The 144179-nt window shown below is 34.2% G+C and overlaps 4 protein-coding genes across 7 annotated transcripts; 2 read left to right on the top strand and 2 right to left on the bottom strand.

Annotated features, from left to right (window-relative positions):
- The first annotated feature begins 31868 nt into the window (after positions 1-31868).
- On the top strand, positions 31869-92619 carry LOC117928611 (protein GLUTELIN PRECURSOR ACCUMULATION 3). 4 transcript variants are annotated; one of them, XM_034848541.1, is made up of 17 exons: positions 31870-31995; positions 32205-32302; positions 43087-43225; positions 43328-43356; positions 43511-43607; positions 43697-43752; positions 45549-45656; positions 59894-59950; positions 60887-60978; positions 64693-64777; positions 65186-65338; positions 66342-66439; positions 67051-67236; positions 67308-67420; positions 81964-82054; positions 89826-89894; positions 92241-92619. In XM_034848541.1, exons 1-16 carry the CDS (start codon positions 31934-31936, stop codon positions 89883-89885), a joined length of 1524 nt encoding a protein of 507 aa, XP_034704432.1. In that variant the 5' UTR covers positions 31870-31933; the 3' UTR covers positions 89886-89894; positions 92241-92619. The 4 variants fall into 4 exon arrangements, with proteins under 4 accessions (XP_034704434.1, XP_034704432.1, XP_034704431.1 ...); XM_034848540.1 differs by lacking the exon at positions 92241-92619 and adding an exon at positions 91356-91700; XM_034848543.1 differs by lacking the exon at positions 92241-92619 and having other exon boundaries at positions 31869-31995; positions 59897-59950; positions 89826-90198.
- On the bottom strand, positions 91184-93373 carry LOC117928612 (myosin-4-like). The gene is made up of 4 exons (XM_034848544.1): positions 92907-93373; positions 91785-91895; positions 91610-91690; positions 91184-91449 (listed from the first exon to the last, which is right to left on the bottom strand). The coding sequence occupies exons 1-4, from the start codon at positions 93219-93221 to the stop codon at positions 91375-91377; spliced, it is 582 nt and encodes a 193-aa protein (XP_034704435.1). The 5' UTR covers positions 93222-93373; the 3' UTR covers positions 91184-91374.
- A 13133-nt stretch (positions 93374-106506) lies between these two features.
- Positions 106507-114123, top strand: LOC117928614. Its single transcript, XM_034848546.1, has 3 exons — positions 106507-109151; positions 111910-112220; positions 113512-114123. Exons 1-3 carry the CDS (start codon positions 106816-106818, stop codon positions 113874-113876), a joined length of 3012 nt encoding a protein of 1003 aa, XP_034704437.1. The 5' UTR covers positions 106507-106815; the 3' UTR covers positions 113877-114123.
- A 605-nt stretch (positions 114124-114728) lies between these two features.
- On the bottom strand, positions 114729-122274 carry LOC117928613 (pleiotropic drug resistance protein 2-like). Its single transcript, XM_034848545.1, has 20 exons — positions 121662-122274; positions 121412-121532; positions 121124-121212; positions 120847-120931; positions 120363-120653; positions 120188-120278; positions 119102-120002; positions 118854-119014; positions 118593-118696; positions 118313-118478; positions 118037-118168; positions 117379-117530; positions 116939-117271; positions 116545-116835; positions 116359-116442; positions 116134-116267; positions 115820-116047; positions 115562-115733; positions 115220-115474; positions 114729-115144 (listed from the first exon to the last, which is right to left on the bottom strand). The coding sequence occupies exons 1-20, from the start codon at positions 122039-122041 to the stop codon at positions 114875-114877; spliced, it is 4440 nt and encodes a 1479-aa protein (XP_034704436.1). The 5' UTR covers positions 122042-122274; the 3' UTR covers positions 114729-114874.
- Between the last annotated feature and the right edge of the window lie 21905 nt (positions 122275-144179).

Genomic DNA, 144179 nt, shown 5'->3' with positions numbered 1-144179 from the left:
GAATGGAAACAATTGATTTTAAAATAAAAATTGGATCTAGTATTACAAGTTAGGATTGCCTACCAAGATTTGGATATTCCCAAATCAATTCCTTGTGGTCAAGAACATTGTTGAATGTTGTAGTAGGCGAAGGTGATCTTGCAAACTTGTAAACTCGTGCATTTGATGACTCTTCCTTGAAACTTAGCATAGAGATGATAGAAATCTCTAAGGGTTGTAGGCTAGGGCTTTCTCTATAGACGTGTAGAAGAAGGAAGAGTGGAAAAAGTGAAGTCCTAACCCCTAAGGGTGCCTTTATAAGCTTCCTATTGGGCTTGGATCACTTAATCTAACTTAAAAATAATCTTAATTAATTAATTATCCCAATATTGCTCCAATTAATTAATTAGTTCGATCCAAAGATATCATTCACTAACCCTTATACAACCTTACGTAATTACCAAAACACCTTTATACCAAAATGAAAAACTGCAGTCTAATAGGTTAACACCTAGAGAAGGGGTGAATTGGTGTATTTTAAAAATTTTAAACAAATATTCATATATTATAACTAACTATAACTAACTTTTTCCTATGAGTATCTAAGGATAATCAATTCATTCAAGAATAGGCAATGCAAGTAAGATAATAACGATATGCAATAAAGCACAAGGATTTTTACATGAAAAAACCCCCACATTGACTATGGAGATAAAAAAACCACAAGGTCTAAGATCATCAATCTAAATCCCCTACATGAGATCAAGTTACACAGATACCTAGCTTTTTTACACTACAGACATTTTCTCTAATACCTACAACTTGATCCACATCCACAATGCATCAACCTTCGATTGCTCCAATGAATATACTTCAACCTCGTTGAATGAATGAAGGTCTTCAACCTAAAATTTAAAACTTGAATCCTTTGAATGAGATATCAGGAATGATGTGGCTCATTAGGTTTTCTCCACAATAAAACTTTCTTAATAATATTTGATATCTTACCCTAGAAGGGTTATAAAAATATATTTATACGCAAAAATCTCGAAGAGGTTTGACATCAATAGGTTTCCAAATGAGATTTGCAAGAAATTCTTAAAAATATCTTCCAAATCTCAGTAGAAAATTCATGAACACTCAAGCGCATTTAACCACTGCTTAAGTGCTTGAGCGGTGCTAAGCACTTGAGCGATGCTAAGCGCTTGAGCATCCCCTATTTCTTTCAAAATTCATAAATAAAAAATTTTAAAAATATAAAAAAATTTAAAAATAAATTTTCTTTAATTTAAAAAGGGTATTGTTCCTCTTTATACCTCTTAGGAGCCTAACTTGCCACAAGCTAAACTTTTTTAGACGTACCTGTGACTTCCCAATTGGACAAACAATAACCCTTGATCTTCAATGGAGAGTAAGTCACTATTTAAAATGACTTTATGGCCAAACATTAATTGGAAAAAAATTGTTAACATAAAAACAAGACTCAATGTCCTAACAATCTCCCTCTTTGGCAATTTTGTGATGAAACATCATTACATAAACCTGCCCAAACTCTCATAATGGAGTTTACATAACACACAATAATGGTCAATTAAAAAATAACTTAAGAAAATGCATTGCATCATCTTCTAGTACTTATCTTCCAATCCTATAACTTGCACACATAAAGAAAACTATACCCAAGATAAAACAATGTATGGGATAAAGTAATGTCAAGATAACAAAACAAAATAGTTGGAGATTTTGCTTGATGCATTGTAAAAGCATAAAAGAGGCTCAGATTCCTGTAGTGTCACCAATGTACAAAGTAAAGCTCAAGAGGAATATAGATGCATACGAATCAACCAAACATAATAAAAGCTTGATACGACACAATAGATCAATAGTAAAGCACAAAGGTTTATCTCCAACTAGAAAATAGGCAGTGAAGATCATGGGAAGAATTTTTTGTGACTTAGAATAGTTTTAGAGAGATAGACAAATCAAAAAGAAATATTTTGCAAGAAACATCCATGTCAGGTATCTCTCTTAAACTTCTAAGACATGCTTTCAACGGTTGATTTGGTTTCCTCCACTGTCTCAGGATTATTTTCCTCCAATATTTCAATTAATTTCCCTTAAGAATTAAATGAATTATAAAATTCAAAAAAAAAAAAAAAAACTAACTCCCCCTTAAAGAATGTCTCCCACTTTTTTGTCAAAGAAATAAGAATTTCTTAATTATTTTTTCTCAGTTATCTTACTTTGAATTTATTATGCTAGTTCCCACTATTTACGTGAATCAAGAGGCTTGTCAATTATGAAATGTTCTCCTTTTTTGTCACAAAAATGACATAATAAAATGAATAAGAAAACACACAAAAGATAAAAGAGAAAGATAAAAAAATCATCATATATATAAAGATAATATATATATATATATATATGATTCTAGATACAAGAAATATACAAAAAGAGAACAATCTAGATCAATAAAAATAAAAAGATAACAAAACTAAGCATTAGGAGGAGACGGAGGAAGAACGAAGCTCAAGGTGCCCCAAGAGTATATCCACAAGATTATATATGTAAGCTGGCCTTGGATCTCATGGAGCTAAGTGTCTTGTGAGTCCATCCTCGGGTGAAGATAGGTCATCGAGACTAATATCTCTCTAGTAGTTGGATTGGTCGAAGTCTCTGCAACATGAGTAGCTCTAAAAGAACTAACACAACCACGGTTGGAGCGAGTCCTTGGAGTTGGCTTTGGAAAGTCTGTCTCTAGAACGGGAGCATCCTGCCCTATTGCTTAGAGCTCATCCTCCTCTGTAAGAGCCTCTTATGTTGCTTCTTGAGCTAGAACGACATCTTAAGGACCAAGGAGAGCAGGGGGTGCCATGAGACCATATACATGGCTATAGTGCTTGGCCTAGGAGCTCTCGTCCAAGTAGGCATGGGAAGCCCGAACCCCTTAGGGCTAGATCAATCTATGATCTGACGTCCTTTAGGTTTGAGAGATAAAGAGGATAAATGGAAGGTCACCACCTCAATATGAAGGATCACAATATGGAGTCATCACGTCTAAGATTACCTAGCCAATGTCGAACTACTAGCCAGAGAGAATGGCGTGAATGAACCTAGAAAACAAGCGATGGATCTAGGTATAATGGGTGGAAGGGTATAATGAATAGGTGAAGAAAGTAGCTAAGAGCCATGCTAGCTTGGAGAAGCCAACAATAGAGATGTAAGAAGAGAGATAGTGAGAAACACCATAAAGAAAAGTGGGAATGACATCAAGCTTGTTTTTAGTGAGAGCCTGTACCTCTGGTGAGAAGATAGGAACTCAAGCCTCAAATTACAGCATGTCAAGTAAACGTTGGATAGATCATGAGGAGACAAGGAAAGACTGGCCATACACAGTCACTCTAAAAATGACATTAGTGATTAAGAAGTGCATGTTTGCGTAGAACATCTACACTAGATGGGGGTAGTAGGTCCCTTAAAGAGAAAAGAGAGTTTCTCACCCTCGCTCACAGATGATGATGGGGAGAGGAGTGTCCTAGAAAGCTTTAAGGTCGATCGAATGCTCAATCTCAATACGACGCTCATGAAAGGAGGCGTAGAAATGGTTAAGTGCCTCCTAACAATGGAAACACTCCACTAAAAGGTCTCCTAGGTCGAAAGGACCTTAAAGAGTGATGCCTTGAATGGGCTTAGGTGACCTAGGAAGGGTCACCTTATGTTGGCACCTACAACTAGCCATATAGAATGGTAGAAATACAAAAAGACACTAAAGCCAAAAAAAACTAAGCAAAATGTAAAGAAAAAAAAACTAAACCACTAGAAATGTTATAAACAAAGTACTGAACAATACTATAAGAATTAAAACTAAAAAAAAACGAAGTAAATTGACCTCAAGTGACAAAGTGATAGAAAGCCAGAGTACTCAAACAAGCTAGGATGGATGGAAAGTGAATATGACGCACTAGAAATGGGTATTTATACTTTGCAAGAGCACTCGATGTAAATTAGTGCTCGAGCATTGTGAGTATTGGAAGCTACACTGGAAATAACTTACAGTGTTTGAGCGATCTGACCACTCAAAGTGGCGTTGGATGTAACTTAAAGCGCTTGAGCAATTGAAGCGCTAGATGTAGATGCTCAATACTAAGAAAGAATAAATACTTACCAAACAAACTTGAAATTGAACTAAAATACTAAGAACTAAAGGAATGACAAAAAGAAAACGTTGGGGTAGAATCATAATGCTCTTCAACTATTAACATTAGATTAATTAGTAATATACCAAGTGAATTTCCTAGATAGTATACATCAATCCATTAATAATAAAGCTTCAAGTCCAAAGATCAAAGTTAATCATAATTTCAATTTCGAAACCCAATGCATAACCATCAATGTATACGACAGCCAACATAGAAACATTAGTATCGATTTTCAAGGGAATACAACTTACTATCTAGTTCTATATTTTGAAATTGATCACTTAGAAAAGATCCAATCGTGTCTTTGGTCAAATTAAAGTACACATTCAGTCAATTTGTTCTAACATCACCAGATTTCTACTTAACATAGTCTCATTGATCTACATACAACACAACTTGACTCCTCCTTAATATGATATCATATTTTTCTTTTTCTTTTTTTTTTTTCCTTTTTTTTCTTTTTCTTTTTCTTTTGAACGTGGATACATTATACACCATGATCTTTTTTTCATTTTTCATTTTATTTTCATTCACGGCTTCCTTTGTATCCTCTTTAGGTGTGTCTCCAAATGTTGCAAGTGAGCAACCTATATTTAAGGGCATGAATCTTGGAAAGTGTATGAGAGTTTTACCTAACCAATGATTCAAAAATTTACTAGCTCATCTTAGGAAACAATTATAATGATCTTAGTCAAACAAGGCATGTAGATAATAAGATTTGATCATGACAAAGGATCCTTCCAACAAGATCAAAGTGTACTTTATGAGTTAAACTTAAGAAGTCTCCATCTTGATCAAGCACATGATGTAACTAAGGTTGAAATTCCACTATACAAAGATATTTAATTATTCAAGAATCATGTATGTCAATAGTGATTAACAAATATCTAAGAACCAATCTACATCAAGTCTTGTAGACAATATATTTCTCTAGTTCATAAACTTGAGATATTACAAATCATGCTAATATATCAAGTAAATAAAAAAAATCATATGCCCAAAGTAAACCGAAAGAAAGCCAAATGAATAAACAGAAAATGGACAATATGAACAAACTTTTTAAGGCCTATAACTCTAGCTAATTAGTCGATTAGGCATATACCCAAGGATTTCCTAAGGAATTAAAACCTAAGAGAATCTAGGGGTTTTGTAAAGATATCTGCCAATTGAAGTTCAATGGGGACAAACTCTATAGAGATAACCTTTCTTCAATAAGATCTCTAAAAAAGTGATAACGAATTTCAATGTGTTCAATATGGGAATGAAGAACAAGATTCTTTGAGATATTTATAACACTAGAGTTTTCAAAGTGTATGTTCATGGTCCCTTGCTCAATCTCATAGTCTTTCAGTATTTGTTTCATCCACAAAAGTTGTGTACAACATTTTCCAAGAACAATGTATTCAATTTCGTAGTAGATAAAGATATAGAGTTTTGTTTCTTACTAAGCCAAGCCACCGAACAATCACCAATAAAATGTAAGATCGGATGTGTTTTTTCTATCCTCATTAGAAAATCTTTTTCAAACTCTTATTTTTCATACATTATTTCCAATTAAATAAACATTGTAAAAATTTGAAAATTAATGTTTACTTTCTAAATTGGATGCCTAATGTAAAAGGAGAATGGAATTTAGAAAATATTTTTCAAAGTAGAAACTTTCATTTTCTATACATTATTTCCAATTAAATAAACATTATAAAATGGAAAATATTTTTAAAATATTTTATTCCTATTTAACCACTAAAAGTTTCACAAGTATTTTGGTAATCCTTCTTAATTATAAATTATCTATCATGAATTTCCAAAATTAACTTATTTTCCTAAACTTAAATCTTGGCCAAAAAAGAAAGATATTATTTTATAGAGATCTAGAAAATTAAGAGCTTTTTTCTTAAAGGTAAATTTTTATTTTTAGAGATCTAATATATTTGAGAAGATTTTAAAAAGAATTAAAATCTCTAAGAATTAATTTTGCAAAGGAAAGTGAGTTTTTAATCATTTTTCCAACTTATCTCTTTCTTAAAATAAAAATTAAAAAATAAAATAAAATCTAGCCATGGATATTCCAATTTAAATAAGTTTTCTAATTTTGAAAAATAAATGAAAATTTAATTCCAATTAAGAATACCAAAATATCTACTTCGGCCACATATGCAATTAATAAAAATAACATAAAATAACAACTAAGGAAATAATTTAATAAATGTTTAGCATGACCTTTATGGATCCTGTTGCATATTTGGTAACTAAAAATTGGATCAAATCCAAATTACCAAATAGTCCTACAACCAAAGAGTAAGGTTAGTGAAAATTGAAAAACCCTAAAAAGCCAAATTGCTACAAAAAAAAATTGGGTCAAGAATGAGTCCAAACAACCAAATCCAACTTGGCCGAAACTCAATCTCATAACAGTATGCTTTTTGCACAACATTGCTTCAATCGATCACATCTCCTTTGTTTCAACTTTTAATTTCGAACTATTTTAAAGCGTTACATTCCTAACTTCCTAAGCTTCAAAACCATGTGTCTTGCCACATAAAAACCATAGGAGACTGCCCCGATTTTGAGTCAAAATTAGAGTTATGAACCTATCCAAAAACTTTTTTTTTTTTTTGTTAGGGATTGTTCATGGATTTGCTATGATGTGTTGGAATGCTTCCATGTTCTTTTTAGGTAACAAGATTGATAAATAAAAAATAAATAAATAAAAATAGAACTTTTACAACAAAAATATCTTATACTCCTCAAAACAAAGTTTACAATCAATCTAGAAAGCAACACATTTAAACCAATAATTATTAGCAGATTCAATATATAATAAACCAATCACATTCATTCATCTCTTTAGGTCATGAGATGAATAACTAATCTTGCCAAAAAAAAAACAAAAAAAAATGTGAGCACACCCTAGAATAAATCTAGCATGCAAAATCCTAACCTAGGGCTCTAATATTAGTTTTTTGAAATACTCAAATTTCTTCTCTCCCTAGCCCCGGATCATGTAAGGTGCATACATCTAGCTTAGTTTTTTTCTAGATCTAACGTAACAAAAAAAAAAGCATTAAAAACCATTATTAATGTAGATCTAGAGTTAGAATGCTCAAACATATGATCTAAATGTTCTTAGATCAATTTCCATTTGATGAAGACTTTAAAATTACAGTGGTCATCGTAGAATTCATCTACCCAACAATCTTCCTCCTGATCTCTCCCTCTACGAGTCTTGGCATGAGAAAAATGTGAGTTTCTTTATTTTTCTCTCTCTAGAAGGTGGCTAGGGTTCCTCTCTTTGGAATCTCAAAAAATATAGAGAAAGAATGAATTCCTAACCCCTTTTAAGGAGTTTATATAAGCTTCCATGTAGACTTAAGTGACTTGAGCCCAAATTGGGCTTGGGTCACTTAATTCAGCCTACCTCAGTTCAATTAATTAATTAGCCCTAATGAACTCAAATTAATTAATTAGCCTAGTCCAAAAAGTCCATTTATAAGATCTAGTGCATCTTTATATTTTTACCAAAATGCCCTTATTGCAAACTTATGAATTATATACCTAAAATAATCTCAAAGCATATGAGACCATGAAATAAGAGCTCGAGCGAGGACTATTAGGACCCATAGGTTCTAAAGTTGACTCAACATTCCATTAAAGAAATTCAATTGCACTCCAATATCCTATGAAGTTACAACAAGACAAAGCTTGAGTTTGTGACCTACTATCCACTACATGCAAACTCCCTATGAGTTGGTGTCTATAATCGAACAAGGTAGTTCTATCACCTATCAAGATTATCTCTCCTTCTTGAGTTACAGATCCCACTTGTTATGTGATCAACTAATATACTTTAGCTCCAAGGAGCATAAGTCAACTTCCACTAAAGAAATTACTGCAACCACATATTTCATGATCATATTTCCTTTGGATCACCCAAAGGGATATACTATCTCAATCCCATGAGATATCACGGTGTCTCTATTGAGAATTCCCGTTCTCATCAGCGTTTATCAATAATGACCAATCCTTAGGGATATATAAACACTTTAAGGTTTTACACATAAGTCAAAGTCTCCTGTTAATTTCAGCATAAACTCAATATCCTCTCAAGATTGAGAGTTCATGCAGTACAGTAGCTTGATGAATCATGACAATTGATAGTCTTACGTCATGATTAACTATAGATCTTGTTTAATGTGTCTCACAAACACTAGTGTACTTACTATGGGAAACTCATCCTAACGGTCAAGACAAGTCATCCCTCTAATTAAGAGGTAGGGCAATGTAATCTCTACTAGATTACCCAAATGCATGAACTGACTATGGACAATTTATCTACTTACAAAGAACCCATGACTTGTATCCTTTGTGCAACTCCTAATACACTCAAGTCATATACAATGTAAGAGATATGAGTTGTATACTCAAATCAATGTTAATACATAAAAGGGATAGTAGGAGGACAATCAAGTGCGACTTTGTTACATCATGTCTTGTTTTTAAGGGCTCAATCCCAACAATATGGAGGATGAGGGAATTGAAGTTGGATGACATTGTTTGATTGTAAGGATGTGGATGGTGAGATATTACTTGTTCAAGTAGAGAATCAAGGAATTGTTTGACATTAGTTGTTGTGAAAAACAAGATTGTGGAATATTGGAAATCAAATGGTCTAAGGCTCAACACAATCAAATGTTTTGAAGAAATGGGTCAAAAAGATGATGTGACCATTGGAGATGACTTGGGAAAGCCATGGGCAAAAGGAAAACATCTTCATTGAAGACAACAAGACGTAAGACAAGAAATTTATCGGTTTCTAACAAACAAAGAAAACATTTGTGATTCAAACTATACCCAAGAAAAACATTTTGATGCTCTACTATGGTAAATTTGATCATTATTTAATAATTTTTTTCAAAAAAAAGAAAAAAAAAATCCTTTAAAGCTTGTTCACATTTTATTACTACTTGCTCACATGCCTAACTTTCAAACTAACATTTCAATCACACCCAATTTTGTAAATTTGAAAATATTTTTTCTATTCTCATTTTTAAAAAAAAATCTTAAATATTACCATAATTTTTCAATATCCCAAGCAAGCACCTTGACCTTTGAACTTGAAATTTTGTTGTCCTGCTTCCCATTAATTGGCAAGCTAGCCTCCCTAATCCCTGCTAGTTGCCTTATCTTTATCCGGTGGCGCAAAACGCAACGGTAAAGGATTAGTACCCTCTTTTTTCATTTAGAAAAAAATGCAACAAATGAACTCATGGATACTAAAAAGGGTTATACCCGTGTTTTAATGTTTCCATGGTTGGCTCTGGGTCACGTATCTCCCTTCCTAGAGTTGGGAAAGAATCTTTCAAGGAGAAACTTCTTCATATATTTCTATTGTACTCATGTATCCTCACTTCCATCAAACCTAAATTAATTGAAAAAGACTCTCTTTCAATATAACTAGTTGATCTCCATCTTCCATCCTTGCCCGACCTTCCTCCCCACTATCATACAACCAATTGTCTCCCACCTCGTCTCATTCTAGTTCTCATAAAAGCCTTTGGCATGGCAAACCCCATCTTTTTCAATCTCCTAAAGACTTTAAGTCTGGATATGGTTATATATGAAATATTCCAGTCATGGGCAGAAGTTGTAGCTGCTTCACACATAATATTCATTTTGTTTTTTTTTCAACCTCGGGAGTCGTTGTTATGTCCTTCTCACTTCATTCAACTAAGCACATCGAAGCTGCATACCCCTTCCAAGAGATTTTTCTTCAAGACTTTTGGTGGTTGAAGCTAAGAGACAACTTGGGTGATTCTCTGGATAAAAATGATGACGTCGGTGAAGCATTGATTAAAAGCTTCAAAGATTCATCCGACATCATTTTGATGAAGACCTTCAAGGAGATTGAGGCCAAATATATGAATTATCTCTCAATTTTAACCGAAAAGAAGACCGAACATGAGGATCCATTGGTTAAGGAACCCAAATGCAAAGAAGACCATAAGATGAAATCATTGAATGGCTCAACAAGAAGGATTAGCATTCAATTTTATTTGTTGCCTTTGGTAGTGAATATTTTCTAGCCAAAGATGAGATGGAGGAAATAACTCATGGGTTAGAGTTAAGCAAGATTAACTTCATATGGGTGGTGAGGTTTCCTAAGGGAAACATAACTAAGGTTAAAGAAGCACTACCCATGGGATTTCTCAATAGGGTGGGAGAGAGAATAATGGTCATGGAGGGATGTGCACCAAAGAAAAGAGTTCTAGGGAATGCTAGGATTGGTGGTTTTATGAGTCATTGAAGATGGAGTTCTATAATGGAAAGCATGAAGTTCGGGGTTCCAATTGTACCCATGCCCATGCATTTTGATCAGTCGATGAATGCTAAACTTGTGGAGTATGTTGGTGTGGGGGTTGAGGTAAGAGAGACAAGAAAGGAAGGCTTGAAAGAGAAGAGATAACAAAAATGATTAAACATGTGATTTGTCACAACCAAATTTTGGGCAACCCAGAGTTTGGTCTATGACCCCAAGTCAAAGGTTTGACTCTAAGAGTTCCTCCTAATCCACGCTGGCAGTCAACCAAAATGCTTTGAAACACAAATTACAGTATTAGTTTTCTCCAACTAACATTCTAGCTTAAAAAGGTACAACAACTTCTTAAGAACAACAAGCAATTTATTGTCAATAAGACTTCTAACAAAAGTCTAAAAAGAGTGTCCACAATAGAGCAAGCTTAATTCCAAGTACAGTCTATAAACGATTACATAATTTAAAAATCTATTAGAACATGTTCCAATAACCCAACACAATCAAGAATAACAAAATCCTCTAAGTTGCTCCAAAATCTCTTGGGGCATCCTCATACCCTCCCTGTCCCATTTGCTGATCATCAGAAGCTACATCTCCATCTAAAAAGATTTAAAAATGAAGAGGTGAGCATTCTACGTTGCTCAGTAGAATGCCTTAAACCCAAAGGGTTAATTTGGATTACTAAGGTTCAAGTGCACACAAAATAAACATTCCACTATAATTGATCAACCCAAACATTTTAATTTCTATAATCATAACAATTCAACAATTTTCCACAATTAAATAAAATGCATGTGAATATGTGGCACACAGTCATATAATGCACTGTCGTTCTCGGGTTTTCACCGAATAATACACGTCCGTACCTAAATACACTCCCTATTCAGAGTCTTCTCGGGATAGATTTTTAGGTATTTCACCCTAGGGATTTCACCGCCTTCTTAATTCACCTCACATAGGCCTTTACTTTTCATTACTATTTTATTTTTCTTTCTTTTTCCATTTCATGCACTTTTCACAATTTTTATTTTCCTTCACACACCCATTATGCAAATGAAATGCAATGAGGTAAATTATCCTTATTCACAAATATCACAAATATCAAATAAAATTCTCACTAGTCCAAATATCATTCAAATTACAATTTATACCAAAAATCCATAACTTTTCAACAATCCTAATAATTCCAATAATCAAATATAATTATTTCTCCACAATTGAATTACCAAAAACAACCAAATAAATTCCAATAATTCAAATCTCAATTAAACATAATCTATACCAAATTTTCATAATTTTTTCTCAACCCCAATAACTCCAATAATCAAATATAATTATTTTCTCCACAATAAAATTACCAAAAACAACCAAATAAATTTCCAATAATTCAAATATCAATTAAGCATAACTTCCACCAACCTTCCATTATTTCTCAACAATCCCAATAATTCCAACAATCAACACAATTATTTTTCACAATTAAACACTTCCATTATCTCACAAAAATCCTAAGGAAAATTCCTAAATCACACAATAAACTTTCTCACATCATAAATATTACATATTTACCTTCCAACAACGATTTATAATTTTTTTAAAGAAAAAAACATTAAATAAAAGTTTTAAGGTTAAGTCTCTCTACCACAGATCTAACAATCCAATCATTGAAAATGAAATATGTCACCGTATGAATGTTCCTCATGTCGAGTAGAACTTTCCCTCAAAATTTCACACAAAAATGAGCTCATTTGGCCGTCGAAACGGCTGCCAAAAGTTGACGTTGCTACCACTCTCCCCTGCACCCAAGAGCCACTACAACTCTCACTCCGCTTTCTCTTCCTTTTTTTTTTTTTTCATTTCTTCTTCTTTTTGTTTTTAAACCCCCTAGCCACCAAGTGGCCCATGACCTAAACACCATTCAAAGAAGCCTTAAGATTATTTTGATTTCTTTTGGTTCTTTTAAAAAACCACAGCCTAGGCACTCCACTTATATAAGATCAATTAAGCTAATTAATCAAAATTTTAGGAAAACACATGGTCTAAACTAATGATCAACCAAGAATGAAAATTGATATACTTAAAAGATGAAAACAAAGACATGGAACCAATTAAACTAATCAACTTAAATTCTAAAAACTCATGAACTAAAAGGGGTGAATCAAAATAGACTAAATAAGATGGATCAAAACTTAGTTAAAACAAAAATTAAAACATGAACTTTATCACATGGAATCCATTATATTAATAAACTAAAATTATGAAAACATATAAACTAAACAAAATTCCGACTTTTAAACTAAAACAAAGAATCAAAACTATCAAAACCAATCTAAGCAAATATCCAATTTTTTAAACTAAAACAAAGAATCAAAACTAAACAAGATTCTAAAATTTTAATCTAAAATAATGAATCGAAACCAAGGTAAACAAAATTCCAACTTTTAGACCCAAAATAATGAACCAAAATTACGCTAAGCAAAATCCTAATTTTTTAATCCAAAGTAATGAATCAACACTAAAATATATAAGATTTAACTTACCTTTCCTAATGACATGTCAACTGGCTGTATGTGGACACTGGGTGGACTGTTTCTTATATGTTGTTTCTTTGTGGGATCCCTTATGAGAGTGTGTGGAGTGATGATCTTTAGCAAAGTGCAATGGGTTGACACCTTCTTGGAATCTGTAGTTGTGTGTGTTTCCTATCTTTTTCTTGATACGATAGGATATTTCTTAACAATGCAGCCAACATGGAGATCCTAAAATTATGGGTTGTGTGGCTATCCTCTCACCCTTGGTGTGTGGGTGGAAAGTTTTTCCAAGTGTCAGCCTGTGTATGTGGTATTCTTTCCAAGATGGACTCTCTTCATTTTTCAGGTTATTGCGTGCTGATGCTTCTCCATGGAGAATGGCATCTATATGAGGACTTATGCAGTCTCTCCAATAGTGGACTGTGCGTATGCTTTTCTCCCTAAAGTTGCTTGCTGCATATTGCTTTGAAAAATGCAACCCATTTTTAAAATTTTGGTCTATTTTCCTTAGTGTATGTGTACTCTTCATTCTACTAATGGTATGGCCCACTATTGGAAAGCAATGGTGTGATCGTCTTTCTATATTTGCTGGCTACTTCTTCCAAATTCTGAATAGTGCGACTACCTCCCCAAATTCTCAACATGTGTGGCTTATGTGCAGATCCCCATTCATGCTATGGTGAATCAATATTTTCAATGGTTGTTCTCCCTTATCATGAAGGTGCAGCCCGCTTGTGCATGATTTTGCACCAATATGTGAGCATGATCTTTTAGGTGCAATCCCCTTGAATCATGGATGGGGTTGTGCATCTTTTACTTGAAGGCGTGTGAGTGGACTGTGTTTTTTTCTCCTCAAGGTGCGTGTTGGTGTCTTTCAATAATGATGCAACCCTTTTGTATGGTGGATCGTTCCTCTAGTGTGTGTGTTAGAAAGGAATACCAATGGTGTTGTTGCATCTCATCTAATGGACAACCTGTTCATGAACATAGATGATCGTCCTCCTTTAATGTGTGGGTTGTTTTATCTTCCCCTCTTGCAGTCGTGGTCTTCTTACGGAGAAAGACAATGGTGTGTTACCTTTGTGGAGAGCCTATGTGTGATGTATCTTCAGAAATCAAGATCTCTTCCCTTTGAAGATGAAGTGGCAGCCTCCTCTTTGTTGTTCATCTCATGTTAGGGCCAATTGCATGCTATGGGGCTTCATTGTTGCATGTGTGGTCTGCCATGGACTATGTGTGATGGAAGTGGTTGTCATTTTTCTCCCATGCATTAGGCGATTGTGGAGATTTTTCATCCCTCATGGTGCGCTGCTCCTTAATGATCCCACTTAGTGTGTAAGTCTATGCATGGTGATGCCCAGAGTCCCTAATGGATGCAGTTATGTATCCTTTTGCAGTAATGGTTGAGATATAAGAAATGATCTCCTCTCTAATCCTACATGGTTGCCTTCTGGAAACAAAATCTCTAGTTAAGTGTCTTTCTTGCCGAATCCAAAATCCTTTCATACGTGTTGGCCACTTACCATTATTGCATGATAATCTCTTCCTCTTTCCCTAGGATTCCTTCCAAGTCTCATTAGTTTGTCGCAATCTCCTGTCCTTGATGACTCCAAATCTTATGCAAAATTAAAAATAAAATTGAAATAAAAAATCATGTAATTGGAAGTCAAAATCAAAATGAAATAGAATAAAATATAATAAAATGTCAAATTGCATAGCCACAAAATCCAAGATATCGATTCATGGAATTAAAAAATGAATAAATAAGTAAATAAACAAATAAATTGATAAAGGTATAAAAATAAATATTAGATGTATACAATTAGAAAAAATCAAGAAATTAAATTAGTGCAACGGATTACAATAATTTAAAAGTCAAAGTCAAACCATAAAAATCAGAAAATTCATTTCATGCAATAAAAAGTCAAGCCAATACTCATCTTATCTCAAAAAATAAGTATCCAAAATCAAGAACATGCCTAAGTGAATTATGCCAAAAGAAGTGTCCAAGTGACCTATTATGAAAAAAAGTGCCTAAGTGACCTCGGGTGAATGTGTGTAAGCTGGAAGGTGTTTAGGATGTTTAGAATAGTATCTAAGTCTAAATTATGGCTTCCAAGGGTCACAATGAGGGTTAAAATAAATTTCTCCATCAGAGTTTCCAAGGTGGCTCAAAAAAAAAAGTTACATAAGTAGTAATGGGCCACCAGGGAACTATTGTGGAGCATTGGAAGTGAACTTAATGACATGTGCTAAAGGGACAAATGGAGGGTCTACGGCATCATGTGATGCAATTCCTAATACTATGAGGCTATCAAGAGGTTTTGTATCGCATTGTGCAAAAAGTGAGTAAACCCTTTTGTAATTGAATCAACTTCGTAAGGCAATATTACGGTCGAGATATACATTTAAAAATGCAGAGGAGTTTCAAAATACTATATACCAGATGTCATTAGGTGGGAGTTTCAATACAAGTACAAGAAAAATTCACCTACTCATATGTCCATAAAGTGTTCGATTGAGGGTTGTCCTTGGAAGATAGCAACTCATGTTGTAGAGGGGGATAAAATCTTGCGAGTTCATACTTACCAAGTTATTCATAATCATATAGCTCAAGATGAGTGTTCATCTAAGGTAAAGGGTTCTTCAAAGAGAGGCATTATTGTTATTAAAGATGTGTTTAGAACCACTCCAGAATATCTTCCCCATCAAATATGCAAAGATTTTGAATGTGATCATGGAGTTGAATTGACATATAACCAAGCATGACACCTTAAAGAGAAGGCAAAAAAAATGCATATATGGAGCTCTACGTGAGTCCTATGCATTTTTGCCTTGGTAATGTCATAGGTTAAGGGAAATAAACCCTAGAACTATTGCGAAGTACACTTCTCATGAAGGTCACTTCTCATGAAGGTCACTTCTCATGAAGGTCACTTCATGCAATTGTTCATTGCCCACGCATTTTCAATTCAAGAGTTCATCACTTTTGAAAATGAGGATTGGTATTGGCTATTGATTCTTGCCACCTAAACAATCCATATAAGGGAGCTCTTTTGTTTGCCATTGCATATGATGTAGACAATGGAATGTTCCTTCTAAACCTTGGTGTGGTCAATTTAGAAAATTATGAGGACTAACATTGGTTCTTGGAGAAATTAAAGGGGGTCCTAAATGGTAAAGAAGTTGTTATTATATCATATAGACATCATAGCATATTGCGTATTGTTTCCGAGTTGTTTAGGACAGAAAATCATGCATACTGTTATCGACATATGAATGAGAACTTTTCTAGCTTCTTTACTAGGCAAAAAATTAGAGGAAAAAAAGGGAAAGAAAATGTTTTATTGTTTTTGCACAGCATTGTGTATGCTAAGTTGGATATAGACTACAATGAGACATTTGAAAAACTTGTGCGCTTCAATGATAACCTAGAAAAATGGGTTGCGTAAAATAATCCTGAGCATTAAGCGATGTCAAAGTTTCTTAAAAAAACATTGGGATAAAATGATAACTAATATTGCAGAGTCCTTCAATGCCTAGTTAAGAGAGGAGCACACCAAATAATTTATACATTGTTGTTGATACACATGGATAAACATGTAGGCATGTTGGACACCCATGTGTGGTGCAGAAAAGTGGATAAGCATGGTTGGACCGAAAACAAAGGAGAAGCTAAAGTCAAATATCATGAGGTCTGGTTTGATTGGTTTGTTTGGTTGTGGATATGTAGCAATGTACATGTACTTGTATGACATGGAAAATGTCCAGATTGCCATGTGCACATGTATGTGCTATCATTTGCATAGTGAGACACGACGTGTATGAGTATATTGACCCATGTTTTCATGCCTCCCCTCAACATTTGATTTACTTGGGTCAGTTTCATTCATTACTAACGCATAACATGCCCAAAGTTTGTGAGAATGGGAGTTTGCAAGATGGAGCAGACAACTTATTTCCTACTCTCCAACCCCTACATGTGAGACTTCCTTTAAGAAGACCCTGACAAAGGTGCATTGAGTCACAGTTTAGCCATAAAAGAGATATTCATTGCTCTTGATGCAATGGCATAGGTCACAACCACTCTAAATGAAATAATTTGTTGTTGTGACATGTCCATTTTTGTGCTTATAAGGTTTTCATATTTTGTACCATCCTTCATTATTCCATTCTATGGTATATGGTGGCAAGGGAGTTGGTTTTGGTACTTATGTATTGGCCTTGTTATAGGCACGATGAACTACCTTTTTTATTTTCACGATTTTGAGTTGTTTTCATTAATGAGTTAAATTAAAAGTGTAAGTTGAATCTGGTATCTTTTCACTTGTTGTTTAATTTGCCAAAAGATGAGCACGTATAGTGCCATATTACCATAATATAAATAAGGGCTTCTGCATCGAACATTTTGTGACTAACATGAAAGTGGAGAGCTTATTTTTGTTCAATCACACTTGTCATCTTATAACTATTAACTTTGGTACAAAACTTCATCATTCTATTATGGTTGCACATTGTTGTTAACTTTCTCATAGTAGTCACTCACTATAGTGTCTTTTTATTTGAAAGTAAGGAAAATGAAATTTTAACTTTCTTAATTGTTAATCAAAATTTTGGCCATATGCACATTTCTTTGGTAGGTTCAATAGTTGTTATAGGTCATGGACAATAGAAATGGTAGACATCATCTTCACTTGGGGAAGTTGTAGACCTTCCATTTTGTCCTCCTAACACATGTCCTATTAGATATTTGTTTCGTACTTTACAGCAATTCCCTAGTGGCCCATTACTACTCATGTAGCCTATCTTTTCTAAGCCACCTTAGGGACTTTGGTTGAGGGATTTATCTAATTCCATTGTGACTCTTGGCAGCCCTAATTTAGACTTAGGCACCCTAGGCCCATTTAGATACACATGGCCCATTAGGCACCACTTTAGGCCCACTTAGGTACCATAGGCCCATTTAGATACACATGACCTATTAGGCATCACCTTAGGCCCACTTAGGCACCCTAAGCCCATTTAGATACACATGGCCCATTAGGCACCTTAGGCCCATTTAGATGCACATGGCCCATTAGGTACCACCTTAAGCCCACTTAGGCTCCTTAGGCCCATTTAGGCACACTTAGCCTATTAGGCACCCTAAGCCCTTTTAGGTACACTTGGCCCATTAGATACCACCTTAGGCCCACTTAGGCACTCTTGGCCCATTAGACACCACTTAGGCCCACTTAGACACTTCATTAGGCTTAGTTCACTTAGGCCCACTTAGGTACACTAGGCCCATTAGGCACCACCTTTGGCCCACTTAGGCATCTTAGGCCTATTTAGGTACACTTGGCCCATTAGGCACCACCTTAGGCCCACTTAGGCACTCTAAACCCATTTAGGTACACTTGGCCCACTAGGCACCACCTTAGGCCCACTTAGGCAGGCACCACCTTAGGCCCACTTAGGCACCCTAAACCCATTTAGGTACACTTGGCCCATTAGGCACCAACTTAGGCCCACTTAAGCACCCTAGACCCATCAAGGTATACCTTGGCCCATCTAAGCACACTTGGCCCACAAAGCACATCTAGCCCATTTTAGCCACACTTGGTCCACCTAAGCTCTCTTGAGCCCACCTAGGTTTAAGTAATTTTTGCATAGGTTGCATGGCATGCATGATTGCATGGCTTACATTTTTGCATGGCTTGTGCAACACTTTTTTTTATCATTATTTACTTATTTATAATTTTTTTACATTTTTATTTATTTATTTTATTATATAATTTTCTAAAATACCTCTTTTATTCATTTATTTAATCTAATAATTTTGTGCTTTTGTAAGGAAATTTGTCAATGAAAAGGAAAGGGTGGCCAATTGAATCTTACCATTAAGGACTCTTCTCATGTTTGGAAAAATACCATACAACATTTAGCCCTTGCTTAGACATTTAATTCAATAATGAAATAGGCTACAAGAGAGAGAGTAAGACTTACCAAATGAAAGGTGAAATTTGAAAGACTAATTAGAGAATAAATCATTTACTAAATGGAAGAAAATTTGAAGAAAGATAAGACCATTTTTTTTTAAAAGAAAAATTCAATATGAATATGGAATGAAAGGGGTTGCATTTATGAGGAAGATTCAATATGAAACAAAGGGGGCCACACTTATGTGGAAGATTGAATATGAATTTGGAATGAATGGGATTGCGTTTATGAGGAAGATTCATATAAATTGGAATGAATGGAGCTGCATCTATGAGGAAAATTCAACATGCATATGGACGAAATGGGGCTACGTTTAGGAAGGAAAATTCAGCATGAGTATGGAAATATAAAGGTGGTGTCTAGGGAAAAGAATTCAAGATGCACTGCCAGAGAAGAAGAGAAACAAAATAAAGAAAAGTAAGAACGGAAGGAATGAAAGGGTTGAGTAGAGGAGGCACGATGGGCAATGGAAAAAACGGGAAGTGGAGGTGCAACCGCACCTTGGAAAAGAGGAGGTGCAACCACACCATTGAGAAAAAAAATTTAGCATGTGGATAGGGCTTTGAAAGTTTGGTTTTTCGGGAGAGAGACCACAATTTGCAGCAAAAAAACGAAAAGAAAATGTGCAGCCACACCTTAGAAAAAAAAATGTGCAACCGCACCATTTTGGAGGAAAGAGGGGGGCCTAAAAAGTTTGTCTTGCTGAGAGAAGAGGAGAATTGGCATACCATTCTGGAGCGTGAGGATTGGCAGTTGCGCCATTGAGGGTGAGGGAGATTGATTGAGAAGTGAGAGAAATCGATTGGGAGATAAATCGATTGGGAGAGAAGAGAGAGGTGAGCCGCACCAGAAAAGCTTTAGAAAGCACTATTATGTCAAGAAGCCGCACCATTAAAGGAGATAGAAAATGAGAACGTATTTTTTTTTTTTTTGTACACTGTACACACTAGCATATTTTTTAAGAAACACTCACTATCAACAACTTCTTTTCACCAACAGCCAAACAACAACGTTTTCTTCCTCTACCAAAGGTAAATTTTGAACACATTAGTTTTTTTATTTACTTTCAATCGTAAGTTTTGATTATTTTTAGAACTTTGAAGGATTATATTTATTTTTTATTACAAATTTTTTATATTCCTTCAGTTGTGTGATAATATTTTAGATTTAAGAATTCTTGATTAATTATGTTAATATTTCATAATATCTAATCCCAAGCTTTGTTTGTCTGGAGAACTTGATTGAACTTGACCAAAACTTTGGATTGCATTTGGAGACATGTCTAAATTTTATTTAGCCAAGCATTTAGGTTGATATTGGGTAAGCTTTTAGGGTTGGATTAGCTTAGAATCAAGGCTAGTTATTATTTAAAATCTGGGTTGCATCTTTGATCGAATGTAAGATGATTTATCCATGAAATATGGGTTGCTGTCAAGCTATTTTGAAATAAAAAAATGTGGACTAATATTGCTTTAAAATCAGGGTTGGTGTAAAATGAAATATATAGCCACCGGATTTTTAAATGAGAGAGCACCAAAATATTTGAGAAAGCCACCAAATTTTTAAATAAGAGTGCACCAAAATTTTTCTTTAAGTGAGATAGCCACCAAATTTTTAAATGAGAGAGCACCAAAATATTTGAAAAAGCCACCAGATTTTTAAATAAGAGTGCACCAATTTTTTTTTTCTTTAATTGAGAAAGCCACTAGATTTTTAAATGAGAGAACACCAAAATATTTGAGAAAGCCACCAAATTTTTAAATAAAAGTGCACCAAATTTTTTCTTTAAGTGAGAGAGCCACCACATTTTTAAATGAGAGAGCACCAAAATATTTGAGAAAGCCACCAGATTTTTAAATAAGAGTGCACCAAAAATTTTTCTTTAACTGAGAGAGCCACCAAATTTTTAAATGAGAGAGCACCAAAAAATTTGAGAAAGCCACCAAATTTTTAAATAAGAGTGCACCAAAATTTTTCTTTAAGTAAGAGAGCCACTAGATATTTTTTAAGTGTGAGAGTACTAAAATATTCGAGAAAGCCACCAGATTTTTAAATGAGAGAGCATCAAAAGATATTTTAAGTGAGAATGTCACCAGATTTCTTAAATGAGAGAGCACTATAAGGTATTTTGAGTGAGAATGTCGCTAAATTTTTTTATTGAAAGGGCACCAATTTTTTTGAATGAGAGTCACCAGATTTTTAAAAGCAAGACGCAATAACAAAATGTAATCTTCAGTTCTTTGTCATCCTTTTAATCTCACCTTGATCCTTTCATACTTATCTATTTTTAGGATCCATGATTCTTCAATAATTTTCTTCAAATCTTATGTTATTAGTTTCCATTTACCTTTTGTTAGTTTGTGGCTTAAATGTCTTGAGATATTGGTTTTATTATTACCTAGTTCTCATTGATTTCCTACTACTTCATTGCTTATTTTTCTCTAGTATTAATTTGACAATTCCTTTGTTAATTTTTATTCTTAATAATTATATTTGTTGGGTGTATTAGTCCTTCGTTAGTTCCTTTTTTATTTTATCTCAGTGTTAGTTTTTATAAGTTTCACTATAGTCTATGTACTTGATGTCTTTAGAATTTTAGTTGGTTAATTCATTTGATTCCATATCATTAACTTCATATTACACGTTTTAATTCTCTTAGTTGATTTCATTTTGTTTATGAGTTTGTTTTTTTAGCCATGTCTTGTCTTTATTGATAACTCTAGTTAGGCTAATTATTAAGTTTGTTAAAAATTTAGTTTTAGATAATTATGTGCTATGTCCAAATTGATAATTAGTTAAAGATTAAGGCTTATAGTCATTATGCTAGTTATATTTTAGTCATAGTTTAATTCATGCCTATTTTTAAATTGATAATTCCTGAGTTTGATTTATCATTGCAATTATTAAGTTGTTTGGAATTTTTGTTTTAGTTAAATCTATGTCTCCTCTTAGTGGTTTCTTTTAGTTGGATTGACCTCATTTGTTTATTTATTTATTTTTATTTTAGAATCTTAGTTTTAGTCAAATTCTTGTCACGTCTTTAAATTGATAACTTTTTTACTTTGATTGAATCCATTTAGTTTTTAGTACTTAGGTTTTAGTTAAATTTTTTGCCATTTTTTCAAGTCGACAATTCTAGTTATTTTTTAATTGAACTCTTTTAATTCTTGAACTCAAACCTTTTTATTAAGAAAATAGTTCTTTTAAATTGGCATCTTGAATTAAGTCAAAATGAAAGGGTAACCAATGATGTGGCTCTTTCAAATTGGCCACGTCATTGGCCAATTTGAATATTATCCATCAATGATGTGGCTCCTAGATCCCAAATGAAACGATAACCAATAAGGGGATCCAAGTTGATATTCTTTTGTTTTCAAAACCCTTTTAAATTATAAATGAAAAGAAAAATAAAAATCTTCATTTTGTGTCTTATATTATGGATTTATCAAATCACATGGTTCTTTTTGCTTTCCTAAAATCATTCTCAAAGGAATTTAAATCTTTTAACAATTTTTTAAATAATAATAAAAATCCATTCTAGGATTTTAGTGCAAAGATCTTACTTTCTCTTAAAAAAATATGCAACTTAGTTTTATCCAAGTTGTATTCCTTTTTCTCAATTTCCAAAACTTTATTTTCTTAACATAAGTTTGAGCTTGTGTTCCCAAACTAATGGGAATACATAGGTTAAACTTATGAATATTAACTGGGGACTTGATGGGACCCCAACATAAAATAATCTTTCTAAAACTCATCTTTTTTTGCCACTTTAGCTACTTTCTATAATCAAAATCATCAAATTTTTTAGGAATTATATATAAGATGTATGCGATCATTGATGATTCTTTATACTGTGATCATTGATGATTTCGTATATTTTGATCAGTTTTGCTATGCTAATTAAATAAAAAGCATGCTAGGATTTTTGTATTTTATTATTTATTATTTAACCCCTCATGTTTCGCGGAAGCATGTTATGAGTTATCTATGCTATCCAGGTATGCCCCCTAACACCCATCTCCTAAATTCTGTGAATATGCTTGTTACTATGAACTGCGCCTATATTTGATAGTGTTTAGGTGTTTTGATACATATGTTTCATTGTTTGATTATTTTTAATAAAACGCATGTCGGATGATATACTATTTGAACTAACATTGATGTCTTGTGATAGCGCTTAAGAAGTAGTCCAAGTACACACCTTAAATCTTCTTCATGATTGTGATTGGTCTTCTTGTTAGGCATGTTATTTTTGAAATCGCCTAACCTACTTAGGTATCTATAATTAACCAATTAATTGTCACATCTCCCTCAACTTAGTTAGTAGAGACCTTTATAGGGCTTAGAGGAGTGCTACCTCCTAGAGGTACCTTCCCAATAAGTAATATGATCCCCAGACCTAGACTTGGGTTTTTCAAAGATAAGCTTTTCCAAAAATTATGGAGTCATTTTTTTTAGGGTTTTTTTTTTCTTGTTTTATTTTTCCTTTTAAAATAAAATAAAATAAAATTAATGGTGACTCCCACTTTTCCAAAATAATTTTTTCACCAATAAAAGCGAGTCTTGCCGATCGAGTGAGACACACGTAAAAAATGCGGGTCCACAGAAGTACTACTGGCTAAGAGATATATTTGAGCTATCAAACCGATATTGGGCATTAGGAGATGATAATTTGATGTACTCACTAAAGCTATCAGAGAAGTATTCGAACATGACCATGTGCACCATGGATGGTGAGTGGATGCATCGGGTGGAGAAATCAACAAATCTAGTCCAACAACTGACTGTTTTAGGTGTATGTGTAGCACGTAGAAAGTCATTGTTTGTCCATCGATACAATCACATCAATTTATCTGAAGCACTTAATAAGATCAGGGAGGAAAACAATAGATGGCAATTAAAAAAAAGAGTAATAATGTCGGAAGAGGCACAAAACAAAGCATTGGCAAATGGTAAAGAACTCAATAAAGAGGAAAAAACAAAAATGTTGTCTCTACCGCAATGCAAATCGGATTTTGAAATCTTTGATGATGAGTAGTAACATATATGAATGACCTTACCTAAATGAACCCTATGTAACGTATGTAATATTGTACTCTGAATCTTGGGATATTTGTTGCAACTTAAGTAAGCAAATGGTTGATAATTAATGATCAACTTTGTTGTTAGTGTCCCATTATTAACTCATCACCCCATGGTATAACATTCAAATTAGCATCACATCTTGTTAGTCTTACAATCAATTTTAAATAACATTGACATATTGCAAGTCATGGTGTATCAAATATATTCGTTCTAAACACATTGTAGGTGACGTACAATTTGGTTAGGAAAAATTAATAACTATCTTTTTTAATTTACCAATGATTCACATTTTGCCACATTTTCTCAATATGTGATAGCGAAATTAAATAATAATAATAATATTTTGCATGTCATAGCCAACCGAATCAAATATGTTCGTTCTTAAGATCTTTCAGTGTAACCAAATAGGACGTTATAATGTAGGTGAAGAACACTATGGTTATAGGATATTATTAACTTTTACCAATGGTTGAAAGTAAGGGGTTACGAGAACACTATTCATCTGAAAATTGACTTCACAATAACACTTTTATCAGCCACACATATTTATATTTAAAATTTTCATATAGGTCTTGCACTTTTGTGTTTGTATTGCAAATAAGCCCTCATGCCAATATTACGACTAGGCCCTCCAACCAATCTTTAAACTATATAAATGTTATAACTTCAACTTTAACACCATTGTTTGGTTCAAAGCACCGTGTAAAGAACCTTGATTCCAAACGTATAATAGCCATATTGTTTAGGTATGTTTGAAGGCATAAATTTTATATTTCATTTCTTCAATTAAGCATATTGTCAATGTTTTAGGCATATATGAAAGAAATACTCATGCACAAATTATTTATTTGTTTGCATTAGTATAAAGAAATATATGGTAAATGAAGACAAGTTATACGTTGTTTTTGTTGGAATGAGACCAGGTGTATGCACTACTTGCCCTAAATGCCAAGCTCAAGTCATTGGTTACAAGGGTAACATTTATAAATCCTACATAACTCATCGTGAGGTTGTATTGGCATGGGTGATGTATGAGCCTCGATGGAAAGTACCTGATGCAACTATTGAATCCTCCAAGCCTTATTGCCCAATTGGTAAATGACCAAGTATTAAAGAAGATTAAAGATTGGAAACAAAATTTTCTTGCTCTTTTTGTCCTTGGATGTGTTGTAACATTCACAATCATGTTTCTCATTCAAAATTTCTTTTAGGTATGCTCAAATGTGGTGCGACTAAGCTACACGTTGTACTTGTTTTACGTGTCTTGAATACAATGGTACATTGGCCTTTCATCCTTCATTATTTATTTTAGTTTTAAAACAAAATAAGAAGTTACAAATAGTGGATAATGAAATTTAAGAGGGAAATGAGTGAGTGAGTTCTTCAAATTTCCATAAAATCCTTCAAGATAGGTTATCTTGTACACCATTGTACAATTAGCACACATACCTTATACACTCAGTGTAAATAACTTGCACAATTTACATACACCAATAATGCAATGTGTGCAAATAGGTGGGTTAACTATGTTTCCATTGTCATGGCTCAAGAAAATAGGTAAAAAAATAAAATCGAACCCAACCTTGTATCCCTAATCATCATTTATGAATACAAGGTGATGGAATGAACATGTATGAGGCCAAATAAATGGATGAGCTGCATGCAAGGATGAAAATATCGGTAATCACGGATATATCGATACTTCGATTTTACGGATATATCGGATATATCGGCGGATATTTTGGAAAAAAATATTGGTAAGCTTAAAATTGTTAAAAACTCATGAAAATGTAAGGAAAACCTCATAATAATATAATTAGAAGTATAATAGACATTTTAAAGTTATTTTATTGAAAATTTTGATATATGTATAACATGATTTATCATATTTTATAATAATATCGTATGCATCGATAAAAATATGAATTTTATAAGTGTACATTTATTATTAAATTACACCTAATATTATGGTATTTGATTATAATATGTCTAATTTTAAAATATATATTAATATTAAAATATGATCCATTTAATTCAATTGTATTAAACAATATAAAATAAATTATGATATATATATATATAATTTTTTAATATTTAATTAATTATTAATGATATTAAAAAAAATTATGAAGAAAATTATATAAATTTTTTATTTTTGGTAATTAATTAAAAGATTTTGCATTTAATTATAAAATAATTATAATTAATTTGCTTTTTAAAATATTCTTTTAATATTTTCTTTATATATTGAGTTTAAATATATATACATTTTTTGCACATTATATATCAAGGGGTTAGTTAGCCCAGATGGGAAGCGTGTTTGACTTTTGTTGACCTGCGTTGACCATGCGATGTATCGGGAAAAATCGCCGATTTCTCGAGATTTATTCTGAAATATTGTCGAACCGATATTTCTCCATGAAATATCGTGATACCCTTCGATACACAAAATATTGCCGAAATATCGCGACATTTTCTTCCTTGGCTGCATGTGATCAATGAATATGTGTGAGGAATGTCTTTCATCATCGAAAAAGGGAAATAAGCGAGCTAGTTCCTCAAAATCATTTGAAATAGGGAGAATTGTACCATTGTACACTCTCGTACACTTACCATATTTGTCTTATTCACTTAGTGTAAATGCCTTGTACAATGGCAAAAATTCCATACACCTACAATACATGAATCCATATGGGTGGGCAAACCATGTTCTAATGTCATGACTAAACAAAATTTGAAAAAAAAAATGATACCAAATTACGTTCCTATTCATTATTATTGTAGTAAGTAATATGATGAACATGTACGAACTCACAAAAATGAATGGGATGAGTATGTGATCAAGTAATCTGTGTAACGAATGTCCCTCATCACTAGAAAATGGAAATAAGCAAGCGAGTTCTTCATATACCTTTGAAATCCTTATGGATAGCTACCTTGTACACCTTGTACAATTAGCACACATACCTTGTATACTTAGTGTAGATGCCTTATACACTTGCACATTTATATACACCTCTAATGCAATGTGTGCATATGGGTAGGTTAACTATGTTTCCATTTTCATGGCTCATGAAAAGATAAAAAAAATTGAAATCGAACCCAGCCATGCATCCCTAATCATCATTTATGAATACAAGGTCGTGGAATGAACATGTATGAGGTCAAATAAATGCATAGGTGCACGTGATCAACCAATAAGTGTGATGAATGTCTCTCATCCTTGGAAAAGGGAAATGAGTGATTCAGTTCCTCAAAATCATTTGAAATCCTTCAAGATAGGTACCCTTGTACACCCTTATACAATTACCATATTTTTCTTGTTCACTTAATATAAATGTCTTGTACAATGACAGAAATTTGACATAGCTACAATTGAACGTGTGCATATGGGTGGGTTAACCATGTTCCAATGTCATGCCTGAAGGAAATTAAACCCAAATTAGTTTCGTATTCATAGTACGATGGGTCATCCAATTAACATGTATAAGGTAAAAAAAAAAAATTGAATGGGATGAGTGCGTGATCAAGGAATGTTTGTGAGGAATGTCTCCCATCCTTACAAAAAGAAAATGAGCAAGCCAGTTTTTAATTAAAAAATATTTGAAATCCTTCAACATAGGTACCCTTATACACCCTTGTACAGTTACCATATTTGCCTTGTACACTTAGTGTAAATTCATTGTATAGTGCCAAAAATTGGACATAGCTAAAATTGAACATCCGTTCATACATGGGTTAACCATATTTGCAATGTTTGGTTCATAGAATGGGGAAAAACTGAAGTCTAATTTTTTTCCCCAATTACTAGTCATCATATTACTCAAAAATAACTACTACTCCACGATTCTTACACTATAATCATACAAACAAACTAGTGAATGATGCAAATGAAAAACTCCTCTACTGACTTCCTACATGCACAATATTTGATATTCAAAAACAATTTTCCCTATTATTATTCGCCTACTCAAACATAAAGGAGTTTCAATCATACAATTAATGGGGTCCCAAACATAAAGAATTTTAACAAATATGGATGTGACAATTCATCCCTAAACCTAATTAAAACACTCTTAATCCTCCATAAAGTTGGGTTCCAATTCCAAAAACTATATTAACTCTAAAACCACTTCAACAAGTGGAACATATTTTCATGTTCAAAGAAGGTCACTAGGCATACACCCTACTACCAGTGCTATAGCAGCTTTAGATCTTCAAAGGAATTCTTGCTTTTTCAGATCCGTTTGACCCGAAGGAATTGTGGAGGAATTGCATGATCTTCACACAATCTTTTTCCCCAAAGTTCACCATCTTTCTCCACAAACCATACCCAAATCCTCTCTTTGAATTTATTTTATTGGACAATAGACTCAAGTCATAGCTATGTACACATTTTAATGAGATCTAACATGACAACTTCAATTGACCACATATGAAACCCAAATTTTACAAACATTTGCTATGGAAAGTTGAAGGGTATATTTGTCTCTTGATATTTTATATCCTCCCTCTCAATTATGCAACTTATATGCCCTAAAGGTTAATTTTTCATTGGAAATGAGTGTGTGAGTTCTTCAAAAGCATTTGAAATCCTTCGAAATAGGTAGCCTTGTACACCCTTGTACAGTTAGCACATTTGCCTTGTACATTTAGTGTAAATACCTTATATAGTCACATAAATTTCATATAGGTACAATTGAATAAGTGCATATGGGTGAGTAAACAATGTTTCCATTCTCATGGATCAGGTAAAATGAGGAAAAAGTTGACCCTAATTTTGGTTCATATTCATGATTCGTGGAGGAGCTAATAGAATGAATGAACATGGTGGACATCAAATAAAATGCATGCAATGAGTGTGTGGTCAAGCAATGTGTGTGAGGAATGTCCCCCATGACTGGAAAAAGTAAATGAGGAAGTTGTTCAAAATCATTTGAAATCCCTTAAGATAGACACCCTTGTATAGTCAGTATATTTGGCTTGTACACTTTATGTAAATGTCTTGTACAATGGCAGGAATTCGACATAACTACAACCAAAGGAGTGCATATGGGTTGGTTAACCACATTTTAATGTCATGACTGAGTGAAAAAGGAGAAAATGAAACTCAATTTAGGTTCCTATTCATCATTATTGTGGTAGCTCATCCAATGAATGTGTACGAAAGGAAATAAAGAATGTCTCTCATCCTTAGAATATTGAAATGAGCAAACTAGTTTTTCAAAAGGATTTGAAATCCTTCAACATAGGTACCCTTGTACAGCCTTGTACAGTAACCACATTTGTCTTGTACACTTAGTGTAAATGCCTTGTACAGTGACAAAAATGTGACATAGCAACAACTGAACACATGATATGGGTGGGCTAACCATGTTCCAATGTGATGCCTAAGGGAAAAGGGGGAATGAAACCTAATATAGGTTCCTATTCATCATTAGTGCGAAAAGGTCATCCAATGAACATGTATGAAGTAATAAAATTGGATTAGATGAGTACGTGATCAAGGAATGTGTGTGATGAATGTCCCTCATCCTTACAAAATGGAAATAATTTTAATCGGATTTGAAATCCTTTAACATAGGGACCTTTGTACACCCTTATATAGTTAACACATTTATTTTGTACACTTAGTGTAAATGTCTTGTGCAGAAGAAGAAATTTCATACAACTACTATTGAATATTTGTTCATACATAGGTTAATCATGTTTTAAATATTTTGGTTCATAAAATAAGGAAAAACTGAAGTATCAATTTGTTCCCCAATTACTAGTCATCATATTATTAATCTCTACTCAAACATAAAGGAGTTTCAATCATACAATTAATGGGGTTGTGCTTTGAATCATAGCAAAATAATTTTCACAAATATGAATGTCACAACTCACCCTTAAACCTAATAAAAACACACTCAATCCTCCATAAATCTAGGTACAAATTCTAGAAATTATACTTACCCCATAATTCTACTCCAAAAGGACATATACCCTATTTAACATATTTTCATCTTCACATGAGGTTGTTGGGTCACTATCATCATCACGACCACAATTGTAGCCGCTTTATATCTTCATTGGAGTTCTTCATTTTCTTCGTTTCAAGATACGTTTGATTCGAATGATAGCTATTATGGAGGAATTGCGTCATTATCAAAGAATCTTCTTTTCCAAAACTCATTGGCTCTTTCCATGAACCATACCCATTTCTTCTCTTTGGACAATAGAGCCAACAAGTAGATTTTAAAGTCATATTTTTACCACATATGAAACACATTAATTTAAAAGCAGTTGAGTTGAAAATTTGAAGGGTATATTGGTCTCTTAATATTTTATATCATCCCCATCAATTATGCAACTTATATGGATCAAAACTTAATTTTTGGGCCCAGTTGAGTATAAAACACAATTGTCCCTCATGGTGGTGCTAATGTTGGTATTGCTGTAGATACAACATCTCCTAGTTGACATTGTAAGCCAAGTACGTGTAGATGTACACATCATTCTATAAATAAATAAATTAATTTATTCTACTATTTAAAAATGATTTATATAAATACAAATTTATATAAATTTAAACACATTTTTTATAATTTATTGGTTTACTTATTTGTAGTGAGATTCTAATTTTTCAAATTAAAATTTACTAAAATTTAAAAATATTTAATAACTTTAAAATAAATACTAAAAAAATAAATATTCTAAAATTTAAAGAATTTAATAAATAAAATTAAAATTTTTAAAAATTGATTCTAATTTAAAACATTTCATAAATTAAAAAAATTAAAATATATACTTTTATTCAAATATAACATTTTTAGTAAATAAAAAAAAAAGAACTTTTAAAAAGCAAAATTAAACTTTTAAATTAAAAAATGTCAATTAAAATTTTCACTCTCTCTCTCTATATATATTAAAAATGTTAAGATGCAAAAAAAAAAAAAAAAAAAAAAAAAGTGTAAGAAACATGTGCAACACTGAGGGATCCAGCATCTTTTTAGTGTCTAATGTATGCATGTTGAACATGCCCCCATGAACTTTTTAAATGCTTTCTAAACTATTTTTATAATAAATATTTGAAAAAATGAGGAATAGGTAGGGCGTGTCACATGGAAGAGAATAATAAGAGTATTTTTGGCTTATTGAAATTACTCAGGTGGATGAATTAATAGGATTTATATTTCAAAAAATTAGAATAAAGTGCACTAAATAGAAGCATTTAAAAAATAAAATGACTTATTATTTAAAAAAAATTATAATACATTTTATTTAATATAAGAGATTAATTAATATTTTTTTAAAGATAATGACTAAAATATACTTATTTTTAATATTTATGCAAAGTTTAAAAAATATTTGATGTGGATAGTATATGTAGAAATGATGCATTGATATCTTTTTCATTTATACATCTATTAATTTGAAAAAAAATTTAAAAATTTAACTTCAATTTTTATAAATCAATTTTTTCTTCTTCTATTTAAAAATATTTTTTTTTCAGAATTCAAATAATTATTTCCTAAAATGATATTTTATTCTCATCTTATCTTGATTTTTCAATATTGTTGATGTAATGAGAATTTAGATCGGTGTAAATATAAACAATTTGATCCAAGAACACCCACACAAAATTTAAAATGAAAAAGTTGTCCAAAAAGCCGAAATTTTGAAGGAAGCCCAACCTCAAAGCCCGTTGAAGAGTCTAATTGGGTCGGCCCAAGTGAACCAGGTTGCACCCGCGGGGATTTGAGAAAAAGAGGAAGCGGGGTGACCCCCATTAGCTTCACAGAGAGCAGGTAGTCAGAGCGATAGAGAGACGGAGAGAGAGCAGCAGAGCAGGAACAAAAATGCATTATTGGGTTCGAGCATCTCCCTCTGATTTCTCTGGGACTCTTCCTCAACGTCGAAGGCAACACTCTCTCTTTTAATTTTGATCTTCCTTTTATTTCCTTTCCGTTTCTTTCTCCGGAAAGTAAAGAAAAATGTGTTTGAGAGAGAACGGCCTTCTTTCTTATCATTTTCAATTTTTTTGGCATTCCCTCCACCTTGATTTTCCCGAGAAACAAAGCGGAGAGTTCTTCTCTAATGATCCTCATTATCCTGCTTTTCCATCCTCAGCGGCCACACTGCTGTAAATATCGGAAAATCTAAGATTGTTGTGTTCGGTGGCCTCGTCGACAAGAGATTTATCAGCGACCTTTGTGTATATGATATTGGTATTTTCCCATTTTTTTTTTCAATTATTGATTTCTACGAGCTTTAACTTTTGGTCAGCTTTACCTTGTTAACTGGCCTTGTAAATCTAATTCTTCATAATATTCTTAACTGTCTGAAATATGCTTTCTAGGAATTTAATTTCCTGTTTCATTTTTAAGTGCTAATTTTTCTGTTGGAGGGGAGTTCTATTTTCGTCTCTCTTTTTCCCTTTTTGTATAGTTACAAGTTAGGATTTTGGAAATTTCTGTACTATGATTTGTGGTTTCCTCTTTCTGGTTGTGTCTATTTGATGGATTGCTGAGTGTTTGAATGAATTTTCAATGAAATTATAGTGTAATTGTTTTTAATACAATTTTTATATTGTTTTCGATAATCAATTTATTGTGATTTGAATTGAAAAAAGGAAACAAAAAAGTGTTTTCTGTGTTTCCATTTCTTATCATGTTGATATGAATGCTAATAATTTGCGGATTTAAATTTTCTTCATTTTGTGTTAGATGAGAGTTTCTTAGTTTTTTTTTTTTTTTTTTAATTTATTTTATTTATTTATTTATTTTGGATTTACCTATACCAACTCATATTCAATACCCCTGATATTAGAAGTATAGCAATCTCTCTGTGTGCACTCCATTTGCACTTCCCAGTTATTGCCTATATCTCACCTTGCCTAGGAAGTTCATATCACCTATAAGAACCTTGATGATCTGTGTAGCTCGTCACTAATTTTGGCCTTGTTTGTTGGATGCAAGATGGCATATGTAGAACATTTGTACTCGGTAATCATCTAGTTTTGTAACTTTATGATCAGTTAGTATTCTTGCTCTGAAGCTGGAATCTTGCTTTGAAGCTGAAGGTGCAACCTGGTTGATTGATCTGTGTAGTGTAAACAAAATATTCTACAAGATATGCATATAAAGTCTTATGCTAATGACCCTTTCTTTGGTTCAAATTGGAATGATCGTACTAATGGGCAGTCAAGAGAGTATTTGTTGAATGATGGCATCCTATTAAAAGGAAATCAACTTTGTGTTCCAGACTGCTCCTTGAGGGAAAAGATCATCTAAGACATGCATGGTGAAGGCTTAGGTAGACATTTTGGGTAAGGTGAGGCATATGCTATGATTGAACAGAAGTCCTTTAAGCCAAAAATGAGGAGGGATGTGTAAAAATTTGTTAAAAGGTGTCAAACATGCCAAGAATAAAAAAGAAAAGTTCAGAATATAGGTTTGTATACTCCACTGCTAGTTCTTGTAACTCCTTGGGAAGGTGAAAGCATGGACTTTGTGGTGGGTTGCCTAGAAGTCAATAGGAAATGGTTTCCATCTTTGTGGTGGTTGACAAATTTTCAAAAGTGGCTCATCAAATATAGCAAATCTCTACTTTTGAGAGATTTTGCGATTGCATGGAGTTCCAAATCAAGACTCCAGGTTTCTCTCTCAATTTTTTTGGAGAACTTTTTGGAAGAAGCTTGGATTTAGGCTTCAATATAGTACTTCCTATCATCCTCAAATGAATGGACAAATTGAGTTTGTCAATAAAAATTTGGGAGATTCATTGAGTTGTTTAGTTGGAGAAAATCCTAAGCAATGGGAAGCTATGGTTGTACAAGCAGAATTTGCCAATAACTATTCTAGGAATTGAAGTATAGATAAAAGTCCTTTTGAAGTCGTTTATGGGAGGCAACCATTGCATCTCTATGATTTAGCTCTTTTACTAGGAATGAGAAGAAATAGCTTAAAGGGTGAAAGCATGGTTGACTTAAAGAAGGATCACATGAAAAATGTAGATTAAAGATTGAGGTGTCGAATGCAAAGCATAAGAAATATACAGATTAGAAGAGGTGCAACCAAAGCTTCCAAGAAGGCGACATGGTGATGTTGTACCTAATCAAGGAAAGATTTCCAACTAGCTCTTATTTCAAGCTAAGCTAAAGAAGGATATGGCCTATAGAATCAACAAGAAGATTGGGGAAGCTTCTCATGTGGTTGATCTGCCAAAACATATGGGAATAGATTCAATGTTCAACATTTTGGATTTATATTCATACACTGGTGAGAAAGTAAAAGAAGTCTTCAACAACACAAAACTCGAGGATGAGCTCTTCTAAGGAGGAGAGAATGATGCAATCATTAATAGAAAATTGATAGCAAGTTTGAATGGTCAAAAGGTTTGCATGGGAAAAGTTTGTTATTAAATTAGAAGTCAAAATGTCAATCTTTATTTTTGTTTTATTAAAACTATAGTAAATGAATATATAAAGGTTACTAATTGTATCTTGGAAACCATCAAAAAGTAGTTGAGGGCTAGCATTATAAAAGACAAAAAACCTACTTATTGTGAGGACTTCTATTATTTTTCCAAAAGAAATATACTAAGTGATTATCCAAAACTTTTTGGTTTCAGTTTAAGCAAAAGGGTTTTCCTAGATTTCTCCTTCAAGAAATCTTGACTGGGATGGTGTTTGAAGTAACTTGGTTGTAGTTTTCTTGGATAGTAGCTATATTATTTTTTCAGTTTTCATCACCAATGGGTATTTGGTTTATATATAAATGGTGATGTATATGTAGATTTATTTGAAATAAATAGAAATGAGGGGAATGTGCAGGTCATTTATAAATGAAAATGGATATTATTTTAGTTCAAATAAAAGTAAAATGAACAAGTCTTTATCGTTTGTAGTTGACTTAATTTCAATATATTTGAGAGGAAAAATAGTTAATTTTTTTTTTTTTTTTATTTAAAGATTGCATCAGTTTAGAATGGTTGCATTTTTAAAATTAGAAAAATATGTTTTAAAAATTCCAAAATACTTATTTTCAAATAAACTATCTGACAATTTTGTTTTAATTATTTTTACCTTTCATTTTTTGAAAAAATTAATTTTTATTTAGCATGCTGCAATTTCAAATATCAAAAAATTGTATTAGATACAAAAATAGGCATGATAATGTTTTAATTGGAAATGGGTATTAGTATTCAGCAATTGGTCATGGTTAGATAATGCAATGGGATTTTGAGGCATTTTGCCCAAATGAAGTATGGTGTAAGCCTCGAGGCAGAACGAGGCATAGTAAGGCCACAACTTAAACAAATAAATGATAAAAAATATTAAAAAAACAGAAAATATACATGAAGTCATAAGAAAGTTGAATAATGAAAAAGATGTAAACTTCATAACAATTAAATTAATTATTTATCATTATTAATAGTTTCTAATTTTGTTTCTTTTTCTTTCTTCTAAACTTTAGCTCTTGCTTATATTTTCATCAAATAATTTTCAACATTGTTTTCATTATCACTAGTAGGATCCTCCAAGAAATCTAATCATATCCAATTGATATATTATCCTCCATATCAATGTTAATATTCACCCATTCTTCTTCTTCTTCTTCTTCTTCTTTGTCCACCAATTGTAGTGATGTTTTTTTTATCTATCAATGATAAGATAATGATTATATATGATATCGACCACTCGGATAGTCAACAATTCTCTTCTTCTTTCTTCTCATTCTTTTTTTCCCTTCCATTTAAAAGATTAATTGAAAGTCAACTAAGCCCTTATTTCATAAAAGGTTTTACCAAGTCAAGACCTAATACAAAACTCATGAAATTTATCTAAAAAACTCACAAAAACATAGATGATAGATCCTATTATAACTCATAGAATATTAAGGCTCAAGCCTTCTATAAAATATATGCTAAAAGCTCATAAAGGCCTAAAACCCTTTGAATATGAAAATACATGGAAAAAGGAACCTTAAATTTTTTAAATTAGTACTATCTTCTTCTATTTAAAAATAATTTGAAATACATGCACTTTTTAGTGAGTTATCTAATTATTCTCTAAAATGCCCTTTTCATTAACATAACTAGACTCCTCTACATAAATATTTCCCTTCCTTTTAGATTCATTATTATTATTATTATTATTATTATTATTATTATTATGTTTGAGATTTTTTTTTCACTATTTCTAATGTCCACACTCTTCAAACTACCTCACTTTTGAGATGTTTGTTCATAAAGAAAAAAATAAGTCTCCACTTTTTCTAAGAGGTGTTTTTTTCTAGAGGAAAAAAAAAATCTCAAATAATAATAATAATAATAATAATAATAAATCTAAAAAGAAATGTGGAGGGGCTTAGTTGTCAATTGATGTTGATGACATGACAAGTAAAAGGGGCATTTTAGGGAATAATTAGATGACTTATTAAAAAGTGCATGTATTTCAAATTATTTTTAAATAGATGAAAATAACACTAATTTAAAAAATTTGGAGCTCTTTTTTTCATATATTTTCATATTAGTGAGTCAAACCTACTTTTCCCTAAAAGTGGTAGTTGGAATCCTAAGTTTATTAGACAACTGAATGATTGGGAGCTGGAGGAGGTAGACATCTTATTTGAGAGGCTATATGATCATTCTATTTCTATGGATACTGAGGATTCAGAGGAGTGGGTTGACACAAAAGAGTGGTATTTTTTCTGTTAGGTCCTTCTACTCGTCCTTGGCTAGTAGGGGAGTGAATCCTTTTCCTCACAGTATGGTTTGGAACTCATGGGTTCCTGTTAGAGTTAGCTTCTTTGCTTGGGAGGCAACTTGTGTCAAGATATTGACTCTAGATCAGCTCAAAAAGAGGGGGTGGAAGATGCCTAATAGATGCTACATGTGCAAAGAGGAAGAAGAAACAAGTGTCCATATTCTTCTTCATTGCCCGGAAGCTCATATATTGTCGCAACTTTTTTTTTGCTTTATTCGGTGTTCAATGGGTGATGCACTCTTTGGTGAGAGGTTTACTCTTGAGTTGGGGAGGCTTTCTTATTGGTAGAAAAAGGAAAAAGGCTTGGAAGGTTGCTCTGTTATGCCTTTTTTGGTCTATTTGGAGGGAAAGAAATAGGAGAGCCTTTGAGAATTGTGAATGTTCAGATCATTCTTTAAAAAGTTCTTTTTTGTATCTATTTTGGGATTGGGTAAGATTGTATATCAAAAAAAAAAAAAAAAAAAGACCCCCACTTTTCCCTAAAAGAAATTTCAATATTAAAGATTGATCCAAATGCATGCTTTTATGACCTTTTTTTTTTTTTTTTTTTGGATTAGAAACAAACATATTAATTAAGAATAAATAAAATATGTGAAGGATGAGAAATCCTCCTCGTGAAATACAAACCTGATAAACAAGGGGCTATACATAATGTACAAAAAGCCTATACAAGTGTAACAACTCCTGGTCCTGTAGACCCTACCCTAAGGAGTTCAAATCGAAAACCAATTGAGCTGAATTACACTCAAAGAATAGATTTTAAAAATGTTTGTATAGTAAGCTAAAAAATAAACAAAGAAATGAAATGCATCCCACATCATCTCCGATGTCTTCCAAGTGTCCTAAAAAATCCTAGCGTTCCTCTGTCTTCACACAATCCACAACAAAGAGAGACGCAATCCTCCAAAGAGTCTTACCTCTAATAGAGTTTTCAAAACACTTGAAAGAAATCACCATCATATCATGAATATTGCTTGGCTAAACCCACCCATGTTATCCTCGCCTGTGGGAAAATCCTATGCCACAATCCCAAAGTAATCGGACAATGTACAAAGAGATGATCAACCGTCTCACTCCTCCACCTACAAAGGATGCACCAATTAGGGTTGTGGGTTTTGAAAGGTCTTTTCAACTGTAGTATGTCATTGGTATTTACCTTTTTATGCGCCACTAACTAGGTGAAGGCCATGACCTTAGAGGGGACTCTTTATTTCCACAATAAGTTAGCTAGGTAGAAAGGAGTAGAATTTGAGAAGTTGGATAAAGCTAAAAGAAAGGATTTTACTGAGACTTGAAGATGACGGAATCTAAGCTTTCACATCTAGAATAGAAGGAGTCAAATGAACATGAGAAACTAAAGACATTAGTCTTTCAAGATCCTCAGTCTCCACATCTGTTAGATTGTGGTGAAAGATAAGATCCCAAGACATAGAAGTATCATTACCCAATATGGCTGAAATTGAAAGGTTTTTAGTTGTGGTGACTCTAAAAAGTCTTGAAAATTGTAAGCATAATGGTTGTTCCTCCCACCACAAATCTTACCAGAAATAAATTCTGGTCTTATCACCTAATGCAGGGCGAGTGTGTGTAGAAAAAACTTGGAGAATATGTGCAATGACTTTCCAGGGGCAACGATGTGATGTATCCCATAGATACTCAAGATAACTTGATGCCAAAGGTAAAACTTTCCTGAGTGTGCTTTTATGACCATTTAAATTGTTAAATGCAATAAAAGTCTATTTTATTAAATTTTTAGTCTATGTAATTGTATTTATTTTTCAAATAATTTTATAAACTTTTTTAGATTTTTTTTCTATATTAATATATTATGCATATCGTTTGATACCGATCAGAGGTACTGAGATTGATGATCCTTAGGACTTCCCTAGTCAATGATCAATACCAAGACTTTGAACCACACCATTAGCATGACATTTGGTGTTTTCTTCCTTTCTATTATAATGCATGGTTGTGTTAGTACTTTCTTCCATGCTATCTCCTTATCTTGTCTTGCCATGCAATATTATAATGTCTGGGCATGGATGCCTACCTCTAAGCATATGCTTAAGTACCTCAAATATGGTGGTGACACCATGAGTATCTTAGTGAAATTTTTACTTTGTTCCTGTTGTGGAAATGAGACCTTCCCACTCTTCTAACCTTCCTCACCTCAATTTGTTTTGCTATCCTCTTAGAGGACTCCTAAACCCTCCCATGTGGATGATCTCCTTCAATTGAGAACCTGACTTAAATAATATATAAGGGGATTTATTAAGGGACTGATTTTCTCCTTTCATTCTTTTGTGTCATGAGAGATGTGCTAATCATCTTTTTGTGAAAAGTGGGGGATGGTGTTCATTAATGCCCAGGTCCTATAACCTGCTTTTAATTTACATATGACACCTTGGTCATTTTTATTTATTTTTAATTAGACACCTTGGTTTATTCTATGCCTTGCGGAGCCAATTTAATATTTTTGCATCTACCTTATGATGCTTTGAAATAACTTTAGGATTGTGTATCAATTTGTTGGATTATGCTTTGATTGGAACAGGCTTCAACTACTCATCTCCTTATTCATTGTGGTATCTCATAGTTTATAGTCTCTACTATTCTTTACTTATGGTGTCTCTTGGGGGTTGTTGCCAAAGTTAGTGAAGACGTCTAGCTGGTATGGATGCTTTCTAGGAAAGAGGAGGAAAATATGGAGAATGACTCCTTTAAGTTTATTCTAAGATCCTTGTGTCAAAATATTGTGTGAATGACCGAATACCTTGGCCTTAAGTTTTGTATATTATATATAGACTTTACAAGGATGCTATACATGGAAAGCAAATAAAAGCAAATAAATTCCAGCATGATTCTAGCCCTATATATGTAAACTATAATCTGTCAAATAATGTATGCTAACTGTATAGAATAATAAATGGAGAAATAAGGAAACAATTGTGGGCTAAAATAAGGAAAGAAGTGTGGGTTAAAATAAGGAAAGAAGTGTGGACAGTAAAGCTGTCCTTTGACAGCCCCCCTCAAATTGATGCAGGTTGATCAACAAGCATCAATTTGCTACTTAGCAAGCAATGTCGATGACGAGGGAGAGCCTTGGTGAAGATATCAACAATTTGTAAGTCAGTGGAAATATGTGGAAGAGTGATAACACGAGCTTCAAAGGCTTCACGGATAGAGTGACAGTCCACTTCAATATGCTTTGTGCGCTCATGATAGACAGGATTGGCCGTGATCTGAATAGCACTTGTATTATCGACATGTAGAGGTGTAGGATCGGTCTTAGAAAAATCTAACTCCTCAAGCAAACCTCGAAGCCAAATGATTTCAGAACAAGCAAGAGACATCGCCCGGTACTCAGATTTCGTAGATGACTTAGAGACTCTGTCTTGCTTCTTACTTTTTACAAACATCTTAAACTAAAACTCCCAACTAAGATAGTTTTTTCCATTGAAACGAACAATAGAATATTCTCCAAACATTACAAAGACAGAAATAGCCTAGGAAACAAAAAAAAACATCGTCAAAGAGCCTAAATCTGATAACAAACCTCCAAATAATCGAAGATCTCTCAGAGCCTAGAAGCGTAGAAACCCAAAGAAAACTCCAAGATCACACCACAGATGTGTTGTCACAACCACCAGAAAAAAAAAAAAAAAAAAAAAGAACCCAAAAGCTGGGCTAGAGCCCGAGAGCTCCTAGGGCTAAATTCGAGAGCCCTTAGGGCTAAATCCGAGAAAACCCAAAGAAAAACTAGAAAGCGTGTAAACTCTAGGTTTAGAACACAAGCTCTGATACCATGTCAAAATATTGTGTGAATGACTGAATACCTTGGCCTTAAGTTTTGTATATTATATATAGACTTTACAAGGATGCTATACATGGAAAGCAAATAAAAGCAAATAAATTCCAGCATGATTCTAGTCCTATATATGTAAACTATAATCTGTCAAATAATGTATGCTAACTGTACAGAATAATAAATGGAGAAATAAGGAAACAATTGTGGGCTAAAATAAGGAAAGAAGTGTGGGCTAAAATAAGGAAAGAAGTGTGGACAACAAAGCTGTCCTTTGACACCTTGGACAAAGCATAATCAAATAAGTTTTGAAGCCTTAGAGTTGCCATTGCTAAACCTAAAAAACTTATTTCTTAAATTTTGTTTTATTCAAAGAATTTGCTAGGGGAAGGGAGTCTATCTTTCTTAGATAGGATGGCTGTGGGCTATGGTCTTTTCCCATTCTATTATCTTCCTTTCCTTTTGGTATTCATTGTATGCTTGTTGTGTAACAAGGTTGTGCAACCACTTTTTAGTGTCTTCTAAAATTTTTTCTATTTGCCTATTGGAAAAAAAAAGTTTCTGAACCTGGACAGGCTAGTTTGAGAGTTTAGTTGTTGAATGGCTCATCTCCTTTCCAACTTCTTGTATTCTTCTAGGGGGCTCTTTTCAAGCTACTTTGGTGTGGGGAATTAGTCTTATGGTCATGTGAGATTAGATCTTCATATTAGAGGGCAATTATCATTTTAAGGTGGGAGATTTATTCTTACAAGGGACTCTCTCTTGCTAGTTTGCCCACGCTTCCCTTTTCCTGTTTAGAAACTGAGCATGGTTTGTTAATAGATGGAAAATTTTGAAGAGACTGCTTATTGGTGTGTGTGTGTGTGTATACATTAAGACCTTCAGTGAGGTAAAAAAGGTGGCTGTTGAGGTTTTGGGAGAATGCAGACAGACCATAGAGGATTTTTATTTGGACTCAATATGAAGAGGGCGCTAATGGATGGAATTCTTATGAGGCTATATGCCATTATGGTTTTTGGGTGTATAAGTCTTTAAACTTAGGCCCTTATTCCCTAAGACAAAATTGTAGATTCGTAATGTGGCTAGATAAATTTTGGGTGATGTTGATTTTGGGATGTTTCTCTTTAAGCTACATTTTATTCTCTGTTTTTTATTTTTAATTTGCACAGATTGGTTGTAAGTGGAGAAGTGAAAATCCCCTGTTACTTTTGGAATTTGAAGAGTGAAGTGGAATGACTCCTTTGGTTCCTTCTGGAATTTGTAGGTCTGAGAGATTTTCTAAAGCATGTTTTACCCTGCTTTAGAATTTGTCTTTGGATTTGTCTCAAGCAAATGAAAGAATGGCATTCTCTAAAGCAGGAATATTGAAGGGCAGTGTAGGACTTGGATATAAACATGTTGGAGAATGTTATGTGTAGAAGCATTTTTCTTTTTATGTTTAATTATGTTAATGGAGTCCACATACTGAATATACAAAGTATAAGTTCATTCATTTGTTTGCATTTCTCTCTTTCTTTAGTGAGGGTGTGGAATTAGTTGAGGCTTGATCTTGGTTCTCTTTCTGTTGCATACTCTATGTGCATTCTTCTTTTTATTCTATTTCTTAGTGACACCGATATGTTTATATGATGGGGAGAGTTTAAAGCTCTTATCTAATAGTTTATGTTTGACTAACGAGCTACAGATCCAATCCTATGGGCATATTGCATTAAGCTGAGAGCACCTTTGAATATTTCCGCAATTGGGGGTAGCTTATAATGTTATAGCTATCCCTACTAGATGTAATGTTTCCCTGGGGTAAGATGCCTAATATTTATGATTCCCTGGTAGTTAAGAATTGAAATATTGGAGGGTCAAGCAACTAATCATTGATTTAAAATTGTGTGATTCTTCTTGTGTAAACATTTAGAGATTTTGAGGGGAGGATGGTTAGAGCATTTTCCAAGCTAGCCAGATTTGGCTTGACCATGTAAGTAGAGGCCTTGCTTTATTGGAAGATTTGGTTGAGACATCCTAATGGGGTATTAGTAAGTTTCAATTTCACTATTGTTCTCTTGTGGGTTTCTTAGGGAAACAGGAGGTTGTGGAAATTGGCTTTTTGGATTTGAAAAATTGTTGACCTCTTAAAGGGTGGGTGTTGCTTTGCTGCCAAGCCTAGATCAGAAATCTAGACTGCAAATTGCTTGGCCAAACCAGGAGCCTCTAAGCTATAGGTTGAGGATTTTCTTCTCCTTTAGCTGTTTGTTTTCTGTGAGAAGAGATTTTTGGGTTCAGGTAGGGCTTTAGTTAGAGATTTGAGAGTGTCTTTTTTCTTTGATGCCCTATCGTAAGTTTGATCTCTTACCCTCCTTATGTTTAGCTTGAAAAGATAGCTTATCCTTCCTCTTGCCTAAATCTTGTATTAATTCAATTTCTGTTGGGCTTTTTGAATGTTTCAGAGAATAAGTTGTGGTTCCAACCAGAGTGCACTGGGAATGGGTCTGTTGGGCAAGTGGGTCCCAGCCCACGAGCATTTCACATTGCTATTGCAATTGATTGTCATATGTTTGTCTTTGGTGGGCGTTCTGGTGGCAAAAGGTTTGTGGATTTCTAAAATACAAGCCTTCGTCTTAACAATTTGTGCTTTTATTAATCAGCAAAATTTGCACATTTGATATTGACAATGAAGCTGGATCTCAGGTTGGGTGACTTTTGGGTCTTAGATACTGGTAAGACATTTTTAACATTTTAAAAAATGCATAAGGATTATATGTTGCCTTAAATTTGGAGATGAGCAGGTTTTATTTAACTATAGCCTTTCGTAGTTATTTAACTATGGGCTCCATGTCTTGTTAAGGGCTAATTGAATTTATATTCTTCCAGATATATGGCAATGGTCAGAGCTGACCAGTTTTGGTGACTTGCCTTCACCAAGGGATTTTGCAGCTGCTTCAGCTATTGGAAACCGGAAAATTGTTATGTGAGTGTTAATAATTGCACCCATGATCAACCAGCTGATTTAATTTTTTTTTCCTAACTTGCATTCTAAAGCTAACTTATTTAATGCAGGTATGGAGGCTGGGATGGTAAAAAATGGTTGTCAGATGTTTTTGTCTTGGACACAAGTAACTTCTTTTCTCTGTAGATTTGGTGTTTTTTTTTTCTTTTTTTTTTCTTTGAGGTATTTGAAAAAAGCAGGGAACTCCGTCTTAATTCTGGAATCACATTCTTCTTGCATTGCTATGGTTGTCAGTAACAGGTTTGCCCCTGTTAGGATGCCATTACTGACTTTTGACTGGAATTGATGATATTATGGCTTGATATTTTTAAAAGAACTGCTTTATCATTATTTTATTTAAGTCAGTCAACGTTGGAAATCATAATTCCAACTTTGAGTGCCATATTTTGATCTCAAAACTTCACCATGGAAAAAAAATCAGATAATTTTAAATCTGCAATTCCGTTTAAAAATGGAAATGACGGCTAAACTCCTCAAATCTCAATTGTCTTCTTCATTTGTAAATTTGATCAACTAAAGGACCTATTAAATGGTGGTCTAAGATACTGTTTTGATACTTACATGGCTTCACCAAGTAGAATTTTGTTGGTAAGTCAACTCTTCGACAATGTTATCAACTAGACTCCTGAAATTCTAAGTTACCATTGTAGTTATTATAAGTGCTCTCAAGTTGCCCAGCATCCAGAATTTCAGTGTCACAGTTAGCCATCTAAACATCTGTAAAAAGGAGCAAGGCCAATCATTTATTGGGTCTGAGTTAATAGATCAACTGAATAAAAAATTATCTTAATCTATGGTTGACGAATGATTTGCATACTTCTTCCAAAATTTTAGCAGTTCTGAATCATTTGCTAGATGCTAAAGCGGTAACCTCATACAATCTAGATCATTTTGGCACACTTGATCTCTCTAATTTTTGTGCCAATCGTGTCAGGATTATATTACTGATACTGAGGATGTATATATATATATCATTGGAGAGAAGCAATCTGATCTTTCTTTTAGCAATTCAATTCAACTTCTTATTTGAAGGCATAATATTTCTAAATAGTCAAGAAATTATGAAATGAAGTTATTTTTATTTCCCAATCTCATGACCAATTCCTTTTCTTTAACCCTTTGTTTGGTTGATGAATAAGCAGAGGAGAATAGAAGGAATTGAATTGTTGAACATTATTAAGGCAAATGGTGAAATTACACTCAAGTGAAGGTTTTAAATTTCTTTTCTCACATCATTGGAATATAATATAAGACTTAAAACTTAAAAACTTTTTTTTTTTTTTTTTCTTTTCCCAACTTTTATCTGCCAGACAACAGAAATATCATAGACCTTCAACCTCATCTGCAATCATTCGACAGTGAAATTATGAAAGAGAGCAAGAGACTCTGATGCTCAGATCAGAAGTCTGGCAGACTTTAGTGAAGTTTATATCTTGTTGAGGTTATGGCTTGCAATTGGGTGCTTGTGTGTAAAGAGGGGGGAGAGGGGTTGGTTTTGAGGTGTTGTGGTTTGGGTTTGTTGTGTGGGGTTTGCACAGGTGCTGGGTTGAAGATTCGGTCTGTGTGACACAGATGAGACAATTTCTTCATTCTAAATGTGTTAATATTCTTACTTATCAAAAAAAAAAAAAATGTGTTAATATTCTTTCCAATTGTTCAAATAAATTAGGGTTATACTAGTAATTTTGCTTTTAATGTTAGAGCCATAGAGGCTATAAGTCTGATAGGGAAGGGGCAGTGTAATTTTAGAATCAAGAGGGCAGGTCCCAGTTTTTTTTTGGATACTTAAAATGGAGGTGAGTATAATTTACCTTTTATTATTTATACTTATGAGTGTGATATCATGTTTATAATAATTTTATTATATTTGTTTTCTTAAAGGCAGTTTGCTTTTCTAAACAGTATCACTTGAATGGATGGAGCTATCGGTTTCTGGATCATTGCCTCCACCTAGATGTGGCCATACAGCTACAATGGTTGAGAAACGAATGCTTGTCTATGGTGGAAGAGGTAACGTTGTTTTTTCTGTTCTTTTGAAATGTTTGGGTTTCATAATTTCTTTCAATAGTCTTTGATGTCCGTTCCACTCGCTGTGTTTGTTTGAAGATTGCTGTTGATCTGTGTGTAATTTTAAATGGGTGCATTATGTTTGCAGCAAATAATACCTGGTTTTACTAAGCAAGTACAACTTTGCTCCTTTGTTTTGACCTGCCGTTGAATAAGATTAATTTATTAGAAATAGAATTGGTGAAAGAGAACTCTAATGGAAGGGGGATGCATGTTTTTTGGCTTTTTACAATTTGTCATTTTGAATTTGAGTTGTTTAACTGATCACTAAGTCCATAAGATGTGCCTATATTACCTATTCTTTGTCTTACTGGTTCAAGATTATAATCCAAATTTGTACTCTTGCACAAGTTCCATACATGCCTTTAGACGATATCAATGGATGACATAGAACTGTGCAATGTGGTTCGTTTTACAGTAAACTACTCTCTTCTGCATTAGAGCTCCATTCTTTATTTTACTGGAATGTGGTAATAAAGTCTTCCTTGAATGCCCTTTTGAGCTTGAGCATTTGGGCCTTTTTATGTTTTAGGCCAAAACTTTCATGTAGAAATATCTAGGACTTAGGTTCTCATTTTTTCTTGTCTTTTTCTTTGTTCTTCTTTTAGTAGTTCATGGTCTTTATAAAAAAATAAACATTTTTTTGAACTTTTTTTTAGTCCAAAAGAATCTGTGTAGATTTTTCCCTCTTTAAAATTTTAATTCTTTTGAGTAAACTTTCTAATGCTCTAAGAACTTGGTCTAATCAAAGGTATATTTTTAGGTTTGAGTTTTAGTAGGAAATGCTTTTTCTTATAAGCAAGGAAATGAATTAAAGATGTCAAGGGGGACAACCTTAGTGCATGAGCGTGGATATTCTGACCAAAAGAAAAAAAAGAAAGGAAAGACAGAAAAGCCAACAACAACCAAGATTTAGCTCCAAGGACAACACATGTTGTATATGACCTTTGGTAGAGAAGAAAATCTATATACTGAAATTCTTGTTGGATTAAATCTTTAACTTTCAATACTGAAATCTCTAACTTGTGAAAGGTACTTATATTATACTTCCTCCAAATGAACCAAGATGCATAAAGGGGAATGGTCTGCCAAAATTTATAAAAATTAAGGTGATGAGGATGTCTCTTTAAAGTTTAATCATGAAATGAAGAAAAGACAATGTGAAGTCAAATTTAGGAGAAATTAGTTCAAATCATAACAGAATTTATAAAATTAGGTTAATGGTTTTGTTTAAGTTTTATTAGTCAAGAGATATAGTGGTCTTAGAATCCTAGTAGGTTAAATGGAGTCCTAATAGGTCTTGAGTTTCCTAAATCCTATAAATAAGGCTATTGATGTAAACCAAGACAAATGGTGAATTGAATTGGTCTTTATGCAACTTTGCTTGTGATGATAAAACTCCATTATCCATTTCTTCTAGGTGAGATCCCTAGAACTTATGGTGAAATTCTTTGGTTTTATCTCTTCGTTTCGATCATTTCTCTCTCTCTGGTTTTTTTTTTTTTTTTTTTAATTTCTTTTTTCCTCCATTGCTACAACCTTTGACCACGTTTCCTCTCCTTACATCCTAAAAATGTGAAATCCTACCCCGCCTATTTGATTGTAGACAACCATTCTAGGTTGTCATACATCACAAGGTCCTTACAAAAACCATTACTTGATTTTGTTTCCAAGAACCTTTTTCCTAACAACCATTTTCTCTTAACATTGCCCTATATTTCTTAGATCGTTCGTTTGATTATAGGATCACATGGAGAAAGGGGAGTTTTCCTTTTAGATTCTATTGATAGATGGGGAGTGACCTAAGGCTTGTATTTTGATCCCCCATTGACCTTTCTTTTTGGTTGTTCCCTTTGTTCTTTAGATGATCCTGGTTTTGTCTAATAGAATCTATATTGGCCTATAAAAAACTTATATTTCATAGTAATTATTTCTTTTTGTCCCTAAGGCTTGGCTTAGGTGGTAAGGATTGGGTTATGGAAATGAAGGGCTTTGAGACCAACTGCATGTAGCTCCCGCACGCACACACGCACATGTACACGTGTATGTTTATTTATTTTTTGGGAATGAAGGGTTGTAAGACCAAAAACATGTAGTGCGTGCGCGCATCCACATGTGTGTGTTTATTTATAGATAAAAATATGCTTATTTATTTTTATTTCTTTTATCTAACAAAACACATAATAAACATTTTATTTTATTACAACTTGAATATAAAAACTACAACTTTCCATCAAGAAAATGCAATTCATTTATATAAATAGATAAATGCGCATGGACATGCATTTGTATTTCCTTTTCAAATGTTTGGGTCTATATAGGGTTTGTATACCTAGTTCTATTAAATGTCATGAGATAAAACAACATTGAGCATAAGAGATTTCAAAGAAAATGTGCGGTTTAAGATTAACCCCCTTGCATGAGAGATTTCGATGCCTTTATCAAAGAAAGTGAGTTAGTTGATCCCCCACTTAGAAATGCTCTTTTACTTAGTCCAATTTACAAGAATCCCCTATCAGTAAGAGGCTGGATAGATTCATATTTTCAAATGATTGATTGCAAAACTTTCCATAAAGTCTCCAAGAAGCATTACCTAGGTTCACTTCTGACCATTGCCCAATTGTGTTGGATACCAATCCATTCAAATGGGGCTTAGCTCCTTTTGGGTTTGAAAACATGTGGTTGCTTCCCCCAAACTTTAGGGATAGTTTTTGCTCATGGTGGAAAGAGTTTCAGGGCGAAGGGTGGTAATGCCATAAATTCATGAAATGAGTACGATATGTCAAATCAAAGTTGAAAGAGTGGAACATGGATGCTTTTGGAGACATAAAGGAGAGGAAAAAGATATTCTTAGAGATATGGCCAACATTGATGTTTGTAAGCAAGAAGGTAATTTGTCTTTAGAGCTTCTAGTTCTCAGGGCTTGAAAGAAAGGAGATTTAAAGGATTTGTTGTTGAAGGAAGAGGTTTATTGAAGGCAAAAGGCTAGGGTAAGATAGGTAAAAGAAGGGGATTGTAATTCAAAATTTTTCCATAGGGTGTCTGATGGAAGGAGAAACATGAAGTTCATTAAATCTCTAGAGAATGAGGATGAGGCTAGTTTAGAGAATTTGGAAAGTATTTTTGAAGAGATAGTGGGATTTTCCGAAAAATTATATGCTAGCCCCCTTGGAGATTCATGGAGGCTAGAAGATCTAGATTGGTGTCTTATTTCAGAAGAGGGTGCAAATTGTTGGACCGTCCTTTTACCAAAGAGGAAGTTTGTAAGGCTATATTTCAGTTAGACAAGGAAGATGCCTTGGGGTTAGACGGTTTTTCCATAGCAATGTTTCAAGAGTGTTGGGATGTGATAAAAGAGGATCTTTTAAAGGTGTTTATGGAGTTCCATAATAGTGGGGTAATTAACCAAAGTACCAATGCAACCTTTATAGCTTTAATGCTAAAAAAGAGTTAAACCGTCAAAATATCATACTTCTTGCCTATCAACTTGGTCACTAGCTTGCATAAGATCTTAGCTAAAGTTCTTTCAAGTTGCATCCAAAGAATCCTTCATGAAACTATCCATGTTGCCCAAGGTGCTTTTGTGGAGGGGAGACAAATCCTAGACATAGTTCTAATAGCTAATGAAATGGTGGATGAGAAGAGAAGATTAGGGGAGGAAGGAGTGGTTTTCAAAAGGCCTATGACCATGTGGATTGAGTTTTTTTAGTCCATACTCTTGATAGAAAGGGTTTTAGTACTAGATGGAGATCATGGATAAGGGGATGTTTATCCTCGACAAGTTTCACATTTTTGTGAATGGAAATGCCAAGGGATGGTTTAAAGCAACCAAAATCTTAAGGTAAGCAAATCCTCTTTCTCCTTTGCTTTTCACCATTGCAATAGATGTTTTAAGTAGAATACTGGTAGGAGTAGAGGATTGTGGTATTTTAGAAGGCTTTCTAGTGGGGAGAAGTAGAACTAGGGTGTCTCATTTGCAATTTGCAGACGACACTATTTTCTTTTCTAATGCTAGAGCTGAAGAGTTTCAAAATCTTAAAATCATTTTGTTGATTTTTGGCCACATTTTAGGTCTTAAGATCAATCTAGACAATAACACTCTATTAGGAATTCATGAGTCAAGATTAGGTTGCTAGGTTGGCTTCTATGTTAGAACGTAAAATTTCCAGTTGGCCTTTAACCTATTTACGTCTTCCACTAGGGGGGAATCCTAAGGCTCGAGTCTTTTAGGACTTAGTCAGAGACAAAATATCAAAGATATTGGATGGATGGAAAAAAACCTTTTTTGTCTTTAGGTGGAAGAATAACTTTAATTTAGTTTTGCTTATCTTGCATCCCTATCTATTTCCTCTTGTTGTACAAGATTCTTTCTTAGTGGCAGCAAAGATTGAGAAAACGCATAGAGATTTCTTTGGTTAAGGTTTGGGTGGGGGGAGGTGACGGCTAAGGGAGATCATCTCATCAGCTGGATCCAAGTGTGCAAGCCTAAGGAAGAAGGAGAGTTGGGGTCGGGGAGCATTTCTTTGAGAAATAAGGCCCTTTTAGGGAAGTGGATATGACGGCTTCCTAGGGAATGCATTGCTCTTTGGCACAAGGTTATCTTGAGCATCTATGGAATGCATTCAAACGGTTAGGACACAAACATTGTTGTTAGGTGGTTGCATCGTTGCCCTTGGAACGCCATATCTCAGGTTTTCCTTGATTTCTCTAATCATTCCCGATTTTTGATGGGAAATGGGACCATAATCCATTTTTGGGAAGATTTGTGGAAGGGGATTCAGCCTTTAGCTTTGCAATTTCTGTGTCTTTATAGAGTTTCATCAGTTTGCAATTTTTGTACTTCATCTATCATTGGACTCTCTCCCCTTGTTTCTTGGAATTTCAACTTTCGGTGATATCTCATTGATTTAGAGATAGAGGATAATGAAAGACTCATGCCCATTCTCAGTAGTGTTAACCTATCACCATCATGCCTAGATGTGAGAGCTTTGTCTTCTTCATCTTCCTACTTAATTTCAATAAAATCTTTTTTCTTAGCCTTATCAAAGCAATCAACTTCAATTCCCTTCTCTCCTACTAATTTCATTTGGAAATCAAAATCCCATCAAAGGTCAACGTTTGCTTGGTTAGCAGCTAACAAGAAGGTTAATACCAATGATGTGCTTCAATTAAGAAGATCTTTCAAGGCCCTTAGTCCAGATTGTTACACCCTATGTATGGGTAGTGGAGAATCGATAGATCACCTTTTTATACACTATTCGATGATTATGGAGTTATGACATAAGCTTTTTAGACTGACCAACCTGTTTTGGGTTCCTCCTAGAAGTGTATGTGACATGTTGACCATTTCTTTTAGTGGGTTAGGGGAGCACAAATAGGGGCAAAGTCCTATAACAAATCGATTGTGTTACTCTGATTTGAATAATATGACGGGAAAAAAATGCAAGGATCTTTGAGGACAAGTGGAGGATAACCGAAATGTTATGGAATCTAGTCTATTTTTGTTCATCATTTTGGGCATCAACTTTCAAGGGCATTCCTCTCAGCCTTATTCAACTTGATTGGGTTTCAACATATAGTTCAAAAGTGTCAAAATAGTAAAGTTGAGATGTTTTGATGTCTTTTGGTTCTTTTTTATTTTCCTCTTTTTTATTTTTTACTTTTCTTGATTTGATTTGTATTTAGAGAAGGATTTCTCATCCTTCTCAGTTTTTCTATGCTAATAAAATCATTTCTGTTTTTGATAGAATTTTTTTTATTTTTTTATTTTTTTTAAAAAAACACAACAACATTCAGCATTTTCCAAAAATGTTTTTTATTTGTTCTTTGTGTTGTTTGTTTTTCTTTTTTCTTTTTTCTTTTTTTTGGTGAGCGTAAAATATAAGTCTATCATGAACAACATTAACAAGTATGATTGAATTCCTTGTGTGTGTATTTGTTGATATTCATTTTGCACATAACTCTGGTGTTTGAACTTTTTTCTGTTGGCTCTATTTTCCCCTTTTCTGGTTCACTACCCCTTAAATGCTTCTTCCACTAATGTGTGGATGGGTCATGAATTAGATACTCCATTTAACAAGATTGGAATTTCAACTTTAGGCATTACTCTAATGATTAAGAAATTGAGGAAATCACTATCTTCAACTTATTATGCTATAAGTACCTTGCTTGATCCAGAAATCTGGTTCCTTGGACATGGTGGATATTTTCATTTTTCTTCGTATAGTTAATTTTATTTATTTATTTATGGAATAGAACCTGCAACCTCCCCCATCCTAAGCCCAATCCCTTGCTACTTGAGCCAGGCTTTAAGGGCCAACTTAATGGATGTTGTCAAATAATTTGTGCTTCTATTTTGTGCAGGATCCACTCCTTTGAATTTTTACTCTTAAAATTGATTTGACAATTGAGAACCCTAGAACATTAGGCGTTTGACATTTATTATGGCCCAAAATAAGAGAGTTAATAATTTGGTCTTTGTTGGGGAATGAGACCTTATGGAAGCTTCTCTCTTTTCCTTGTGTGTAGACTAGAGATGATTGAGTTGTGGGCCACTCATGATCTGGTTACTCAGTTAATTTGCTTTTTGATCTCTTTATTTAGGCCAGGGATTTGTTCAATGGTCTCAAACTTTATTCCTTGTTCTGGTTTTGGTGTCTTCATGGGAATTTTCTTTAGGTTTTATGCAACCCAGCTGTTATATAACTATTGGAGGAGAGGGTGTGCTGAGTGATGGAAGGAAAGTTAGGTTTGGGCATTGATGCATGGTGTGGTGATTCTGCCTTCAGTACATTGTGTCATCTTTTTATCTCATTGCCAATCTGAAGAATGCATGGGTAGAGTGGATGTTTGAGAGAAGAGTGGTTTGGTACCTATCAAAAAGAAAAAAACAAGGATAGAAAACTGGTTTGGGTGTTGAAATCTTTGTTTTGTAAGGAATTTTCATGACTAGGAGTTGGAAAGTGTTGCGTTCTTTCCTAACTTAATTCGTGAGATGTTGGTTTGTTGGAGTTGCAAGGGCAAGTTGGTTTAGAGGTTAGCTTTGAGTGCTCTTTTCCACCTTAAGACGTGTGGGGTCATTGTGTCCCTACAAATTTGTTTTTTTCTCTTTCCTTTTTCTTTTTTTTTTTTCTTTTGGCTTAGGAGGTACTTAGGAGGGAATTTTGACCGTGGACCAGCTTACGAGAAGAGGTTGGGTTTTAACTAATGTGTTGTCTTTGAAAAAGTGATTAGGAATCAGTCACTTGCATTTTACTTCACTCTGGTGTGGCTGGGAGATTATGGTATTGGTTAGTCTTGCTCTATGGTTGTTGCTGTGTTCTTCCTTGGTCAGTGAGAAAGATGATGTTAGGATGGTACGAGAGTTTTGTGGGTAGGAAATGAAGAAAAGTTTTGAAGGATGGCTCCATTGTGTTTGTTTAGGACCACTGGTAGGATAGAAACTGAAGGGCTTTTGAAGGCTAGGAGCAGAAGATTTTAAGTGTTAAAAGGACCTTTTTGTCTAGACTCTTTTTCTCTGGTTTAGATCTTACTTGGGAGTGGATTGTTTGTCCAGGTTAATTTCTGTTCTGGTAGTGTGGTCATGGTTTATTTTTTTATTTTATTTTTCCCTTTCAGCACCTTTTGTATACTTTCTGTGTACTTGGGGACTGCCCATTTTTTACGGGTGTTTTCAATAATAAATGTTTCTCATCTGCCCATTAAATAATTCTTTTTTGGAGCAAATTGTGAATTGCATTAAAGTTCTGGCTTCCCAATGGGCATCAGTGAGCCAGGAGTTCTTTGGGGTTCTGTTGGTTGATACTTTTAGATTTTGGAATTAGCCAGCCCTTCCTTCGGTAATGACTTATTTCCAATTATTGATAAACTCTCCTTGTTGACGGAATCATGAAAAGCTTTTCAACAGATTCTGTAGATCATTTTGGGCATCTGAGAGTTGATGGTTTGAACAGAGATCAGAGGATGAAACGTTATCATTTTTTAGGGACTGGCTGTGTTGCAGTAGTATGCTTACCTCGGAGAATCATTGGCTTATGCTTGGGTATTTTGATGAAGTGATTAATAAAAGTCTATGGAATATGGTCTATTGTTGTAGAAAGAGAGCGAGACAGTGAAATCATTGGGACTGGGTTAGTTTGTAAGCAGTTAGGCAGCCTTGGAGTCATCTCTGGGCACTTCAATTGTAACTTCTCATGGTTTTGGGCGCTTCAATCTGCAAGTTTTGGTCAGATTTCCATATCAAGGAAGGGCTAACTGCACCTTGTCACAGGTAGCTTTTATTGATGTTTTCTGCTCTGTTTGCTTGTTCAATTATTTTAATAATCAGAGGAAACTTCACACCTTCCTGTTTCCTCTTGACAGATTTATTTCTTATCATACAAAAAAGGGGTGGCCAGTAGTGTAATACCCAGGTTTTTAAGGACACGTTAGATTCTAGGAGCATAAAGTCTTTAATAACATTGTGGGTCAAATGGTCAAAAAGAGTGGTGAAGATCCACGTGTTAGTATCTAATTGGGAGAGATTTTGGAAAAGTTGGTCAAAAGTCAATAGTTTGAAAATTTTGCCATGTCAGATGTAAGGAGTGGGAATTTCAGAAATAAAATTTTGATTTGGAGAAAAAAAATTTAACCATCAAATAATTGAGATTAGGTTTTGAAAATTTGAATATTAAGTACGTTACGGGAATTAATTTAATTATTATCGGGTAATTATAAAAAAAAAAAATCGTAGTAAGAAAAACTTGGTAAAAATTTATATTATATCAAATTGTTACAATGGATAATTAAAAAGAAATTGAATTTAATTTTATAATGAATCAATTTGATTTTTATAATTGGAATTAAACTTTATAGAATTACAAAACATTAAACGGAGTTGAATTGAAATTAAATTAAGATTAAATTATGATAAGTGAATTTAGAAAAGATATACAAAAGGGGTAAATTAATTAAATGTGAATTTTATGAATTTAACTTTTGAAATTTTGATGTGATTGAATAATTTGACAAATGAAGTAAATTAAATAAAAGTTATACCAAAGGGTTGAGAATTTGATTTTTATAAATTGAATGACTGATTAATTTATGGAATTAAGTTTTAGACTATTACTTAAATTTTTGTTAGTAAATAAATATTGGTAAAATTAACGGATTAATGGTTATTACAAATTTCAACTTCTTAGTTGTCGAAAAATTATTGTGTTTTTAATATTTTTATGAAATTGAATTTTGTTAATAGTTAATTATACCATGTTTTAAATGAACTTTAGAGTTAAAAAAAAAAAATGTTTCAGGTAATTATAGTCAAATTATACTTTTCGAAGAGCTGACTTGTAGTAAATTAAATTATGAATACAGTAGTATTTTTTGTGAGGTGAAAAATTATAAGTTGGGTATAATTCATAATTATGAAAGGTGAATTTAAGAATAATGGTTTTAATTTATTGAGAAAGGGACGTGCATGGTATTTTAGGATTTGTTTTAATAGTATTATAATATATATAAAGTGAAATTGGCGTGGGAGTTTAAAAGGAGAAGAAAGAAAAAAGGAAGTAGAGGGAGAGTTGCAAGGGAGTCGTTTGTAGAGAGTGGGAAAAATGGGTTGCCGACTTTGGGATGCTGGTGGACCTACCAAATGACGTTCGTTTCGTGTAAAATTCTGGAAGGATATTCCATTCAATGCGAGGAACACTCCTATGGTGTCCGATTTTAGTTTCAATGGTTCGATTTTTTAGATTTAAGGTAGGGTGGTTTAACCCTAAAACTTTGATTTAATATTTTCTTTGAAAAAAATTTATATATTGTGTTGTTGAAAGATAATAGATGTTATTTGTAGTATTTGAAGTGTGATTATTGTTGTGAATAATTTTATTTCGTGATTTATAGATTTTTTTCTTAAAATTTTGGTAATGTTTGAGAAGATTAAATATGAAAAAAAGAAAAAAAAATAGTTGTATTGAGTACTACGAATTATTGATGTTGTTGGAGATGAGAAAAATTAAGGTATAATTGTGTTTTGTTAATATATGAATTATTATTGATGTTTGTGTAGGAAGGACCTCTCATCCTTCCCTTGGTTTCTTCTCTTTCTTTTGTATTTTTTCTTTCTCCTGTATCTTTTCTTCTATTAATATATTTTTCTCTGTTTCGGATTATATATATATATATGAATTATTGAAAAATTTTCCCGAAATGTTGTGGTGGCTTAATTGTGGGAAATTGTTGTATTGGTTATTAAAATTATTAATATTTTTAGAAATAAATAAAATGATTATATAAATTGGGTTTTTGTTAATATTTGAATTATTGAAAAATTTTCCCCGAATGTTGGGGTGGCTTAATTGTGGAAAATTGTTGTATTGGGTGTTAATATTATTGAGATTATTGGAGAATAATAAATTATGACATAAATTGCGTTTTTGTTGATATTTGTATTAGGGAGAATTTTCTTGGATATGTGTGGTTGTTTAATTGAAGAAAAAAAAAATCGCTATGTTGGTTGTTAATCATGTCGGGAATAAATAGAATTTATGTGGCTACAGTTTAAAATTATGTTTTGATACTATACAATTAATTGTGAATTTTCTTTGATATTTGTGGTCATTAAAGTGAAGAAAAATCGTTGTGTGGATTATAGGAAATTATGAGACATAATGAGAGTAAATAGAATTATGTCTTGGAAAATTATGGATGTTGAAATATGATGTGATTGCACTTCATATGCATCATGATTGTGTGAAGAAAAAGAAAGATTAAAGAAATGGTTGTATGAAATGGAAATGAGAATTAAAAGACCCCTAAAAGGGCAAAAATTAAAAGGAAAAAAAAAAAATGAAATGACCCTGGAGGGGGCAAATTAAGAAGGGGGTGAGATCCTTAAAGTGAAAGACCTAAAAGTTTACCTCGGGAAGACTCCAAATGAGGAGCGTATTTGGGTACGGAAGTGTATCCTTAGGTGAAAACCCGAAAACGACAGTGCATTGCATGATTACGTGTAAGCATTTGCATCATGGTTGCATTTGGAAGAAGAATTTGTATTAGTTATCAAGTATATGTTTGGATATATTATTCAAGACTAAAATGACTTGTTTATTTTGTAAATTTAGAATTGTTGATATACTAGACGTATGATTGAATAAGGAAAATGATAATTTTGATTGTTTTAAATTTGTATGGTTGAGGTTTCTTTTAGTGTGTATAATGTAAAGGTAATATTATATTTTGGCATATGGTTGTGTTTTATTGACCTAGAATTTCTAACCCATTTGGGTATAACACACCCTACTGAGCAACGTGGAAATGCTCACCCTTTTATTTTCTAAAATTTTTGGATGCATATATAGTTTCAAAGGAACCATAGGAAGTTTAGGAAGTATTCTAGAAAGCAAAAGAACCACAATAATAGTTGTTTTTAAATTTCTATTACCCTTTTTACATGTACCAATTTGAGTTATATGGGCTTTTGTATGTTAAATTATATTTTGTTAGGTTGTAAAACATTTTTGGAAATATTTTTTTTTGACTTAGAGATTATTGTGAATATTTGAGCTTTTGGGCATGAAGATGACCGGTGGATTTATTATACTTGTGAACAGGAGATAGTGTGATGGTTGATTTTGGAAAAGTAAAATAATATGTTATAATGAATCTTAGCTTAATAAATTTATTTAAGATTAGACGTTTTACAAAAAAAAAAAAAAAAAATTCAAGGTGTTTTGATTGATTGCCAGTGTGGATAAGAGTAACTTTTAGGGTTAAACGCTTGACTTGGGGTCACAATTCGAGTTATGGGTTGCCCAAAATTTGGGGTGTGACAACTAGTTATTGATTTCTAGTTGGTATAGAGTCTTAAGATAGTAGTTTCTGAATTGTATGATACACATTTAAATGGTGCATGAAGATGTATAAGAAAGAAAGAAAAAAGGTAATGTATTTTTCATACAGGCTAAATTCTCTGCCATGTGGTAGGTTTTTTACCTTCCCTTTTTTAATCCTTTTGACCAATCATTCTATAGTTTTAAAATCCAGATTTCTGTGGAAGTCTTGAAATCTCTCTATGCATTTTTTTTTCTTCTTTTTTTACCAAATAGTACTATCCAAATCTAAGATGAATAGTAAGAATTGATGAAGCTTTGATTAAGTTTAAATTAGGGTTGCAACATGGGTGGGTTGGTTGGGTTGATGGCTAATCTGAGCCCAAACCAAATTAAGAAACAATCAACCTAAACTCAACCCAACCCGACCTTTAACCCAAGGTATTCAACCCAAGCCCAACCCAACCTCATCTTTCTAAACTTGGGTTGAACTTGAGTTGATCGAGTTAAACTCAAGTTGATTGGATTAGACTTAGGTTGATCGGGTTGATTAGGTTGCATGATTCAAAATCTATTCATAGTTGTTTTTAATTTTTTTTTCTATATATTTATACCAAAATTTAAATAAAAAATAACACAAAATTTCAAGATAACAATTAAAAAGTAAAAATAATCTTATATATCTTTTAAAAAAATGAAAAAGTATATGATATAATTATAATTTGATATATTTTTTTTTAAATCTAAAAAGAAAATGCATATTATCTTATAGGATAATAAACATTATAAAAATATTAAATCGGGTTCAGATTAGGCTTGGGTTGTTCAAACCTTGGTTTGAGCCCAACGAAATTGAGCTTGGGTTGAGAAAACTTAACTCAAGCTCAACCAGAGTAATGAAAATGTTTTCCCAAGCTCGTCCAAATATCGGGTTAGGTTCAAGTTGGGTCGGGCCAAACCGTCCAAATTACACCCCTAGTTTAAATTAAAACTAATGTGAATGTGAGTGTGTGTTTATGAATTCAGGGTCGCTTATGTCTTTATCTTGTATATCGATTGTTATGAAATATTTTTTTTTTATTTTTATGCAATATGCATCTCTTTTTTACATCAATTGATTTGTTTTTCTTTTAACTTTTTTGTTTCCTTTTTGTTTTGCTTTTTCCTATTGAAAGTAGATTTCTTGTCAAGTGAACTATGCTGCTTTTACATTCTAGTCCTTTGTTTTTTTTTTCTTTTTTTGGATGAGTGATCCCGATCCCAAATAGCTAGGGAAAACCTTGGATGATCTTAATGATTGGCCATGCCAAAATGACAATTTTATTATGAGAAATAAACTCCATAAAGCTGCCACATTATGTGAACTCTAACATCATTAATTTTTCTAGTTGTGAGTTAAATAATGTTGCAGAGTGTAGTTTACAATTTTGTAAAAAAAATATTTTGGAAGTTGAGATTGGTGTGCACTTCCAAACGGTTTAAGATAAGGGATGACATTTGAGCTGAATCATTCTTGGTGATTAGTTGGCTAAAAGTGCATGCATATGGCCATATAATATATGCTCATCCTATAAGGGAATTTATGATAGATCTAGGGTGTTGGACATGGAGTGTAGATGGGTAATGGGGTGTCTTTGAATAAGGAGGCCTACATTCTAAAAATCAAGAGGCCTTCACTCTAGAATTTTTTAGGTTTCTAACCCTCGTGTCAGACTATTATTATTATTATTCTCTATATCTGCATTCAATTGCAATTTCTCCTCTAAAATCTTCAATCATTTGTAATTTTGATGATTACTTTTAATTTATTATTAGTGAGAATTACTTTGCAATTTATTGTTAGTGTGAAACCTAATATTTCAATCTGGTAAGACAGAAGGAAATTTATAATGATAGGGCAATTGGTGTGCTTGCCAAGAACGAAAGTTCTGTGAATGAAACAAATTTAATTTTGACTCTTCAGTGGAGGTGTACTCAATTCATGCTATATATTAATTTTTCCTCTAAATTTGGACTTTGCATTAGGCAAATGAGTATTTGATTCTTTTATGTACTGCTTATAAAATCAAGATTTCCTACCCTTGGTTTTATTGTAAAGACCCAGGGTTGTTGAAGTTCTCAACTCGCATTATCTATACTGGAATGAAGTTAGATGTTATGCATGCATGGATTAATCATTGTGTTTATTTTCTTGGCATATCTGGAATAATCATGATTAAATTCCTTTGTTTAAGATTCTTTGATACCTAAAAGAATATAGCTGACATTGATGAATTTTGTTTGCTAGCTTTCTACCTATATACTCGTGCAATGCATATCCATTTAAGTGACCTTTAGTTAACATGAGTGATTTGTAAACTTTGATAGGAGGCGGTGGGCCTATCATGGGTGATTTGTGGGCTTTGAAGGGTCTTTTGGAAGAAGGTTGGTAATTAATCCATCTTTGTCACTGCTGGTACAAATTCAGATATAATCTAGTTTCTGTCTCTAGTTATTAAACATGAGTTATATTTTTACTTATATTTTTCAGGCTACAACTTTGCTTTATATTGTGTTTTGTAAGCTTCTTATCAAAATCATCTATTTTTCTGTAGCGATTGTATGTCTCTTGGCTTGATAAGTTATGATAAATTGTGGAGCAAGCTTTGATAAGGGAATATATAACATGAAATTGTCATTTTATTTTTAAGAAACATGGGGAGACATGCTCACTGAAAAAATTGTTTTCTTTGCCATAAACATTTCTCCTAGATCTTTTTGCTCTTAGAAAAATGAATGGAATCAATAAATAGTATTTGAGATCAATAACTTTTGGTCACATTTGGATTTTCCTTGGTGATTGGTGGCCCCATCGTGCTTTTCATAACACTTGGGTACAAATCCATCATAGGCATCATCATGGATAGTTGAATTGAATTGGCATCATATAATGAATTCCTGAAACTGACATTGTACACTATGTGGCTATGACAGTCAAATGGATCCTTAGTTATTTTGAATTTTCTTGGTTAGAAGAGTTCAAAGGTAGAAACCAATGACTTTGCATGTTCTCTGAACCTAATCAATCAGGACCTTAGAGGTTCATTAAATAAATGAAATTTCTTCTAACAATGGATGGATGTGCCATTTAGATTTGATTGTTTATGTCTGTCCTATCCTTTAAGTTCACTTAGCAAATTCTTGCTTCCATCACCTATTGTTTTTGCCTTTAAAATCACTGGTGGTGATCCTGTTTGATGGACTTTTGTGTTTTTATTTATGCTGATCATCACGGACCTTATATTTCTTAATCTCTTAGCATCAACATATTCAATGATTTTCTTTTTTATTTGACCAAATGTTTTGTCTTGTGGAAGGAAGAGAATGAAACTCCTGGATGGACCCAATTGAAGCTTCCTGGTCAAGCTCCTTCTCCTCGTTGTGGTCACACCATTACATCCGGTGGTCACTATGTAACTACTAATCCCTTTCACATTGATATTTTGTTTCATTGACAATTCTACCGTGTCAGTTTACTTCTATTTGTCAATGCTTTTCTTCATGCTGTTAAGGACTTAATGTGACATGTGCCATTTATTGATGTCTTGTATTTGATGGAGTTGGCATTCAAAGATTGGGCGTAAAGTTTGGACTCCTAAGCTGTGGTGTTTTTCTTTTGAGTTGACATAACCTTAATCATCTTAGCCCCCTTTTCTATGTTGGCACATGGCAACATGTATGAGTATTGCAGGAAAGAAATGCTAGGATTTTTTAGGACAAGGCGAGAACTTCAGAGGCTCTTTGGGATATAATTCATTTCTTAGCCTCTTTTGGGCTTCTTGCACCACAACTTTTAACGGTATTCCCCTTAATTTGATCCAACTCGATTGGATGTTGGTGTGTATCCAAGGGTGTGGGCTAGCAAGGATAGGTTATTTTTTTGTGTATTCCCACATGAGACATGGTTTATGGAACCTCATAGTTGTATAAGATTTACTTGTACTTGGAAGGTTCCTACTTTCTTTTTGTGTAGTTTTTGGAGGATTTCTCATCCTTCTATTGTACTTATTTTTACTTACTTTAATATACTATACTGCCGTTTCTCATCAAAAAAAAAAAAAAAAAACAACACATGTATGAGTATGGACAGGGAATTAAGTAAACTGTCTCTCTGTTAATAATGAAGGGAGGACTGGATTGAATAAAGGTGGAGATTGGAATTTATTTCTGGATTGTGGGGCTCTTTCTTTGGTTGAGTTGTTGAGCTTAGAATATGTGCTGGAATGTTGAAGTGCTCAATGAATTGAGGAAAAGAAAATTGATTAAATCCCTTTTGTGCAGCCATAGAACTGATGGGGTTTAGATCCATGGAACTACAATGGACATCTGAGAGAATGATTGTTGGTGTGGGGTGCTTTCTAGATAGATTGACTATCCTTGATGCTCAGGGTACCTCTGGGGGATGCAGATGATGCAGGATAAGAGTGTTGGACCTCTTGGATTTAAAGGTAGGTGTTTACTCAATTTCTTGTAGATTCAGAAACATTTCTATGGAAGGCACTGAGGAATTTTTTTTTGGAAGATTTGGGTTCCTTTAGTGGCTCCTGGGATGATTTTGGTGTTTGGAGGCTATTTTAATATAGTTGAATTTCCAAATGAGAGCTTGAACTGGGAGAATGAGGATTGTCATAGAGTTCATCATAATTGTTGAATACTCCTGAGCAGAGAGAGTTACACACATAAAGATGCTTTAGGGGAGAAATCTGTCTCACATTGATCACTTTCTTATTTTGGCTAAATGAGAATAGCACCTTCTGAATGTGGTTAAAAGTCTGTTGCCTAGATCAATGTTTGGTCATTCTCCAGTTCTTCTTGATACCCATGGTCTAAGGACTGGGAAGTAACCTTTTAGATTCAAGAATATGTGAGTGGAGGTGGATAGGCCTGGGGATTTCACCCAATAGTCATGGAAAGGCTATTGTTTTGATATGGGCTAGCTTTATTTTGGGATGTAAATTGAAAGCAACGGAGGCCTAAGAAGTGTTGAACAAAGGGATGTTTGGTGAGTTACTAGGTTGCAAGTTGTGACCTTTGCATAGGATCAAACAGTGAGATTTGGAGGGAAAAGAGGGCAAGCGGAGATAGCAAAAAGTAAGAGCTTAGGCAAACACTTAACACTCAAAAATTGATGACACTCAAGCATCCAAATTAAGCAAGGATGAACAGCCCTCTAGTTCACTTATATGTAAAAGAGTGCCAAAAAGAGGACTATTATATGAAAAATACATAATGATGTGCTGATAGAGAGCCAAAGGAAGAGCTTAGGCAATCATTGAACACCTAACAAAGTCAGACAAGGACAAACAAACCCTCTCCCCAAGAAACCAAATCAAGGGCATGAAATCCAAAACTATAGTGTAGGCATTATTGGTCAAACACTCAGCAAAAAGAACTAGGACAAACAACCTTCTCCTAGGGAGAATCAAATAAATAAGGACAAACAGCCCTCTGCTGTTTATACATGTATTTTTTAAATCATAAAAGAACACCAAAAAGGGGGTGAACTAGTACTCAAAAAGTATACAAGGTTATGCCAATAATTAGCCAAAACAAGAGCATAGGCATTCATTCAAAAACTCAACAAATTGAACAATGAAAAACTACCCTTTGGGGGAGAATTCAAATGAAATGAGGAAAAATAATCCTACCCTAGTATGTATTTGTATGCAAGGATACATGGAAAGGAAGCCAAAGCGAGTGCTTAGCCTATCATTGAACATTCAATATAATCAAAACAAGGACAAACAACCGTCTCACGGACAATCCTTAAATTGCAAAAATTAAAGACTACAAGCATATTTCTTTAGGTTTCACAACCAAAAGCTCCATCTCTTCAAATATTTTCCTATTTCATTCCTCCCAAATACACCAAAGCAAGCTTATCAGCATCATGTTCCAAGCTTTCTTTTGCCTTTCCCTAAAAAAACTACCTTTTGCCAATTGATCATAGCATCCTTCATCAAAATGCCAAAAACAGATAAAACCAAGTCAACTTAAATCAGCCACTTTACAGCATAGGAGACTATAATTTGTAAATCTCATAGCTTACTTTATATTAACAACACCACTTCACCATTATTTTACCCCTCTGCATCTAGTGATCAATGGTGAGAATCTTCCCTCAAATTGCTTCCTAATAGAGCCCCACCTTGATTAAAGCAATGGAACACCAAACCATCAAGTAGAGGAAAGAGAAAGAATGATTTTAGGAGAAAGCCTCTGAGAAACTTTTGACTGTCATCGACTACTTTGTAGATCCATACCAGAAAAGACTGACCCATCCTCTCTGATATGCATGTCATATAAGACTACTATCTCAGCTTGCTCCCAAGCAAGCATTAAAACTTTTTTGACAAAGCAAAGGTTTTATAGAATGCTAGAACTCAAATAAACCTTAATCCCAACTACTTGGGGTTTTGCCTACCAGTATTCTTTCTTTTCATTAGCCACATCCTTCATTAAATCCTTGGCATTCACATTGTGTCTTACTGCTTCTACTCACACCTTTTTTGGCATTCTGTTCTCCATTTGTCACCTTTCATGCTGGAGCTGTATTACAAAATCTTAAGTATGACTTTTGTTGAAACCTTTTTTGCAGTACGATCAAAATATCATAAAAAAATTTGTGAAAGCATTCAAAAAAACTGTGAATAGTATATTCTAAAATCGAAAGATTTAATGGATAAAATTAAGATAATAAAGATGATAATTACTTTCTTCTAAATACAAACTTGAGTGAAAAAACAGCATTGATTTTTGGCTTTCAGTGCTCTAAGTCATCTCCTCTCCTTAAATTCTCAAGCTTACAGTTTTAGTGTCCTTTCCCCTTCTCTTATACCCTGACCTATTCATTAATAACTCTCTGCATATTGTTTTACCTTCAACTTTGTCTAGTAAATTTGAGGATATGTTATGTTGTTATAGCTATTCATTTAATGGGATAAAAACTTTGAGTTCCTCTCAATGTCCTGAATTGGAAGTACAGTATTTCAATCTCAAAGTAGGAGGTTCTCTCTATATTGAAGATCTTGTGTCTTTGCATAACTTCTGATTTTTATTCCCACTGTGTCCGAACTTCCTTTTTCTGGTATTTAGTACCTGACTGAGAAGATCTTGTGTCTTTGCAGCTCTTGTTATTTGGGGGGCATGGGACTGGTGGTTGGTTGAGTCGTTATGACATTTACTACAATGAATGCATTGTTTTGGATAGGGGTGAGTGCTTTTCATGTATGAATCTCAATTGATGTTTATGAATGAAGCCACTAATTATCCAGCAGGCTTCACCTTGCAGGAGGACTGATATTGTGTTGTGTCCCCTCAAGGGGATATCTTTCTGGGTTTCCTGGCCCTGGATTGTCTTTAGTTGTTACTTTTGGGGATTAAACACCCTTTTAGCTAAGAGTTATTTAAATAAACAACAGATGTACCTCTGCAATATCCCAGTTTACAATTGACTGGGCAAAGATGATTCTCATTCCTGAGTACTTGTTAATTTATTTTTTTTTAAAAAAAGGGTTTACTGTAAAACTTAGGATTATTTTTAGTAAATTTATACAGTTTGTTGTTTTTTGGTGATTGTTGGTCTAAAAGTTCTTTCATCTTTGGTTTATTTGCATTTAGTGTCTGTGCAATGGAAGCGCTTACCTACTAGCAATGAACCCCCTCCTGCTCGGGCATATCATTCCATGACATGTATTGGTTCACGTTATCTATTATTTGGTGGCTTTGATGGAAAATCAACATTTGATGATCTGTGGTGGTTAGTCCCGGAAGGTACTAAATTTTCTTTCAAATGCTATTGTCATTTGTTCTTGTGTTGTTAACTAACCCTTATCCTTTTTAAAAGTTCACTGGGATTAATCTCTATCTCTCTCTCATGAGGGTTGGAGGGTGCGGGGTTTCTTCTTGTTTGTTTGTTTTGTTTTTGTTTTCCCCTTTTTCAGCTACTGCCTTTCAGTTCCATCATCCTTTTTCTTTCTATATTATTTTTCTTTAACAAAGTGGTTGTTTCTTATTTATTAAAAGGAATTGTTTTTTCTGACATCACTCTCTTTCTACATTATTCTTCTTCAACAAAATTGTTGTTCCTTCTACAAAAAATTTAAAAGGAAAAAAAAAAAAACACTTGTAAATTCTGGTATTACCATCTTAGACAAAATTTTGTGGATAGCACATCAATCCTTAAACAATGAACCTTCTCCAATGTAGTAATTTGAGAAGACAATTTCACTGCAGAATGATTTATGACGTGCTCAGATTTAGTTTCCATGGGATTTTAACTTGACATTAACAATTATTTTAGCTGTAAAAGATGATATTTGGAGTGCCATGATTATTTTTTATTTTGTTTAGATCAATTTATCATGTTTTTTACTCGATTCTTTAATGCTATTGTTATTAAAATTAGTTTGCAATGATGTTCAGAAGAAAAATGTTTTTTTCTTTTAATAAGCATGAGACATGAGACCTAACACTATCCTTGTCACTTTTATCTTAATTTTCAAGAATGAAGAAATTTAAAAAGGAAGAATGCTTCAAAGGTGATTTATGTGAATGAAAAGAAATTGAAAAGTATGGTTTTAAAATAAAAAGTAAGATTATGAAAGTAGACCAAATAAAATAAAATAAACCAAAAACCTAAATTAAAAATTCGTGTGGTGCCAAGAAGTGCAACTTAGCTATTATAACTTGTATCAAAGCACAATCAGTTGATGTTGACTTTCGGACTTGACTATAACTTCTGCCAAAGGAATATCATTTTTTTCTTGATTTGTAGAGGATCCTATTGCAAAGCGGTTAACTTCATCTCCAGCAAAAAATATTCCTGAAGATAAGGATTTGGCAATAGCAAAGGAGACCCAGTTGTCACATGAGGTAATAATGCAGATGCTTTTAAGGATGGCTGATTCCCTTTATCCTGTGGTGTTCAGGACTTAGCCCTTAATATCTGTCAAGTAGACTGAAATTTGGGCTGCAACATCTTGTTACTTGGAAATCAGGAGGGCAACAATCGGAAGCGGATCTAACATGAGATAAAATTGTCTTCGTTCACTTTTCTGATGAATTATTCATAGGAAAATTTATATATGAAAAATGGACTGCATGAGTTATAACTTATAGGTGATGTATAGCCTCTAGATAAATGTATTCTTTGGATGTCTCCTAGGTAGGATCCACTTTATGGGCCAGGTGTGATGTTCTTATCATATACCTGATCTCATAGTAATGTACATCCATAGAACTATGAATTTATTCAACTTATGAATGAACTAAAATTTTTAATTTTGTACTTGCATATTGATGTATGTTATCAAGCACATCACTGTTTCCTTCTAAGATTCTGTAACTTAGCTAAACTTCCATGGATCAATGCCCTCTCACCTGTTAAAGAGGTTTAACCCAGTTATCCTTATGAATTTTAAATAGGGTATGCTGCTTGTATTTATATTTTAAAATCCACATATGATCCTGTAAATCTTTCACAGGCAAGCCAGAAGGAAGAATCTGCAGTCTCAGAATTACGAAAAAGATTAGATATATCAGTTTCAATATCAGTCCCTGAGCTTCAAATAATTGATGAGTTGGAAGACAAAGAATTTCTTGAACTGGCATTAAGTTTGATTGGAGTTGGAGAAAAAGTTTCTAGTAATGGACAGATTTCTCATACTCAGGTAGTTTGGTGTTTTTATGTTTTCCCTGGTTGGTATTTTCAACTGACAATGTTCTCTTTGGTGAAAAAAAGGCAGCTCAGGCCCTTCGTGACCACTGGGGAGAGTCCACACCGAAGTTGATACCATTGAAGGAGCTTGGGCCATTGCTTCGTGACTACCAGCGACTGATTACCCGTCATCATACGTAAGAATGGCCACTGGGATGCCATTATTTATTGATTGCTTGAATCTCGAAAATATTTGCTAGCAGTTTCTACTAGTTCTTTGGGCTTAATTATCAGTGCCAATTCTTTCTATCAGATCATCATCTGGTTGGGAAAGTTTAAAGTTCCATCTTTATGCAAATGTGTTAGCGGTAAACTATGTCATAGACTATGGTTGGTTTTCTGTTTTAAGATGGCTCATTTGTGGACATATTACTTGGAAATGAATGAAATGAAAAATGATGATAAGCATGACTGCATACTGTGGAAAATTAGGGAAAAAAAAAATCATTTGTAATCTAGTAAAAAGTAAAGATTTGTTAGACCCGAATTATGGTTAGGAAAAAGGAGAAGAAAGTAAAGAAGAGGTGTAGGTTTGTCTAACCAGACTTCCCATTACCTTTTCATTTATTTATCTTATTAAGCTAGATTACAATAATGCCCTAAGAACAATAAATAAAATAACACTTTATATAATGTAAGAAACGAAATAAATTTTAGCACTCCCTCAAAGTTAGAGCATAAAGATTAAACATATCTAGCTTAGAACACAATCATGAAAGCTACCATGAGCCAATAGCTTGATAAGAGTGTCACCTAACTGGTCATTAGCATAATTGTTAAAAACTTATGATATATTATACACTACAACGATATGATACAATTATTTAATGAAAATTGATACGTATCACAAATTCGTATCTTACGATACTTATATGATATGTGATACAACATATGAGCATTCAACTATTTTCCATAATTTGAAAATTTTTCCTTAAAAGAATTATTATGTTAATTGTTTAAAATGTAAGGTCAAACTAGAAATTGGTCATAAAAGGGAAAGAAGTAAAATAACCCTACATAAAAAACTACATTCTTGGTATCAAACACCATGTTGGAAGTAAATTTATTCTTACAATGAATGTTTGAAGAATTTTTATTTGAATGTTGCATTGAAAATGGATGATCTACTTTTTGTATTGAGTTTTTTTTTTTCTTTTTCTTTTTCCCTTTTTTTCCGTGAGGAAGGAATGATGACAAACATAAGAAGTTGGAATTTTGAAGATGACATATAAAGATATATATATATATATATATATATATATATATATATATATATATATATATATATATATATATCAATACATATAAGAACATATGCCTAGTTAAAATTTGAAACTAAAAATCATATTTAAAAATTCAAAATGTTCACTTTTATGGATTTTGTAATGAATCGATACTAATAATTCATATTTTGTTCTGTGAGGCCAACAAGGATCAATTAACGCATCTTGGATGGATTTTGGCGTGGTTCGAAGCGGCCTCTGGGCTTAGGATCAATCTGGCCAAGAGTGAGCTGATACCATTAGGGGAGATTGAAAATATGGAGGAAATGGCGGTGGAGTTAGGCTGCAAAATTGGCAGCTTTCCGGTCAAATACTTGGGGCTGCCCCTTGGGGCCCGGCACAAAGCCTTGTCCACGTGGGATGGGGTGAAGGAAAGAATGAGAAGAAGACTTGCCCGGTGGAAAAGACAATACTTGTCTAAGGGCGGGAGAATCACCCTGATTAAGAGTACCCTTTCTAGCATTCCTATTTATCAAATGTCCATCTTTAGAATGCCTAAGTCAGTGGCTAAAAGGCTTGAGAAAATACAAAGAGATTTTTTGTGGGGAGGGGGAAACTCGGGTAGGAAGATTCATTTAATTAATTGGAAGGTGGTGTGTACTCAAAAGGAGAAGGGGGGCCTTGGTATTAGAAGGTTGGGGTTATTGAACAGGGCTTTATTGGGCAAGTGGATTTGGAGATTTGCCGTTGAGAAGGATGTCTTGTGGAAGAAGGTAATCGGGGTGAAGCATGGGATGGAGGGGTGTGGCTGGAAATCTAAGGAAGCCCGGGGGCCCTTTGGAGTGGGAGTTTGGAAGGAGATCTTAAAGGAAAAGAGCTGGTGCTGGAATAACATGAAGTTCAAGGTGGGGAGGGGGAATAAGATCAGGTTTTGGACTGATCATTGGTGCGGCACCGAAGTGTTGTCCCATGCATTCCCCCAGATTTTTGCCCTGGCAGTGTGTAGTAATGATCTGGTGCATGATGTGTGGGACCCAAGGCTGGGCCAAGGAGGGTGGAATATCAGGTTGATTAGAGATTCTAATGACTGGGAGCTGGTGCTAATAGAAGACTTGCTCCTTTTGCTAAGGGACATCAGAGTAAGTCCAGAGGAGGACTGTGTGCTTTGGAAAGGCAGGGTTTCTGCCAGTTTTAGGATTCGAGTGGCTTACAATCTGCTGGCAGCCCCTAATTCTTGTGTTTTTCCGGGAAAAAATGTTTGGGTGGATAAGGTCCCAACCAAAGTGGCTTTCTTCGTGTGGGAGGCTACTTAGGAAAAAATTCTTACGTTGGATAGGCTGCAAATGCGTGGTTGACAGCTTCCAAATTGTTGTTTTTTGTGTGGTTGTGAAGAGGAAAATGTAAATCACATTCTTTTACATTGTACAGTGGCTAGGACCCTTGGGGATATCGTCTTTGCCTTATTTGGGGTTCAGTGGGTGTTTCCAGAGAAGGTTAAAGAGGCGTTGTTCTGTTGGCGGGGTCCTTTTGTGGGCAAAAAGAGGAAGAAGATTTGGAAGACCATTCTGTTATGTATTTTTTGGATGGTGTGGAAACAAAGAAATAGGTTAGCCTTTAAAGGGGGTCTCTTGGCTATTCAGACTCTCAAGAAGTCTTTTGTAAGTATTCTGTGGAGTTGGGCTAAGTTGTATAGGGGAGAGGAGTCCTCTTCGCTTATAGGCTTCTTGGAGTGGGTTGCGATCCATAAGGGCTGGTGAGGTGTTTTTGTTTTTGGCTCTTTGGCCTTGTGGCTGCTTTGTATACTTCCTGTATGCGGTGCGGCCTTTCGGCCTTCTCTAATATATTTTCTGCTGATGCTTATCAAAAAGATAAATAAATAAATAATTCATATTTTGTTATGTTGAAAATTTCAAAATTGTAGTCTTTAATGTTTTCATATGATATAGCATAGTTTAATAGAACCCCCTCTAGTTTCTTGGTGCTTGTTAACAAAACCTCTTCCGGTTTTTTTTCCAAGCCCTAGGCGTTTGAGACTAGAGAATCCCCTCTCTCCATATCAATTTTTGTTGGTCATGAAGGAGTTGAGTATCCTCTTGGAAAGGGCTAGGGAGGCTGCGTTTTTTTTTTTTCTTTTCTGGTTTTAAGGCAAGGGGGAAGGGGGGTGAGGGTGTGGAGGCATCCCACCTTTTGTTTGCAGATGATACTCTAGTATTTTGCAAGGATTCTCAAGATCAAATGTTTCATTTGAGTTGGCTTCTTATGTGGTTTGAAGCATCCTTGAGGCTGAAAATAGACTTGGATAAAAGTGAGTTGATCCCAATTTAGTAAAGAGGGTGTAGCAGATGTGGTGGAGTTAGCCTTGGAGTTAGGTGGCAAGGTAGGAGAGCTTTAGTTTTTCTCAAGTTTGCGTTTGGATCCTCCGTTCAAAGCAGGTTCAGTTTGGGATGGGATGGGGAAGAGGTTTCATAGAACGCTGTCAAGGTAGAAGAGGTACTATATTTCTAAAGGGCGAAGATTCACATTGATTCAAAGCACTTAATCCGGTATGCCTATCTACCGCATGCCCTAGTTTGCCATCCATAGAAAGGTAAGATTGAGACTAGAGAGGATTCAAAGACTTTTTTATGGTAAGGAGGGCCTTTGGAGAAAAAGCCTCATTTAGTTAAATGTACTATTGTATGCACGGATTGGAGGAAGGGGTGTTTGGGCATTAGAAGTCTATCATCCCTTAATCGGGCCCTTCTTGGTAAGTGGAGCTGAAGGTTCACTTCTAAAGGGGATGCTTTTTGGAAATAGGTCATAGAGGGGAAGTATGGAAAGGAAGAAGGGGGTTGGTGTTCTTGTGACATGAGAGATGGGTATGAGGTTGGTGTTTGGAAAGCTACTAGGAAGGGTTGGGACCTTCTTATTAGTAAGGTTGCTTTTGCAGTGGGCAATGACACATTAGTGAAGTTTTGAAAAGATAGATGGTGGCGGGAGGAGCCTTTTGCTGTATCTTTTCCCTCCTTATATTCTTCTCTATCATCCACAAACGCTTAGGTGGTATATGTATGGGAAGCAATGGTGTTGGGGGTGGGGGGAGGAGTTATTGGAATTCGTGTTTCTCTAGACACTTTTGTGATTCATATTTAGTTATTATTAATATATATATATTTTTTATCCTTAAAAATGCAAGATAAGTTGGTGAGGAGGGAAGTCATTGACAAAATCATTTGGAAGGAGTTGAAAAATGGTGTTTCTATGCACCCTTTATTTTGTCCTTACACACATGACATCATATGTGTCTTCATTCGAATGCATACTATGCATTTCACGCTTCTCATTGATGTATGTCTCATTTGTTAGGGTGTATAAAATGTATGTGAGATGTAGGTTTCATTTGGCATATGAGCTTGTGCATACACATCTTATTCTCGTTGCATTTTTCAGATTACTATGTGTGCATGCTTGTATCTTTGGGGGTAATTTGGACATTTCTTCATTTATTTAGCCTAATTGAGTGACCTTTAGGGCCTCAATTTTTTGTGTACAAATTTGGAGGAAAATTTTGAAATTAAGGAGACAAAAGATGAATTTTGGTGGAAAATACAATCAAGAAGATTGAGAGCGAGATTGCACATTTTTTGTCACATTATTATTATTATTATTATTATTATTATTATTATTATTGATAAGAGATTTTTATGTCACATTATTTTGATTGCCCTACTCTTTTTCTTCTTCCACTCTAAAATCTCTACACATGTTTTTCTAAAAACTCTTTGAAGAATCTTACTTGGAGAGATGTGAGAGGTCATGTGATATGTGAGTTGGATCATTGACAAGTGCCAAGCTATCCTTAGTTCCCTCCATTTGAGTTTTGAATTTGAGTTGAGTTTCAGACCTTTGGAGGGAAGAGACAAGTGTCACACATTTAACCATTACACTTGTCACCATCTCCTTCATCCTTGAGCTTATAAATAGAGACCTTCTCTCGTTTTAAGGGGAACTTTGGAGGGAAAATTTTGGGGAAATATTGCCAAATTTTCGAGAGAACAAGACTTGAAGATTTTTGTTGAAGATTAGAGCCTACATCACCAACAAAGAAGAGATCCAAGTTTGAAGACCTTGAAGAATCAATTTCTAACTTCAATTTAGGTTTTTTTTTTTTTCTTCTTTTTCTTAATTTTTTGTTTGTGCCTAAGGATTTGAGTTTAAAAGAGGCTCTCGAATGGGGAAAAAAGGATAGAAGATATAGTGAGTTGTTATAGAGAATATGTCAATATAGTGTGTAGTGAAGCTCTGGATGGTGGGAGGCATCATGCTGAGAAATGAGAAGTGGAATGAATTTAAGGTAACCTTGCAAGGTTGGGAGTCATATCAATGAATGGTATTGTCTTCGCTTGCTCTACTACTTTGTCGATTCAATCTCAGTCTCGTTTTTAGGTGCTCAGACTTTTTGATTGATAAATATTGCAATAAGTATGTTAGTTAAGGAAAACACCTGTATTTTGGCCTATGCAACTACTTTGACCACAGTGCAAATTTTTATATGGAGATAATGCCCTTGTTCAAGTGAGAACATCTGGAAGAGGATACCGATTGTCTAACCAATAAGGGATGGCAAGGTTGCTAATAATAGGCAGTCAAGCCTAAAAAAAAATGATAGAATTTAAGTTTAGAGAGTTGTCCAGTTAAGAAATATGGTTAAGATAAACATTGAACATAGATATCAAATATCCATCTGAACTAGTGGAATCCATTTTGTTTATCCACCATAAAGAATCTTTCATGTATATCATATTCCTTTTGTAGTGCAAATTGTAATTACCATCAAATTTTATCCCTGCTCTTGAGTAGTGATCTAAATTCATTCCACTTCAAAGAAACAAGGGGTTAATTAGAAAAGGTTCCATCTACCTACCAGGGTAGCCTAGTTGGTCAAGGTGAGCATTGGGAAGTGTGGTCCCAATAAGTGGCACATGGTCCTGGGTTTGGATCCTGCCATTGATGATACCTTGAATTTACCCAGTGCTGGTTGTTGCTGGATAGTCAGTACCCCGAGGTTTGAGTCCCCATGGAGGGCTTGGCCATGGAAGGTTCCTCGGTTATAAAATATATATATATATATTAGAAAAGGTTACATCTACATTGATGTAGAATTTCGTAGAAATTGAGTCAAAGCATTTGTCACCTTTTTAAGTTCTAGAATAACCAAGAAAATACGTTTAATCGTTCTTGAAGAGAACTTGTTGAAAGGATGTGCAAAGTTAGGAAAACACATACAACCAAAAAATTTAAGGGAGAGAGAGAGAGGCAAAAGTGGTTTCTCAAAAAATAGGATTGAAGTTCAAGATAGAGGAAGGGAGCTAGTTTATTAAATAGTAAGTAGTCAGCATGTCTTCCCCTAAAATTTTGTTGGAACTTCAAAATGAGACATAGGGGGTCTTGTTAGTTCCTAGATATGGCAATTTTTCCTCATGGCTACACTATTTTGTTGGGGTTTGTATGCATGAGAGTATATGCAAATAGTCAACATCATAAGTCTGTGTATCTTTTTGCAGCAAACATGCCTTAAGACATTCAGTAAAACCATTAGAAAGGTGCCTGAATTTATAACCACATGTATTCCCTTTTTGTCTCACAAGGTAGATCATTAAGCTCCCATGTTCAATTCTTGTAAAAAGTTGCTCATTTCCATGCATAGCATGTTTCCAGCTAGATGAAGATAAACATGTGACAAGATGAGATGATAAACATGAAGGACAAGGTAATGATGAAAGATTACAAAGACAAGGAAACACAACAACAGGACACAAAATTAGCAATAAGATGTTAAGTTCAAGTGTGTTACCTTATTGCAATGCAATAGGTAAATTAGTGACATCTAAGCTGGATGATGAATAAACAAGATCCTTTGTTAGAGGAAACATTGAATTTAGGCCTTAGGAGGTGGAGCTATTAGAATCAGAAGAGCAAGAGAAGATATGAGCTCCCACTTTTGTGTAGATATAAGATCCATTGTCAAAGTCTGACCAAAAGATGAAAAGAATGGAGTGGACTCAAAATATTTAACATTAACATTGACAAAGTATTATTGATACTTGGGGTTATTACATCAGTAACCTTTCTTTAGCACGAAAGTATCCAAGAAAAACATATTTATAAGCATCTGGAGAAAACTTTCATCACAGAAGCCCAAATTATGAATGTAGGCAATGCACCCAAATACACAAGGAGTGACCTGAAAAGAAGAGAAACTAGAACTAAAATGGAAGTTTAATTATTGATAATAAAAGAAGGTAATGCATGTGAGAATGACAGGTGAGAAATGAGAATGGCTGGGTAGAACTGTTTCTTCTGGGTTGGTAGGTGTTGGGTTTGGATGGTTATCCTTGTTCTCTTTGTTTTCTGCTGTGGCGCATTCTGTATGCTAGGTGTATGTTGTTGTGCAGCTTTTAATATATTCTCACTTTTACCTATAAAAAAAATGGTAATGCACTTAATAAGGTAGCATGTGGTGAGAATGACATCACCCCAAAAATATGTATCTGCGTGATGAACAATTGGTATGAGTAGCATCCATAAATGGCACAGCATTGCTATGAACACTATTTGGTTGAGTTGTGAGCACAACTGGTTTGGTGAATATTCATGATTGATGATGGTGTATATTCCAAAACATTACTAGACCAAAGAACTTTTAAGGAGTTTACCAAGTTGAACTAGAATTTCATTGTAAATTTTAGAAACAATGAGGCTGTTCAGATCTCCATTTTTTAGAAAATTTGTCATGTCATCCAAGAATAGTGATTGACCTATACAACAAAAAGTTAATAAATCGCTGAATGAATTTTTCATATATCTTAAGGGTATTTATACAGGGTACACAAGACTATTTTAGGATAATCAACTCTACCAAATAATAGAAAATTATACAAAATACTTATAGCTATATAAACACAACTATAGAATAAATTACAGTTGTAATTCATAGTTGTAATTTACCTAAATCACAGCTGTAAATCACAATTGTGAATATATGTTGACTCTCCCCCTCAAGTTGGTGCATAGATATAGCACATGCCTAACTTGGATAATGATGCATAGAATGGACCATTGGTAATAGCAAGAGTCATCATATCCACCAGCTGATCTACACTATTTATGTAATGAACCTTTATCATGCTAGAATCTAGGTTATCCTTGATGTAGTTCTTGTCAAGTTCCATGTGCTTAGTTGGTTATCCTAAAATAGCCTTGTGTGCTTTGCATAAATACCCTTAAGATATATGAGAATATTCATTCAACAATTTATCAAGTCAAACTATGCCCTTGACGATTGTCTTAATCCATACAAAGCTTTTTAGTTTGCATATCTTGCTTCCTTTTGGTGTAAACCCCAGAGGGAGATCCATGTACACTTCGTCTAACAGATTACCATGGAGAAAGACATTCTTTACATCAAATTGTTTTAATGGTCAGTCTAGATTGACCACAAGAGAGAGTATGAATCTAACAGTGTTCATCTTGACCATAGGTGCAAAGGTCTCTTGATAGTCAATGAAATTAAGTCTGGGTGTATCCCTTAGCAGCTAGTCTAGCTTTATACCTGTCAATTGTCCCATATGACTTCTACTTTACTGAAACCACCCACTTACATCCTACTATCTTCTTTTGTTGAGAGAGCTCGACCATCTCTCAAGTAGAGTTTTTATGGAGAGCTTTCATTTCTTTTACCATAGCAGACTTCCACTTAGGATCTTCAAAGGCTTCCTGAAAATGACTAGGAATAGACACAGAGGGCAACTGAAGAGAAAAAGTAAGGTGAGTCTTAGATGGATGATGATAAGAGACAAATTAGAAATGGGATGGACGACATTAAAGGATAATATAGAGAAACCCAACCTATCAAGTTCTTTATGATAGCAAAGCAAAGAGGATATCTCCTACCTTTATCACCAATTTGTAGATTCAAGGTAGCAATTTTTAAAGTTAAAGGTGAAGGAACATGTACCTCAGGATTAGTCTTGGAAGAGTCATCCGATGGCATGGTAGTATCATTAAGAGGAGTATTAGAGCCTGGAGGGGGGTTATGTCAGTAGCATCTCTGTTCTTCCTTGTATAACCTTGTTAGAATAATCTGGCTGGACTTTTATCCCTTCTTTCCTTGGATTCAAACTTAGGTGCCATAAGGTTGGGAGCATCTAAAGACTCCCCTTTATCCAAATCAGTTATATCCTCCTCCTGACCTAAAATCCATGCCCTTCTCTATTCTAACCATAACTTTTCCTCTTCCTTACTACTAATCTCCCCTTGAAGAGGAACCAGGGACGCATTCCCAAAAAAATAAGACTACCCTTCGCAAAATTGAACATCCATGGAGACATAGTATTTGCTTGTAGGAGGATTAAAGCATTTATAGTCCTTTTGGGAGTTAAAATAACCAAGAAAGACACATTTAAGAGCACAAGGATCAAGCTTATCCCTTTGATAAGATTGTATATGAGCATAATATACACAACTAAAACTTTAGGACAAGGATTCAAAATAGAAGGAATAGGGTGAAACCGTGATAACATTCGCAAAGAAGTTTGATAATCAATGACACGAGTAACATTCAATTGATGAGAAAGACAACAGTTATGACAAGCTCAGCCCATAAACATTTTGGAACATGCATGGTAAAGAATAAAGCTCGGGCAACCTCTAGAATGTGGCATTTTTTACGCTCAGCTATTTCGTTCTGTTATGGCATTTATGTACACATTGTCTAGTAGAGGATTCCATTTTCTTTAAAAAAAATCAGCAAGGAATTGATTCACAAACTCACAACCATTGTCAAAGTGAAAGACCTTAACCTGAGGATTAAATTGTATGACAATCATTTTGGAAAATTGAGGAATAACACGTAGAACATCATTCTTAGACTTAAGCAAATATACCTAGCTCACTCTAGTACAGTCATCAATAAAAGACAATATTTATGACCTAAAACAAGAGTAGAAAAAGGACCCCAAATATTTGTAAAAACATGGATAAAAAGAATCAAACTTTTGTTGAGACTTATTTTGGAAGGCACACTATGATTTTTAGCATAAATGCATTGTTCACATCTTAAACTAAAAATTGAAAATTTTCGAAACAACTGAAGAAATAAATGTTTTAAATAATAAAAAAGTCGGTGGCCTAATTGACAATGCCATAAAATAATATTTTCTCTATCAGACCTCTTTCTTGCTACTTGAAAAACAAGGTCAAATTCAAATTGTAACTTCCTTGCCCTCTCCAAGGAGTAAAAACCCTCCCTCTCCTTATCAATATCAATTGTCATCTTCATAAGATTGTCCTGAAACACATGGTGAGTAGAATTGAAGGTTACAAAACAATTCAAATGTTTAGTAATTTTGCTAACAGAAAGAAGACCATTAGAGAGACTAGGCACAAGTAAGACAAAGGACATCAAGAGTCTAGGGGAAAGTGAGACATTCCCAACTCCTAAAATTGACATAGGAGTCCCATTAGCAACTTGAATAGACTTAATAGATAAGGGCATTAGAGAGTCAAGCAAGGAAGAATGACTAGTAATATGATCAGTGATCCTGAATAAATAAACCAAGTGTTAGAGGTAGTAGAGATAAAGGTCAAACAAGAATTACCTTCTTGAGAAGACAATCAAGAAACCTAAAAGGCAAATGTTGGAGGAGCAGCGTCGGTAAAAGTAACTTGAGTTGATTTCTTGTTCTTCCTTTTATCTTGCTGAAGCTTATACCACTTTGGATAGCCATGCTTCTTCTAGCAAACATCTTTCGTATGTTTGGTGCTATTGTAGTGAGTGTGAAAGCAAAAAGAAGAGTCGGTAGGAGTAAATGATGTTGGAGATGTGTTATTCTTATGGACAGCCATTGCAGAAGCTTTAGAGTGATCTTCTATTCCCATGGTGACCTGCCTTTTGCTTCACGATGGACTAGTAAAAGGCTTCCTTTAGACTTGGTAAGGGAGAGGTGGCCAAAACACGACCACTAACTTGATCCAAATTGTGATCAAAACCTACAAGAAATATATAAACTCAGTCCTCAGCAATACACTTCCTTTGTTTCTCAATATCAATTACACATGTCATATCATTGGGCCTTCAATAATCAAACTCCATGAATATTGAGTTTAACTCATTGTAGTATTCTACAAGAGGGTGATCACCTTGGCATGATTGAAAGGATTTTTTATTAGTTCATATACTTGAGAAGAGTCAAAGGTATCAAGATAGCTCCTCTTGACTACATCCCAAACCTCCTTAGCCATTCCACATTGCGCAAAGTGTGACATCAGTTGATTAGTCATGGAATTGATGAGCCAAGACTTGACTAGAGTGTCTTCAGCCTCCCATTCATCATGGTTTGGGTCATCTTGTGCAAGTGCAACCTTTCTTTCTATGATATAGCCCTTTTTCTTTCTACCAGCAATATGCATCTTCAAAATTTGAGACCAAACATGATAATTAGCACCATCTAACTAATAGAAAATGTTAGAGAGGCAGTCTCATGAATGACCTTTTGCTATAAAAAATACTCACATTTGCTTTTACAGACATGATATGATAATGAAGAGGGTGAAGAAGGGAAGAAGTGTCGGTTAGGCAGCAACAAAATTCTCTACTTTTTTTTGCTTTGATGCCAAGTTGATAAATTGTTGAATGAATTTTTCATGTATCTCAAGGGTATTTTCTATGGGGTGGGGGAGCTCTTGTGCAGAGGCTACATCTTGTGAGGTGGAACTTGGTTTGCTTGGAAAGAAAAAAAGATGGTTTGGGTGTGAGAAATTTAGCTTTGATGAATAAAGCTCTCTTAAGTAAGTGGAATTGGCTCTTTGCCATTGAAAGTGAGGCTTTGTGGAAGCAAGTCATCAATCACAAATATGGTGAAGAGGAGGGGGGATGATGCACTCAGATCGTAAGTGAGAGGTATGGTGTCGAGCTTTGGAAAGCAATTAGAAGGGAGTGGTTGTGTTTGAATAGTAGTTTAGCCTACAAAGTGGGTTGTGGAAGGAGAGTGAGATTCTGGAAGGAAAAGTAGTGTGGAGATGAGCCTCTTTGTGAGTCATTCCCTTCTTTATTTGTCATCTCCTTGGCTAAAGATGTTTGGGTATCGGATGTTTGGAGCCCAAACGGTGTTGGGGATTGTTGGACCCCTCTTTTCTCAAGGGCGTTTAATGATTGGGAGATTGAGATGGTGGAGCATTTTATGCTTAAGATCCAAGCCTTTGGGGTGCAAAGGGAGGACGAGGATAAAGTGGTGTAGACAGCATCTAAGAGTGAAGTTTTCTCAGTCAAGTCGGTTTATTCTATTCTGGAGCCCGGAGGTTCTTCTTTGTTCCCTTGTGGTAGTATTTGGGGGGCGAATGTGCCTCCTAAGGTAGCATTCTTTGCTTGGGAGGCTTCTTGGGGTAAAATCTTAACTTTGGAGCAACTCTAGAGGAGGGGGTACTGTTTGGCAAATAGGTGTTTTCTATGCCTTTCTGAAGTAGAAACGGTGGATCACCTTTTACTTCATTGTGTAAAGACGCGGGCCTTGTGGAATCTTCTTTTCTCCTTATTTAGTGTGGCTTGGGTTCTCTCTGGTTCAATGAAGGAAACTCTCCTTGGGTAGCATGGAGCGTTTGTGGGGAAAACCCGTAAAAAGGCTTGGCAAATGGCCCTCTTATGTATATTTTGGTCAGTCTGAAAGGAAAGGAATTTGTTAGCTTTTGGGAATGAGGAGCTTTCGCTTCAAAGACTTAAATATTCTTTTTTATGTAATCTTTGGTCTTGGGTTAGGGTGTTTATAGTTTTGAACCCTTCTTCTCTTATTAGTTTTTTTGAGTGGCTAGGCTCTAAGTAAGGGTAGGTGATGTGTTGTTTTTTTTTTCCTCCCTTGGTTTCGAGCCTTTGGGCTACTTTTGTATACTCCCTGTATTCTTATAGGGCGCTTTTTGGTGCTTCCTCTTTCAGTTTAATATAATTCCCTTTATCAATCAAAAAAAAAAAAAAAATGTATCTCAAGGGTATTTATACACACAAGGTTATTTTAGGATAGCCAACTTTACAAATAATAGACAACTATATAAAATATTTATAGTTGTATAAATCACAACTATAGAATAAATTATAATCGTAACTTACCTAAATCATAGCTGTGAATATATGTTGACTCGAAATACAAAATTTTGTTTCAACTAGTAGTTCAAGAACAAGCCCAAATGTTGATGCAGACTGCAAAAGACTTGGAAGAATATTACTATTGCTAAAAATGTACTACAATGATGATTGCCCAAAGGACAAGCTTCATATTTGAAACCAAACACATGACTTAAAGTGGATATTACTAAATGAAACTCTGTCAAAGATGGATGACATAGATGAGAATGCCTTAAAAAAGGCGAGCTTGTAGCACTTAATACCAATGAAGGAGCTTTATCAAGATCCCAATAATACCACCCATCTGCTCATTCTAAAAGGAACTCTAGGATTGATCAATGTTCTAATACCAAATTGAAAGTAAAATCTTGTAAGACTACACTTAAAGTTTGGACGAATAAGGACTAAAAAAGTATAGAAGAGATCTAGGTTTGTCTAACTAGATTTTCCTATGTTGTCTCATCTATTTATATTATTAACCAAGATAACAACAATAGCCTGAATAACCAATAAATACTATTACTCTTAAGCTAACACAACAAAATAATACAAATGCTAACAGTAATGTGTCCTTTTAACCTTTAATAATTTGTCTTTTCATAAGCTATATAAAGCCAAAGGGATTGGTTCAATTTCCCAACCCTTACCATACACTAGGATTGTTGGTTTAATTCTAAGGTAGGGTTCTCCATAATTCTTTATAGTATATAGGTGAATGGTTTCTCAAATTCTAAAGCTGTAGGTTCTATCTCACTCTCTCTAGAGGGAACCATCATAAAAACATCTCATTGTGGAACCAAATGAATCTCTCGTCCCCTTTTTTTGGTCTTTAGTATTAACAGCTGGCTTACTTTACATTTAAAGAACTCATACTATAGTTTCAACCATGAGACACATGCAATAAAGTTTGAAATTGACTTGCTTTATATTTAAAGAACTTGTTCTATAGTTTCTTTAAAACTTTTTGTTGCAAGGTCTCTCCACAAAGATGATTTTCAATGATATAGAAGGAACCATCATAAAGCATCTCATTGTGCAACTAAATGGATTATTCATCTTTGCCTTTAGTATTAACAACTTGAACCTTACATCGGCAGAGTATAAGTTAGTAGATAAATTATGTTGATTTCCATCCCTCTAGGCTTCAACCATGTGATACATGCAATAGAGTTTGGTACTGGCTTGCTCATGCGCTTTTGAAATTTATCAACTTCACATCTATGTCTGTGTTTTGCCCCTCCCTTTTCATTTAAGCAGCACTAAATTAATCCTTTTTTGTCCATGCATGTGATTGTGACTATGGCAGAGGCAATGGTCCATCTGATTCACAGTTTACAGAATCTTGCTTTTCTGGAAAAGAGGCTTATCGGTTTTATCATGTCAAGAGTGCTTCTCAGGTATTCACTGTTTGTATCTGATTCCATGTTAGATTTTGAAGATTTTTCCATATTTTGTCATGTTTCATGCATAATATCATGCTCTTACAATTCTTCTCAAGTAAATTCTTGACATCTTATTTGAGTAACTTTTTGTAAAGATGACACAATCAGTTTTTGATGCTAATGATTTTCTGATAACATCTTATGCTTGAATACACCAATTTTTGCTAAGCTTGGCTAAATCATTGAGTACCCCTAATATGTGATTTGGAATAATGATAGACCATGTCATACTCGAGCATGGTATGAGTATACTTTCCTATTCAATATCCAAGCCTGTTCATGAATAACTTTCTAACTGAAAAGGGTTCAGAGCTGGAAATTTCTTATGCAGAAGCAGGAAGCAAATTCTTATATAGAATTATAGATTTAGATGAAAGATTGAAATTATACCTATAAACACTGCCTGTGAAGGAAAACTGACTCACAATCTCAATAAATTTAGAGTGCCATTTTGTTTTCCTTGCAGGAAGGATTATGGTTACACTTTTAATTTAATGAAAAATGGAAAATAAAGTTATTGTGACCATTATTTTTATTTTTATTTATTTGATTTTATTTTGATGAGAGAGGCAATTGCATGGTTTACAACAATATTTCATAACTGATTGCTATTAAATCCAGATGGCACTCATAACAGGTTCATTCTATTTGATAACTTTCTACTGAAATTTGTCTATCACTAACTTTCCTTGTCACATTTTAAGGATTAATTACATGTATCCATGCTTCAATTGGACTTCTTTTTTATGTTTAATCATGAATTTCTATAGCTCATCACATCAATGAAATAGGAAGAAGCAATCTTTATTTAGGGAGAGAAAAATATGGGTAACAAGGAAATTTAGATGAGAAGAGAAAAATAAATTAGACAATAAAAGAATTAAAAATTAGATGAGGAATATAGGAAAGTAGAATTAAAGAAAATCATCAATTTTCAGAATAATAAAATTAGTTGTCTTCATTTCAGATATTCAACCTTATTCATAAGCAATCCAAGTATTTTAAATGAAATAAATATTAAATCAATAAGATAAATCTCCTAATTTTGATAAGAATGGGAATCCTAATTTGATGTGAATTGGCATCCTTCTTATCCCTATGCCTATGCCTATAATGAACTTGAAATAGGTGGTCTTGATCCACATTAATTGCCTTTGGCGGGAAATGACTGGATTTTGGCAAGTTGTGACTATTCAAGAAGGTTAGGATTGAGTCATCAAAACTCATCATTTATAGTATGTGTTGCCATAGTTATTAAAAACTTACAATACACAATATGATACAATGTATTTTTTATGGAAATCGGTATGTATTGCAATTCGTACCTTATTTTAAAGTGTATCTTACGATACATATACGAAATACGATACGATACACTATATGATACGTGATATTACGATAAAACAATACATACATCCTCAACTATTTTCTATAATTTTTTTCAAAAATCAAAATTTTTTTTAAAAGAAAAAAAGAATTTATTATGTTAATTGTTTAAAATATACTCAAAGATTAAAAATTGATCATAAAAATGAGAAATAAGTAAAATAATCTTATATGAAAAGTTGCATTCTTGTTGTCATATGATATATTAGAAGTCAAGTTAGTTTATCTTTATAATGAATATTGAAACTTTTTTATTTGAATGGTTTGAATGTTGACAAAGAAAATAATGGTGATTAGTGAATAAAATTTTTTTACTTAATATATTAGTTTTTAAAAAAAAATTTCTTTTTTAGTGGAAAAAGAATGATAACGAACCTAGAAAGTTAGAAATTTGAAGATGACACATAAAGACATATATATATAAAACAACACAATAAGTGCATATGCTTAGTTAGAATTTAGAACTAGAAATTATAGTTAAAAATTGAAAAAGTTTGTTTTTGTGGATTATGTGATGAATCTATATATTGAAGTTATATTTTGTTAATTTGAACTTGTCAAAACTTTAATATTCAATGTTTTCATATGATATGATATAGTTTAACTCTTTAGATTCTACTATCTTTCATAAAATTGATTATATATTACTCTATAATCCATACTTTCAATAGATATTCACACATATACATATTTTTTCTATTTATTTTTCACTATATAAAAAAACTTACAATACATGATACAGAAAAATAGAAAAATAATACACGATACATTTTACGAGTTAAAAAATGTGTGTTGCACTAAAAATTGGATGATACTACTTCCTTTTGGCAGGATAATGTTGATACCCATCTTGAGATGGTTCAATAACCTCATCATTAACCACAACTTCTATCTTTTCCTTATATATTTGCTAAAATGTTGGAGGTGTGGGAACCTTTAAAGTTGTAGTTGTACGTATAGAGAGACCATCTGACAAAATAGGAAACTCAAAGGTTCTTGTTAAAGAAACATATCCTTTGCACTGAAATTTAGATGATTATTCATATATGTGGTAATTCAAGTAAATATACAATTAAGGCTAAGTTTATAAATGATGAGAAAAGGTCCATTAGTTCGAGCAAAACAATTTCTTAGAGGAATGTTTAAGGTATTCTTTAGGGCAAATATGGATCATGGCATAGTTGCCCTCATTGAATACTTGATTTCTATGATGCACGCCAAAAACAAGTTTATAATTTTCATTCCTTAATGCAATTTTACATCATATATTGACAAAATCATGAATGTGTTAACCATTAGACAAAGGATTTTGCATGTTTAGAAGGATTAGATTCAAAAGGTAAAAAGATAAGGTAAATAGGTTGGCAAGGAGAAATGCCATAAACAATCTCAAATAGTGATCTACCTGTAGAGCACTTGATAAAATTGTCAAAGGCAAAATTCACTCTTTGTAATGTTAAATTCCAATGCCAATAAACAATCTCAAATAGTGATTTACCTATAGAGCACTTGACAAAATTTTCAAAGGCAAACTTCTATCTTCATAATGTTTAATCCCAATTATTTTGTGTATACCCCACAAGGTTCCTAATAAGTCTCCTAAACTATGCTTAAAAACCTCAATCTAATCATTAGTTTATAGACAAAAGGCTTAAAAAAAAAATCCCAACTTGTGCCAAGAAGTTTCCTAAGTGTGCCAAAAATAATTAACTAATTTGACATCCTTGTCAAACACTATGGAAATAGGTAAATCATGAAGCCTAACTATGCTATATGTGAGGCATTGACTAGTTTGCTAGAAGGGATAAATGGTGTCATCTTAGAAATCTATCTACCACAACAAAAATTGAATGATGTCATATGGTTGTTTTGCAATCCATGAAAAAAACCACAATAAGGTCTCTCCAAGGGGTGTATGGTACAAATAGGCATGTGTATAAACTAGTTTTTCTCTTCTTAGCCTTAGCTAGTTGACAAGGTCGACACTATAGCACAATTTTTGTGCTATCTCTTTTCAGTGAAGACTAATAAAGCATATCCTCCACCAAAATAACGGTTTTATCCCTTGCAAAGCTGACCAGCTAGACCTCCATTGACTGATACCAATTCCTAACACAAGAATTCCCGAATATAAACTCAAATAATGCATAACCTATACCTTGTGATGCAACACACAATCATCATTAGTTTTAATTTTTAGTTTCCTACATCATTAGTTTCTATTTTAGGTTAGTTTCCATTTTTTACATCATTAGTTTCCATTTTAGGTTCATCATTAGCTTCCTATTTCAGTTGTTTTCTTTATTTTTGCATTACAAACATTATTTAAAAGCTTATTGTAATTGTTAGAAGGAGTTCAATATATTTTTTTCAGAATTATTCCCTAATTTTCAGATCCTATTGTGATCTTTGTGTTTGTTATTGAGTATTCTTTAGTTTCCTTTCGAAACAAACTTTCCACTACACCACAATTGGTATCAGAGCAAGGATTTTTACCTTGATCTGATGGTTGATGATGGTTTTAGTGGAAAACGAACCATTGACAATGAACAATGGTTTGAAAAAATCAAGCAACGACTCAACGAGATCGACAAGACTCTTCTCAACCTCACGCAGATGGTGGTTGCATTGACTATCAAAGGGAAATGTGAACCCATGGAGCAACGACTAGACCAACATGGCGATTGGCAAGAGGACGGCTATAATGACTGACTTCAGCCACAGATCGGGTTAGAAATCGATTGTGGAGGCGCAATTTGCACGAATCCAACCGCAAATCACTATTTTTGCGAGTGCTATCCGTTACGAGTGTATGAGCGTTGAAATCAAGGAGCTCTTAGGCGTCATGATGATGACAACCTCCAACGAGGGGTTTTTGATGAACAAGATGAGTTTTGTCCACCTTTTCAAGATGGTGATGATTTTCAACTTCCACATCGGAGGAATATTCAGCAAAGGCAACAATGGAGGTTGGATTATTCATCTTGAGAAGAAAGATGATTTTTGTTTCAATTATTAGGATAACAACTGGGGTGAAAGTAATCAAGAATTTAAGACAAAGATGGATTTACCAAGTTTCAACGATCAATTACACATTGAAGATTTTCTCAATTGGGTCCATATTGTCGAAAACTTTTTTCGACTATTTGAATATTTCAGAAGAAAATCAAGTGAAGCTCATGGCATATAAGTTGAAAGGCGGGGCTTCTACATGGTGGGAACAACTTCAATATAATCATCAATGACAAGGAAAACAACGTGTTCGTACTTGGCCCGAGATGAAACAATTATTACAAAGACGATTTCTCCCTCCGAATTAAGAACAATTTTTATACCAACAATATCAAAATTGTGGACAAGCCAACCACACTGTTAATGAATAAACAAAGGAATTTTATCAATTAAATGCCCGAATTAATTTGTATGAGACAGAGGATCAATTAATTGCTCGTTATATTGGAGGCTTAAAGCTGGTTATTCAAGATTGACTGGCTCTTCAAGGGGTTTGAACCATGACAGATGCAGTTAATTTGGCAATGAAAGTGGATAATCAAATCAATAGGTCCACGGTCCGCACTCAGGGTAACTTTCGTCAACCAACCCAAGAATCTTCTTTTGCTCCAAAGGGGTAAACAACTTCAGGCAGCAATGATAACAACAATAAAGATGCCCCTTCAACTCAAAATTTGACGCAAAATTGAAGTAAAACTTCAGTCCCTATTCAATCTAATACTCAAGGTCGAAACCAGCAACAACAACAAATCAATAATGACCCTTATGCACATCCAAATCTAGGGAAGTGTTTCTGATGCAACCAGCCGGGCCATCTTTCAAATAATTGCCCGAATAGACGATTTGTTAACTTTATAGAAGAAGGTGGCAGCAAAGAGGAACAAGTTCTTGAAGAAGATATCTACAAGGGTGCTAAGTTTGCAGAAGGAGATGTGGGAGAAGAAGTGGCGTGCATTGTACTTTTGCTTGCCCCAAATAAGCCAGACAACTCTCAACAACATAAAATATTCTGAACTTGATGCACTATTCCGCGATTTCTTATGGGCACGACATCCCAAGTAATTTAGTCTTATGGTTCTTCATTATCCGCATCGTAATAAAGTGTGCAACGTAATCATTGATAGTGGCAGTAGCGAGAATGTTGTTTCCAAGGCTTTGGTCAAAGCACTAAATTTGAAGACTGAAAAACACCTTCTTCATACAAGATTGCATGGATTAAGAAGGGCCCAAAAGTTCAAGTGCTAAAAGTTTGCAAAGTTCCTTTGTCGATTGAGAAGTATTACAAAGATGAGATCATATGTGACGTAGTAGATATGGATGCTTGCCTATTTTATTAGGGAGGCCATGGCACTATGATGTTGATGCCACTTATAAGGGTCAAGATAACTCTTTCATCTTTTGGTGGTTTGACAAAAATATCGTTTTGATGCCACAATCTCAATCGTCAAAAAACAATTTGGTTACTAAGAAGATAAGTCGCTATTCACCAACATAACGAGCCCAGGTTTCTTTAAGCAAGTCAACGAGTTGCACACGTCCTCTAGATGAGTTTTCTTTGTAGCCACAAAACTTGAGGACGAGTTTTCTTCAAGTAAAGGGGATTGATGCAACACACAATCATCATTAGTTTGTATTTTTAGTTTCCTACATCATTAGTTTCTATTTTAGGTTAGTTTCTATTTTCTACACCATTAGTTTCCTACTTCAATTATTTTCTTTATTTTTGCATTACAAACATTATTTAAAGGCTTATTATAATTGTTAGGAGTTCAATATATTTTTTCAGAATTATTTCCTAATTTTCAGATCTTATTGTGATCTTTGTGTTTGTTCTTGAGTGTTTTTCTGTTTTATTTTGAAACAAACCTTCCGTTGCACCACCTTGTATACAAGCAACCATTATGAATCATAAAATTAATGTGATCTCGATGGTGACCATCTTGGATTTGCTAATATATGACATCAAAATCAAGACAAATGAAATATTCATATCCTCTCAAATCCAATCACAGACACCAATTTTTGTAAAACAACCATTACTTGACCAAGGGCATTGATAGATTATGCTCAACTTTCATGGTGGTGAACAAATGCATATTCCTGAAAGAACTCTACCTAACTAGAATTTTTTACTCTTAACTTTCTTTGGGAATTTAGGTATCTTAATGGTGCATGGTAAAAGTACAACACAAACTCTTGAAGTAATAGATAATACCACCAATGACGAAAAATTCATACAACAACCTAACACTCTTAACATAAGTGGAATATCTCCTTTTAGCCTCATCAATTTTCTCACTAAGGTATGCCATAGGACACCTGTCTTGACTCAAGACACCTCCTATGCCAATACCGCCTATGCCATAGGTGAGGAAAGAATAGAAATTAGATAGGAATATGAAAAAGTTGTGAGAGGGAGAGAGAGTACAAATTTTCTGAATGGTTCTAAATAGCAATAATATTAGTTGTCTTCTCTTGATGATTCAACCCTCTTTATATGCAATTCAAGAAACCTAAATAAAAATAGAGTACTGAAGTGATAAGAATTTTGATAAGAAAATGAATCCCACTTTGATGTGAAGAGGCATGCTTCTTGTCCCCAATCCTAAGCCTATAATAAACTTGAAATGGGTGAGCTTGATCCCCATCAATCTAGTCATTCCATTTTGTTGTGATTAAGATGGTGGTTTAATTGCCATACCGCATTAATGAGAATTCTACATTAGTTATCTGTATTTATTATGCATAAATTAATAAATTTTCTGTGCTAGGATATGAGGGCACTTGAACCCCTGAATTGCAGCTTCTTCATATCCTTCATCCACTAGACAGGGACTATAATATCCTTCATCATAAATCTTGCTGAGAGAGGGAGTTGTTTTTTGTTCTCTCTTTTGGACTTTGCCTTTTGGCCCCCTTTGTTTTTTGTTTTTTGTTTTTTGTTAGGCATTGTTTATAATATTATTTTTCTCACCTATAGAAGAATAATCTCCTAAAGCTAAACTGTGAGGTGCTGAAGAACCTTCTCTCTTAAACCAGAAGATTTACTCTTGGAATGGAACATAATCCTTTTGCAATCATGATGCTTCAGTTTTTTGGCCTGAATGCCTTATATGTACTCATCACCCTCCTATCCTGATTACATTCTTGCTGATTTTCAGTTGTATATGAACAGTGTTCCTTCCTTTTGTAATATAATCATGATGCTTCAGTTTTTTCCCCTTGAATGCCATACATGGATACCTCCCACTCCTATTTTGATTACATTCTTGCTGATTTTCAGTTCTCTTTTCTCTCTCTCTCTCATGCTTATGTCACTTATTTTCAGTTACGTATGGATGATATCCCAAAGCTGCTGGCAGAGTACAAACAGCTTTTGTCCAATTGAAGAACATTGGTATCCTTAATTTACTGGGAAATTAAAAGGAAACTTTTTAAATTTTTGTGAGTTTGCTTCATCTTCATAAATTGTAATGTGAATGTGCTTCCTCCTGTAACAACTGGCTCAAACATTAATTGTGCTCATCTCAATCAGAAAACAAATGCTGACTTACACATGTTCATATAAATTCCTTGAAAATGCGTCTGAATCGGTACAGCCAGAAAAAATGTTGGTGATATTCCACTGCTTGATTCTGCTCTTTTTTAGTTATGCAATTTCAGGTTTTTATGGTAATGAATGCTATGTGATTTTGTCTGCATATTTTGTTGGTTACTGATCACAATGTTCTTATCATGGCACTCACAGATTTTTAGGCTTTTTGGTTGAGGCAGTTAGTTTGGTGTTGAACATTTGTTTTTACTGGGACAATATCATGCTGACATTGGTAAATGCGAGGAACTTTAGAAAATTGACTATTAGCTCACTACATTTTCCTTGGCCAGCATGCATTATGATTTTGATTTCAGGATCCTCTATTATCATATCAAAGATAAACAAATGATCTTTGTATCCCCTTTGGGCTACATTTAGTGCACTAGAAACTGTTTCCCAAAGAACTTATGTTTTCCAATTTCCATATTAAATAAGATGATTTTGAGTGTACATGATGTTTTATTGGAAGTTGTTTTCCAATAATGTCATCTTCTATTGGTAGGAATTTTTTCTTGGATCACTTGATTCTTCTATGTAATAGTTCAATTTAATGGAAGTTATATTGTTGTTGGAAAATTCCCAGTTGAGATGTCAGTGTTTAGAAATTAGTTAGTCAATCCTAATTTGCTCAATCCATTAAATGCCGAAAAATAAATTTTAGGTAAAATCCTTCAATGTAGTTTGCTCAAATTTTCCCTTGAAACTCCAGGGAAGCTGCTGCTTTGAAATAGCTGTTCCCTAATCTAATAAACTGCAGGTAGCAAACCCCTTTTTTGTTTTCATATTACTTCGAGTACATGTATAGTTTAACAATAAACAACTCATAATCTGGCATGGTATCTTGCAAATGGTAGATATGTTGAAAACAGACCTGTCTTCTATGTAATAGTTCAATTTAATGGAAGTTATATTGTTGTTGGAAAAATTCCCAGTTGAAATTAGTTAGTCAATCCTAATTTGCTCAATCTATTAAATGCCAAAAAATAAATTTTAGGTAAAATCCTTCAATGTAGTTTGCTCAAATTTTCCCTTGAAACTCTGGGGAAGCTGCTGCTTTGAAATAGCTGTTCCCTAATCTAATAAACCTCAGGTAGCAAACCCCTTTTTTGTTTTCATATCAATTTGAGTGCATGTATAGTTTAACAATAAACAAGTCATAATCTGGCATGGTATCATGCAAATGGTAGATATGTTGAAAACAGACCTGTGTGGTGCAGTATCGCTCAAAAATAAATATTGAATACATCACATATATTCTATCAGATATCAACATGGAAATATCTCAGAGTGTGGAATCTACATGTTTGCTAAGGTCCTCCAGCTTCTTCATCCTCAGTTTTTCGCTCTCACTCAGCAGCTGGTAAGATCACAGAGAAAACAGTAGAAGAAAAAGTATATTGTGAATCTGTATAAGAACTGAAGAAAAGAAAATTAAGACTCTGAATAGAAGGTAAATAACTGGAATATCATGTTAAAATCTTTGCTTTTCTGTAAGAAAATTTGGATTTCACATGTACCTCCATTAATGTGGTAACTAGTTGGGCTTTTTCCCTGTTCTTTTCGTTGAATGCTTCAAGAGCTTCTTTATATTCTTTCTCCTGTTGCCAATCAAATCATGAGTGTAAATTTCCAATCCCATCGTTCAATTTAATCTAGAAACATGTTGAAAATTAGTGTCGTCTGGAAAATAACCTTCTTCTGGCAGCTCTGCCCCAGTGGCTTTATGTCTCGATTAGCCATGTCAATCTTCTTACGCACTACTGCAACTTCCTTCCTCAAAGGATCTGCCAACACTTCAAGTTCCTAATAGATTGCATAAGAAATATCAAGTCAATGATTTTGTTATTAGCAGTTTACAATCAAATTTGCATTTATAAGAAGGGAAAATAACAAACAGGCACACTGTCCATATTTTCTCTAGTTCTGATGATGCAACAAATTGTATTTCACTTTTTTTTTTTAACCCAACTGAATCTGATGCTTTAGCCTGCAACTCTTCAATGTGTGAAGCTTCTAATGTTTTGAAGTGCGAACATTGCATTAGCTATGAATTGCACACATGTAATTCTCAAATTAATGCTTAGAGCTATTCTTAGATATATGTGTTGCCATCCCCCTATTTAAATTAATTCTTGCAATTTTTGGCAGACTGTCTCCACTCACTGAGCTTTATCTATGTTGGTTCCTAAGGTTTCCAATTTAGCCTCTCCAAAAATGATCTCTAGTGTTGACTCTGCTCTCAATTTCTAGTAAAGATGGAATGGTAAGATGTGTTTGGTTTCCCAAAAACCCGAATGTGTGCCCTACCGACAAGCTAAGCTGGAACATGTAGTCTTTTTTGTCTTGTGAAAACTATTATCAAATGTTGATGCTTTTGAGGTGTTCAATAATGGACCATTTAAATTTGCATGTGGTTGCATGTGCACATAAATTACTTTCCATGTAAAACCATAACATCATTGGTTGTTGAGGAGTCATCTTTCTCTTTTATGTAGAATAAAGCTGGGGAATTAGTTACAATGGTCAACCTAATGGCACACTTTTGCCTCTTGATTGAAATATTTTTTTGGTAGTTGGAAAAAATACTTTCTTTTAAAATGAATGGATTACTTGTAACCTCCCAAAAATCACATTTACCAATTGACCAAAAGCTTAAATTGGTAGGCGATAAACCAAGACTATCATATGAAAGCAAATATGCCTGTATGTATTTGTAGCATTGATTTGTAAAGTGTATTTGGGTGATTTAGCATAACCCTGTTATTTAGTTAGCTAGGAAGTGGTGATGGTGAATGGGTTGTTGCTTAAACTTACTTCCCAAATTTGTGCCAAGCGCCTTGTTTCTTCTTCTGCTCGGCTCAACTGTAATTCAACCTTCTCCCTCACCTCCATCTTCTTTCTCTCAATCTCTTCTTCTCTAGACTGTAGTGTGGATATGGCTGATCTTGCCATGTCCTCCTCCTCATCTTCCATCATCATCATCGTCGCCAGCCTTCCGCTGCTGCTAAGATTATTCTTTGTTTTCTGCATCTGCAAACCAATGTTGGGTGGATGTTGTTGTAACTTGTAACTTAGTTTGTTCCTATATTTACTTGTCTCTGCAGCAGTAGCTTCATTCACCTCCTTCATTCTCTCGCTTTTGCTTTAAAGCAAAACTCTCCCCCACAGTGCTTGCTTTCTTTTCACAACACTTCGACAAAAGCAAGATGAGAATTCCCAAGAATGCCTTTTCCTTTTACCATCCCTATAAAGATGCCTGACCATCATCTTAGTGACTACCACTTTTGCCTTAGAGAATCTCAAATCTCCTTTCCACCATTTACCCAAAAGGCAAAAACACCCACTTAAGAGGTTAACCGGTTTTAGAAGTCTTTTTCTCAAGTTTTTGAGCTACTAGTATTACTAAGAGGAAATTTCCTGGGCACTGAAGACTTGTTTGTGAAGTTGGGTAAAGTGTCAAATTCCAAATTCCATATCATGACCTGAGGCTGTCTCCCATGTGGATGTTGTGAGTTGCCAGGTAGTACCATCCCTTAAAGTAAAAGGGATTCTCTCACGTGATACCCATTACCCACTTTGTTGGCTGATCACGCCTTGTTTTGTCCTCCTGGATGCTCTTTATATTTGGTTCTCCTTACTTGCTTTACAAGGAAAGTGGAAATGAAAAGTAATCGCTTTTTATGAAATTTATTAGTAGAGATTTTATGAAATTGTTGCATAAAATTGCCACTGGGAGCAAAAATTTTAAGATATGGAATGGTTATCATATCCAACACCTTGCACAAAAGAAAAAGAGAGAGAGAGAGAGAGAGAGAGAGATTAAAGGACAAACTAATGGCATCATTTAGCTACATGACCATCTCTGATTGAGTGACTTGCCTATATTGATATATGAGTCATTTATGTCGTTTTATATATGATATAGTCTATAATGACTCATATATCAATGACTCTTTAACTCTTTATTTTAAAATTTTTGTTACAAAATGTTTCAAGTCAACAATGTTCAGTCAATCACAAGTTTTTTCTTACCAACTTGGGTGACTACATTGTCACGACTCACATGTCCTTGTCGATATTGGAGGCATTTCGAGTACCACACGTAATCCAGAAGGCTATCCATGTGACCCCTAGAACACTCTCGACTCCTTTCTCCATTTATATACAAGTTTTAGCGATTAATTTTCCTTCTTTATTTAGAGCTTTACATCTGTCTTATTTATTGAGTACAAAATAGAAAATGTATTTAATAATCTCTTGGCAAGAAAGTTTTGTAAAAAAATTTCTTATAAATATTAGTCTAAGCAAAAATATCTAAGAAAATGAAAATCCTAAGGGCATATTTGATAACTATTTTTTAAAATAATTTTCTATTTTTTAGAATAAAAAACTTGGAAAGCTTATTTGACAACCAAAAAGTGTTTTTTATTTTCTTTTCTTAAAAACAGAAAATAGGGTTGTGGACCCCGCATTTCTGCTCATACGTTTCCCACTCGATGGCGAGCTTGATTTTTATTTTGAAAAAAAAATGATTTTATTGATTAGGAAAAATGACTAGGAGTCGCCACTTATTTTTGTTTTATTTTTAAAAGGGTAAACAAAATAAGAAAGAAAAATACTAAATGTGACTCCTTATTTTGGAAAAGGTGGTTTGCGAAAAAAACCGGATCGGGTTCAGGGGTCAGGTTACTTATTGGGAAGGTATGGTAAAGACCGTAGCACCCCTTTAAGTCCCTAAAGTCGAGTCTCTACTAATAAAATGAAGCTGACGTGGCAATTGACGAGTAAATCAATGAATATCCTGAATGATCATGCACACATAAAAGTCGAGACATGCATAGACAACGATTAGAGGAAAATGGGTACATACCTGGGCAACAAGCCACCATGCGCTATCAATAGAGAGGGTTAGTACGCAATTTAGGAATAATCGCATGTATGTTAGAGAGTAGGGTAAATAAATCATGTATGACAATCAAAACAACCAATCAATCAATCAATCATAAAGTCACATATGTCGGGCTCCCACCAAAACCCATTTATTTTGCATGAATTAATATCACAGATTCCATTATTCCGGAATTATGAAAAAAAACATTCATGCCTATTAAAATCAAGAGGAGCAAAAGATTGCGGGCGAAAATGGATCCGGCGAATCGCGAGTGTTTGACGAGCCAAGCTGTCTGGGGAATCTAAAATTGTCAGCTGCGGATGCTCTCCGGGTAAGCGCTATCAGAGGATCCGGACAGAATTCCGGATGTGAGATATCCGGAGAAGGTGGAACATCGGCCAGATAGAATTCCGGATGTGAGATATCCGAAGAAGGTTGAACGTCGGCCGGACAGAATTCTTCCCCGGGTGGAATGAGCTATGCCGCGAGTCGCAAGGGGGACCGTCTGCGTGTGCAAGGGAGAGAGAGCCACGTGGCATTTTTAGGAAGGATCCCACAGGTAGGTGAAAGTTTAGAGAGAGAAGCGGGTTTGGTGGGTTGTATGGATATGGAGGCTTGGGTAAGTGGTTTTAATGGGTATGTGAAGGAGTGAAGAATAGCATGCACCCGTGAGACTCCATGTAAGTGAGGGAGTGGGATGGAGAATGAATGAGAGGAAAATGGGTGTGGTGGAGGATGCTTGATTCCTACAAGCTTGAGTAAGGAAATGGGTATGGCTGACGCGAACAGTGAAGAAGGCGTAGGCATGGGGTAACCGTGTTATTTATCATGAGAACATGAAGCCTTTGCTTGGACAAGTTAAACTGGATCGAACTAACAAGCTCTTTCCCTACTCTCCGCGACTCCCCTTGGGCCTCTCCTCACAACTTCAGCTTGCTTCTTCAAACCTCTAATGTCTCCACTCTTTTCTCTGTAGCATTGCCATCCAAGAAAGGATCTCCTCTTTTCAAATATCTCCAACTAAACACCAGGAAAACTAGAATGCTCTCCTCCCCTCACTTTGCAAAATATACCCAGGCAGTTTGCTACTTTGCTTCATCCTCGAGCTAACGAATCTCTTCTCCAGAAAATGCCAAGAATATAGGGGAAAAGCGAAGAAAAAGAAAAAGAACAAAAAAAAAAAAGAACAGAGCAATGTATAAGGGGAGATAATACCACTAAAACCAAGCTCTGCGTCACGAAGACCAAAAGAGCTTTCAAAAGAGTCTGGTGGGAGGATCTCAATGAACTTAACACACAAACACAAAATATATCCAACATGCAGCTCATATGAGAGAAAACAAAGATCAAATAAACAAAAGTCAGAAACAGGTTTGCTTCCTTAGGTAATCAAAGCAATCATCTGGATATCAACAAGAAACGTAAGGTGATCCTCAAAAATAAGATAAGATAAAGTAAAAGATAATCAAACCTGACTGATTCTTCTCGTACCTCTCTAAAAAAATGCTTTCCCCCTTACTCCTTCTGTCCCCTTCCCAGTCGTTCCCCTCTTCCTCCTTCTGTCCTCCTATTCACCGGTCAACAAGCATGGCTTGCCCAACCACTCTCCCTGTTGCAGCCGGCATCGAGCCCTCAGCTTTATGGCTGCCCGTCCCATCTGGTCGGGATTCATGGTAAGAGAGGGGGGGTCCCCCTCACACTTCAAAAGCCCTTCTGAATATCCTCCAACAGGTGTCTCCACCCCATTGCATTTCCAACCCACTACCTGATTCACTGACCACCCAATCAGGAAGCAGCATCTGGCTCTTTAAGAGCCCTCCACTTGGCAAGAAGTGTGACCTGCAGCAAAATGAAAAAAACAAGCCCCATATGGGGGTCTACAAGGGTGTTTTTAGATAATATTTTTTAGTTATTTTCACTTATTTTTACTTGTTTTTTAAGAGTTGTTTTAAAAAATAATTATACAAACATTTAAAATGATAAAAAAAAAAAAAAACATTATGCATTAAAATTATTTTTAAAACATATTTAAAAATACTAAAAATAGGTTAAAAACATTTTAGATTTCCAAACATATTTTTGTTTTACAAAACATTATAAAACAATTTTTAAAAACTGTTCTCAAAAATTGTTTTTTAAAATTATTTCTAAAAACAGTTACCAAATAGGCCCTAAGTTACTATTATTATTTGGATAGCATGAAAAAGATATTGATTGCATGCTTGTTAAATTGACTTAATGGTTTAATAAAAATAAAAATAAAAACCGTTGAGAAAAATGAGCTTTGTTTGGTAACTGTTTTTTAAAACAATTTTGAAAAAAATAGTTTTTAAGAACAATTTTTAAAAACTGTTCTCTAATGTTTTTGTAGAACAAAAGTCTGTTTGGGAACTTAAAATTGTTTTTAACTTGTTTTAAATATTTTTAAATATGTTTTAAAAATAAATTTTATGTCCATAACTTTATTTTTAATCATTACATATGTTTGTATAATTATTCTTTAAAATAAATCTCAAAAAACAATTAAAAACAACTAAAAGAAGTTATCTGAAAACATCTCATTTTATGTTTTCTGATAATAATAATAATAAAATAAAAACAGAAAACAATTTTTGATTGGCAAATATGTTTTTCAGTTTTTTAGTTTTTTATTCTAAAAAATAGAAAATTGTTCTTGAAAACAATTGCCAAATAAGACCATGATTTCTCATATTTGATTTTAGTACAAAAAATATAAAAGAAAACCAAATAAAATTAAAATTAGTTAGACATTTATCTATTTTTAAATTATTTAAATAATCTTTATATATAAGAGTTAAATGAAATGAGTTTGAAGTAACATATAAAAATAATTTGACTTTAAATCTATTTTTTGTTCTTCTTCACTCATTTTTTTTTTCTACTTTTCTTCCTTATTTTATTTCCCTCACATTTTCTCTTGAATATCAAATATAGTCAAATTATATTTGATAAATTAACTTAATATTGAAGCTTAAAGTTAAATAAACTTAATAACTTCATATGGATTGATAATTTAATTTTAATCATTAAATAAATTAAATACGTTTTTAATAACTTAATTAATCATTAAATAAATTAAACATATTTGATAAATTAACTTAATGTCATAATTTAAAGTTAAAAATAAATTTAAATATTAAATCAAAATAATCAACATATTCTGAATCTCAAATCACTTTTGCTCAATTTGTCCACACCGTATGAAAGCCTTTTTTACATCCACAACTTCACATGCATGACTCATATTTCATCGTAAATATTTTATAGTTATTTTATATAATTTTATGTGTTTGAATACATCTAAGATGAATGTTTAATAAATTTGGAAGCTAAGTTCTAAATATGGATATTGAGTTCAAAATTGCATAGCTGAGTTTGAAATTACACTTATGAGTTCGAAATGGATTTTTAATTCACATGTTAAATTCAAATGGTCATGTGTGAGTTCAAAATGCGAAGCTGATTTCAAATTTAGGTTATTGTTTTGATCTTCCTTGCATGGTGGAGTTCAAAATGCTTCCTTAATTTCAAATTTGAGCTTCTAATCTTGGTCTTTTCACCTTTCCTTGTTTGTGGCTTAAAATGACTTCAATCTTGTTCCTATGTTCGATCATCCTCTCTTTCCCCTTCATAACTTGCTTTCTATTATGCCTTGACTTTGTCTTACTTTTATGTCTTTGCCTCAATGCTTTTCAACTTCCACAAGCCTTGAACCTCTATTCAATGCTTGATTAAGCCCTTCTTCTACCTCAATTGATAAGTATTCTCCATTGCCATCTTTGTTTACCCTTATTTCTTGTCTTTTAATGCAAAATAACAAGTGAGTACCACAATTAGGATGCTAGCATGTATTTAAGCTAAAGTTGACAATTTGTGCGTTTGGTATTGTATAATTCACACCATTTATGTGCTTTTAGGGAACATATTTGGGCACCAATTAGATTCCTTGATAAAATAATTTTTAAAATATTTTTTATTTTTATGAGGCTTGTAGCCTAACTTTTTTTTTTTTTTTATCAAAAATATATTTTTGACTTACCAAATCGTATCAAAGCATTTTTCCCATTTGAGAATTTTGACTTCAATATTCCAAAACATGGCTTGAAAGATTTGCTAAAACTATGATAAACCAAAAGTTCTAACAAAGTTAGGGATGATTGTGTTTTCTTTTTCAAATGGTCAATGATGGGTGAAATCACAATCTTAATTATTTGTATGGATGATATAATTGTGATAGAGGATGATATTGAAAAAACGGAAAAACCTAATTGTGGGACCTCAAGCGCTACCAACTCTCCTAAAAGCAATTGCTTGTAGGAAAGACACATATCCTAACCTTATAGTGCATTCACCCAAGTGCCCACAACGAACATAAGGGGAGTTGATGGACGCAGCCCCTTCGATCTACCAACAATCTCTCCCCCAGTGACACCCCTAGGGTTCGAACCCATGACCTCGACTTTGATACCATTTTTAGAAAATAAAGGCTATGCTTAAATGAGAAAAACACCCAAAAGGGGGGTGAATTGGGTTTTTCAAAACAACAAATTCAAGTACAATATAATCAAGAAATAAAGAGATAGAGTTAGAGAATTCAAACTTGGATTTTATAGTGGTCTGGCACTTCCTTGCCTACATCCACTCTCCTCAATCTCCTAACCGAGTGAGGGTTCCACTAACTTGAAGCTTCAACCAAGCTTCCAATTCTTTTCACTTGGATTCTGGCTCCAATGAGCTCTTACACAATCTCTTCAAGATTCAAATCTCTTGAAGGCTTTAACACTCAAGTTTTACAAGAAAGAATCCCTCAACCTAGCTCAAAGATAGCTCAAATACAAAACAAAACTAGGATGACTCACAAGGGTGCACTAAAAGATATGCAAGTGATGGTTTAATGCACTAAGAAATAAATGAGAGCTTTTGAGCCAAGAACAGGTAGGTAGACAATTGATTGCAAGTGTTCTCTATATCATAAATGAAATGGAGCTCTCAATTTATAGGTTTCTAAGCTTGGGAGCCAAGAAAAGCAAAAGGCAGCCTCGACCGATCGAGTTGGGGGTTGACCGATTCACTAGTCATTGGACCATTTAATGCCTTGGAAGATGACTGTTGGACCTCGATCGGACCTCAATTGGGCCTCAACCAAACCTTGATCGGACCTCAACCAGTTGAGGTTCAATCTTGATCAATTGAACAACCATTCTGGAAGAAAGAGAAAGTTTTTTGCACCCTTGATCGGTTGAGCTGGGGGTCGACCCGGACCTCGACTAGTTGAGTTAGGGGTCGATCAGTTCCTCATCCGATTCAACCGGTTGAGCCATTTTTGGCTCAACAACAAACTTTTTCAACTTAAAACCTTTTAAACAAGTTTGAAAAACATTTTACACAAGGTTTTAGTTGAAAACATGAAATCATCCAATTTTTAAAATATTTAAAACAAAATAACTCTTGGATGATTTTGGTGCATAAGTAAAGAATGTAATGCATGAAAAACCTAATGCATGAAAAACCTAACGCACCAACAACCTTACAAAGAGATCTTATGAAGCTTGGGTCTTGAAAAACACTTATCTTTAAGATCTTCTTCTTCTTCATGATTTCTTTTTGGCTTGACTTGTCTTTGTGATTGTCACTTTGGAAATCGTCTTGCCTAATCACACTTGAAATATAATCATTAGTTCTAAACCTTGTTTTGTTATCATCAAAACCGAGATTAACCAAACCTTGGTTTTACAATCTCCCCCTTTTTTATGATGACAAAACTAAGGTTGCTAAAAAGCTCCCCTTTAATATATGCTCCTTTGAATTTAGAAAATATTCAAGTTTAGAAACTTCAAGGATTATATTAAGGATGCTCAAAAAGATATAATCAAACATAAATAGCATAAAGAGCAATTTAGCAATTTGGAAAGACATTATTATTAAATATGATGCATGCAATTATAACCAATAAAGCACATAGCATCAATATGAATAGGATTGCTAAAACATTATTGACATTTCTTCTCTAGTTAGCAACCTACCATTACTTCTCCCCCTTTTTGTCATCAACAAAAAGTCTCAATAAAGTATATGAGGGGAATCACATGTTATCAAAAGTTTAAAAAATAAACAATAAGCATGATTTGATTTCTCATGAAAATGAATCTCCCCTTTTTTCATTAGAGAACATTTTCTGAATAAAAGATTGCTCATCCTTAGAGCATTCCCAATTTAAAGCATAATTTGGAAAAAAATATATATGGGAGAACATATGCATTTAAAAAGATATATAACATGCATTGAATAATACTATTAGAGCATACAAGCATATGATCATTCAATTTTACCTAGGTGTATTTAAAAAAAATATATATTCTTTTTAATCCAAACCTTGGTTTAACAAATATGATCATTTAAGCATGTGATACCAAATGTTATATTATTAACAAAAATTATACCAAGTGTTAGCAAAATGATAAAAAGATACTGCAATTTAAGCTTTAGAAGGGATACCATTACCAATATTATCAATGCATTCTTTCTAAGGTAAGCATATCATCCTTCTTGCATGGATCCCTACAAAACAAATTAAGTAACCTTTGGTTCCCATATCATTTTGGATCCTAAAAGGTTAGTCTTTCTTCCACTTGGAATCCAAAATAATTTAGAGTTTTGAAGAACATGAAAGGATTTTTTTAAGGGACAAATATCACTAATTATGTGAACTCTTCTTCCACAAAGATTGCAAATAGTTGAGGTGAAAAACTAGAGGCTTCCTTTACAAAATAATTCTTAAAAAAATTGATTTTTGAAAGGCTTGTAGCCTAGCCCCTTTTTATCAAAAAAACACTTTTGATTTGCCAAAATCATATCAAAAATCTTTTGACCATTTGAGAATTTTTAACTCCTCATTTTCCTATTCAAAAGAGATGTTTGTCTTCTCAATATTTTCAAATTTTTCTTTACACTCATTAAGCTCATTTTGAAGACAAGAAATCTTTTTCTTGAGAAAGATATTTTTGAAACCAATTTTTTCAAGATCAGAATATAATTCTTGAAGTACATCTTGAAACTTATTATAGTTAGAGTTGGAGTTTACCTCATCTTCATATTCCTCCAAAGCCATAAAGCACATGTTGACATCCTCATTTGTGCATTCTTCTTCCATGGAGTCTTCATCACTTTCACTTTCACTCTCACTCTCTTCCTCTTCATCATCATTTATTGAAGCCATAAAAGCTATATTTTTCTTATTTTCTTCAACTCTTTGATGATTGTTCAAATTTATCTCATAAGTCATGAGTGACCCAATGAGTTCTTCAAGTGAGAGTTTGGTGAGATCATTTGCTTCTTGAATAACCGTCACTTTTGTTTCCCATTTATTTGGTAGAGACCTTAAGATCTTCATGAATTTCTCTACTTCGGTGTAGGTCTTTCCCAAAGCTTCAAGTTCATTCACAATCACCATGAACCTAGAAAACATCTCTACAATAGATTCAAAATCCTTTATAGAAAATAATTCATAATCATGCACAAGGAGATTGATTCTAGACTCTTTAACTTGGTTGTTTCCCTCATGAGTGATTTCTAATAGTTTCCAAATTTCTTTAGCCGACTTACATTACCAAATACGATTAAATTCATTTCTATCAATAGCACAATGTAAGATAAAAACAACTTTGACATTTAATTGAACTTTCTTTCTATCAAGTTCATCCCATTCATGCTTAGGTTTTGGAACCATCACTCCATTTTCTAATTTTGAAGGAATGTGGAGACCATCTTCAATGACATCTCATAAATCAAGATTAGTAGATTGGAAAAACCAAGTCATTTTAGTTTTCCAATAGGGATAATCGGTTCCCGTGAAAAGTGGAGGTTGGGTGGTTGAAAAACTTTCAATGTGAGATGAGCTTGATGGATTTGCCATTACTTCTTAGACGGTTAAGTCTTAAATAAAAAGTCTAGCTCTGATACCAATTGTTGGAAAAATTAGGCTAATCTAACCTACGGTAATCACCCTAAAGAGGAGGTGAATAGGGTAATGGTCTTTTTTTGCAAATTTAAACTATGTGAATGTGAGAGACAATTATATGCAAGTATATAATAAAAAAAATATAAAGACAATTGCATATAAATTAAAAGAGTAAGGAAGAGAGAATGCAAACACAAGATTTTATAGTAGTTTGGCGCAACCCGGCCTACAGTCATTCTTCTCTAGCTTCAATCCCAAGCTTGAGGTTCCACTAATTCAAGGCTTCCAAACCAAGTCTTCAAACAATATAATTGGATTATGGTTCCAATTCACCCTCTTGAAATTTTGGCTCCAAACACCCTTTACACTTCGCAAGCATTAAATGCTAACGGCTAATCAATCGGTCGACCCCCAGCTCGACCGATCGAACCCTCAACGGTTAGTTCGACTTTTTTCTTCTATAAAAAGGCTTGAATGTTTATTGTTTTATGAGCTTAACCTTCCCAAACCTTTCTTGAATATATTTAAGCCTTGGAAGAGTGTTTTTTTTTAGTGCACCATTGTTCTAAAACTTGCATATCTTTAGTGCACCATTTAATCCTAGTTTTTTTTGTATCATTTGAGCTTAAAGTTTTTGTACTAGGATTTTGTGAGATCATTTATTTGTAAATCTTTAAGAGGAAGTTTCTCAAGTGTGTGGTATCACTTGAGGGGTTGTTCAAGAGTGGGATATCTCTTGAGAAGTGTAAAGGGTGCTTAGAACCAAAAGTCCAAGAGGGTGAATTGGAACCATAATCTAATTGTATTGTTTAAAGGCTTGGTTTGGAAGCCTTGAATTAGTGGAACCTCAAGCTTGGGATTGAAGCTAGAGGAGAGTGCAGGTTGCACCAAACCACTATAAAATCTTATGTTTGCATTCTTTCTTTCCTACTCTTTTGATTTATATGCAATTGTCTTTATATTGTTTATTATATACTTGCATATATACATTCACATAGTTAAAATTTGCAAAAAGAAACCATCATCTTATTCACCCCCCCTTTAGGGTGATTACCATAGGTTGGATTAACCTAATTTTTCTAACACTAATAAATAGTTTAGTAGAGAATTTGAGATAAGAAACGAATAAATTCAAGTATTTCTTATGAATTGAACTAGCCCATTTAAGAAATGGTATTTTTATTTCCCAACAAAAGTATGTACTTGATATTCTCAAAGAAACTAGGATGCTTGAATGTAAACCTGCTAACATACCTATTGAACAAAATTATAAACTTGAGGAAACATTAGAAGATACAGTAGTAGATAATAGGAGTTACCTGAAGCTAGTTGCGAGACTCCTCTATTTGTCTCACATGAAACCTAATATAGTTATGCAATGAGTGTAATAAGTTAGTTTAAGTACTCCCCTAAAGAGACTCACTTGTAAGTTACGCATAAAATTCTTTGATAATTGAAATCCACTTCAGGTAAGAGGAATACTCTTCAATGAGAATGAAGAGTTGAGTTTGGAAGCCTATATTAATGTAGACTAGGTCAAATCAATAATAGATGCTAGATCAACATTTACAAATTATACTATTTTTGGAGGAAATTTGATGACATAAAAAGTAAGAAACAAGTTGTAGTTGTTAGGTCTGATGTTAAAACAAAGTTCAAAGTCATGGAAAAATGAATCTATGAACTATTATGGCTAAAGATCATTCTTGGTGATCTAAGTGAAGTAGAAAGGGGCTGTGGAGTTATATTGTGTTAAAAAATCAACAATCAATATTACTCACAACCTACTTTGACATGATTATATAAAACATGTTGAAGTGGATCAATACTTATCAAAGAGCAACTAAATAATAGACTCATTTGTACTCCTTATATTTCAACAAATGGGCAATTTGTTGATACCCTAACAAAAGGTCTATCGAGTCACTCATTTTAGAATATAACTAACAAGTTTGGGATAGGTAATACCTATGCACTAATTTAAGGGAAAGTGTAGACTAATTTTATTAAAGATACCAAGGAACTAGCTCCATAATTTCCAAGATTTGATTGAAGATACTAGAGAATTAATTTCTTGGAATAAAATATCAAGGAATTAACTCCTTAATTTTTTAAATTTGATTAAAAATACTAGAGAATTAATTTCTTGATTTCCAAGATTATATAGTTGTATATTTTCTATTTATTTTTCTTGATTTTTAGGGTAGATGATTGCTAGGAATTAGTCAACTTTCTATATATAAGTTTCCTAATTTTGTAGCATTATACACTATATATACTATATCATTTTGTCATAAATATAATAAATAAAATCATTCTTTTCCATAATAATAAGGAGAAAATTGAATGAATATATCACAAAAAAGTTGAATAAGAAATCAAATGGATGTGGAATAAACAAAAGAAGTAGGGGATTAAAGTGAACTTGTGCTAATGTATGTTGATGTGATCATGTTTGCCAAAGGGAAAATTTTATGAAATATTCTAAGAAAGGAAACCAATGTCACTAAAGAACTAAAGAAAGAGGAAGGGAGTGTCCTTATAAAAAGAAAAAATAAATAAAAATAATTAACCGAAAAATGCATTATGTATATTTGTCATTTACCATAAATTGGTAACAAACTTTCAATTTCAATTTTCCATTGACAAGTATCGTTTTACATTGCATGAAAAAATAGGTACATTTTATCAATATTATATACATAAGTCATTTTCGATGAAAACTTTCACTTAATTGAGAAATATAACCATTGGAGCAATAAATGTCTATTTGAATGTACTTCTTATTTTTTATTTTTAAAATTAGAAACTCCTATATAAAAGTGGAACATCTTATATAAAAATTATAGATTTATCTCATGTCAAAATAAGAAGTATACCATAAGTACTCTAAGAAACAACATTAGCTTTGCATGGGATAATATAATTTTTTTTATAAAAAATAAAAATAAAATTAAAAGATATAAATAATGGTAGAATTTCTTACCCATATGGTTAGCTACCTAAATCTATGATCATATATACATGAAATCACTCAATCGAAAGTTGGATATGGTAGAATTATCCATACTCGAATATGCTTTGAAATGGTAGGATATTGGTTCGACGTTTATCAAATTTATGATCCCGAATATTAAAAGTATATGGTGAAATTTAGACAGTTGAATAAAAAATAAAAATATATGAATACAATAAAATTTTTAAGTTGTCCAATAAAATAGAAATATATGACATCAAAGTAAAAACAAATGATAAAATAACACGAAAGATTGTATAAGTAAGATATTAAGATTAGTTTAATTTTTTGGGTAGGTATTGATTCCAAAACGTAGTGGACTCTTTGATTTAATATTTTTTTTCAACTTTATAATAAATTATTGTATATTTATAATGCATGTGGATGCAATCAAGTGTAATTTGGGAAGTGTGCATGCATTCAATGAAGGGTTTTCAACCCAAAAAGTAAACCTAAAGAGGGAGGGAGGGAGGGAGGGAGAGAGAAAAAAAAGCGAGTGAAGAAAAAACAAACACATAGGCAATTCCGCGTTCTTCCGTAAGGGCCAAGTCCCACTACTAACCCCAATATACGCGTATGAGGCTACTGCTCTCATCTCTATCTGCCTTTTCACCTAAAACCCTCACTTTTTCTTCTATCGCAACGCATGGATCATATTCCTTCTCCTAATTCACTCTCTAAGCTCTGACAAAAGGAAGGAACAAAATCTCCTCCTCCTTTTCAGACTGTGTTTCTAGGGTTAGGGTTTTCTGGATCTTGATTTGTGGACTTTCTATTAAGATCACTGCTGTTTTTTTTGGACTATACATTATAGTTTTGGTTTTGGGATACTGAATTGATGCAATCGCGACGGCTTGAAGATTTCGCGCCGCAGTCGCCGGCAGCGAGGGTGAGAGACCGCCGATTGGAACTGGGGGCGGACTCTTTCTCGAACTCTCGCCGGGATGCGCCGGAGAGGCGGAGTTTGAGCCCGCAAAAGCTGGATGTGGGTCGACGAATTCCGGGTGGTGATCGGAGGAGCAGTTCGGTTGAGAGGAGAGACTATGGCTGGCATTTGGGCGGCGGCGGAGGCGGAGGGGGAGGGAATCGGGTGCTTTCGGGGTCGCCGCCGCTGGCAGCCGTGCATAAAAGGCCTCAATTTGATGACGATGATGAGGTGGAAGAGGGGGTTGTCATGCGTAGGCAGCTGGAAATTGGGCGGAGAGGTGAAGTGCTGCGGGAGGCTTCGTCGGGTTTTAGTGGTGAAGCAAACACTAGTTTGAAGAATTTATATGGTGGTTATGATCATAGTAGTTCTAGAGTCCGAAAAGATAAAGCTTTGAGTTATAGCGACACCAGATTGTCTGGAAGTGAGAGGCATGGGATGCTGGTTGAGAAAGAGAATACAATGGAAGATGGTGTTAGAGGGTACTTTAGGTTGGCTCCTGATCTGGGTCCTGCCTCTAATTACGATGAAACTGGCGGGCCTTTGACATCTGCTTTTCGGGATTCTGATATAAGCCGGTATAAAGATGAAACATTTCGTTATAGGAATTCATTACCTGCAGATAAATTACCGGTCATGGAATCATCCTATAAAGAAGGCGAGAAACCCATGATGTATACCAGGGATATTTCATATACTATGGTGCCATCGCATCGATCCAAGGAAATACCAAGCAACACTCAGTTCAAGGAGATCGCGAGCACCTCTTTGAGCATTTCACGGGCTGATTTGCAGGTTCCTTACCAGGATGATCCACGTTTGCCTTCAGATGAGTTTCCACGGAATCAAACCGAACCTTTGGGTTTCCGTGGATATGGCCGAAGGCAGCTTCTTGAATCTGAAAGAAATTCTGAGACTGAATTGACAGATCATCAGGATTATCTATATTCCAAAATTTTGGCAAGGGAGAGCCACGATTATGTATATCCATCTGATGATTTATACAGAAAGATGCCGATGCTAGCTCGAGTAGACTATGATCATAAGGACTCATTAAGACCAGGTATTATTGAACGCTTTGTAGATAATGTTGATGACATTAAAGTTTCTAGTGGAAACCTGAGAGACAGAAGCATTGCACGCCATCCCACTTTACAAGAGCAGAGTTCAGACTACCTTGATATGAAAAGAACACCAAATGCATCAAAGCAGGGTGGGCTATATTTGGGTTCAGGAAGTAATTTGGGTTCAGGACATAATCGGCTTGAGTTTGGAAGGCAAGTTTCACGAGATCACGATATCTTGAATTCTGGAAGACAAGCTTCACGAGATCACGATATCTTGAATTCTGGTAGGCAAGTTTCACGAGATCATGATATCTTGAATTCTGGAGTAGTACAGGAACACGAATTCTCACGCCTTAGATCACATTATGTTTCTGGAGGAGATGCAAACCCAGTGTCTCAGAAAGAAAGATTAAAGATTATACCTGTGGCTGACTATGACATGGAAATGCATAGACTTGCTATAAGACGACAAAGAATGAAGGGAGAGGAGCATGACATTTATGACGCATCTGATAGGATCCTCAAGAGAAAGCACAGCATGGATGAAGAAGTAACTAGGTATAATTCTAGAAGTATTATTTCGAGTAAATGGTATACGCATGTGCCTAGAAGGTTTCAGGGTCATCTAGGTGATAGTGTTGAAGAGATGTATGATGAAGACCTGGCTGGTTTAGCTTCAACAAAACCAACAAGAATGGAGCGCAATGGATATAGACACTCTGAGAGGATTTTTGATGGCAGAGACCATCGTAGAGGTTCTGCTTATGATTGGCTATCATCTCAAGATCCATTAGAATATGAAGAAGAGCGACCAATCAAATCCTATAAGCCTGGTGGTAGATATATAAAGGGTCAAAATAGACCTAGCTCTCTAAGCTGGAATAACTCGTACCATTTTGATAAAAGAAGTTATCCAAACAAACAGCACAAAGTTTGGAAAAGAATTAAAGAAGATTATTATGAGGATGTGGATGCAAATGAAAATGATTTTGACCCATCAGAAGAAGATTGGGAAAATCCTGTAAAATCTGAGCCACCTGAGGACTCCGAAGAATTTAAGCAATTGGTGCATAAATCCTTCTTAAAGTTTTCCAAAAAGTTGAATGAACACCCATCTGTTCGAAGAAGATACAAGGAGCAAGGACAAGCTGGCAGTTTGTTCTGCATTGTTTGCGGCAGAAGGTTTGTTTTCTTTTTCTGTGGTGTTCTTTCTAAAAGTGGATCACTTCTTTTATTTTTTGATTCAGAAGTTCTTTGTCTTATCGTTACTTCTGCAATCAAGTGAGTAATTATTAACCTAAAAGATTTTGCCAGTTGGGTTTTCTTTGGGATTCCTATAATAGATTTTTGGAGTTTTGAAAATCAGCAACTTGTCTAGGTGTTTGGGAAAATATTGGGGCGGATGACTTAGTGGTTCCCACTATTGGTTCCATGCAATGAGTGAATGAACTTTTTGAATGACTAAAATATAACTTTGTCATGCAAGTTCAAGGGAATTCCATGATACTAAGATGTCGTGTAAATCTTTTGTTACTGCTGGATGTCCTGTTCCTAGGCTAATGGCTATGACTAGGGTTGAGTTTGTTGTTCTGAGTGAAATTTGTTCTTCTTGATTGCCCAAGTTGTTCCAAGGTAGATCATGGATAATCTATTGAGGTAAAAGATTGGACAGGGTGAAGCGGTTTGAAAGTCAAACCTAGGATTGCTGGTCTTTGTTTCAGATGAATACAAATTAATCATATTCGCTATTTTTTCCAAAATGAATTTATATTCAGCCTTGTAGAATTTTTGGTTGAAGATTCACCTACGACTCTCCTTGTTCCCACCCTTTTCTCTTTCTTAATTTCTATATTCTCATGGTTTTGAATAAAGTATTCTTTTAGAGCAAGGGATGTGTAGAAAGGTGTTCAAAGGACAAGAAGGGAACCAAACAGGGAATGGGATGTGTCGATGAGGCTGAGAAGTTGTTGAGACTCTCTATACTAGAATGGGAAGTTTGAAGTCCAAAGTTGATGCTTCTTGCTGATTTTGGCCAAACAGAGAAGCCTATATGTTCCCTTATCATAGACTTACTGGATATGGGATATTAGAGTTGAGCGAGAGCAGTGTCTTGTCATGCTCTATATCTTAATGATGCAACCTCTAGTGAATGCTAGATTTACATTTACTCAGGATAATTCACACAGTTCTTGCATTACCAGGTTATAGATGTTTCTTAAGCTAATAAGCAGTGAACTTGTGTGTGCTTCCTTGAGAAAGGCCATGTGCCATTCCATTAAGAAAAACTCTATTATTAGTATTACTATTATCATTGGGTAAGCTGAATCCTACTGCTATTAGTGGTGATGGATGTGATGTTGTGATCTGATGGTGATATTGTTGGATTGGTAATCCTGGCAGCACAGAGAGCTGTGTTGACAGTGCAGGAAGAAGTCTTGGTGGTTGTGATTATGGAAGCAATCAGTTTGAGGACATAATGGCCTGTCTACCCAATTCTTCACTGGAGGAGATTTGCGATAACACCATGGAGTTGACCAAGGATTTGGTCCATTCAAATCTCTCTCTTCAATTCACTCAACCATGTAAGGCTCTAGGTTATCTTGGGAAACTTCTACCAGAAGATTTTTTCAATTAATTAAGAAATTTATAGTGGTGTTTGGAATTTGAAAACAGCTGCATTATAGAGAGTGAAGATAGTGAGAACTGATTTTAGTTAACTTGGATCAACACACTTTAATGTGTGCTGTTTGCCTTCTTCGAGGATCTTATCTATGAGATTGTTGAACAATGACCTGCTTTAGTCCCCCATGGTTAGGAATGGCAACTAGGCGGGTTCAGGACGGGTTGCCCCCATCCCAACCCCGCCCCATTTATTCAAAACAATTCCTATCCCCATCCCATTTAAAAAATTAAACAGGGCGGGGCGAGTATGAGAATTTATCATACCCGCCCCACCTTGCCCCGTTTATTTATTTTTTTTGAATTTTAATTTTTTTTTAAAATTACTTTTAAAATTTAATTACATTAAAATAAATATATTTTATAAATAATTAAATTATTATATTTTTTATAACTTATTTTATTAAAAATATTTTATTATTATCTATATATTAAAAATAATAAAATAAAAATTAATTTTAAAATTTAAATTAAATTTAATTTTAAAATTAATTTTATATATAATCAGGGCGGGGCGGGATGGGGCAATACCTGAACCCGCTCCGAACTTGCCCCGGGTTTTTAAAAAAAATCCCAAACCCGTCCCAAACCCGTTTATTAAAATTGAACCCCGTCCCATTAGGGGCGGGACGGGTAGCCGAAAAAACCTACCTCATTGCCATCCCTACCCATGGTTAGGAATATCTAAATATTTATCATGTTGGGAGAATTTGGCGCTAAACCTTTTCCGAAGGATGGCTCGATATTTTTGGTGGTTCTAGAATCAAGGAGTAACAAAAGATTATTGATTTATTTCACTTTTTGATATATAGAGAGTGGACGTACTGGTCATTTTTATCAATAACAATCTTTGAATAGGCTGCCTGGAGATCATTGTGGTAGATTCAGTAGGTAATATTGCTGTGTTAATCTGTCAATTTATGTGTTGCTGTCATTGCTTCTTAAGGTGTTGATGTCATTCAGGCAAAGCTTGAAACCCCACTTGGCCACAAATTTCCCTTCATACCTGGGTCCTGTTGTGGAGTTTATATTTTATGCCATTTTTTTCTCATTCAAAGATGTTCAATAAATTATTCTTACTGCCTATTAAAATAATCTAAATAATATTTCTCTTGTGAAAGCTCAAGCATTCTTATTGTTCCTCCTCTTTCTCCTCTGTTCTATGTCAGTAGATTTGATGTTGTGCATACATGCCTCTGGGTAATAATATAGTTTATCATGCATTTTATTAGCAATTGATTATGTATCTGAGTTTTTTCAGCAACTCCAAGGAGTTCATGGACACTCAGCGCTTGGTGACACATGCCTATATGTCTCACAAGTTTGGACTGAGAGCAGACCACTTGGGTCTTCACAAAGCAATTTGTGTTCTGTTGGGATGGAACAGCATTGTGCCCCCAGACACAATAACATGGGTTCCTCATGTGTTACCTGGTGATGAAGCTTTGACTCAGAAAGAGGACCTCATTCTCTGGCCACCACTTGTCATCATCCATAACATTTCTATTTCGAACAGTGATCCAGAAGAATGGAAGCGTGTAACCATTGAAGCGCTTGGGGCTTTTCTCAGAGGTGTGTGACTAACTTTTGGTTAAATAATTATATTGAGTCGGTTTACTACTGAATTTAATTGGAGGGAATGCAATGCATATAAAAAATAAGAATGCAATTTAACCTATTCATGACAAGCAACACAGAATGAGAAATATGAGATTATTATTATTTTCAGATAATAGGTCTGACCAAAAAGACAAGCTCATTGTCAACCAACCCAACTTAAACCTGACCCTAATAAACTTGTTGAACAAACATGTTGAATCCTGCCCCATTTGATGAGAAAACATGGCGAACCTTATGATGTAATTCTTATTTTGCTACTTGAAAATTAGCAGTTTTAGAAAACTTTGAAGGCTAATGCCCTTATACTTTCATGGGGGTGAACCTCTCATTATCCTGAGCAAGAGCTTATATTTTTTTCCTTCTGATCGTTGACTACTTGGTTTTGTGTTGATTCTTCTAAATGCCCTGGTTGCTTCCTTCAAGTCTTCACACCATTAGAAATCTATAGTGCCCTTGCTATCATTTGACTATTTCATTCTTATTCCCTAGTCTCAATATTTTCCTTTCCTTCTTTTAAATCAACCCTGTCAATCAAATTTAACTTCACCAAACCCAGGGCTATCCATATAAACTCTTTCTCTGAAAATTGAGGTCATATAGGCTAAGTTATAGCATATTAGGTTGGGTTGGGTTATTGGCGAAGTGATAAGCTCTTCAGATTAAAAGTTTTGGGTCTGTTTGGGAACTATTCATGAAAATTGTCTTTTGTTCTATAACATAAAATAGATTTTTAACTTGAGATAAAACGTGTGACAAATTTTTTAACTGAAAATAGGTTTTTAAGAATTTGTTTTGAAAACAGATTGATTTTTTTAGATGTTTTCAGGTGTTTTTTGTGGAGTATTTTGAGAAATAATTTAATATATGAAGAATGTTTTGAGAAGTTTTGCATTGTGCATTATATCTGATAAAAAAAAATATGAGTGCATTATAACTTCATAGAAAATAAGTTGACCAAATTATTTTTCACATTTGAGTTCTTAAATAGATTTTTTTTTTTTTTTTTTAAAAACAATTGAGAAATGTTCTGAAGAATTTTTATTAAAAATTGATTTTTGAGAACTGTATTTGAAAACACTTGTGTTTACCTCTAGCTTAACTCAGCTTAACTGAGCTGGTGCCCTAATGCTCACTCTGGATTTGGCTTAAATAAATCAGCGATGTGCACAGTAAATTAGTTTTGGAAGCTGGTGCTATGCTTATTCTGTTTTACTGCCTTCGCTTTTTGGGGTCTTAATGGCAGGTAAAGGTTTTGGCGGGGGAAAATTCAAGATGTGCCTCGGTAAGCCTGCAGACCATAGTGTTATGGTGGTGAAGTTCTTGGGTACGTTTTCTGGACTGGAAGATGCAGTAAAGCTTCACAAGTATTATGCTGGGAATAATCATGGAAGAGCAGATCTTGAGAAAATAAATTACAACAATGGCAAAAGCAGCAACAGTACGGAAGCGGGAATGCAGCCAGACAAACCAGAGGAGGTTGTTCTATATGGGTACATGGGAATCGCAGAGGACTTGGACAAACTTGATTTTGACTCCAAGAGAAGGTGTTTGATTCAAAGCAAGCAGGAGATCCGGGAGCTTGCAGATGCCCCTGTTAAACCTGATTAGAAGTAACTGTTCAAATCTGTAAATTAAAGATAGAATAATCTTGTTTAACAAGCTTGAGCTATGTTTTTTCCTCTCTACAAACCTATGTCAGTTATGTAAACAGAGCTGTTATGTAACACTTCCTCGTCAGCTCTTTATGAATTCCCATAAAACTAAATTCTAACTAAGTTTGCTAGTGGAGGACAGCCGGTGTTTGGGGGCACTTGGGTTTCCCTCTTGCTAATGCAATTTTCAGATTGTTTTATCATCTTTCTCAGAATCAATCTTACTTCTCGGAAATTGGATTATGAATGAATGCCTTTCAAGTCAGAATTTCAATTACCGACCCTCAATGGATCAATTTCAAGCTCAAGTCCCTGGGGCAGAGCAGGGTGCTGGGCTTGCCCGATCGGAGGGCACCGAGCCCTCTGATCCTTGTCCGCACAATTCATCGTGATTTACCCTATGTTTCTTCGATTCTTCACTCCCTCCCAAATCAACTACTCTTCTTAGCACAACTCCGTTGGTCAAAACCATTAATATTCAACCTACCGTTCATTGACCAACGCCTCCTTTCCTTGGCACAACTCCGTTGGTCAAACTATTAGTATTCAACCAACCATTCATTAAGTGTCTCGAGTAGAATTTGGCCCATCCGAAGGTCTCCTTTCACAAAATCTTATTTTATGTTTTTTCTACAGGAAGGAATGGGATTTCAACTAGAAGATGGTTCCCCTATATCAGTATTGACGTTACCCATTTGACAAAAAGCAAAGGGATATCACCTCTAGGTACCCAAGAATTTTACAAATTTGTAGTTTCTATATTGGTTTTGATTTTGAAGTGAGGATGATGTCATTGAAAATGTAGAAATTAAGAAAAATAACAAATGATAAGCTCTTCAAATTTACAAAATTCAAGATAAATACAAGGCAGCCACTTCTCATTCCGTCATCTGTAAATCACACATACTTGTGTATGCAAATGAAGAAGAAACAATCATTTTCTGAGACTTTCCTTTACCTCCTTTGGAAGTTAAGGAACTTAATGCCATAGGCAAAGACGAACAAGAAGAGGAGGACCCAACCAATATGAGCCAACGCAACCGCTCCCAGGAAATCATATTCAAAGCCTAAAGCCTCCTTAAGATACAGCTTCACTGACTTGACACCTGCTCCAGGTACCTGAACCGGATCCTCCTTGTCGCCCACCTGAGATGTCACTAGTCCGTAGATGGTCCATGCAACAGGGGAAGCCCAGTAGTACCACCTCCACCATATTGGTATTTGCTGCAGATGTACAGTTTGTTAGAATTCAATATTCTTCTACAAGAATATACTCAAATTCTTCGTAGGCATACGCACCATCCTAGGGATGAGAAAACCAGAGAAGAGATTCCAAAAGCTTAGGAAAAACGACATAACAATGGCAGCAATTTGATGGTTGGGAGTGAGTGCTACGATCATCATTCCATACAATGTGAAGTAAATAAAGCACATGAGTAGGTAGTAGTAGAACCATAAGAACTTGTCCACTCGCCAGTAGAATCCCATCATAGAGTAGAGGAGAAGACAGTAAACCAAGGTTTGGATTGCAACGTAAATTGCCTCTATGGCCACCTGCAGGGCATCCGAATACAAGATTAGTTTAAAGTTAAGCTCTACTAGAAATGTGTCTGTTTCTCATCAGTTTTCTCAAAAGGCAACCTGGGCAAATGCGTAAGGCAATGCTGAATACATCCCAGCTGCCCTTTCACGGTAGAAGACTGTTCTCTCAATTGCCACAACAGGCTGCACTGAGGAAGTGTTGGTGGCTCCAAGGAAGAAGACAGCTGAAAACATAGCTCCCAGCAGATTTATTAGATCTTGTTCCTTGTCTCTGCATACAGTAGTTGGGGTGTTGGTTCACATTTTTTGTTAATTATTAATGGAGAACCACCAAAATAATAAATTTGCAATACTTACGTCTGCTCTCCTTTGTTCCAGAAAATTACTCCAAATAGAACACCAATAATTATGGTCAAGAAGAACCGGATAGCATTATAGGGAGGATTCCTCCAATAAGACCAGTGCTGTTTCCAGAAGCAAGCCTTGCATTGAGTAATAAAGCTTTGAGAGTATTTGGTGGGGAAATAAAGGTCTTTGGATCCTGGTGATGGTGTGCTCAGCTCTTTGATGAGTTCTTGATTCCTCCTGCAACAAAAGGGTGAGTGTAATAAGTCATTGGAAAAAGAATTGAGACAGAAAGATGATGTTCCAAGGAATCATAATCCACTTACTGATAGAGTTCAGATTTAGCATAAATTTCTGCAAAATCCACACCAAGTTGAGCCTCAACTGCAGCAGAGCTGATCTCCAGCATCCATGTAGCAGGATTTTGACCATCTCTGATTTTAGGAACCCCCGGGACAGCCTGCAGCAAGTTATGGATTTGATCATGACACACTCCTTATCAGTATAACAACGGAGATGGAGCAAGTTCACGGAAGATGAATAATGCTCACTTCAAAGTACTCTACAAGCTTGTGAGAATTGCGACCAAGAGCTCCAGCATAAATGATTTGTCCTCCTCTCTTCATCAGCAGTAGCTGCAGGCAAAAATGATGTTGGATTGAAGAAAGGAATGGTGACTCCATGATAATCATACCAATAAGAAGTATTAGATTCAAAACCATGAAACTGTGAAATACCTCATCGAAAGCTTCAAAGATGTCTATGCTTGGCTGGTGAATGGTGCAGACAACAGTCCGCCCTGTATCCACTGTGTTTCTAACAGTACGCATAACAACTGCGGCTGCTCTAGCATCAAGGCCTGTCGTTGGCTCATCCATGAAGAGGATGGAGGGGTTAGCAACCAATTCTACACCTACTGTCAGCCTCTTCCTCTGTTCTGTTGAAAGCCCATGTATTCCGGGAAGGCCAACCAAAGCATCCCTCAGGGGGTGAAGCTCAACCAATTCCATCACTTCCTCAACAAACACCTATGGCATAGAAGGAACAAAAAAAAAAAAAAAACAACTGATGAATATAGCTTATAAGAAGGTGAACTAAAAGAAAAATCATTCATTTGAAAAAAGGACATGCCTGCCTTGTTTCCTTCTTGACATCTGGAGCAAGGCGCAGCCAGGCAGAGTAAACAAGAGATTCATAAACAGTTACATTTGGAGAATGTATATCATTCTGCTCACAGTAACCACTAATACGAGCGAAAGTTGCTTGGTTTTTGGGGTAACCAGAAATGCTGATACTTCCTTCAATGTATCCACCTGTTTTCCTTCCGGCTAACACATCCATCAAAGTGGTCTTTCCAGCACCACTGACACCAACTAATGCTATTTGAATACCTGGCCTGAAAGCACCACTAGCATCCCGCAGCAGTTGGAGACGATCCGCTTCAATTCCTTGGCTCTTCATTCCCTGTGATTGAATCCATAAAAAAGTTTCAAAGCTCTAGACCAAGATCATATCCTAACACATATATTAGTCTCACTGGTGTGTCTACATACTAAAAACAAGTTACTTACAGCAGGCATATCAACATAGTAATTCACATGCTCAAATGCAAGTGATAAGGGCTGGAAGGGCAACACCATTCCCCTTTTAGTAGGTGCATGATTTGCATCTTTGACAACTGATTTGGTGCTTTCTCGAGTTTTCCTTACTTCCATATCAATACCTGTTACCATAGACCTACTATCAGCTTCCAGATAAAGAAAATCTGATGTTTATGTTATTTGTAATGTACAGTATCACTAGCCTCTTCAAGAAGTGATTAACAAGAATTTTGTGAGGGTCAGGTAAAAAGCTGGTGTCTCCTAGAGAAGGAGAACCAATAGCAAGAAGCAAGTTCAGAAATTGTAGAACCATACAATAATAGTTGATGAAACATTGTTAATAGCAACATCTTCTCCTCTCTGCAAAGGGAAATTTGCAGCATGTTTCAGAAGAAATAGATCTCAAAACTTATCCTTTTTGTCCTAACATTGTTAGGCTTGAGTTTTAGGCTATCATGCTACTGGTTTTCGGCATTGATAAACCACTCAGTTTATTGAAAATGAACACCATAAGGTGGCAATCACAGGGGATTTGATTCAATGGAAAACTAGATATTGAATTATTGTTGAATGGAAACTGTATATGGACCAAAAACCAGAGGAGATCAAAGTTGGAAAAATCTTGAACCTTCAGACATTGGGGCAGTAGCTGAATTTCTTTCTGGGGTGGTCAGATCATGCGGTTTGTTAGAGTAAAACTGCTTCTCACTCTTTTCTTCATTATCCTCATCAATAATGACAGATTTTGAGTCTCCCAGAGCTGCATTTGAGTTTCAGAAAATTGTCAAAACTAGAATCTTATTTAAATAATACCCAGTTCTGACTGATGGATGATAATTCCATGACTGGAACCTTTGGAGGGAAGGAAAAAGGAAAATGGAGGTTAGTATAACCAATAACTTACGGTCCAAATATGTCAGAGCTACAATGAAACAGATATTGAAGAGCAGAGAAAACCCCATGAGTGCACCAACACAAATCCAATACCAATAGCCATCCACAAACATGCCTCTTGCCTTGAGAAGAGCTTTTCCAACTGTGGGTTCTGGAATTCTTTGATCGATGTTGGGCTGTGCCAAAAACCGATTAGCGTATACAAAGACAGACCAAGTAATGACGGCAGAAATGCCAAAGCTTAAAACAAAGTGAGAAACAATCATTCAAAAGCTACTAGGAAACCTTACCGCACTCCATCTGTCATCAAGAAATTCATTGATGACAAGCGCATTTTGTCCATACGTCATTGGAGAAGCATAATATCCCCATATCATCCATGGTTCAATATCATCTGAGTAAGAAGGAGAAACAAATGGTTTATTACATTATCACTCATATGATATAATCACATGAAGAGTGCCCCTCATCTCCCTTTCCACTTGAAATATGGCATCAGTGTTGCAAAAACAATCAGCTCAGTGCATAGCAAAAAGACACAAAACACTGACCTTTGGCTACAATGAAACCACCCAGAACAAAAACCAGTAGCAATGTAAAGGTACCAAGAGTGTTGGCCACAATCTGTGTTCTTCCAAGTGCTGCAATGAAGCGGAAGAGAGATAGAGCCATCTGATGCACGCCAAAGAATGCCAGTAATTGACGGAAAAACCTGAACATTTTTCAAGTCTTGGGTTGTCATAGTTCCATTTGTGAATGCTAAAACAAGAGTCAGGAAGAATGAGGTCCATTCACATACCTACTAGCAGAAGGGGCAAACCCAATAGTGTAATACGTGAGAATGATCCATATCCCTGACTCCATGAGTGACAAGGGGATCCTAAGGACCCAAATTGGTAATGCAAAAGCCCATGCCGGGTAAAACAAGAAATCCCTCTGCTTAAAAAACACTGGGAGCCTGAAAATAGTCAATGCAAGCTCTGCCATTCCGTTAAACATTACATTTATAAGACTATAAAACAGAGCCCCATAGAATTTTACTCCATCTTGCAGTTGGCCATGCTTCATTTCTGTTCTGAAGAACACTGTCATGGCAATTACTGACATGATTGTAATCTGGGTTGTCTTGAATATGTATATAAAAGAGTTGCGCTTCATCAATAGCCACTCCCTGGCAAAGCATGCCTTGAAGAGTTCCCAGTTGGAGATTCCATACTTTTCTGTCACCAATGCTGCAGGATGGGTTCTGCTCTTATTGTAAGGGATTCCAAGGTCGTCTGAAAGCTTCTGGCCAATGTGGAAAGAGTTGAAATGTTCTACAAACTCGGGCACTGAGATATATTTGTAAGGTTCATTGTGTCTGAACCAGTATTGTTCTTGTTCCTTTCTGGAAGTCACCTCTTGCAAGAAGTCTGCAACTCCTTTTCTTTTCGGGCATTTGAAACCCACGCTTTCAAAGAACTCAAGGATGTTTTCACGGGGACCTTGGTACACAATCTGACCCTCACATAGTAAGATAATGGCATCAAAAAGATCATAAGTTTCAGGTGCAGGTTGGAGAAGAGAGATTATCATGGTTACTTCCATGATATGAACCATCTGCCTCATAAACTTGACAATCTGAAAAGTGGTGGAACTGTCCAGACCAGTTGATATTTCATCCATGAAAAGAGCCTTTGCTGGTCCAACCAACATTTCTCCTGCATTCAGTTTCATCAGTCATATTAGGCTGTTGTGGAATATTAAAAATCTTAAGAACAAGGACTCTTCAGAAAGCAGACAATTCAAAATTGATCAGTATCTCAATTCAAATTGAAGGCAAATGCTTTACCACTAAGTTGAAAGTAACAATTGATAACATAATCAATGGAAGTGGGGCACATACCAGTAGTAACACGCTTCTTTTCTCCACCAGAAATGCCCCTTCTCATATCATCTCCCACCACAATGTCAGCGCAGATATCTAATCCCAGCATCTGTTACACAGACAATGTCAAAAAGCGAAAAGATTGGGAATGTAACTAATAGGCCAGGCACCAAATGGAAATGGAGGTGCAAACCTTGAGCACATAATCTGTAACCAAACTAGTTTCTTGGCCTGCCATTGCTGTTGCTTTCATGAATGCATCTATCTCAGGATCTGGCTTAATTGCAGATTCTTTTTCTCGTCTTGACAATTCTGCTAGTAGTTCATATCTGGTTCCAACTCCCAAACATCGTCCTGAGAAGTCCAACGTTTCCCTAACTGTCATCTCACCATGGTGCAGATCATGCTGGCTAATGTAAGCACATGTTCTCTGAGGAACAAACTCTGATAATTCATGACCACAGTATGTGATTTTTCCTTCCATCTGTCCATAAACACCGCACACAACAGAGCAATGAGTTCAGGAATCGGGGACTATCACCATCACTAAATAATTCAGAATTAAGGAACAGTCTGAGGACATGGGCTGAAACTAGGGAAGGAAATAACGATGACACAGTGAAGGATCGAATTGGATAAAAATATTTGTCAGAATGTAAGTTGGGGGGACAGCATACCCTTAGATCTTTGTCCATCTTCCCAGCAAGCGCCTGCAGCAGGGTAGTTTTCCCTGAGGCTGGAGGTCCCAGAAGCAGAGTCATTCTGCAAAACACAGAAGCTAATCAAGAAACCAGCAAAGAAAGAAAGTGTACTTAATGGGAAATTTTTTTGTTATCCTATTGAATTTTCCCTGAATATGTATCAATCAAATTATCTAAAGACATCATTCAGGAGATTTGTGTTATGGGTAACATGATTGATTGAATGGTACTTCCAAAAATGGAATACATTTACCTTGATGGTTTCACGATCCCACTCACATCTTTTAGTATCTTGACTGCCCTTTTCTTGGATGAGGAAAGCCTAATCAGTCCAAGTATTCCCTGTTCATGACAATAAATAAACACAATCATACTTCATTCATCTCTACAAATTCCAACAGTCTTCTCAATTGAAGCAAACATCTCCCAAAAACATTATCAGGAGATTGAAGTCATTCATCATAATTTGCTGAAAGGGAAAATCAAGAATCACCATCGAAAACAGAAGAAGAAAAACAAAGGGACAAACAGAACAAACTACCTCTATTAAGTTCATGGTAGAATTGAGCAGAGTAGGAAGTGCCCTGGTTCCAACATATGCGTCTCCTTCCACTGATAAATGCTCAAACCGGACTTCGATTTTTGGTATCTCAACCCCAACCCTGTTGAGCAAACAGATGTTACGTTTCATAAAACTTTTCTGGTAACAAATTCAACCGGGGCAAAGCCAAAAGCAAAAAAACACATGACCAACAGGGTGAACTTCATGGGAAGAAAGAGAGAAGAGTGACCTATCAGTCCTTTCCCTGAGCCTGAGAAGGAACTTCTCATTATCTTCTTCAACAACCTTAAGTATACTCTCTATGAGATGCTTCCTCTCCTGCATACCAAGATTGGTGAAGTCAACTTCTTCATGGACAACCTTCCCATCATCCAAAACTTGCTTAAGCATCCCCTTCCTCAACCGCTCAAAGGTTGGAAGCCTTTCAATGGCCGCCCACTTCAACTCTTCCTCATCATCCTCTCTCCTACTCGGAAAAACATCACCTTGTGCTGACAACACCTCAAGAATACTCGCAGAAGCCCAACTTCGCCTACTTCCAGACGCTAAACTTTTGCGCCTGCTGCTCATGGACCTTGCTAGATCATCCCCAGCCAATGCTGCAGCCATTGCCACGCACCAAAACCCCTCAGAGTAAAGACTCCAAACCCCCCTTTATAATAACCCTGGAAAGCTCAGATTCAACCGATGAGCTCAAGATGCTAGAGAAGGTGTGGATGAAATGGTGAGTAGATGAGATTGATAGGCATGGAGTGATGTAGGAGGTGATGGAGACTGGAAAGCGGTAGAGAAATGGGCATTACTGAGTGGGAGAGGAGTCTTTTATGACGTACATGAAAATTTTTATGTTTGATCACTTGACAGTTCGGGAGACTTGAGAGTTAGCTGGTGAGACTTTCATGCGTATGGATGCAAATCTTTTTCGGCTTAATTATGGCTGGCATATATTTTGGAGAGGGTAAGTGTGTTTTTGGTGTCTCCGTGTTAGCTTAACAACCACAATAAAAATAAAATAAAATAAAATAAAAACCTAAAATTAATTATAATTTGACCCACCAAAGAAAAAGATTGTACATGTGTTGTTAAATGCTACTACTTTAATATTATCCTTCACTTAAAAATGTATAAAAATAACAATTATTTTGAAATCACATCATACCATTTCAAAAATAAAAATTTGCCTTACATGTCAAGGTTTTTTTAACAAAAATAAAACATTTGCCCCCTCTAAAAAAACAATATAAATTTAATTTAAAAAATTTTTTAAATAAAAAATGATGGTAACTAAATATTATTACCACAACCGAACTAAAACTAAAAAATAAAATAAAATCTTCTTTAATATTATTCATATTTATTTTTTCTGGTTTCTTTTTTAATCTTTTTCTTGTTTATGCTTAGTTTTTATGATTGGTTTAACTTATCAGAGATAGTTAATGTTATCCTTAATTTACATATTGATATTTATCTATTTATTATGTATTAGTTTGAATTATAATAAAATATAGAATTTGATTTAGAGTGTAAGTTTACTATTACGACCCGCTCTCAACCGTGTAGATATTGTCCGTTTTGGACCCAAAGGGGCCCTCACAGCTTTAAAACGTGTCTAATTGGTTAAGAAGGGTCTCTACATATATAACGCTAAGAACTTTCTCTTATATCTGATGTGAGACATCACAAACACCTCCTATGCAAATACAATGTTTGTAACGACCCGCTCCCAACCGTGTAGATATTGTTCGCTTTGGACCCAAAGGGGCCCTCACGGCTTTAAAACATATCTACAAGGTTAAGAAAAGTTCATACTTATATAGCGCTAGAAACTTTCTCCCCTATCCGATGTGGGATGTCATAAACACCCCCCATGTAGACACAACATCCTCGTTGTGTCCCACAAGATTGTGAGGCCAAACAAACACCCTTACGGGACTAAACAAACCCCACACCAAGGTTGTGGATCAGCTTTGATACCATTTATAATGACCCACTCCCAACCGTATATATATTGTCTTCTTTGAACCCAAAGGGGCTCTCACGGCTTTAAAACGCGTCTACAGGGTTAAGAGAAGTCCATATTTATATAGTGCAAGGAACTTTCTCCCTTATCCAATGTGGGATGTCACGAAATTTTTGTAATGGTCCGCTCCCAACCGTGTAGATATTGTCCACTTTGGACCCAAAGGGACCCTCACGGCTTTAAAACTTGTCTATAGGGTTAAGAGAAGTCCATACTTATATAGTGCAAGAAATTTTCTCCCATATCCGATGTGGGATGTCACAAACACCCCCCCCCCCCCCCCCATGTAGACACAACATCCTCGTTGTGTCCCATGAGATTGTGGGGCCAAACAAACACCCTTACGGGACCAAACAAACCTCACACCGAGGTCGGGGATCGGCTCTAATACCATTTGTAATGGCCCGCTCCCAACCGTGTAGATACTATCCGCTTTGGACCCAAAGGGGCCCTCATGGCTTTAAAACGTGTCTACAGGGTTAAGAGAAGTCCATATTTATATAGTGTAAGGAACTTTCTCCCTTATCCGATGTGGGATGTCACGAAATTTTTGTAATGGCCCACTCCCAACCATGTAGATATTGTCCACTTTGGATCCAAAAGGACCCTCACGACTTTAAAATGCGTCTACAGGGTTAAGAGAAGTCCATACTTATATAGTGCAAGAAATTTTCTCCCATATCCGATGTGGGATGTCACAAACACCCCCCTCCCCCCATGCAGACACAACATCCTTGTTGTGTCCCACGGGATTGTGGGGCCAAACAAACACCCTTACGGGACCAAACAAACCTGACACTGAGGTCGGGGATCGGCTCTAATACCATTTGTAATGGTCCGCTCCCAACCGTGTAGATATTATCCGTTTTGGACCCAAAGGGGCCCTCACGGCTTTAAAACGCATCTACAGGGTTAAGAGAAGTCCATACTTATATAGTGTTAGGAACTTTTTCCCCTATATGATGTGGGATGTCACAAACACCCCCTATGCAGAAACAACGTCCTCGTTGTGTCCCACGAGATTGTGGGGCCAAACAAACATCCTTACGGGACCAAACAAACCTCATATCGAGGTAGGGGATCATCTCTGATACCATTTGTAATGACCCGCTCCCAACCGTATAGATATTGTCTACTTTGGACCCAAAGGGGCCCTCACGACTTTAAAACAGGTCTATAAGGTTAAGAGAAGTCCATACTTATATAGTGTCAAGAACTTTCTCCCTTATCCGATGTGGGATGTCACAAAATTTTTGTAATGACCCGCTCCCAACCGTGTATATATTGTCCACTTTGGATCCAAAGGGACCCTCACGGCTTTAAAACGCGTTTATAGGGTTAAGAGAAGTCCATGCTTATATAGCGCAAGAAAATTTTTCCCTTATCCGATGTGGGATGTCACAAGCACCCCTCATGTAGACAAAACGTATTCGTTGTGTCCCATGGGATTGTGGGGCCAAACAAACACCCTTACTGGACCAAACAAACCCCACACCGAGGTCGGGGATCGGCTCTGATACCATTTGTAATGGTCTGCTTCCAACCGTGTAAATATTGTCATTTTGTAAGGACTTGTTCCCAACCGTGTAGATATAAACCGACTTGGACCCAAAGGGGCCCTCATGGCTTTAAAACGCGTCTATAGGGTTAAGAGAAGTCCATATTTATATAGTGCAAGGAACTTTCTCCCTTATCCGATGTGGGATGTCACGAAATTTTTGTAATGGCCCGCTCTCAACCATGTAGATATTGTCCACTTTGAACCTAAAGGGACTCTCACGGCTTTAAAATGCGTCTACAGGGTTAAGAGAAGTCTATACTTATATAGTGCAAGAAATTTTCTCCCATATCCGATGTGGGATGTCACAAACACCCCTCCCTCCCATGCAGACACAACATCCTCGTTGTGTCCCACGGGATTGTGGGGCCAAACAAACATCCTTACGGGACCAAACAAACCTCACACCAAGGTCAAGGATCCGCTCTAATACCATTTGTAATGACCCGCTCCCAACCATGTAAATATTATCCGCTTTGGACCCAAAGGGGCCCTCATTGCTTTAAAACGTGTCTACAGGGTTAAGAGAAGTCCATACTTATATGTTAGGAATTTTTTCCCCTATCCGATGTAGGATGTCACAAACACCCCCATGCATAAACAACGTCCTCATTGTGTCCCACGAGATTGTGGGGTTAAACAAACATCCTTACGTAACCAAACAAACCTCATATCGAGGTAGGGGATCAGCTCTGATACCATTTGTAATGACCCGCTCCCAACCGTGTAGATATTGTCTACTTTGTACCCAAAGGGGCCCTCACGGCTTTAAAACGAGTCTACAAGGTTAAGAGAAGTTCATACTTATATAGTGCCAAGAACTTTCTCCCTTATCCGATGTGGGATGTCACAAAAGTTTTGTAAGGGTCCGCTCCCAACCGTGTAGATATTGTCCGATTTGGATCAAAAAGGACCCTCACGGCTTTAAAACGCGTCTACAGGGTTAAGAGAAGTCCATGCTTATATAGCGTAAGAAAATTTTTCCCCCATCCGATGTTGGATGTCACAAACACCCCCCATGCAGACACAACGTCTTCGTTGTGTCCCATGGGATTGTGGGGCCAAACAAACACCCTTACGGGACCAAACAAACCTCACACCGAGGTCGGGGATCGGCTCTGATACCATTTGTAATGGTCTGCTTTCAACTGTGTAAATATTGTCCTTTTGTAACGACCTGCTCCCAACCGTGTAGATATTATCTGCTTTGGACCCAAAGGGACCCTCATGGCTTTATAACGCGTTTATAGGGTTAAGAGAAGTCCATACTTATATAGTGCTAGGAACTTTTTTCCCTATCCGATGTGGGATGTCACAAACACCCCTTATGTAGACACAACGTCCTCGTTGTGTCCTACGGGATTGTGGGGCCAAACAAACACCCTTACGAGACCAAACAAACCCCACACCGAGGTCTGAGATTGGCTTTGATACCATTTGTAACGACCCGCACCCAATCGTGTAGATATTGTCCACTTTGGGTTCAAAGCGGACAATATCTACACGATTGGGAACGGGTCGTTATATTGAATTGTAGTAGAACCCAAATATATTTATATATAAATATCTATCATCATTAATGAGAATAGTATGTCATATTTTCTTTATCTATATGATATCAAAGCCTTGAATTCTAAACCCTAATTTCAACTTAGAGCAAATTTAGGGTGCAAGGCTTAGGCCCTACATGCCTCCCCCTACTCTTACCGCGGATCATAGCGACCTTGCTATGCCTATGTATTGAATGTAGCATTTTGAAATACATTTTCATAGCCAAGAATTCCAATTTTTCTTAGTTCAAACCTACTAGATTTTTCTTCTCCTTTGCTTCCACTTGGTTCCCTTTATTTAACATATATTTTTTTTATTCCCTTCAACTCTACCTTTCTCTCTTTCTTTGAAAGCTTCCTCAAAGATATATTTTCTTTATTTACATAACTAAATCATAAAAAAAAAAATACTTGTTAAGTTTTTATTAACTAATATTTTTACTTGGAAGTAGGAATATAATGTGAATAGATCAAAATTTAACCATTAAGTTGCAAGTGTTTAATGATTTATTATAAGTTTTAAGTGAAAGACTTTACTTTCGAAGATAGTCCGTTATTTGAAAAAGAAAAAAAGCTAAGATATTGATTTTGTATCTATGAAAATTTTAATGTCCACTTTTGAAAGTATATAGAATTCTAAGTTTTTTGAATGTAAGTATAAAAAATGAACTAAGGTATAAATAAATAAGATTAAGTTGTAAGACAATGAGATCTAAAAGACGTTAAACAAAAATGATTGAATTCTTTAAAATAATTTTAAATATTTTTTCTTTAAAATGACTAAAATTATTACAAATTTCTAATGATTTTTCTTTTAATTTTTTTAATTCTTTTATTTTTTTATATATATAAAATCTAAAACTTTTTTCAAGTGTTCTTAATCCCATGTTGTTTAATTTGATACATTTTTATAATTAATATTTAAAATTATTTAATTTGTTTTAATAATAATATAAAATACTATTAATTAGCTTACAATTTATAAATGATAACTATAACATTTTTCTTGGATCCCTCTTAACAAAAGTCTTGGCTCGGCCACTGGTTCACGAGTCTCCCAATTTCTATCCAACTTTTATCTTATTATTTTGTATTTTAATTTAATTATTTATATGGGAGTTTCATATATTTCTTAGTATATACTTAGAATAGATTAAATTAGAAAGTTGGTATGTGGCCCAGAATAGAGGCAATTTTGACGGCCAACGTGGCATAAATGCGTCAACTTGACTGATAAATCACATTAAACCCTGACGCCCATGCTTTCCCAACTGCCTCCTGCTCTGATTGATATTGAGTGCAAGTAAATGCTCTATTAATATCCCCTTCTATGATTTTGACTTTCATTCATTTCACCCCACATTTCTCAATCCAATAAATGTGGACATGACAGATGTAGAGAAAATTAAAATCTTCATCTAAACATCATGTTCGGGGAATAAATTCCCTAATTAAAATTTCTTGACCCCAATTATTCACGGATATTTTTTTAATAAAAATGTTATTTTAAAAAATATTATTAAAATATAGTTGCAAAAATATGATGCTTTTTAACGTATTTTTTATTTATATGCTAAATTTATCTTTTCAAACTATTAATTCAGATGATTTTATTTTTTGTACGTAAGAATGAGTCATATTTTTACCTTAAAACATTTTATATTGAATTCGACTTTTCAAAAAACGAATGATTTTATTTTTTGTACTGAACTTGTAAGGACTAGTCATATTTTTACCTTAAAACATTTTATATTGAATTCGACTTTTCAAAAAACGAATATATCTTTTTTATATTTCATTTTTACATTCCAAAAGATGAGTTCTACTTGTAATTAAAAAGTGTTGCAAATTTAAAATCAATTTTTATATTGCGGATATTTAAAAAATACACTACTCTTGTAGAAATCTCAATTATTCACCTCATCAAACAATTTTGAAAAAAAAAAGTCATGTTTAAATCTAGTTTTTATTTTTAAGATCAGGCAAGAACCTAATGTTTTAAAAGCCTAACTAATTAAAAAAACAAACCATATGTTATAAATGGAGTTTTTTGAATTAGTTTTTAAAAAGATGTGGTGAATAAGTAACCGAAGAATCCATTTTTGGTAGTGATTTTAGAATACTTTTTTTAACACAAAAAGTGTTTTTAAAAACAAATTAGATGGTTTAAAATTTTGTAAAATTGCTTATATCATTAAAAAAATCATTTATAATATTTCTAGAAAAACAATTGATAAATGATTTTTCTAAAAACAATTTCAGGTAGAAATACTGCCAAATGCAGTATTAATTTATTATATTTTTTTAAATCTTTATAAAATGAATGAATAAACTTTTCAAGCAAACAAATTAATACAAATATTATTAATATAAGATAAGTTGGAAAAAAAAAAGGGAAAAATGGATGCATCAAATTTCGTTTGATTTGTAATCTTTTCGTCCAATGAGAAATCATCTTTCATTTCTCATCTATATATAAATATTTATATTTTAAAATTTTTTCAAAACAAATGAATTCCAATGGGAAACTTATGCATTAGATTCTTTAATGAGCTTCTTAACTTTTAGAAATGATTTGAAATCTAGAGCAGTGTAAAATCCTATAAATAATTGAGGAGTATATGCATGTTACAAAAAAGTTAATTTATTTACATAAATTAGTTTAACATTCATTTAGAAACTTATTGTTAGAGAAATTTTAATAAAAGGTAAAAGAAAAAAATCTCATTAAACATCAATTAATTTTCTCCTCTAAATTGTTGCAGGCTCCGAAAATAATTTTAATTTAATTTGGAATCCCAGTGCCCCTATAAATGCTGATTCTTTAATTTAATTTAATTTAATTTAATTTAATTGTTTGAAAATTAATTTTGACTGAATAAGGTGAGGAGTAATTGTGAAGGGTGAGAAGTAATTTTTTTCAAAATAATTTGAACTCTGTAAGTTGAGGAGCAATTGCATTGGTAGGTACACAGTTGTGATTGCCACAAAAGCTATAAATAATTTATTGTGCTCACTCACACACTAACCTTTAATTTTGGTAAAAACATTCAGGAATTTCCAAATAAAAAAAAATAGTAATTTAAAAAAAATAGAATTTAATATATTTGACCCCTGTGTGATTTGCACGTTACCCCCTCGCATTTAAAATTGAACAAATTGTCCTCCAGGTTTCTTAAAGTACATTTTCCATTCGACAATGTTAGCTTGAATGGATGAAAATATCATGTGTCGTACATGTGGCCTAATAAACGAAAGTAAATTTGTAAATTAAATCATCAAAATAGTGTTGTCCCTCTTTCTCCTTTTGTTTGAGATTCAATGAAGTCAACAAGTACATATGTTGACTAATAAGCTTTGGTCATGATTAATTCACGAAACATCCTCGCAATTTCCTTGTATTTATGTTTCTGTGAAGTCCTAATTCATTTATTACTCAAAGCATTAATTTCAGAAAATAATAAATAATATTTGTTTTTTAGAATTTTTCTATTCCATTGAAAAGCCAATTTTTCAATATAATATAAAAATGTGGTAATGCAAGAAATATTGTTTGATCCTATTTCTTTGTACCTGTGTTGCTTTTATTTTTCATATCAAAAACTCAAATAGTAAGTTAGACATTGTATGAAGGGGCAACAAAAAATCTTTATTATTCACCTCAACTAAGTGTGAGTATTTATGTTTTATTTTTTATTCTTTTATTTCCCAATTTGAAGATCTAAGAGGTTGGATTTGAAGCTGTTGGGTAAGACATAATCTTGGTTTTGTTAAAAAAATAAAAATAAATAAAGAATAAGAAATAAAGATTAAAAAAAACGCATGAGAATCCAATTGAGAAAGTAAGAATTTTCATTTTCTAAAGCCCACATGCAATTTGGGGTGCTTGAATGAACTTGATATTGAATTTCATTTCCAGCAAAGGAATTTAGGTTCATTTGAAAAGAAAAAAAAAACAATTTTTAATACAAAAAAAAAATCATAAAGAATATGAAAAATAAAACAAATTATTATGGGGGTAAATTATTGTCATAAAAAAAATAAAGAATTAAGGTAAGAAATTCAAAGAAAGTGAACTCGTGAAAGTATAAATTTCCAATAACCTTTATTTAAGGTTATAATTGTAATGAGTACAATAATTTATTCTCTATATTTATCACAACGGATAAATTAGTATTAAAAAACAATAGGGATACTATAGAAAACATAGATCTAGAGAATACAACTACATACTTTGATTCAGATGTTCTTGGATTGATTTCGATCGATATAGATAACTCCAAAGTAGTAATGAATCTCATAAACACCATGATCTTCAGTCCGATGACTCTTCCTTGTATTTAGACACTGAGATGATGGAGATCTCAAGGGTGGAGGTTAGGGTTCTCTCTTTAGATTGAAGGGGAGAAAAATAAGACATAAAAACCCTAACCCCTAAAGGGGTATTTGTAGGTTTCTTACTAGGCTTAAGTGCCTTAAGCCCACCATGGACTTGGGTTACTTAATCAAGCCTAAAAAAGGTTGCTAATTGATTAATTAACCATATAAGACCCTAATAAATCAATTAGCCCAATCCAAAGATACTACTCACTTATCCTTGTGCAATCTTATGTAATTACCAAAATACCCTTATGCATAAAGTGAATTAAAAACACATTCAATCATTATAAACCGCGTCATCAAGGAATATGAGCTTAGAAAGGGGACCATTATGACCCATAGGAGTACTAGGTCCCTTACAATCAAATTTTGAAATTGACTCAACATCCTACTATAGAGAGTCAACTACACTCCAGTACCTTATCTATATTATAACGAGACACCAAGTGCTCCGGTCCATGACTTACTATCCATTACATACAGACTCTCTATGAACTAGCCCATAATCTAACAAGGTAGTGCTATCATTTACTAAGATTACCTCTCAAATCTTTTAGTTACAGATCTCACTTATTCTATGATCAAATGATATACTCTAATTTCAAGGAGTATATGTCAAATTCCATTAAAGGAATTATTATGTCCATAAATTTCATGATCATTGGCATTTGGATCACCCAATGAGACACACTATTTCAATCCCATGAGAAATCATGGTGCCTCTATTGAGAATACCTATTGCCACTAGCCTCCATCAAGAGTGATCCAATCCATAGGGATATATAACCACTTTAGGGTTTTACCTATAGGTCAAAGCCTCCTATTAATTTTGGCATAGACTCAATATCCTCTCAAGGTTGAAAGTTCATGTAATACAATAGCTTGGTGAATTAAGACAATTGGTAGTCTTACCATGATTCACCCTAGGTTTTGTTCAGTGTGCATTAGATACACTAGTGCACTCACCATGGAAAACCCATCTCGACAGTTAAGACAAGTCATCCCTCAAATTAGGAGGTAGTGCACTACGATCTCTACTAGATTACCCAAATCCATGAACCAATTGTGGACAACTTATCTACTTACAAGGAATGCATGACTTGTATATTCTGTGCAACTCCTAATGCATCTAAGTCATGTACAATGTAAGAGACATAAATTGAATACTCAAATCAATGTGAATACACCAAAAGGATAGCAAGATGATAGCTAAGTTTAACTTTGTTACACTATGTCTTGGTTTCAAGGACTTAATCCCAACAAACTCCCACTAGTCCTAAAAACAGACTAGGCAACGTAGAAAAAATTATGCTCCATAGTCTCATCACCTCTCAATACTATATCACAATAAGGTAACACTCTTTCTTTATGTGTTTTCTCTTTTAGTGGTACTTTAGTTCTTTAGACCATGCCACTGTCGCACCGTTATCACATATCAAGATCCTAGACAATATAGCCAATGGAACTAGCCATAAGCCAAAAGGCTTCCTTTGTTGCTATAGAAATAACAAAAAACCATTTAAAGTATACACATACCTAGAGGTAGACCTACGAGAGTTCTTATCCGAAGTCCAATTTCTCGGTAAGAAAGGAGTACCAACTCATTGCAAAAACTCACAAACATATAATCTTTTATTCTGTAAAGATATTAGAGTATATGTTTGACATCTGCCCAAATCCCTAATAAGGAATTTGACTAATATCCACTCATTATTCCTATAACAAAACAAATATCTGGTCTAGCACATAGTATTGCATACTTAAGGCTACCCATTACAAAGGCATTGAATATCACCTTAATGTTATCTTTCTCCATAGATATCCAAGGACATTGATCCTAAGAAAGACAACTCCAAATCTAAATAGTAATTAACATTCCTAGAGTTTTGCTTCATGTACTTGACCAAATGTTCATCTATGTAGGTGACATGACACAATTTTCCTACTCTTGTAGTCCTAAAAGACCTTAGCCCCAAGGATATATTGTGTCTTCCTTTAAATTTTCATATAGAACTGAGTAAACTACTAGATCTTAATTGATGACAATATCTTTATATCATATCCAATGAGTATATTGCTATCTACCTACAAGATCTTAGAGTATCACCACGCTTCCTTGTGCTTTCTTGTACACACAAGACCCTTTGTTATGAAAATGTTTAGTTGTTGTATCTTACGAACGAGACACACTTCAATAGATATGAGTAATCTAATGGATTTGAGTATGACCACTATTAAAAAGGTTTCCGATAGTTGAAACAAAGTTTCAAACTATAACCTTTTGCTATAGTCTTAATCACATAAAACTCAAGTTGTCCATCTACTTCTGTGTTCCTCTTGTAGACCAACTTACACCTATAAGTTTTATCCTCTATAAGTGCTTCTATAGAAACCCAACCTATGTTAGAATACAAAGATTCTAACTACCTCTTCACAACTCCTTACCTTAAGTGAGAACAAACATTGTTCACCATTTCATCATAATCTATATGAACCTCCCACTATGATGAGACACTAGTGTATTAGAAATCATGGGAATGGTATGTTTTTAACCCTCTGGAACCATAGTATCCTATGTAATGTGGGATTATCTTCTAATATATCCTCCAATCTGTATGACTTTTTGCTTTTTTCCTTATCATACAGTCTTCATAAAAAATATGACATTTGTGTCAAGAAATATCTTCTGGTGATCCTGACTATAAAGGTAATAACAAAAAAATCCTCCTAAATATCCTATAAACTAATATACCTCTTAAGAAAAAGAGGTATTACACAGTGTATATAATACATATCCCTAAAAGAATCCGGGAAAATATGAAAAACCTATCCACGATCTCACTATGACCAACCAAGTTTGATATCTTCTATCCACTTCTCCATTTTGCAATGGAGACCCTAGTGCACATGATTAGGAAATAATCTCGTGCTCCAATGAAAAGAATCAAACTTATTAGACATATTACCCTGATCTAATCGAAGTGACTTGGTATTTATATCCAATAGGTTATCCGATCCTGCCTTAAATTCAATGAATATATCTAAGGCATCAGATTTCCTATGTAAATATCCAAACCTAGAGTAATCATCACTAAAAGTGATAAAATACCCATACCCTTCCCATGCATGGACACTAAAAGTTCCATACATGCCAATATGCACTAACTCCAAAACATTCCTTGTCTCTAGTCCTCTTAGTCATTTTACCATCTATATAGGATTCATAGACTGAAAGATCTTCTAGAATCAAAGAGTCCAGACTTTACTAGTCTTTCGATCTTATTTAGATTAATATGGCCTAGGTTTAGAAACCAAATGTTTAATTTGTGCTAGGTTTAATCATGAGATTTAACTATTCTCATCACTTGACAAAGTAATAATGGAATACATATAAAAGACGAGAATATTACCTTTCACTGGTCTGCATAGCTAACCTTGCATTTGAAGCTAAGTATAATCCATCATTTAACCTTCTCACTTGTTGAATATTCTATAAGGACTTATAAACAATGGGCCTGGAATCTCACTACCATAAATGGTGAAATCCACCACTAAATATTCAATAACGAGAAAATGGTGTATGCTTTCCTTGTTCCTTTAGGTAAATTGGGCATTCCTTTTCTAGAGTCCTAAAATGTCATAAAGGAATCACTTGCCTTTGAGCTTGCTCTCTTATTCTTTCTCTCTAACTTTCCTTATTTGGTGTTATTCTTCGTTTTCTTGAGAGAAGAACCTAAAGAACCTTTGACTTTCATATATACACTCTATAATCTTTAATAATCCCTTTAGCCATCCCGAAGGAAAATGACAAGGTCTCTAAGATCATATATATGAATACTAGTGTTCATAACAGTCCTAAAAGTAGCTTGTCAATGTTGTCCTCCCATTATCATCATTGCAAACTAGAAAGAGTATATGAAAGTCTTTAGTAATGGAGATATGTTGCTATTGCAACACATTATCCAAAGATCCAAGTATTACACAGTCTTCTAATACAACCTTGAGATACCACTTTTTCCTTTTGCTAGGTTAGTTCATAAGGAATAGTTAGCTCTACCTAAACCAGTTTCTATGTAATTACTTGTTATATCCATAATGAAATTAGTCTAATTAATTAGTTGGGCTTGGCTTATTGTGAGAAAGAGAGTGATAATATAACCAACATGATATCTATAAGAAAGAATATAATCAAGCATATGACATAATTTAGCATTTATGGGAATTGGTAATTAATTTAGCAAAAATGTAGCGTTCTCAAACTACATGTCATTTTGTATATTAGTATCATAAAAATCAAGCCTACCTTATTACTAGTTAGAGACCTTCTCAGATTGATCTCATTGCCTTAAGTATAAAGGTATCTAAAGGCAAGGATCAACATACTTTTTATTTAGCCCATGGACTATGCAAGTAGGACCGCGTGAAGCTATTCTACCACTTCATATCCAATGTCAAGTTGTGGACCCACATTTTCCATGTGCGTTCCCACTCAAACGACTAGACTTGTTTTTATTAATTTATTATTATTATTATGAAAAATTGATTTTTTTGAAAAAGACTTGGAGTTGTAACTTATTTTTGTTTTATTTTTTAAAAGGGAAACAAAATAAGAAAAAAAAAGTCCTATGTGAATCTTTATTTGGAAAAGACATGTATGCAAAAACCGAGTTTGAATTTGGGGATCAAGTTACTTATCGGGAAGGTATGGTAGTGCGCCATAGCACCCCTCTAAGATTATATACATACGACCTTTACTAAATGAATGAAGGGAATTGTGACAATTAATTAATTGATCATGGATATCGAGAAAAAAAACCACAAATAAATATGTACAAATCATGGCGAAAATCAATATACACAAAAATAATGATGAAATCAAAATACAAGTATATACAAAATAAATGACAAGGAGATTATGCAAATCGATTTATTGAACTAATTAAAAAAATATATTCAAAAAAATGATTTTTTAAAGACATTTCAAAGGATTTTATTAAAAAAAAAAAGCAATTTTGAATTAATGATTTCAATTTAATTATTTACAAAAAAAATGTCAATTTATTTTCAATAAATGATTTGATTCAATTTTATTTGTTTTCAATTTTTAAAAAGAGTTATTTACCCTTATTGTATCAAAAGAACTTATTACAAAATTTCAATTTGGTAAAAAAAATTATTTTTCCTTATTTTTACTAGAAATGAATGAATTTTTACAACTATATTTACAAAAGTATCTCAGTTTGATTTTTCATTTAAGAAAAGTGATTTATACAAATTATTTACAATAAATAAATAACTTTATTTGTAAAAGATTTTTTTTTTTTTAAAAAAGAAAGGACTTTAATAGCTTTATTTACAAAAATGTTAAAATTCAATCCAATTTTAATCGAAAAGTGAATTTTCACAAAATTATTTACAAAAGTGTCTTAACCCCTTTTTTTATTTATAAAAAATAATTTATTATTTGGTTTCATTAAAAAAAGATTTATTGAAAAAGAGATTTTATCTTTATTTGATTTAAAGGTAAGTTATTCAATTTTATTAGAACTTAAAAAAATAAAATAAAATAAAATAAGTCTTAAAGATTTGAACTTTACAAATAAATAAATACCAAAGTTAAAAAAAAAAAAAATCAAAATTTCATATTTTATTCACAAAAGCATTCCAATTTGATTTTTGTTTTCTTTTAAAAGGATTTTTTTTTAAAGAAAAAAAAGGAAATTTACATTTCCACAATTTTATTTGAAAAGAATTTAATTTATTTTTATCATTAAAAATAAACAAGTAAAAATAAGTAAATAAATAAATAAAGATGCTTATAAATCGCTTAGAAGAGTCATGAAGTTTTTTTTTTAAAAAAAAGAATTTTGTCTAAAAAAAATTACAATTTTATTTGTTTAAATAAAAATAAAATTAAAAACTAAAAAGAAGATTTTTTTTTTTTTTGAATTTTATTTCAAAAATATATTTATCTTTAAAATAACATAAAATTATGAGTTTGTCTAAAAGATTGAATTTTTACAAACCTTTACTAAAGACAAATTTTTACAATTTTATTTAAAAGGAAATTTTCCTTAAAAAAAAAAGAAGAAAAATCTGCACAAGTTTTATTAAGGAAAAAAAAATGTTCATCAAGAAAATATTATTCCAATCTTAATTTTATTCAAGGGAGATCTTTACAAATTATTTGGAAAAAGTACCATTACAAAATTATGTACAAAGTAGGTATTTATTTAAGGATGATTATTTACTTAAGGATGATTTTTTACTTGACTTTTATTGAAAAGGAATAAAATAATAATAATAATAATAATAATATCTAAAAAAGGATTTTACCTAACTTAAAAAAGATATTTTTTAAAAACTTTATTTAAAGAGATAACTTTGCCTAAGATAATAACAATAATAATAATAGAATAAAATTATGATTTTAAGGGTTGAATTTTTTATTTACTTTTAATAAAGATAGATTTTTGTAATTTTATTTAGTGATAACAATAAATCAGGCTCCACCAACTTTCTACCCCGTGCCAATACCTTGCTTCAACCACCCCAACTTCTCACATTTTGCTCTTCCCACTATCAGCACAATGGCAAAAGACAACCTAATCGTAAGAAAACCCAATATGAATGAACTTCAATAACCCAAATCAATAATGCATAAAGCCAAATACAAAACAATAACCCGAACAACAAAGCCCAAATAGAACATATACATCAAACACAAGTCGAATTAAACGAAATTCGAGCCCAAATCCGTAAATGAATATTGTAGAAATTAAATAACATAACATAAAATAAAAGACAAAAATAAATGAAACAAAATAAAATAAAATGAAAACTTACCTATCTCCCCTCCATATGCGGGATGAAGTGGTTGGAGAGAGGTCAACGATTGTGGGGCTGTCGGTGATTGGTTGCCATCGGCGATGACCGTGGGCCAATGCTCTCGCCATTGGAGGTGCTGTGGATGAGAAATAAGAAAGGAAAAGAAAGAAAAAAAAATAAGGAGAAAAGAAAGAGGAAAGAAATAAGGAAATGAGAAGGAAAGAAAAAGAATGGGAAAAAAAAAATAAAATTAAGGAGCAGTGAGTAGAGAAGAGAATATGGGAGAAAGGAAGAAGAGAAAAGAAAGTGAGGGAGAGCAAAGGGAAATGTGGGACGGCAGCTATGGAGGGGAGAGAGAGAAGTAAGGGATTTAGGATTTTTTTTTTTTTAAGAAAATGGATGGTGGGGATGGGTCTAGAGATGAACGACTAGTATTGGTTCTCTAAAGTAAGAAATGGGCTTGGAATTTTGGCCCAAAATGTAAAAAAAAAAAAAAAGGCCCATCAAATTTAGGAGTCTGCACAAGTGTATAACCATTGTCCTCGAACTATCATTGTCACCAAATAAAGAACCCCACCGTGGGAGTGAGGGGGTGGTTACTACCACTATAGATATATCTAGTCTTCTATACACAATTCCAATTAATAAATAATTTATTTAGGAAATGTTTCAAATAAATTTATTTTCATCAAATTACTAAATCTTTTGGTAGTAATCTTTTAATGATAAATTATTTCTAATGAAATTTTCCAAAACATTTATTTTCCAAAATGGAGACACTTGTATAATAAGTAAATTACCAATTTATGAGATTTTGAATAATCTTGAGAGCACCTTATCCAGGAAAGGATTTTTGCTTCTTATTTTTAAAAATCCTCATAAGATTAACTTTTCTTATTCCTTACTCTTTTCCAATTTAATAAATATTTCCATGGAAATTTCATAATAATTTATTCCATTAAATACTACCAAAAATAAAACCTTTTAATAATTCCTTAATAAATAAAATATTCTCTATGAAAAACTACCAAAAATGAATTAAGCAATCCTTTTTCAAAAGTATTTTCAAAATATTTTATATCTCCATTAAATTACTAAAACTTTCCGAAGTTATTTTGGTAACCCTTCTTATTATAAATTCTCAATCATAAGATTTTTCAAATCTATTATTTACTTTTAAATTGAGACTCCTGTGTTAAAAGAATTGTTCTCTTATTTTTTATCATTAAACTATCCAAACGAAATGGTTTTAGCAACAACCAGTTTAAATAGATAATCTTAAAAAATATCTTCTCATGAAAATTTACGAAGAATACCGAAAAACTTTCATTTGTGTTCTAATACGTATTTTGGTAACCATTCTTAATTATAGATTATCTATTATGAATTTTCAAAACTAACTTATTCTCTTTAAATTGGAAATAGGAAAAATACTATTTTATAAAGATATGAAAAAATAAGAGCTTTTCCTTAAAAGAAAAATTTTATTCTTAGAGATCTCAAAGATTTGAGAATATTTTAAAAAGGTAAGAAAGCTCTCAATCCTTTTTCCAACTTATCTTTTCTTTAAAAATAAAAATTCCTAACCATGCACAATCCAATTTAAATAAGTTTTCCAATTTTTTTTTTTTTTTTTTATAAAAAACATGAAAATTTGTTTTCAATTAAGAATACCAAAATATCTTGAGGCCACATATGCAATTAATCAAAAGCATATAATAAAAACAAGGGAATAAAAAAAAAAAAAAACTTTTCTCATAGCCTTTAGGGATCTTGTTGCATATTTGATAATTAAAATTTGGATAAAATCCAAATTACCAAAAATAGTCCTACAACCAAAAATAAGGTTACTAAAAATAGAAAACCCAAAAGGCCAAATTTCCACCAAAATGAGCCCAAAAGGAGAGGACTAAAATTCAGTATGAAAAACCAAAAAGAATTGGACTCGTATGCAATCCTGTAATAGCATGCTTTTTGCGTAACATTGCTTCAATGGATAATATCTCCCTTGTTTCAACTCCGAATTGCGATCCATTTGAAGCATTGGATTCTTGACTTCTAGCATATGTGATCGGCTCCAAGAAACTTACTAGAAGTAGCTATGATTTTGGCTCAAAGTTGACGTCACTGTGCTGCCATGCACTCTGTGCAGCCTTGCTTCAATTGACCATATCTCCATCATTTCAACTCCAAATTGCAATTTGCTTGAACCATTGGATTTGTGACTTCCTAAGATTCAAATTCATATGTGGTTTGCCCCAAGAAACTACTAGGAGAGAGTCCTGATTTTGAGTTTAAGTTAACGTCTCCATGTTGCCATGGATCTCAAACCAAGAACTTCCAAGAAAACTTTTTTTTTCTTTAGTTGCCATAGAATCTCAAAAGGAACTTTCAAGATTCCTTCTTTTTTCTTGGGTCACATAATTAGGAATGGACATAAAAAAGGCTACTAGGCTCCTTTCTTTCTCATCACATCCAACCCTTATCGATACCCATCGCTAGGACATTCAAGTAAGTCGGGTTTCGATCTGATTCCAAAATGAGGCAGTGTTACCAATGACTCGATACCCACTGCCACCGAATGAAGTTCAGGCTTCTCTCATTTCCCTATAATAAGATGTTGACCCCCGTAGATAAATGCCCTATATAGCCTCTCATCTCCGAGGTTGGGTCGAAAAAACAATCAAACTGGGTTGAGAGAAGTTTATGAATCGAGTGAAAATGAAAAAGAAAAATCGTAAATAAAAATGGGCAAGTGTGTGATGCAAAAAACTGAAATTTTTACAACAATTAAAAAAAATAAAATCCTATGCTCTTATAATGGAGTTTGCAACCCATCTATTGAAAAGAAAAGATTTTTTAAAATAAAAATCTTATACCCCTTATGGGGTGTACAACCCAATCTAGAGAATCAAAAGGCATAAATCATATCCATTTATATTCATTCAGATGAATAAATAACAATCCATCACAATTATAATCATAATCATCGTATTGACATTCATTCAATTGAACAAATAAATGTATCTCATTCATTCATCTATTTAGACCATGGGATGAATAAAACACCCTTGTAAAATATAGTTAATGCACCTTAGAACAGATCTAACATGCTAAAACCTACCTTAGGGTTCTGATACTAGTTGTTGGGAACCCCAAATTACTCTATTCCCATGCCATATATCATGTAGGGTGCATGCAAATATATCATAGACTCTTTAAATCTATCACAACAGATAAATTGGTATTTAAAAACAATAAGGATACCATAGAAAAACATAAATATAGAGAATAAAGCGACAAACCTTTGATCTGGATGTTCTCGGATCAATTCCAATCGATGTAGATAACTCCAAAGTCATAATGTATCTTGTAAACATTATGGTCTTCTACCCGACAACTCTTCCTTGTGCCTAGGCATTAAGATGGTGGGAATATCAAGGGTAGAGTCTAGGGTTCTCTTTCTAGACTAAAGGGGAGAATGACAAGACATAAAAACTATACCTCCTAAAGGGGTATTTATAGGCTTCCTACTAGGCTTAAGTGACTTAAACCCACCATTGGCTTGGGTCACTTAATCTAGCCCAAAAAATGTTGCTAATTGATTAATTAACCATACAAAACCCTAATTTATTAATTAACTTAGTCCAAAGATACTACTCACTTATCCCCGTGCAACCTTGCGTAATAAATAAAATAATCTTATACATAAAAGTGAACAAAAACTCATCTAACCTTCATAAACTGTGCCATCAAGGAATATGAGCTCAGAGTGGAGACCATTAGGATCCATGTGAGTATTAGCTCCTTCAAAATCAAATTCTGAAATTGATTAAACATCCCACTATAGAAAGTTAATTGCACTCTAGTACCCTATGTATATTACAACGAGACACCAAGTGCTTAGGTCCTTGAACTACTATCTACTGCATGCAAACTCCCCATGAACTAACGTCCGTAATCTAACAAGGTAGTATTATTACCTATCAAGATTACCTCTCAAATTCTTGAGTTATAGATCCCACTTATTATGTGATCAAATGACATACTCTAACTCCAAGGAGCACATGTCAAATCCTACTAAAGGAATTACTGTGGTCACAGATTTCATGATCACATGTCCTTTGAATCACCCAATGAGACACATTGCCTCAATCCCATAAGATATCGTGGTGCCTTTATTAAGAATACTTGTTGCCACTAGCCTCCATCAATAGTTACCCAATCCATAGAGATATATGACCACTTTAGGGCCTCACCTATAGATCAAAACCTCTTGTTGATTTTAGAATAGACTCAAAATCCTCTCAAGGTTGAGAGTCCATGTAGTATAGTAGCTTGATGAATCATGACAATTGATAGCCTTGCTCCATGATTCACCATATGTTTTATCCAGTGTGCATATACTCAACATGGGAAACTCATCCGACGGCCAAGACAAGTTGTCCCTCTATTAGGAGGTGGCATACTACAGTCTCTACGAGATTGTCCAAATCTATGAACCAATTGTAGACAACTTATCTACTTAGAAGAAACCCATGAATTGTATTTTCCGTGCAACTCCAAATGCACTCAAGTCATGTACAATGTAAGAGATATGGATTGAATGCTCAAATCAATGTCAATATAACATGAATTGTTACAACATGTCTTGCTTTTAGGGGTTCAATCCCAACAAGTATTACCTTCATACACTCTTTCTCCTTAAGTATCTTAAGACATTGATCTTGAGAAAAAAGAACTCTATGTCTAAAGGATAGACAACACTTTTTGGAATCTTGCATAGCATACTTGACTCAAGTGGGTTGAGATAGTGTAAACTTCCTATTCTTACAATCTCTTAAGACCTTAATCCTAGGAATAAACTATGTTTATCTAGATTTTTCATCTAAAACTGAGTAGACAACCATATCTTGATTGATGATAATAACCTTATATCATTCCAAATGAGTAAAATATCATCAAAATATAAGATCATGAAGACCATCATGCTTCTTTACACATTCCTATACACACAACGTTCATTTTTGTTTTGATGAAAGTCAAACGTTTTGATGAAAGTCAAAAGTTTTGACCGCCTAATCAAAATGCATATACAGCGAGCAAGATACTTGCTTTAATCCATAAATGGATTTATGCAACTTGCACACCAAACACTTTTGGTATTTTATTATGAAACCATATAGTTGCATCATCTAAATGGTCTTACTAAGATAGTCATTTAAGAATGTTTTCTTGACATCTATTTGTTTGTCTCATAATTGAGATGTGTTGTAATGAACAGGAGTATTCTTATGGATTTGAGAATGGCAGCTAGTAAAAAAGTCTCTTTATAGTCAAAACCAAATTTCTGACTATAATTAAGTCTAATATTTCCATCAACTCCTTTCTTCCTCAAATAGACCCACTTGCACCCTATGGCTTTTATGTCTTTAGGTGATTCTACAAGTTCCAAACTATGTTAGAATGCATGGATTCTAAGTTTGCATCCATAGTTCTTAGCCAAAAAGATGCATCAACATCGCTTATTGCTTCATCATAATCTATGAGATAAATCTCATGTTCTTATGAAATTATCTCAAAAGACTTATCCTAATACATTAATTGGTCAAGTTATACAAAACCCCTACTATGACGAGGCATTAGTATACTAAAAATGTTAGAAGTGGTCGGTACTAGATCCATAATATTTTGTGCTATTGTGGGAGTGTCATCTAATACTCTTCAATCAATATTACTCCTAAACTTATTACTTATCATATATTATTTTTTCAGAAATCTAGCATTTGTACTCACAAATACTTTTTGATCAATTTGAGTATAAAAGTAATGGTTTGTCTACCCAATTCTTCCCTAGAGGAGATTCACAATAACACCATGGAATTGACCAAGGATTTGGTCCATTCAAATCTCTCTTCAACTCGCTCAACCATGTAAGGCTCTAAGTTTTCTTGGGAAACTTCTACCAGAAGATTTTTTTCAATCAATTAAGACATTTATAGTGGTGTTTGGAATTTGAAAACAGATGCATCATAGAGAGTGAAGATAGTGAGAACTGATTTTGTTTATCTTGGATCAACACACTTTAATGTCTTGTTGTTTGCCTTCTATAAGGATCTTATATATGAGACTGTTGAACAAGGACTTGCTTTAGCCCCCCATGGTTAGGAAGATCTAAATATTTATCATGTTGGGAGAATTCAGCGCTAAAACTTTTCCAAAGAATGGCTCCATTTTTTTGGGGTTCTAAAATCAAGGAGAAAAAAAATAATTATTGATTTATTTCACTTTTTGATATATAAAGAGTGGACATACTCATCATTTTTATCAATGACAATCTTTAAATAGGCTGTCTGGAGATCATTATGGTAGATTCAGTAGGTAATATTGTCGTGTTAATCTGTCAATTTA

This window comes from Vitis riparia, chromosome 13 (genome assembly GCF_004353265.1).
Source record: "Vitis riparia cultivar Riparia Gloire de Montpellier isolate 1030 chromosome 13, EGFV_Vit.rip_1.0, whole genome shotgun sequence".
NCBI classification, from domain to species: Eukaryota; Viridiplantae; Streptophyta; class Magnoliopsida; order Vitales; family Vitaceae; genus Vitis; species Vitis riparia.
The sequence above is the reverse complement of the archived record's forward strand: the minus strand, read 5'-3'. Positions and strand labels throughout refer to the sequence as shown.

Excerpts from the sequence above, each read along its gene's own strand:
- LOC117928612 (XM_034848544.1), bottom strand. The coding sequence starts at position 93,221 with ATGAAGGAGGTGAATGAAGCTACTGCTGCAGAGACAAGTAAATATAGG. Across the intron at positions 91,896-92,906 it reads GCTTGGCACAAATTTGGGAA|GAACTTGAAGTGTTGGCAGA; the intron begins GTAAGTTTAAGC and ends GCAATCTATTAG. Across the intron at positions 91,450-91,609 it reads TAGTTACCACATTAATGGAG|CTGCTGAGTGAGAGCGAAAA; the intron begins GTACATGTGAAA and ends TGATCTTACCAG.
- LOC117928611 (XM_034848541.1), top strand. The coding sequence starts at position 31,934 with ATGCATTATTGGGTTCGAGCATCTCCCTCTGATTTCTCTGGGACTCTT. Across the intron at positions 43,608-43,696 it reads GGAAACCGGAAAATTGTTAT|GTATGGAGGCTGGGATGGTA; the intron begins GTGAGTGTTAAT and ends TATTTAATGCAG. Across the intron at positions 60,979-64,692 it reads TTACATCCGGTGGTCACTAT|CTCTTGTTATTTGGGGGGCA; the intron begins GTAACTACTAAT and ends GTGTCTTTGCAG.
- LOC117928613 (XM_034848545.1), bottom strand. The coding sequence starts at position 122,041 with ATGGCTGCAGCATTGGCTGGGGATGATCTAGCAAGGTCCATGAGCAGC. Across the intron at positions 120,279-120,362 it reads TTACAGATTATGTGCTCAAG|ATGCTGGGATTAGATATCTG; the intron begins GTTTGCACCTCC and ends TCTGTGTAACAG. Across the intron at positions 117,531-118,036 it reads TACTGCCCCAATGTCTGAAG|GTATTGATATGGAAGTAAGG; the intron begins GTTCAAGATTTT and ends CTATGGTAACAG.
- LOC117928614 (XM_034848546.1), top strand. The coding sequence starts at position 106,816 with ATGCAATCGCGACGGCTTGAAGATTTCGCGCCGCAGTCGCCGGCAGCG. Across the intron at positions 109,152-111,909 it reads TGCATTGTTTGCGGCAGAAG|CAACTCCAAGGAGTTCATGG; the intron begins GTTTGTTTTCTT and ends GAGTTTTTTCAG. Across the intron at positions 112,221-113,511 it reads GCTTGGGGCTTTTCTCAGAG|GTAAAGGTTTTGGCGGGGGA; the intron begins GTGTGTGACTAA and ends TCTTAATGGCAG.